At 47.3% G+C, this 141,851-nt stretch overlaps 21 protein-coding genes across 21 annotated transcripts in view; 9 read left to right on the forward strand and 12 right to left on the reverse strand.

The window, feature by feature from the left end:
* Nucleotides 1-39,144: 39,144 nt before the first annotated feature.
* On the forward strand, nucleotides 39,145-41,572 carry EsH8_XIV_000012 (uncharacterized protein; the record flags this gene model as incomplete). The annotated part of the gene is made up of 3 exons (XM_083273873.1): nucleotides 39,145-39,456; nucleotides 40,109-40,760; nucleotides 40,878-41,572. 3 exons carry the CDS (start codon nucleotides 39,145-39,147, stop codon nucleotides 41,570-41,572), a joined length of 1,659 nt encoding a protein of 552 aa, XP_083120538.1.
* A 969-nt stretch (nucleotides 41,573-42,541) lies between these two features.
* On the forward strand, nucleotides 42,542-44,245 carry EsH8_XIV_000013 (uncharacterized protein; the record flags this gene model as incomplete). Its single annotated transcript, XM_083273874.1, has 2 exons — nucleotides 42,542-43,268; nucleotides 43,659-44,245. The coding sequence occupies 2 exons, from the start codon at nucleotides 42,542-42,544 to the stop codon at nucleotides 44,243-44,245; spliced, it is 1,314 nt and encodes a 437-aa protein (XP_083120539.1).
* A 20,275-nt stretch (nucleotides 44,246-64,520) lies between these two features.
* EsH8_XIV_000014 (uncharacterized protein) lies at nucleotides 64,521-65,412 on the reverse strand (the record flags this gene model as incomplete). Its single annotated transcript, XM_083273875.1, has 2 exons — nucleotides 64,521-65,062; nucleotides 65,133-65,412. 2 exons carry the CDS (start codon nucleotides 65,410-65,412, stop codon nucleotides 64,521-64,523), a joined length of 822 nt encoding a protein of 273 aa, XP_083120540.1.
* A 499-nt stretch (nucleotides 65,413-65,911) lies between these two features.
* Nucleotides 65,912-67,563, reverse strand: EsH8_XIV_000015 (uncharacterized protein; the record flags this gene model as incomplete). Its single annotated transcript, XM_083273876.1, has 2 exons — nucleotides 65,912-66,085; nucleotides 66,244-67,563. The coding sequence occupies 2 exons, from the start codon at nucleotides 67,561-67,563 to the stop codon at nucleotides 65,912-65,914; spliced, it is 1,494 nt and encodes a 497-aa protein (XP_083120541.1).
* An 852-nt stretch (nucleotides 67,564-68,415) lies between these two features.
* On the forward strand, nucleotides 68,416-69,474 carry EsH8_XIV_000016 (uncharacterized protein; the record flags this gene model as incomplete). Its single annotated transcript, XM_083273877.1, has 1 exon — nucleotides 68,416-69,474. The coding sequence occupies one exon, from the start codon at nucleotides 68,416-68,418 to the stop codon at nucleotides 69,472-69,474; it is 1,059 nt and encodes a 352-aa protein (XP_083120542.1).
* A 789-nt stretch (nucleotides 69,475-70,263) lies between these two features.
* EsH8_XIV_000017 (uncharacterized protein) lies at nucleotides 70,264-72,903 on the forward strand (the record flags this gene model as incomplete). Its single annotated transcript, XM_083273878.1, has 1 exon — nucleotides 70,264-72,903. The coding sequence occupies one exon, from the start codon at nucleotides 70,264-70,266 to the stop codon at nucleotides 72,901-72,903; it is 2,640 nt and encodes an 879-aa protein (XP_083120543.1).
* A 269-nt stretch (nucleotides 72,904-73,172) lies between these two features.
* Nucleotides 73,173-74,528, reverse strand: EsH8_XIV_000018 (uncharacterized protein; the record flags this gene model as incomplete). The annotated part of the gene is made up of 1 exon (XM_083273879.1): nucleotides 73,173-74,528. The coding sequence occupies one exon, from the start codon at nucleotides 74,526-74,528 to the stop codon at nucleotides 73,173-73,175; it is 1,356 nt and encodes a 451-aa protein (XP_083120544.1).
* Nucleotides 74,529-74,913: 385 nt separating this feature from the next.
* EsH8_XIV_000019 (uncharacterized protein) lies at nucleotides 74,914-75,783 on the reverse strand (the record flags this gene model as incomplete). The annotated part of the gene is made up of 2 exons (XM_083273880.1): nucleotides 74,914-75,584; nucleotides 75,648-75,783. 2 exons carry the CDS (start codon nucleotides 75,781-75,783, stop codon nucleotides 74,914-74,916), a joined length of 807 nt encoding a protein of 268 aa, XP_083120545.1.
* Nucleotides 75,784-83,396: 7,613 nt separating this feature from the next.
* On the forward strand, nucleotides 83,397-84,114 carry EsH8_XIV_000020 (uncharacterized protein; the record flags this gene model as incomplete). The annotated part of the gene is made up of 2 exons (XM_083273881.1): nucleotides 83,397-83,414; nucleotides 83,494-84,114. The coding sequence occupies 2 exons, from the start codon at nucleotides 83,397-83,399 to the stop codon at nucleotides 84,112-84,114; spliced, it is 639 nt and encodes a 212-aa protein (XP_083120546.1).
* A 3,261-nt stretch (nucleotides 84,115-87,375) lies between these two features.
* EsH8_XIV_000021 (uncharacterized protein) lies at nucleotides 87,376-88,123 on the reverse strand (the record flags this gene model as incomplete). The annotated part of the gene is made up of 3 exons (XM_083273882.1): nucleotides 87,376-87,653; nucleotides 87,700-87,849; nucleotides 88,024-88,123. The coding sequence occupies 3 exons, from the start codon at nucleotides 88,121-88,123 to the stop codon at nucleotides 87,376-87,378; spliced, it is 528 nt and encodes a 175-aa protein (XP_083120547.1).
* A 5,042-nt stretch (nucleotides 88,124-93,165) lies between these two features.
* EsH8_XIV_000022 (uncharacterized protein) lies at nucleotides 93,166-94,825 on the forward strand (the record flags this gene model as incomplete). Its single annotated transcript, XM_083273883.1, has 2 exons — nucleotides 93,166-93,178; nucleotides 93,732-94,825. 2 exons carry the CDS (start codon nucleotides 93,166-93,168, stop codon nucleotides 94,823-94,825), a joined length of 1,107 nt encoding a protein of 368 aa, XP_083120548.1.
* Nucleotides 94,826-102,238: 7,413 nt separating this feature from the next.
* Nucleotides 102,239-105,146, reverse strand: EsH8_XIV_000023 (uncharacterized protein; the record flags this gene model as incomplete). Its single annotated transcript, XM_083273884.1, has 6 exons — nucleotides 102,239-102,525; nucleotides 102,784-103,154; nucleotides 103,424-103,773; nucleotides 103,850-103,931; nucleotides 104,381-104,629; nucleotides 104,929-105,146. The coding sequence occupies 6 exons, from the start codon at nucleotides 105,144-105,146 to the stop codon at nucleotides 102,239-102,241; spliced, it is 1,557 nt and encodes a 518-aa protein (XP_083120549.1).
* Nucleotides 105,147-105,369: 223 nt separating this feature from the next.
* On the reverse strand, nucleotides 105,370-108,725 carry EsH8_XIV_000024 (uncharacterized protein; the record flags this gene model as incomplete). The annotated part of the gene is made up of 6 exons (XM_083273885.1): nucleotides 105,370-105,642; nucleotides 105,837-105,977; nucleotides 106,787-107,087; nucleotides 107,657-108,003; nucleotides 108,142-108,210; nucleotides 108,330-108,725. 6 exons carry the CDS (start codon nucleotides 108,723-108,725, stop codon nucleotides 105,370-105,372), a joined length of 1,527 nt encoding a protein of 508 aa, XP_083120550.1.
* A 629-nt stretch (nucleotides 108,726-109,354) lies between these two features.
* On the reverse strand, nucleotides 109,355-109,695 carry EsH8_XIV_000025 (uncharacterized protein; the record flags this gene model as incomplete). The annotated part of the gene is made up of 2 exons (XM_083273886.1): nucleotides 109,355-109,475; nucleotides 109,586-109,695. The coding sequence occupies 2 exons, from the start codon at nucleotides 109,693-109,695 to the stop codon at nucleotides 109,355-109,357; spliced, it is 231 nt and encodes a 76-aa protein (XP_083120551.1).
* Nucleotides 109,696-109,725: 30 nt separating this feature from the next.
* EsH8_XIV_000026 (uncharacterized protein) lies at nucleotides 109,726-110,537 on the reverse strand (the record flags this gene model as incomplete). Its single annotated transcript, XM_083273887.1, has 2 exons — nucleotides 109,726-110,343; nucleotides 110,523-110,537. 2 exons carry the CDS (start codon nucleotides 110,535-110,537, stop codon nucleotides 109,726-109,728), a joined length of 633 nt encoding a protein of 210 aa, XP_083120552.1.
* An 8,938-nt stretch (nucleotides 110,538-119,475) lies between these two features.
* On the forward strand, nucleotides 119,476-120,050 carry EsH8_XIV_000027 (uncharacterized protein; the record flags this gene model as incomplete). The annotated part of the gene is made up of 2 exons (XM_083273888.1): nucleotides 119,476-119,565; nucleotides 119,898-120,050. The coding sequence occupies 2 exons, from the start codon at nucleotides 119,476-119,478 to the stop codon at nucleotides 120,048-120,050; spliced, it is 243 nt and encodes an 80-aa protein (XP_083120553.1).
* A 4,346-nt stretch (nucleotides 120,051-124,396) lies between these two features.
* Nucleotides 124,397-124,912, reverse strand: EsH8_XIV_000028 (uncharacterized protein; the record flags this gene model as incomplete). The annotated part of the gene is made up of 1 exon (XM_083273889.1): nucleotides 124,397-124,912. The coding sequence occupies one exon, from the start codon at nucleotides 124,910-124,912 to the stop codon at nucleotides 124,397-124,399; it is 516 nt and encodes a 171-aa protein (XP_083120554.1).
* Nucleotides 124,913-126,229: 1,317 nt separating this feature from the next.
* On the forward strand, nucleotides 126,230-128,773 carry EsH8_XIV_000029 (uncharacterized protein; the record flags this gene model as incomplete). The annotated part of the gene is made up of 7 exons (XM_083273890.1): nucleotides 126,230-126,301; nucleotides 126,354-126,599; nucleotides 126,675-127,583; nucleotides 127,638-127,812; nucleotides 127,882-127,968; nucleotides 128,034-128,156; nucleotides 128,211-128,773. The coding sequence occupies 7 exons, from the start codon at nucleotides 126,230-126,232 to the stop codon at nucleotides 128,771-128,773; spliced, it is 2,175 nt and encodes a 724-aa protein (XP_083120555.1).
* A 677-nt stretch (nucleotides 128,774-129,450) lies between these two features.
* EsH8_XIV_000030 (uncharacterized protein) lies at nucleotides 129,451-130,914 on the reverse strand (the record flags this gene model as incomplete). Its single annotated transcript, XM_083273891.1, has 3 exons — nucleotides 129,451-130,009; nucleotides 130,313-130,352; nucleotides 130,452-130,914. The coding sequence occupies 3 exons, from the start codon at nucleotides 130,912-130,914 to the stop codon at nucleotides 129,451-129,453; spliced, it is 1,062 nt and encodes a 353-aa protein (XP_083120556.1).
* An 8,730-nt stretch (nucleotides 130,915-139,644) lies between these two features.
* EsH8_XIV_000031 (uncharacterized protein) lies at nucleotides 139,645-140,853 on the reverse strand (the record flags this gene model as incomplete). Its single annotated transcript, XM_083273892.1, has 1 exon — nucleotides 139,645-140,853. The coding sequence occupies one exon, from the start codon at nucleotides 140,851-140,853 to the stop codon at nucleotides 139,645-139,647; it is 1,209 nt and encodes a 402-aa protein (XP_083120557.1).
* A 405-nt stretch (nucleotides 140,854-141,258) lies between these two features.
* EsH8_XIV_000032 (uncharacterized protein) overlaps nucleotides 141,259-141,851 on the forward strand; it is a gene marked incomplete at both ends in the record, with an annotated part of 2,233 nt that continues 1,640 nt past the window's right edge. The window contains 2 exons of the mRNA XM_083273893.1: nucleotides 141,259-141,363; nucleotides 141,444-141,851. The exon at nucleotides 141,444-141,851 is cut by the window's right edge and continues 717 nt beyond it. Coding sequence (XP_083120558.1) covers nucleotides 141,259-141,363; nucleotides 141,444-141,851 — 513 coding nt within the window. The remainder of the gene's footprint in view (nucleotides 141,364-141,443) is intronic.

Below are 141,851 nucleotides of genomic sequence, written 5' to 3' on the forward strand. Positions count from 1 at the left end.
ATACCACTTATAAAGTCTTAAAAGATTATTAATACTAAGTATATATATGTTAATAATATATACTTTATTTTATTTTACTTTATTAGTATTTAATACTTAAATATAAACTTAATTCTACATATCTAGATTTTATTATTTTTAAATATTAATAGTATATATTAAATAAGCTTTAGTTTATATATATATATATATTGTTATACAGTTATAATAGATCTATTTAGTAATATCTTTCTAAGTTATATATACTATATATAGAACTCTAGTAATATATTTATATAAGCTTAGATTATATTTTCTAGAGATTACTTAAAGTCTAGAGTAATTCTAATCACCTAACTCTAAATACCTCTAATTTCCTTGTTATATATAGTTCTACTAAAGTCTTATTCTAATACTAGCACTCTATTCTTTTATAACTATATACTTTATAATTTAAAATATTTAATAAATATATATTTATTATATAAATAGATTTATTACTATGTTGTAATTATTTCTTCTATTAGTAGAATTAAAAATATATAAATCTCTCCTTTTTATAATTATACTTCCTTTTTATCTATTTCCCTTTTATATAGTAAATATAATCTCTAGTGTCTAGTTAATTATTTACTACTAGTATATATATCTACATAATAGAGGAGATCTTTTCTTTTTCTTCTTTCTAGATCCTTTTTACCTTTTCTTCCTCTTCCTCATCTTCTTTAATATCTATACTTCTAAAATTATAATTTATTAATTATATTGTATACTAATAACTTACTTGTCTTTAAAACTTACTAAGTTATATCTATAATTGCGATATAAATAAGAGTACTATAGTTCTTAATATAGTTATTAAAAAGCTAGTTAATTTAGTTACTATCTCATCTATTAGTATAATTACTATTTATAATTAGAGAAACAACTGTTAGATATATATCTCTATAAGTAATCCTAATTAGTATACTTTCCTTATAGTTCACGTTATTAACGTTTGTTATCCTTTATTTCTTTTTATCGTTATATAAGATACTTTACTAACCTTATAAATACAGTAAAAGGAACGTTATATTATTACTATTTATTCTTATTATATTAAGATCTATATTAATATTAATAAAGATATCTAGCTCTTTATTACTAAGTTAATTTATTATAAAGAATATTTCTATACTATTCTAGTTTAGTTCTATAGTTACTATATTACTACTTACCCTTAAAGGTATACTTATAATAGTATTTACTATTTTTATAACTATTATTATCTTAATAGTTACTAGGATGAAGTCTATATTAAATATGTTTACTAATTATGTAGCTGTTAGTACTAATACTATAATACTAGTAATAATATTAATACTAAGTCTAGTTCCTCTCGTAATAGTAACTCTAGTAGTAATAGTCCTCCTCTTAGTACAACTTAGAGTCGCGGTTATAGTTATAATAAATATAGCATACTCTCTATTAGTAGTTAAAATATCTTAATAATTAAGAATTAATCTCTTAGTTTTATATTAAGTAATAAAAGACGTTTAGCTTAGTTCCTCTTAGGATATAGTTATATAAAGGTAGTCTTTATAATTTATAGTACCTAAAACGTAGTTATATAAAGGGAAACCTATTAATTATTATTTTATTAATTACTCTTTTCCTTGTTTTTACTTTTAAACGTATTTATATATACCTCTATTTTAATATTTAATATACTTATTAAGATTAGTTATTTACATACTATATTTAGTAATTTCTTTATTAAAGTGTCTACTAGACTATCTTTACTTTTAATTTATTTTATTTCTAATACTTCTCTCTTTTTTTTATAATTCCTTTAGAGATATAATGTTAATTATTAATTTCTTTTTATCTATTATATTTAGTTATATAAAGTATTAAGATAATAATTAGAAGTCTATATAAACTAATATTAATATATTTAGAAGTAAGCAAGTATATAGTATTATAGTAAGTGTTATACTTAATGTAATTTTACTATTAAACTTACTAATTATACTATATAACTTGCTTACTAGTATACTTTGAGTAACTCTTTTATAGTTTATTAAACTCTAGTAGATAAAATTCCTTTAAATTTTTCAAGTTAGTAATTATATAGATAGTCTCTATAATTAATATAATAATTAATATAATAATAAATTCTAGTTGGAATAAGAAATCTTTATTATTTATAAATAATCTATTAATAAAGATGTACAACTTTAAATAAACAATATCTTGTAGAATATATATTAAATATTTATATAGATTAGTAATTTACTACTTTAGTTGTGTATTTAAAGCTTTAATATTATCTTACTCTAGTTTTTTAATTAATCGTATAGTAGCTAAATTATATAAAGCTTCTAGTTAATATATAGATGTAAAATATATACTTTATACCTATTATAAGATATACTACTATGTTATGTTTAGTACTTATAAATTAATTATATATAGTTATTTAACTTAGCTTTTTTAAGAGAATATAATATTACTTCTTTTTAGTTAGATTCTTCTTCTATTAAAATTATTATTTTATTTTTAACTAAGAATTATCTTTAGTTTTATATTAAGTTCTTTTTTATAAGTTTTTCTTCTTCCTCTCTTAAGAATTATATGTTATAAAGCTAAAGGTTGTATGAAGTATATATAGGTAAAAGGGGGATAGTTAGTAAAACCTTAGCTAAAAAGCCTATATCTATAATAAGGAAAAGAGACATCTAGTATATAACGGTTTAGATCTTTAAGCTTTAGTGTTATAATACAGCTATACCTACCTCCTTATCTCTATCTTATCTAATCTAGGCTTTTAGCTACACCTCTTATAAAAGTATTATTATTTTTCATTACTATAATTATAAAGTCTTTTTAACTTTTTGTTATAATTATTTTAAAGCTTTCCTTTTATTAAGAAGTCTTATATAAGTATTAGTCTTTAGTTTGTTTAATATATAGTTAGTACTTATATTAAAATACTTTTGTTTTAATTATATCTATGTTTTATATTATTAATCTAGATGTCTTAATAAGCTTTATTATTTAATTTTTGATTTTACATACTATATAGGTCTTATATACTTATAAGTTACTATATTCTTTAGGATTATATAATATAAAAGTAAAGACTTTTTCGTTAATTAAATTTATAATTTCTTAAATATATAATTCTTTATATACTCCTTTTAGAGTTATAATAATATTATCTAAGTTTTATAAGTAAGTTATAATTATTGTTCTCTTTTTATATTAAATAGAGTCTTAAAGATTCTTATATAGGGTTCTTTTTTAGTCTTTCTCTCTTTTTTAGTTAGTTAACTAGTACTTAGAGCTATAGTATAACAATAGAGTCTAAGATTTCTATTTCTTTTATATAATAGTATTACTTAATATATATTATATAAAATTAATTTAGTCTATGTATTATATTAAGTATAAATATATTACTATTAATCCCTCTAATTTTATATAGTCTAGTCTATTCTTTATTCTCCCTCTATATAAGAACTTTGTTTTAAGGAGAGAGTAAGGGAACTCTATAGATATTTAATCTATTTTAAGTATTAATTATGTAATTAATTTCAACTTTTATATAGACACTTTATAGTATCTTTATAACCTTTTAGATAGCCTCTATATATTATATAGTCTCTAGTAATAGTAGGAAATCTTTAATAATCTTAAGTTATATCTTAAAAACAAATAAGGTTAATATAATACTATATAGACTAGTGATCCTATTTAGTACTTTAATAACTATTTAGAGAATTATATCTTTAATAGCATAGTAACTAATTTTAATATAGATAGTGTTATATATTTATTAAGGTAGTTTATATATTTTTTCTTACTTTTCTAACTATTTAATATACTTCTACTAATATTTCTCTATATAAGATTTATATTATTCTAATATTATTTTAGTTTCTTTTAATGTAAAGTTTATTTTTAAGTTATATAAAAAATAATTCAGAGAGTTTATATATATATAGATCTAGTATTAGTAGAAGGTATTCTAAATATTTTATATATATTTGAAATTTTAAAATATAGCTTTTTAGAACTTAATTTATATATTAGTAATATATATAATGTTTTTATTCTCTATTAATATAGTATTAATTATAATCTTATAGTTAAAGTAACTTTTATTTTTTAATAATAATTTAAATTATTATACTATTAGGCTGTATATTTAATAGTAGTTATAGACCTTTTTAATTTTATTTATAAAAGTTTTATTAATATCTATATATTCTATATCTTTAAATAGTTAGTAGAGGTAATTTATATAAAGGTATCTAGATCTAAAATATAATTTCTAAACTTAGCCTTCTATAAAGGAAATTTTTTTCTTCTATATAATTAATATTAAAGAATAAATACCCCTATTTGTAAATAATAAGAATTACTTTTCTATTCTTCTATTCAATTATATTCTAGATATTATTAAAGTATATTTCTAATTTATCTATATTATATAATAATTATAGAATTAAAGTTAATATAACTAGAATATAGTATATACCCCATCTGAAAGCGTTATTTATTTCTATTATTGTAATTAATAAAATAGGTTTATTAGTTCTAAATTATATGTTAGTTAATCTTAATATTTAGAAGACTTTATATAAAAATTTTCTTTTAAGTAAGTGTTGTAATACAGCGTGAGATCGCGGTGTATTATTCTACCCTAATAGACTATCCGCCTAGGTCGGCCGTTCGGCCTACGTGAAGCCGGCGTATATAAGCCAGCTTTATACAGCCTACCTATTTTAGATAAATTAAGCCACTTTAACTCTAAATTGCTTCCGCTAAAGGAATTCTACTTTATAACTATAGGTAATTACCTATAGTTTACTAACAGTTAAAAGCTTTAGTATACTTATATTCTATAACTCGCCTTAGTAAATCTTACTATATAGATTATATAGTATAAATTAGCTTATTTCTACAGTTTTTAGTACTAAAAAGATATTTTCCTTTATTATATACTAGAAGAATAATATAATTATAAAAGGTTTAAAGTTATCTTATTATCTATATCCTCCTCCTTATTATATAAATCTTCTACTAAGTTATTCCCTTTATACATTAAGATACATAATATATATTCTTTATATAAAACTAGTTAATCTAATACTTTATATATTTTAAAACACCATTTTGTTATATATTACCTTTCTAATTCTAAGAAATTTATTAAATAACATCCTTCTTTTTTATATATAAAATACTTCTTATTTATATTTATAAGAAGTTTACTTATATTAGTTATTTAGGTTTACAACTACCTTAGTTAGTTTAGAATAACTTATCTAAAAAAATCTTTTTCTTTTCTTCTATAACTACTTCTAGTAGTTTTAAAGTTTAAATTATATTATCTATTTATAAAATTAATATTATGTAAAGTTAAGTTTTAATCTATTACTACTTAGAATAGTACTTATAAGTTTAAAAGTAATATTTTATATATTACCTTTTAATATAATAAGGTAGATTCTAATTTTAAAACTCTTTAGTATACCTTTATAATAAATATATAAAGTAGAAATTCTCTTTAATATTCTTTCTCTAAGACTTGTTATATAAATTATAATTTATTTAGAAGACTTTTTAAGACTTTTACTATTATCTTATTAAAATCTTTTCTTTCTATATATATAAATATTAAGGTTGTCTAGCTTACTTATTATTAGTTATAATTAATATTAGCATTAAAGTATATATTAAGTATATTATATATTTAGTATATTTCTAATATAAACTAATATAGTATATATAGAAATCTTTTATATAATCTATAAAGATATTAGAAAATATAATATATTATTAACTCTTTATAATTTATTGTTTATTATTGATATTAATAGAGACTTTTAATTTATTATAGAAGATATTATATAACTTACTTATATAGTTTCTATCCTTCTTCTAACCTTTTTGAAAGTTAAAATCTTCTAAAGATTATATAGTCTATTATATATTACTTATCTTAGTGATAGGTTATATATAGTATCTCTATAATATAATTATATAAACTACTCTTATAAAGATAATTATAAAAAGTTTTTAACTTCTTAAGTAAATCTTATTTCTAGTAGAATATTTTAGATAGTTAATTATTCTTATTCTATTATATACTTATTATTTAAAGGATTTCTTATATTATATATTATGTTAATTATTCTCTATATTAGGGCTAACGTCTATCTATACAGGTAATAATATTATTAATAGTCTATTCTTTAGATTAAATATATTAAATTAATCTTTAATTACCTAAATCATTTTATATCGTCGTTTTAAAATCTTTTATTATAATAGTATATAGATACCCTTCTAGTTGAGGATCTTAAGGAACTATTTTATAAATATATAATTTACTTAGTTGAATTAGTATACTATCTATACTTGAAAGTCCTTATAAAAACTACTTATTAAAGTATCTTTTATTAAGTTTGGATAAACAATATCTATTATGATATATTCTAAATAGGTAGTTAATTCCTCTCTACTTAGTTCTTTAGTAATATTAATTTATACGTTATATCACTTAGAGTTTATATATAATTTCTATACTTAGATTAGTAGTTAATTCTTTTGAATTATATCTTAGTATATAAATTTATGTTAGTTTTATCTTTCTAACTAGCTTCTTACCTTTACTTAAAGTTAATTATTAGAAGTATTTATAAATACTCTTATCCTTCTTATAGTAACTACTATATTATATAGTATTAGCTTATTTTAATAAATAGTTGTATATATTATGTTTTCTAATTTTATATAATTATATATATACTCTAGGTACTTAGTTATAATAAATCTTAGTCTTATATCTTTACTTTTATTTATTTATAATTACTTAAAGTAGTTACAAATTAGTATTAAATATACTTTAATATATATATAAATATAATTAGTTATATAGTTATAATAAGTCTATTTAGCAATATCTCTCTAAGTTATATATACTATATAGAGAACTTTAGTGATGTATTTATATAAGCTTAGATTCTATCTTCTATTAATTACCTAAAGTTTAAAGTAATTATAATTTTCTATCTCTTACTACCTCTAATTCCCTTACTATATATAGTTATACTAAAGTATTATTCTAATAGTATATATACATATATATATAATAAAGAGAGTTACTATATAGTTTACATAGTAATATAAAATTAGTATAAGTTAATATATATTTAATATATTTAAAATGAAATTAGAAACTAATAAATTTAATAGTTCTTCTATTTAAAATATAAAATTATAAGTAATAATAAAAATAATAATTATAAGCGTTAAATATATAAAGCAGTAACTACTAATTAAGTATTATTACAAGATAATAATACTTAATATAGTTAATATAAAGAAGAGTTATATTAAAGTAATTCTAAATATAATAAAGTTATTATTTACTTAGTTATAGTATTCAACTTGAGTTTTAAATTTAGAACTAAAATACTTTCTAGTAAAACGTATTAATAAAAGTAATATTATTAAGTAAGTAGTAAACAGTTATTATTAAAAAGAGAGAACTAATTAAAGGTAATAATAATTTAGAAGTTAATAAGTATATATAGAAGGAAATTAATATATAAGTATAATATATTACTATATTATTATAAGTTCTATTTAGATAAGTAAAATACTTTTATTATTTAATTAGCTAGAATTTTATTGTTAATTTACTAATATTATAGTATAAACTTTTAATATATTTTACTATTAATATCTATATATATATAATAGTTAGGTAGTATACTAACTAACCTAATAGACTAAAAGATCTACTAGTTTAACTACTTAGTAGTTAAGCTACAATATACGCTTACTATAAGGTATAGCCAGCTGGTTGCTACTTTTAAGCTAATTGCTATATACTAGCTATAATCTTTATAATATAATCTTTTTTTATAATATATTATATATATAACTATTACCTCTATATTTATTTTATATTTATAATATTTAAATACATTTATTATTTTAATTTAGTATTTAGGTTAAATACATAGAATATATAAAATAAGTTTATAAATTTAATCTTAAGTAACTGTTAATACTTTTTAAATTATAGTACTATAATAAAATTAATAAATATCTTTTTTTACTACTAATAAAGCTTATTATAAGTCTTAATAACTATAATAATATTAGAAATTATAAAAGTTTTAAAAGTCTCTTTATAGTATTTCTAGAGAAGTAATTATCTAAAACATTTCTTAAGAGATTTATATATATATTTTAGTTAAATAATTAATAAAGTTAAAATATAGTAAGTATTTAAATAATAGTAAATATAAACTTTACTATAAATAAATACTCCTTACTTTGTTATATATTACTTTAATAAACTATAATACTAATACTTATTTTAAAATATAATCTTCTATATTTTCAACTTACTAACTTTTTTATATATTTTTATAACTTTGATTTTTAATATATATGGTTAGTTTATAATTTTATTAAAACTATTTTATAAAATTTTAAAATAAGATTAAAAAGTAACTTCTAAATTAATTAATAGCAAGAAAAATAAAGTTACTTACTATAACCTTTTAATATATATATTTTAGTTGCTGTTTTACTTTGCTTTATTTTCTATTAGAATTAGTATTTAAAAAATAGAAAACTTTATTAATTAATTCCTTTTTTACTATTCTCTTAATATAAATAATTTAAATTATTACTTTTTAAAGTATATTATAACTTACTAGTTTATTAAATATAGAAATATTAACTAATATTCTATATAAATATGTTAATAACTTTATAAAGTAATATTTAGTAATTATAATATTCTAGCCCTTTATAAATAGTCTAGTTTTATTTACCTAGTACGAAATATATTATAGTTTATATTACTTAGTAAAATAATACTATAAACTAATACTAAAGTTTTAGTGTTTTAAAATAGTAAAGATACTTAATATATCTATATATTAAGCAAGCTACTATAGTAAGTAAGCTACTTTTTCTACTTTCTACCTCTTTAACCTTTATACTAACCTTCCTCTCTATATAAATATATAATTTTCTTTAATTAAAAGCTGTATTATTCTTCCCCTCTAGGCTATTAAGAAAGACCTAAACATATTTATATAAAATGCTGCTTTAATCTATAAGGTCCTTTAAATAGCACTTTAATATTAATATATTATATATATTATATAAAGTAAAAGACAAGTAAGTTTAATAAAGATAGCTATATTAGAAGAGGAGGTAAGTTTTAAATAAGTTATTAACCTAATTAATTAAAGGTTTTCTCTATAATAAAAGAATATATAAGATATAGCTAATAAACTCCTAAATATATATAATAGAATATATACTAGACTCTAATAGATAGAGAACTTTATATAATATATCTCTAATTTAAAAAATTTAATATTAAATTAACTATTAGAGGGCTTTAACTAACTATTTAATAATTATATAAGGCTGATTTATATTTATAAAAAATATAATTGTAAAATATAAAGTATATTTATAGACATCTAGATAATATTTTCATATAATATTATTTAGAGTAAATATTATATAGTTAATTTCCAACTATATAGTATATTTATTTATTTAAAAATAGATAGGTAATAAATAATATTAATCTAGATTAACTAAAGTACTTTAATTAGTATATAAAGGCTTATATAAAGATCTTTTATTACCTTTTAATCTTTAATAGCTATAATAGCTATAAATTAACTAACTTTTATAACTACTATAAGAAATAAAACATTATTACTCTTTATATACCTCTTTATTTATTATATAAGCTTTAGCCTTTTGACATTAGCTGTTTTAATCTATTAAAGGTGTTATATAGTAAAGAAACTAAATAAATAATATAAATATAGATTATATATATTACTAAAAAAATTCTTTCTACCTTTAAAGTAGTATGCTTTAATTTAATAGATAAAAACAATTTATAAGCTAGTTTTAAATAGATAGGCCTTATACCTTTTAGCTCTAAAGTAGTTATTTCTTATCTAAATGTTAACCTAAAGACGCTAACACTATTTAACTTATAGTTAAGTAGTTACAGCTTTTAAAACCTAAAGATACTAGTTATAGTAGTAGAGGGTATATAAAGTACTAACGTTTTTAAAAAGAAGATATAAGTATATTAAAGTAGCTTACTAATACTAATATATAAAGTAATATTAAAGATATAGATATTAACTATCTATTATCTTTAATAAATGGTTATATTTAACTTTATATTATAAGATATATAACTAATTTAATAGCTGCTTTTAGTTTTCTTGTATTTTAATAAGACTAAAACTATAACACTAGAAGGAAAAAGAAAGAGAAAGAAAAGTCCTTTACTATAGATTTCTAATCCTACTTATTTTATTAACTGTTAAAAGAGTATCTTTAACTATAAGTTGATTAATAAGCTGATTTATAAACTAATATACAAGTAAGTTATATAATCCCTAAGATTATATTATTAATAGGAATTTCTTAAAGATTAAAAGGTTTATATAAAGATCTAGACTATTACTTATATCTAAAAGACATTTTCCTTTTTTTATAAGCAACATCTACTTTAGTAGATAAAATATATCTACTATACTCTCTCCTTATAAACCTAAAGAATAGCTATGTTATTACCTATTTGTTATTATATTCTTGCTTCTATAATAATATCCTTATATAGGATATATATACTTATATACCTTTATACTTTACCTTTTCCCTAAGCTATTTTACTAAGAAGCAATTAACTTATAGGCAAGAGGTATTAGTAAGTTAGCCTATAGGCTTACTATTATTAAAGCTAAAAACTGTAAACTTTATATGTAGATAGAGGTATTAAGTAAACACTAGAGGGTAATAAAGACCTAACTACGCCTTAAAGAGTTACTTAATAATACTAAAGTAGAGACACTATAAGCAGAAGAAAGTAGTATTAATACTAAAAGAGAGAATAACCCTTAAAAGAAGGGTTATATAGAAGGTATTAAACTCTATATACAACAATACAGTAATTATAAAAAGACTAGATATAATATATAAATCTATAAAGTAGTTTAAAATAGTAATAAAAAAGAGAGTAATAAGTAGTTTTACTTGATTTTATATAATATAGTTAAATTACCTTATATAAAAGGTAGAAAGGTAGGAAAAGTAGCTTGCTTGCTATATTAGCTTGCTTGCTATATAGGTATATTAAAAGTATAGAATAATTACTAATTTAAACCTAATTTTAACTATATAATAAGTATAAGTAAAATTTAAAGAAGTAAGTAGATAGATATATAAGTAAGAACTATTTTAACTAGTTTAACTATAATAGCATTATTATATTAATAACTAGACTTATTTAAAACTTTATAGTCTAAGTCTTAATACTAGAGTACTTTCTTCTAAGGCTTTTAAGAACTTTATAATAGTTCTTTATAATGTTATTAAGATTTAATTCCCTTAACTTATAGAGGTTTATATAATATAATAATTATTATACTTTAAGAACTACTTACTATAATCTAGAGTAAACTAGTAGACTTAATTAGAACCTTAGTCTCTAGTCTATTAATAAAGAGATATCTTTCTTTATGTTATTAGAGGAGTTTTAAGTTAAATAGCTATCTTTAGTCTAGAGTTTCTATATAAGGATAATAATAAGAATATAAATAAATATATTAGATAATATATATTTTAACTAATAAACTAAGTTATAAAAAGAATTAACTCCTTTACCTAACTTAATACTCTAGAATATTTTAAGGATATTATAAATACTACTATCTAGTATATTAAGAGGATATATTATATACAAACAAGGTTAAATATCAATAAGTTATATTAGTTGGTTTATTAATAGTTATATATATATCTTAATTAAAAGTAGTAAACGGTATTTAAATTATTTAAAGATATAAATAGTTTATTATAACGTTATATAAGTTAAGATTGATTGCTTTAAATTAACTTTAATACTCTAGAATAATTATAGATTATTTAAAGTTATATACTTAAAACGCTGTTAGTAATAAAGTAGTAGGCTAAAGTAAAGATTATTATAAGTAATAGTTCTAAAATATAATATAAGGCTATAATCCCTTATAGAATAATATAAATTTAGTATTACTTAAAAATATAAATATAATTATAAGATAAAGAAAAGAGAATAATAAGTTAGAGTTTAAGTTTTAAATATACATACTATTAAATTAAAATAGTTTTCTTTCTTTTTATTTACTTAAAAGATATTTATTATACTAAAACTTTAATAAATTAAATAAAATAGAATAACATTAATTAGATTACCTAATAAGTAAGAAATACTATATATAATTAAATAAGTAAATAATATATTAAATACTAATTTAATTTAAGTTAGACTTTATTTTACTATTTCTAGATAAATAAGTAGCTTTTACAATTTATAGATTTAAATTATAAATAATAAAATAATAATATTAGACTTCTTTTTGTTAAACTACTAAATAATTTTACTTTAAAACAATTTATAATATAATAGTTAGTTTTATTAATACTAATAATAAACTTAAATTTCCTTAGTATTAATAAAAGTTATTTACTACTTTATTAAGTAGTATCTAATTTACTAACTTATTATTATTATAATTAATTATACTAAGTAAATAGAAACTATATTAAATAAGTTATTTCTTTAAGGTTAGTAATTATTTTAAACTTTATATTTTTACTTTAATATTATACTTAAAGTAAAGTAAAAATAGATTAAAACCCTTATATAATACTAATAATAGTAAGTTTAATAATAAAGATAGTAAGTTAGTAACATTATAAAAATTATACTTAGTAGTAAAAGTAAAGTATATATTAATCTACTAATATATTAAACTATAGTTTCTACTTAATAAGAAGTCTTTATACTATAGAAGTATTATAACTTATTTAAAGCTATAGACTTTTTATATAATATAAAGTAACTTTTATAAATACTTAATTATTAAAATTAAACATTTTAACATCTTAGTATATTAATTTTATATATTTACTAATTAAATATAATAAGTATCTTACTTTATTTAGAAATACTAAAACTTAAGTATTTATTTTACTTTAGAAATAATAATAATATTAAAAATAATTTCCTAAATATTTAAGTAACTTATATTGTTAATTAATATTATAGAATATAATTAATAATTAAAAACTATAATTTTATATAAATTTATTTTATTAACAAGGTTTTTATAAACTAATAGTTAGTATATTAGAAGTATATAAGCTAATATTATATCTTTAGAATTATTACTTATAACGATTTTAGTTTAAATTACTACCTTGTTTATTAATAACGTTTTAACTATATAACTTTAATACTAACTTCTAGTTTAATAATTAAGTATACCTATATAATCTATAATTATACTATAGTACTATAATTTAAAGATATTAATCTTAATCTATATAATATTATAATAACTATTTTATATCTTTAAATAAATAAATTACTAAGTAAGTTTACTAGTTTAATCTAGATTATAGTACGTAATTCTTAAAATATAGTAATCGTTAAGTTGTATAAACCTATATAAGTTAAAGAGATTAATCTATAAGATTATTATAACGTAAGACTAATATAATTAAACTAGAATAAAGTCTATAAAGTTACTTTCTAACTTAACCTTTTCTAATATATATATTATAATATTAAACTTCTTATAAAGTTTAAAACTTAAGAAGATAGTATTTAATAAAGTTTATATTATAAGGGTTTAAATAACTATAGTTACTAATATAATATATTTATTATATATAGTTATAATAGTTCTTGCTTAGTTTCATTAGAATAAAGTCTAAATTAATAAGTATTTTATATTATGTAATATCTTTATTATATTAAAATACTATATCTTTAGTTCTAGATAATAACATTATATTACTAACTTATATATATTATAATTTATCTTCTGCTAAGTAAATAATACTAGACTATTTATAGAGAGCTAGAATATTATTGCTACTAAGTAAGTTATAATTATAATAAAGTATTATATCTAATTGAAAATAATAAACTTTAACTTACTTAACGTTATAATAAACTAAGATTCTAATTAATATATAAATTTATTTTAAATTATAGGAAATAATTCTTTATATATAGTAATTAGTAAGTTAAATAACTTTGTAAATTAAAAAGATTAATTTTTAATAATATTAAAAAGTAGAATTATTAAAATTAAATTAAAATAGGAGAAATAAAATTAGTTTCTAATTTAATTAATAATTTTATATATTTATATTATAATATTAGGCGTTTTAGTTAAGTTTTTAAATTTTTGAAAAGAAAGTAATTTATAAGATTTATATTATATAAAACTAATAACTTTAGTTATTAGTATAATAAGATTATTGTAATAAAAGTAATTATAATTAGTTTAATTTATATATTTATTTACCTACTCCTTTTAGCGTCTTTAATATAATATAATTAAAATAAAGTTTAAGCTAGTATTAATTAATTAGATAAGTTTATTATATTAAAATATTTAAACGTTAGTATTAAGTTATATAATTATATTACTAGGTTACATAAACTTTAATTTATCTTCTAGTAAGCAAATTATACTGAACTAATTATAAGAAACTAAAATATTATAGTTATTAGATATTTATAATTACAAGATTATTAGTTTCTAATATATTATTAAAACTATTATTTATAGTAAAGTTTACTTTAGTTTACTACCTTATTTACTAATAGTATTCTACTTATTTAGTTTAAACTTATAATTTAATTACTAATTATACTTATATAGCTTAGAACTATACTAAATAATAGTTAATAACTTCTTGAATAAAGTTAAATTTATATAATATTATAATAGACTAATTTATAACTTTAAATATTTAATATTTATATACTACTAATATTAGTAATATATATAACTACTAATAAAGTTTTTATTAATATAATATAACTATTATTATTACTATACTTCTATTAGTATTATATTAAAGTATTAAATAATAATATAAAACTATAACTAGTTAATATTTTATAAAAGTTAAGTTATAGATATAATTTTTTTTATACTTTAAGTAATAGTAATAATATTACTTTTAAAATATATAAATATATTAAAGATTATAAAAGTTTAAAAACTATTAATTTAAAGAATTATTTATAAATTAAATCAACAAATATTATATAAAATCTTAACTAAGGGTTAAAGATTAAATAGTACTTAATATAAAAAGTTAGTTCTCTTAATTTAAAAACCAAAGTATAAAGATTAAAGTTTCTTAGATTCTAGATCTTTCTATTTTTTACTTATAACATTCTAACTCTTTACTAATAGGTCGTTACTATCTTAAGACTAGAATTAATTACGTTAATTATTATAGTCTTTATTTATACTCTTATTTATTTATTTCTCTAAAATCTACTTATAAATATATAAATAAAGTTAAGTTAAAGGTTAAATAAAAGTATACTATAATAATTAATACTTTTAACTTTTTTAATATTAAGATTTAATACTAATTATTAAATTATATTTGTTTCTTTTTAAGAAACTATACTAAATTATTTATTATAAGTTAGAATATTAAGTACTTTTAAACAAGAATAAATTTATATATTTTAAGTATTAGTAAGAATAGTTTAATTATTTAAAATGTAAAATAAGTATTATATTATTTAGTAAACTAAATTATTTATTATATACTATATATAATACTTTAATATAGTTATAAATTATAAACTTATATAATATACTTAATTGTTAAAATAGAAGTTAAAGTTATACTTAGTAATAGTTATATTTTTTATTCTTTATAAGTAGTTTAGTATAATTTACTTAATAAAAGATAGTTACTATATATATTATAAAATAATATTATATTACTAACTAGTACTAAACTTTAATATTTTAATACAATAGAAATACTTAGAATTATAAAGAATATATTTATTTAAACTTTATTTTAATTATAGATTTACTTATATAAGTAAATTATAAAATAGTAAAGAAATAAATATATAAGTAAGAACTTTTATAATTATCTTAGTTTTAAAACTTTACTATATATATAGTAAATATATTATATTAATAATTAAAACTATTAAAACTTTTATTAAAGTCTTTACTATTAAGATATAATTATAATAATAATTTTTTATTTACTTAATTTATATAACTTATTATAGACTAATAATTATTTTTTATTTATATTGTTTAGTATAATATAATATAAGTTAAGATTAGTTTAAAAATTACTAAAGTTTAGTATAATTCTAAGTTATATAACTCTAGCTAATATATAACTAGAAACTAGTATCTAAGTTATATAGTTAAACCGCTATTAGTAGATAAAGTAGTAGGTAAAAGTAAAGATTATTATAAGAAATTACTTTAAAATAAATTATAAAGTTATAAGTTTAGTTAGTTATATAATTAAAACTCTATTAACAAATAGAGTAGTAAGTTAATATAAAGATTATTATAAGTAATAGTTTAAAACTATAATATAAATTCTAAACCTTAATATATTTATAAAGTAAATATAACTTATTATAATAGTATTAAAGTTATAATTATATTAAAAATGCTTTAATTTAGAATAATAAGAATAATTATAGAAAACATTTAAGTAAAATATTAGTTTAAAAGTAATAATTACTAACCTACTAAAGTATACTAGTTAAAGATTTATTATAAAAATTATAATATAAATATAAAACTTAATATATTTCTACATTTAAATAGCTACTAAAACTTAATTTACTAGTAGTTATATAGTAGATATATTATATAAATACTATAATAAATATATATTAGTATTAATAAACTCTAAATAGGTTTTATCTCTTTTTTTAAAAAATATTACTATCTATTAATACTATAATATTTATATATAGCAACTAGCTTATTATAGGTAGTAGCTTAATTTCTTCTTTCTCTTTAAACTTATCTTTATATTAATATTTCTCTATATATAATAATAAGGTCTTTTTTAAATAAAAGTTATATTACCTTTATAATTAAAGTTATTAAAAAAGACTTAAAACTATTTATATAAAACGCCGCCTCTATTTATAATGTTTTAAAAACAAGACTTTAATACTAATATACTAAATAATTACTATACTATAAAACTTATAAGTATTTTATAAAGATAACTAAGCTAGAAGAATTAGTGATTTTTAAATAAGTTATTAACTCTATTAATTAAGGATTTCCATTATAACTTAATAATATATATAATATAGCTAATTACCTCTTTTATAAATATAATATAATATATATTAAACCCTAATAGATAGAGAACTTTATGTTATACTAACTATAACTAAATATATAGTTTAATATAGAATTAACTATTAGAAGGTATTAGCTAAAGATCCTATAATTATATAGACTTAGTTTACTTTTATATAAATATAATTATAAAGTATAAAATCTATAATAATAATATTTATTGTCACGGCGCTGGTGGAATGCGTGACAAGGACCGCTGGACGAGGCTGACCTGGTATCACGTGACAGGGCACGTGATTGGTGGCCGTTTGCCGCAAGCCCACAAAGGGACAGCTGGCCGCGCCCAGCTCCGCTGTAGAGAATTTTCCCTTCTTCACCTTCAAGTCTTCACAGATAGGTCAATACAGCAGTGTGTCAACCTGCCTAGATTCGCCTCGTGACATTATAATTTTAATAAAATAGGCTTTTTAATAGAAATAATATTATATATAAAGATTATTATAATCTTTAATTACTATAGAAGGCTTTATATAAAGCAGCCTAGTAATTATAAATAAGTTTCTATTATTTAAATTATATATATAGATAGCTAGATGCTACCTCTATATCTTATTATTAAAGGTAGATTTTACCTCTTTTTATAGTATACTAATAGCTAATTTCTACTTTAATAGTATATCTACTTTAATAAAAATAAATAGATTATAAATTAAATTAGCTTAAATTAGCTATAATACTTTAAAAATCATATAAAGTCTTATATAAAAGGGTATTAAATAGCTTTTAATCTTTAATATCTATAATAACTATAAATTTACTAACTTTAATAATTACTATAAAGAATATAGTATTATTTTATTTTATATACCTCTCTATTTATTATATATACTTTAAGCTTTTAATATTAGCTATTTTAATCTATTAATAACGTTATATAGTAAGGAAATAAAATAATAATAGTATTAATATAGATTATATATATTACTAAAGATGACTTTTTTTCTACCTTTAAAGCAGCCTTTTTACTTCAATAGGTAAAAAAAATATATAAGCTAGTTTTAAATAGGCTAGCTTTATCTCTTTTAACCTAAAAGTAGTCTTTTTTTATCTAGATTTTAAGCTTAAGATACTAATATTATCTAACTTTTATATAAACAGCTAAAACATTTAGAATATAAAGATACTAACTATAGTATATAAAACTATATAAAGCTTTATATTACTTAAAAAAGAATTACTAGTTATTAATATAGTTTACTAACCTATTTATTTAAAGTAGCTAACTTATAAGCTAAAGATATTAGTAAGTTAGTATATAAACTAGCTTTTATTAAAGCTGAATACTATAGGCTTTATATAGTAAGTAAAATATTAAGTAAGCGCTAGAAAGCTAAAAAAACACCTAACTATATTTTAAAGAGTTATTTAATATCACTAAAGCTAACGTAATTTAGATAGAAAAGAGACTTATTAATACTAAAGGTAATAATATATATTAAAAGGGGGCTTATATAAAGGGGGGTAAAATATATATTTAGTAATATAGTAATTATAGAAAGACTAAATATAAAATATAAATATATTGAGTAGTTTAGAAGACCTCTATAATAGGTTTAGCTATAGGCTTAGATCGGGTAGAAAGGATAGATATAGATAATAGGTATTGCTATATTATAAGACTAAAGCTTAAAGATTATAACCCTTACAGCTATAGATCTTTCTTTTCTAAAGAGGGGCGGCCGACCTTTCGCTAAAGATTTACCAGTAGGTGTCGGTACACCTATACTTCTTACAACCTCTAATAAGGAGGATAATAAATACTTTTAATTAATTTTATATAATACTACTTAATTAACTTATATAAATAGCTAGAGAATAGGTAGAGGTAGGCTACTTGCTATAATAGGCTACTTACTATATATATATATTATAATACTTAACTTACTATTTCTATAACTATAAATAATATATAATATCTAGTAGAAAATTATTCTTAGTATTATTAAAGTATTTATATAATAGTAAACTATTATATATAAAAGTAAGTAGGTAGAAAAGGTTAGTAGTTAAAGTAGTAAAATCTTTAAGCTCTACTACTACTACTTCTCTTCTATCTATATTCTAACTAGATAATTTAATAAGAACGTTATATAAAACAATTAAAAGATAAATTTATTATATTTCTATTTTAAATAACTTCTACCCCCCTTTTTATTATAATAACTTTAGTAATTAACTTCTAATTTTGATTTTTATATAACTCTTAATATATATTCTTAGTAATATTATCTACCTACAACTTTATCTAGATATATAACTAATTACTATTATTAAACAGTAGAATTACCTATAGGCTTATATATATTATATATCTTCTAGCTATTCTCAACTGGCCTGCTGTATATACAGCCCTTTTAGCAAGCTCTATAAGCCCTCAGGCTGCTGGCAGCATGCGATCCAGCTTGTTCCGTAATCGCCTGACTGCTGCAGGGCGCGGGCCGCTCGCCAGGCACTTCATGCCGCCTAGCAGGCACTTTATACGCCTGGCGGGCACTTTAGACACATCATGCCCTCTATACACCCTATAATTCGACAAATATACCCTCTAAAGCCTGGATCTAGAACGACAACTTATAGTATATACAGCTACTGTTTGAGTATTAATCTTAGCGACCTGTTAGCAGAAAACACCACTGTTAGATACCTAACTGTAACATGTAGCTAGTGAATTCTATTTGATATTGAGGTGTTTGCCTACTATTGTAATCGATCTTCTAGGAAAGCCAACTAAAAGGCCATCTTTAATTGTAGCTGAGGCATGTCGCCTAGGTAAACCGTGCAAAATGGTCAGACAATTGCGGCTATACTTAAAGGGTAGTGGGAAGGGTAGTAGACATCGACAACATCAGCTCTTTCAATCTAACCCTAATTATCCACTAGAATACAGGCGATAATCCGTAAATCCTATATCATCCAACGACACGAAAGAAGATTTTACATCATTCCAATACTAGTGCCTACTCGCTGTTACAACACTAATCTAACTTTGCACCTTATAAAAGCATGACCTGTAGTGCGGCCTTCGGGCTTATAAGCGTGCCTCTCCATCTAGCGTTAAAGTATCCAGTCTATCAATAAGCGCCTTAAGCTCATCCACAAGTGTCTCTCTAAACCTCTTATCTTTGGAGTACATGACAGATAGTAATGCATGAAATTTCATCGCATACAATGCGTTTCTGCTGTCAAAGCCGGCTGCTGGTTCGGCAACCAGCACCCTCTTGAGGTATTCGCGGATGCATGGCGGGCCAAGCTTGTACCGTAGGTTACAGCAGATGCCAAGATCAGCTAGAAATATTAAACCCGGTTAGCGACTAAACAGTCTTTCAACAAGATTCCTAACCTTCATTATAACCCCAGTAGGCGCAGGCGTCGAACATGCAAAGTCCATCAGAAGCTGTCTTGGGCTTGATGTTTCTAGGCCATAAATCGGAATAAATTAGACAAGGTTTAACTAATCGTCCCCCTTTCTCAAGCGGGCCGAGGTACCTCGGAATCGCTTTGTCAAGATAGGCGGATTTAAGAGCGGTCAGTTCTACATCTACGCCATAAACTTGGTCATCCTGGTCGAAGAGGCTTATCATCTGCTGTCTCCAGAAAGATTCCCAACATGGATTCCAAGTATTATCCACTAGCACATTAGCCAGGTGGGTGGTGACATGAAAACCAAAATGCCCCATAGGTGACTTTGCCATGCTGTTAAGATGTAGGTCTGACACAGCAGTAGCCCAGTCTCGGGGACTAGGCAGATCGTCGTACATCTCTACAAACTCGCACAGATAGAAGTAAGTGTCCGGATCGCTTGTGTAAGTACCCCACCCGACGGGTTTCAGAACGTAGCCTGGGGCAAAGCTATATAGCGCCTGCTCAGCTTCGCATATGCCTTTCATCATGTCCTCTCCAACAGCGCCTGTAGCTCCCTATAATTAAGTTAGACACCTATAATAAAGATCAATTATCTGCTCGCCTTTTTAAAGTATTCATTAACTATCCCATCTTTCAGCTGAACTATGATCTTGACTGTTGCCACCCGTAGACTCTGGCCTGATGGGACGACAGACAACACTTAACAGTCAGGCGGTAGATCTTCAGCAACAATTAAGTTAGTTTGGTATCCAAAGGAGGAGTCAAAAACAACAGAGAGACGTCTACATACAAGCAAGCACAGCCCCGTCGAGATTAACATTCTCGCCAATAGGATCAACTTGCTTTATCTATCTCTTTTCCATAATGATAATGTCGGTGGCTATAAATTCAAATACAGGACTAGAGATAGTAAAAGCCTTGTTGGATTAAAAACTGCAAAGAGAAAGCGAAAATCGGCAAAGGCCTCTCGTATCAGGCACAGCCTGGTTTAATACTTCCTCTAGTGGTGGCTGATGAACGCAGGGTAATAGCTCTCCAATACGCCAACGATATCCTGTTCTCTCCCCTATCTTCGCCCTGGCTGAAATCACAGGCTAGGAATAATGGCGCACAACACATAAGTCCGCTTCAAGCCTGATCACGTGGATGTAGGGGGGCCTTTCTCGACGACTTATTACCTGGAAGCAGAACATTAGACGTAAGATTAGGCGTTATATAGTACCGTTCGAAAGCAAAGAATCTTTATTTTAGTAGCAAATCAGCAACGAGTTCAGACATATCTACAGGAACATCAACCTTTAGTCGTTCTCTAAGAGTGTACCAATAAGCTTCAGCCCTACATCCTCATTAGTCGTAGAAAAGAAGTCCACTGTCCTTAGTTTATGCTTCTTCCCAGCCTTTACCGCCCATCTTGCCAACAAAGAACCTGACTCTATTGTTCTCTTTCATAAAAATACCGAAAGAACATGTTCAGTACATCGAGATAGACCACTAACAAATTTACAAGTTCGACAACCCCATCAATTCAAACTACTTAATTTTACAACAAGCCTTTCTAACAGCCATCAAAGAAATAGAAGTAGACAGTAAGTACAACGGCCTACAATAATTAGTATCGTTTTAATCGGACCCTAACTGATTAATAGTTTTATTCTAACGTCAAGATAATCACCAGTTGCAGATAAAGAAAGTCGCCGCACTACTTCAGGTTGACCAACAACCCGATGCCGGCCTCCTAGCAACTAAGGAGAAGCAGCATCATGGGTCTTGCAGTTGGGTGACGGAAGACAATACATTCCAGGAATAGGTAGACAGCTTAGCAGACATTTGGGGAGGCATAAGCCCGTTGTCAGAACCTCCTGAACTGCATACACCAAAGGTCTTGTAGCTCAATGGTCGTCCTAGAACAGGGAAGACAATAGCAGCAGGCCATGTCATCAGATACTTGCAATCGTGCAACCTCAATTGCAGCTTTTACTTCTTCAGGCACGAGGATAAAGCTCACTCCACAGTTGCCGCTTTTCTTCGCTCTCTCGCCTTTCAGATGGCTGACTCAAACTTTAAGGTCCGTCGCGCTCTTGTCTCAATGGCAGAGGACGACATTGCTATCAAGCAAGATGAGTGTTATATAATCTAGACAAGTGTCTTTGTAGAGCGCACCTTCAAGGTTGAGCACACGAGGCTGCAGTTCTGGGTTGTAGATGCAATAGACGAATGCTCGTCCAAGGGGCTGCAAGCCTTAATCTCGATGCTCTCTAGCATTAACTACCGGTTTCCTGCGCGTATTCTTTTAACCAGCCGCCCAGGTAGACAGGTGGGACGGTATCTTGCGCTTGAGAGAACGGAGTATTCAGAAATCATCACTAGCGAAGAGGGCTCTCTAAAAGACATCAAACACTTTTTAGAAGCCCGATGTCTCCAGACAGGTGATTTAGGGCAGCAGCGAGAGATAAAGGACCTTGTTACAGATGTTCTCAAAAAGTCAAATAGCAGTTTCCTTTAGGCTTCTATCACTATGGCAAGTATAGATAATGCCTACAGCATCAAGGACAAGCAAGACATCCTACGTCAAATACCTCCGGAGATAGACAAGCTCTATTCTAGAATCCTGGACTTTATATCAGGGTCGCCGAGCTCTAAGCTTGCAAAGTGTATACTGAAATAGACTGTCTTCTCGCCTCAGCCATTGCATCTAAAGGAGCTCGGCGAGGCTGTCAAGCTTGATATCGGAAAGACTCTTACAGCCAGCAGGAAAGAGCTTGAGAATATAACGGGCCATCTTGTTGCAGTAGACAGCTAGTCCTGCATCCGTATCGCACATCAGACGACGTCAGCGTTCCTAAGCAAGCAGCGAGATGACGGCTTCTGGATCGACCGTGCGACGGCGCACTCGAGAATCGCAGAAATTTGCCTCACTTTACTTTGTAGTCCCGACTTTGCTCCACCGAAAATGCGTCGAGGGGGTGTAATACCCAGGAATGCTACTCTCTTACATCTCTCCCAGCACGCGTCACTCAATTTCTCATACCATCTGGTTCAGGGTTCGTCATCTAATAACGCCGTGTTGATTCTCCTTAACAAATTTCTCCAGTTAAATGTCCTGACGTAGATTAAACGAGTCGCCATGGCCGGAAGCCTTAGGCTTCTATAGATTACAGCGTAAAGGCTAAAGACATACTTAGGTCGTCGAGCTAAGTACCAGTCTCCAGTAAGCATTAAGTCGCAGAAAGTTTCAATATGGTCCAGCGATTTATATTACATCCTCACTGCATTTCACTCCACCCTCCTTGCTTCTCCATCTGCAATCCACTTCCTCATTCCCCACTTCTATCCGCCAAAGTCGATGATATCACGGCTATTTGTGAAGCCTAGTAAAAGGCTTTAGATTATAGGACTAATAGAAGAGGACTAAAACGACAGGCTGACGGGATATTTGTTTCCTAAAGAGGCATACGCTGTTGTCTGCTGCAGCCGTTTGCTAGCTGTCGGCCTTTCTAGTAGAGAAATTCAGGTTTTCCATCTCACTAGATTAAGGACGTTTAAGTCAGCTACTACTCTGGTGTACAGCAAGAGAGTTCGATTATTAGCATTCAAGAAAGATAAGGATTCTTTATTCCTTATTTCTTCTAGTGCTTGCAAGCTGAAACTTTAGGAGGTGATAGGACGCCAAACTCTAGACGTTTAATCTAAATAGTTTCAGACTATCGACTTTACACCAGGTTCAATTGTTGGAATCACAGGTTACCCGTACGGGAGTAATCAAAGGTAATCAAAGGATCAAACTAGTACTGTATTCTTCTGTATGTCTTGTGTGTAGAAGAGTAGGTAGGTTGGCAGCAGCAGCAGTAGTAAAGATATTAATATTAGCAGTCCGGAGGTTGGATCTCCAGGTTCCACTGCTGCTACTAGCCGGCTCCCTGTATTCTGGCTGAGTAATCTAACATCAATAGCTTTCAGCCCAGATAAGCCGAGGATCGTTCTCACAAGTCCTCAACATTCCGCTCTAAATTTCTATAGAATTACAGACGGCAAGAAAAAGGATACAACTCTTCTACACGCGCCACCAGACTCCAAGTTATCTAACGAGAGCGATCGACCCGTTGTGTTATAGACGCGATCAATACAAATACACCTATATTGCTCCCATAAACTTGCAGTACTAGCGTATCGAAATGCCTCAGTCTCTATCTGGAGCCTGACTGACTTCGAAAAGCTCGGGAATTTCGAAAAGGAAGGTTTCAAACTAGTCTACGCTACTCCCCAGACCCTAGACATGGTTTTCAACCCCAATGCCGAAGTCGAACTGCTAGCTGTATCCTACAAAGACGGCGATGGCATAACCTGCGACCCATAGACACAAGAGCAGACGAACATACATCACCTACAAACATCGCTCTCCATCCTATCCGCAACATCTAACGGTAGGATCCTCACAGGTGCAGCTGAGGATGGGGGAACCTACATGTTTCTCTTCAAGACTTTACAACCAATATACCAGATTAAGAGACCAGATGATCAGTTAAGAATTCATGATCTAGCTTTCTCTACCGACAATCTTCATTTCTTTAACATTCGAGGACAAAGTTGCAATATTTGGGAGCCCTTCATATTAGTACCCAAGGACAGTTCCGATGACAGCTCTTCAGAGCCGTTCAGTAAGCAAATCGTCCTACCCGAGGCTGTAGCATCACACGCCCATATGTTTCAGTAGGGAGAAGCAATCACTGTTATTAAGCCAGCTGGTGATAAGTTTCTGCTCCTAAGGCGCCAAGATGGCACAATTGACGTCAGTAAGCTAAGCACAAGTACCATCGTGGAAAAGCTTCAAATCCATAATGCATTCACCAAGATACAGTCGCTTAGTTGGAACGTTAACAAAAGCAACCTACTAAGTGTTGACACCACAGGGCGTTACATTGTAACGAGGATCAAATTATCAGGCATAAAATCTACGGCGCAGATCAAATGCGTGCTAGACCGCAGAGATTCCGGGCCCATTCTCCAGGCTATTCTAAGTCCTAACACTAAGTCGGTACTCATCTGTTCCAATCTGAATACAAGAGTAATCAAGCTCGACGGTAGTATTATCTGGAACAGGACTAACTTCAATCGTGCATGGTGGTCCCAGCACCCATCAAATTCTTCTCATCTAGTCGCCTTCGCCTTCAAAGAGAATGAAATTTGTTTGTTTGACTGGCATACGCTAGGCAGAGTCTCGAAGGTCATCCAGACTTCACCGGCCGCTCAGCCACTTTCTCCCAACATTGATTATGCCTGGGTCAGTGTGCCTGGGTCACCTTTTGTTGTACGTAATTCTGTTCGGTCTGGGCAGCAAGACAGTAGCGTGTTAGCTGTCGACGCCACTAAGATTACGACATCAGCGGATGCCTCTTACAGTCAAACTCTCTATATAAAGTCAACTTCAATCCATTCCGTCATCGGCTGTCTACAATCTAGTCTGTTCTTCTTCGATACAAGCGGATGGATCTGCTCAATTAGCTTGAAGCACTTAGCAGACACCACTCACTTAAACCGCCACTTTTTCATCCCACTAACATGGCGTACAGGGAATAACGCTGTTATCAAAATAATATCTAAAACAGCTGTTGCATTTAGTAGAGGGGAGCAATTATTTATTTTTCATAGGTTCTTGGAGTTCAAGGATAAAGTAGCGTTAAAAGTCGTACCCATATAGGGGAAATACAAGGGCCTCTTCTCTACATGTTGATTACTAGATATTTACATGGCCGGGGAAGGAATCATTATACTGCCCACCAATTGCAATTATACTATATGAAATAGCAGTATGTGATGAGAGAGCTCACAGCGGCCATAAGAGATTTATAGGGAAAAGTATCTTATATTCCCTTCAAGTAAAATAGGGACAAAGAGCCCGTATAAGTAGGAATCCAGTAAGCTAGTTACGTACAGACGCACGGGATATATGCACCGCCAAGTGCTGCAGCCAAAGAAAAGGCTTAGCAGAATAAAGCCATCGTGACACAGTATTATCTTAGGCGGTGGTTTCTCATCCTCGCTTCTTATAAGGCTTCTCACCTCTCTAGATTTACAGCAGCCAGCTTGCATCTCTGTCGGTGTTTTAATAGGGTTAATGTCATCTAACATTCTAATATTGGTCTCCCACCTCACAATTGGTCAGCCTTCTTTTCGCGCCTTTATTGCGGGGTCGATATCGTCAGTCGGCATCGACCTGCTTTCACAATTCATGACTCTAGCAAGTCTACTTCACAGCATTATTTAGATAACCAAGCTTGCAATAAATGCATGATTCACACTGCCAGAGGTAACTTCTAGACACGCCCTTTATCTTGAAGCCTCCGAAATGACCACAGACAGCCCACTAAGCGGGCAGGCAACGGGACAACATGCAGAAAAGGCTGCCGGCATCGACGAAACAACATCTCAACCGCCGTATTCAATTTTTACAAAATATGAGAAGAGGTGGATCAGCTATGTTGCTTCTTTCGGGGCGATGTTCTCGACATTAAGCAGTTACATTTACTTCCCAGCCCTGGTTCCTATGGCTGCTGACCTGAATGTCTCTATCGCACTGATAAACCTAACCGTAACGTCTTACCTAGTCGTGGCCGGCATAGCTCCGGCTTCATGGGTGACATTGCCGATCAAGGAGGACAAAGGCCGGCCTACATCCTCATGTTTACCCTCGTCCTGGCCTCGAACATTGGTCTAGCACTCCAAAGTTTCTATGCAGCTTTATTTGTCTTGCGTATGGTTCAAAGTGCTGGCGCTTCGGGTATTCCTATGGCCTATCAAGCATGAGGGTTTCAAATGCTGATTACTGTTAGGTTCGTGTGGCGCTGCATATGGAATCGTTGCCGATATTACCACGGTGAGCGAGCGTGGCTCATACGTTGGATCAATGCTGGTCTTGTTAGTTTACTAAAGTTTGTGGACCCTGCCTTTCTCTGACATTGCTGATTGAATCGATGAAGCGCAAATGCCGCACCTAGCTTTGGGCCGGTCATAGCTGGTATTTTAACACAAAAGAGCTGGAGATGGATTTTCTGGCTTCTTGTCATCATGACAGGGACCTATTTGAGGGTGGTCCTCACCCTTCTGCCTGAAACACAACGTAAAGTCGTCGGCAATGGGAGTGTCAGACCACAGGGTATTCATAGGAGCTTCTTTGAGATTTGGACCAAACAACGGCAAACAGCGAATCGGCAAGGAGGACCGAATGGTAACAGGTTCTATCGTATCCCCAATCCATTCAAGTGCATTTTAATGCTTTTCTCGAAGGGGAACTTGACTGTAATACTGATTGGCTCTATCACTTACGCGGTCAAAATGACACTGCAAAGCTCGCTGGCAGCTCAATGCATAGAAGTTTACAACCTTAACTACCTTGAGTCAGGGCTAATATATCTGCCGTCCGGGTTTGGGGGTGCTATTGGCTCCTTCGTGACAGGTCAGTTCTGACATTTGCTCGTTTTCGTTAGTACTATTCGGGTGGTCTGATTAGACCACTTCATACTTAGGCAAGCTACTGGACAAACATATCCGACGGGTATCTACACAACAAGGGAGAGACGTCACATATCGACGTGGGGATGACATCTCTGACTTTCCCATCGAAAAGCCGCGCCTCGAAGGTGTATACACCCTCGTCGTTGTCAGTGAGCCACCACAGCTGGGTATGGTGTCAGCTTGATGAAAGAAGTTGTAAGTCATACATGGTAGAAGCGCTAATCAGGAACATTATGACCGTATTCTAACGGGGACGCGAAGCATATTGCAGAGCCTCTTGTAATGCAATTAATTCTTCAGTGGTGCCACAACTTCTTGCATATTTACAGTAATTCACACCTGTCGATTCGTCGAAACAAGTAGGCGTTCATTTCCTAGCTGACGACACAGATTTGCGGTACTCTCCTGACGGACATGAATCCCAACGCCTCCGCGACCGCTCAGGCCTCGTATAATCTTGTACGTTGCATCGCAGCGGGCACGACGATTGCTGCCCAGCAGCCTCTCACAGATGCCACTAGTTCTGGGTTGTGCTTTGGAGTCTTTGCATCGATCATGCTGCTTGCAGGCCCCCTTGCATGGCTTCTCAAAAGGTCCGGCGTCAAATGAAGACAAAAGTCACTTATGGGATAAGGATAAGTAAGTTATCATGTTTGAAACGTGGAACGGTGTGCGCGGACAAACAAGCATGTAAAAAATGTTTCTTTAGATCGAAAATGACAGCGATACTACCTTCCATTTTAACATCAAGTCTTCTTATCTGTCTGGCGCGCAAATAGCTGCCGGTCTGGGCTCTACACTTTAGCTTCTTCTTCTGCATAACGGCCAAGGCAAGGGACGTTTGTTTGCTTGGGCATGCCACGGCCGGCGTGAGGTATTTTTCTAGAGTCGCTTTGTCATGACAGGGCAATAAATTTCACCCAACAGCGTGCTTTTCTATTGGGATAATGTGATTACAACAAAACTAGTGGCAAAATGCACGGAGAGATAATTCAATGGGACACGAAACTCCTTCTGTTCCTTCCAAAGCCAAGATAACTCAATCAAACCTTCGATCTAACTAGCTATCTGCCACGATCTATCCCCAACAGCAGAAGGCCAATTTGAGTTACGGGTGCGAGAAGTAGCATTAGCCTAGCTCCGACTCGTCACCCTTTTCTTTTGCTTCCCGCCGCCGTTGGTGCCGCCCCCTTCACAGCCAGCCAGTCACCCACATTCACCGAAGGCCACAGGCGGCCTCCAACAGTTATAGGCCGACAATTGCACTTGACGCCTGCCTCGACTTGCTTACTTACTGGACTTGTCGCTGAACGGTGGCGACTTATGGACGACGTTATCCCAGTCCAGCCTCAGAATTCTTCCACACATCTCAACCAAAGGAAGTGGCCGTCACCAAACAATCCGTGTTGCCTTCAACCTCGCCAGTTCAAACAATGGCCGCTGCAATCCACCCACCACAATGCCTTGATTTTTGATTCATGCAGAGGCCAATTGTTAGGTATTGCTTCATTCCCCGCCCTGAGTGGTAATTATCCGTATCTGCCCTGACCTGCCCTGCCCTGTCTTGCCTGGGCATCTCTCCAGCTAATACCTAATTCAGTCAGTCAACCCCACCCGTTGCCAGAGCGGACTCTCCTCTTCGATCGTGCTAGCCAACAGGGAGTCCACGGCTCTATCGCCGGCATGCTCGTCCTCGCTCTCTGCCACGCTGCTGATGACACTCTAAGAAATTCCTTCCCGGCTCAACGACCTTGTGTTTCCTGTAGCTGGCACCGGTGGCGGCATCCCTGACCTCTGGCAACAACTGCACAACAAATTCAGCGCCGATTTTCCGGCTCTCAAGCCTGCAACAAAAACATTCGTCGTCTGGGCCCCCAAAAATATCACGCCCGAGCCCCTCGACCTTGTGGCGAGTCTTGAACGCGCCTAGATCATTTAGAATTTTGTCTCCCACCGCCTCAGTCGCATTAGGTCTTGTCCCGGTCGCTGTTGGGGGGGGGAAGAGAACGTACACGACAATGCCTTCTCAACAGCAGACACTGGGTATTGATATGGAGATAGAAAGAGCCGACTTGCCCTGCTGGTACCAGCTGGAGGTACCGTCTTAACGGGGAACGGTAAACGAGAAATGGGCAACGGGCAATGTTGGATTACGTGACCGCGGTCAGCAGCAGCTGCCGATCGCCGGCCGCGGCAGCGGCCGCAGCAGCGGAGCCCGGAGATTACGTCTCCGGGCTGCCAACAGCTATATCTACACTTCCGCTGCTGCTGCTGCCAACCTTCTACTTTCTCTTCTACATACCGATTTACAGCTTCCGAATATACGATATTGATATTCGGCGAGCTCCAGCCCATACGGGCAGTCCTGTTGTATACAACAGATACCCTGTGATTCCAACAGGCAATGTGCACCTGTTAAACCCTAAAAAGTGACCGTTAGTATCCCCGTGACACAACAACTCGCTTCGCGGCTTGGATAGAAAAAGACATACGCAACGAATGGCAAACTCTCTCCGCTAGTTGGTAGTGCTCCCAATAGAGGAGCTGCCTTCGCCTTGCCGTCTTTGCCTTTCTGTCTACACAGCACCTGGCAGTAAAAGCCCTGCCGTCGGACTTCCTCGTCGATAACATATCAGCCTAACGCGCTTCACTCAGTCAAACATTCTAGACATTCTAGGATGCGAAACCTGATCCGGAGAAGTTTGATCGAGTTGCCTAACATATCCCCGGGGTCTCGAGGAACAGCTACGCCAGCTTCATTTAAAGCTGCTAGAAATACCACCGTTCTGGCCTACCCATAAAATTCACGACAAACATATAAGTCAAAACCCTTACAAGTAAGAATTAGCACGCTGTCGTACATTTGAGAAGTATAGGCCATCTAAACGACGACGATGCGCAGTATGCTTCCTTACGGGAGCAATCCCCAGTCGAATTTTCGTAGGTATGGCCGACGGCCTGGCATCGGAGGTACGTACCAGAGCGGACACAATGTTCCCCCCTGGCTTTTTGATTGACTTAACTTAACGGTCCAGGTACTCCACCACCTCGCACCCGTTCCCAAAGACACTCGCGACGGACTCATGGATATTCAAGAACTCCACCGTGGACATGCCGGTAAGGGATGTCCACCACTTGCCTATAAAATTTTTCGACATTATAGCACGGCGCGGGTATGTTTTTCTCTATGGCCACGAGGCCTACCTTGGGCATTTTGTTGGCATCGGATCGGGACGGGAAAAGGGAGAAATGTCGGTTAATTTCCCGCGGGGAAGGATAGATTGGGCTATGCCAAAGAAGAGCGCGCGCTTTTCTGTGATAATGAACACGAAAAGAGGATTTTGACTTGAATAGCACTGCCATTGTTACATGACTCGATAAGTAGGAGAAGGGGGCAGTGTGCAAACTTGGCATGAAGTCAAGATGTCGGAGCTTGACATGTGTGGGGTTGGGGGTTGGGGGTTAAAATGTGTCACGCCACACGACGAGCGCGGCGCAGGGTGTGGCAGAACGCACGGGCATTGCCAAGCCCATTTACGGCAGCCTGCAAGAAGGAGTGTGTCAAAACTCCATTTTTCAATTGGGGCGCACCTGCCGTAGGGTTAACGGCCTTATAATCGGGGCAGGAACAGTAGATACGTAGATATCTGTAGATAACCACAGCGCTGCGTAGCCTGGCACTAACTGTAATTGGTTAGACTCAAGCGCAGGGGCCACATTAAATCTTTTTATCCCCTTGCTGCCAGCCTTGAATCTCTTCTTCCTTTTCTCTTTAGCTAACCAACAAGATCGTAAGTGTACCTACCTGTACCTATCCGTTTTACAACATATTCCCCTTTAATACATCTTGCCTTTTTTATTTCTTTTTGCTTTAATATAAATTCATCAGCTTGGCTATAATTAACAGCTGCTCTTAATTAAAGCGATTCTAGTAATACGTTTACTTTATTTTATTTTCTTGATTTACCCTTTCTATTACTGGATTTACCTTGTTTCTCTTTTTTCTACTTTCCTTACAGCTTCCTTACACCTTTGCATTATTATGTATACTCCCTTTTATCTCTATACGTTAGCTTATAATACAATATAGATATATATACATTAATATAGCTCTTAACGTCCCCTTATAGATTAGCGAAGTTAATCTCCTAGTTGATACACCCTATACGGTTCCGAATAGAGGCAAACGTAATCTTAACTCTCTAGAACTTACTAAGTACCTCCTTAAACGTATATACACCCTTATACAGGCCTGCTTAGGAATATACAGCTAACTACAGGTCTAGTCTATAAAGATTACGTCTCTAGTCCTCTTATACAGTGCTATAATAAAGATGCTAAGGATGTACGTTCCCTTACACTTTCCTATAACGCCTTATATATACTTACATGTCTTAGCTGAAGCGTATAATTAAGTACTAAAAGAAGTACTGTAGTACGGAGCTGTATATACCTACTTGGAACTGTAACTGCTTGCAAGCTGCTAATAGCATCTAGATGTAGGTATATAGATTTAAACTGCTTGAGGACGAAGTATGTAACAATTATTAGAAGGGTAATAGTCTGTATACAACTTACGTAGCGTTTATAGAGGGTCCCTACGCTAATTGTAACTATAGATCTAGTAGTAGTACTTGTAATCTAAACTGTATGTGTATATACACTCTTGTAGGGAATAATACTAACGTTAATAGTTAAGAAAAAAGGCTCTTAGTTTAGTACAACTTCTAACTCTACCCCTTAGAAGCGTAAGAAGGAGGATACTTCTAATAAAGAGGATACACTAAATGCTAAAGCTGTATTAAGAATTACGAAAGCGTATAAGCCTTCTACCTTTTGTAGCATGGCGTATATATTAAATTAGTTTATAGACTTAAGTAATAGCAAGATTACAGGTTAGTATACGTCTGTACTAGTATAAATACGCCTTTACTAATACGTACGCTTAGTTGACGACGTTGTTGCTTCTAAACAGGCTGCTATAGAGGAGTATAAGAGCAGCAAGAAGGGTAAAGAAGCTGGCTCGTCTTTTAAGAAGTAATTAGAGGAGTATATAGCTGTATATTGCAACTTAGTATTAATCCGTTTAGGAACAGGCCGTCCCTAGCTGTAAAGAACTAGAGTTAATAGTAATAACTTATACTAGCGTATATATTAGGGTATAAGACCCTATAGAGGCCCCCCGTTAGGTATAGGTTGGATTATAATCTATATGATTTCGTCTTAGTGTTTACTAGTACGTTAGCTAGTTTATAATATAATATACTTATACCTAATAACACCTGTAAATTATAAATCTTAGTAACTACGTTTCCTATTTTATATTAAAGTTAATTCTTCTTTCTAATATACTACAACTATTAATTAATCTTCTTCCCTTTTGTTCTCTTATTTTTAAAAAGCTTAAAGAGTAATACCCTTATAATAATATTCTTACTTATCTTTATACAAGCTATAAAGTAAAAATATTGTTATTAACTTTTAAACAGCAACTTGTAAAATAGAACGTTTAGTATAAAGTCTATACTATATTTATAGAAGCTTTACTCTAATGTATCTATATACTCTTCTTTTAATAGAGATTAATAGATCCTACTATCCTTTATACTCTTTAAAGTAAAGGTGTAGTAATCTTACTAACTAGACTTTTAAGTTTGTAAAAGAAGAATGAAATACCTAGATGATAAAATAAGGAACAACTTGTAATTACATAAGCCTGTACGGTAGCCTTCTTCTAAAGTATAGAAGCAGAAGCTTAAAAGGCTTAAAGCTATAGTTGTAAATATCTCTATATATATCTACACTAATAAGGTTATATTATTAGCTGTAATATCCTTTATAATACCTATTAAGAAGTCTTTCTAGAAGAGGTATTAAACCGTCTAAAGGAAATTCGATATAGATGGAAGGGATAAATAACACTAGGGCTAAATTTTATTTAGTTACTTAACGTATATAATAAATTACTTCCGTACGGGTTTAAAATTTACGCTAGAATTAATGCATACTCTTAATATATTATATAGTTTTACGTTAGGATCTCTATGTATACATCTTAAAGCGTAACAGCTTAATATATAAAAGTCTTAACTTAATAGGGCTAAATGCCTTATATTATTCGTTTAGATTATAGTATTAAAACGACTATTACTACTAGAAGCTATTAGCTTTTATTAAAGTCCTGTATAAAGAAGAGTAGTAATAATACGGTTCTAATTAAGTTTTAAGATTACTAGATCTTTAGTAAAAGTATTTATAATATTAAGATTAAGAGTTAGTAGAACTGTTTATACTAGGGATAGTCTGCTTTCTAGAGGGTATATATAAACTATTTTATATAAATTCGTTTTCCTTCTTACTAACGTTTTTTAGGAATATCTTAAACGTCTCTATCTTCTTTAGTTTTTTAACTTAAATTATATTTATAATAAGATTATAATACTGTTTACGTTTATACTAATTATCTGTTTAGACTTTTATATATTCGTATAGGTTTAGAATAATTATTGTATCTACTGTTAAAAGAATTGCCCTTATGTTATCTATAGTCAGCCTTAGTATTTATATTATCAGCTAGACCTCTAGACTGCTTATAACTACTTACAACTAATAAATTTAATATAGCTACAAGAGATAAACAACGCTCTTAATAAAGATAATATTAACTTAGATGTATACCTACTAACTAATATTATTTAACTTTATTAAGATATTATAGCTACTGCTTTAGACTTACTAGAAGAAGAATTATTTAGAGATTCCCTAGTAAAATATCTCTAATTTACTTATTACATCTTTTTACAAGAGCGTCTTAAAGCCTACTATCTTAGTAGAGCGATGCTAGAGCTTAAGCAACTAGATATACTATATAGTGGAATTACATAGTTAAAAAAAAGACTTCGTATATAAGGGATAAATACTAATAATTTAATTCTAGAAGAACTAGAAAGCAAACTTAATACTAAAGATAAAGATTAAAATAGATAAAAAGAGAATAAAGCCTATAGCTTTATTTTTAAATTAAAAAAAGGGGTATAAGACTAAATATATTATAAAAGAAAAGAAAGTTTCTAATTTCTTGTTACTACTTTAGATTTCCTTTATCTCGTCCTTTATATCTATTTTCTTAACCTTCTTATTAGTTTTAGTATTAACTAAATCCGTATTATCTTCTTCTAGTTTAGTAAAAGAAGAATATAACCGTTTACAAGTATTAGTATCCCGTACTTATTTAGTTTTAGTTTATAATATTACTTTAGCTTTAGCTTTTAATATTAGCTTTAAAATAGTACTAGTTTTAAATTATATAGAAATTATAGGATGTATACTATTATCTTCACCTTTAATAGTAATTATATCCTTCTGTTTTATTTTAAAATATACTATAGACTTCCTTTTAGTGTTGTTGCTACTAGATAATACTTAAGAAACCTTCTTTTAGGACTTATTTTCCTTCTTTATAATAGTAATTTCCTCTTTACTTTTACTTAAGTTTGTTTCTTTATATTTAATCTTATATAACTCTATATTAGATTTATTAAGGCGGTTACAGGTATAAGGCTTCTTTAAAGATACTTAAGAAAGGGTTGGCAGGCTTAACAGCTTTATTGTAGTAAGCGTAATTAAGTATACCCCTTTCTCTAAAGTAATACCTACACTATTAATAAATAATCTAATTATAGTTATTCTGTAAATAGAGTCCGTATAGCTGTATACATCTATTAGATTCTTTCTGTTAATTAGTATAGCTTTCTAAGTCTACTTAAGGAATTACTTCTCTTATATAAAACGTATAAGGATATCCTAAACTATCTCTTTATGTAATCTATACTCTTAACGGAGTAGGAACTATATTTTTATAAGAAATCGTTTAACGGTTGTAATGTAAGTATATATATAGATACTAAGTCTATTTTCGTTTGTTTTATAATACTTAATAGAGTATAAGTAAAGATAAATGTTAATAGTTAGTAATATTAGTAGTAGCTTCTTAGTTGCTTAGATACTATTCTCTTGTTCTTTTTTTATAGTGTTTATACAAGCAAGAAAGTCTAAAGTAGATAGTATAGTTGCAGCCGGTGTAGTAGGCGGAACAGGCTTATAGATTATTAGAATATAAAGTGTAGATGTATTTATATTTAATCGGTAGATAAGGGGAATAGTATCCTCCTGTTTATATTAAATAAGTAGTAATTTAAAACAGGCTTATCTAAACGGTACTATACAAACATACCTTAGTTAAATTAATAGCGTCTAGAATAGAAAGAGATGCAATATAGAATCTACAGTTTAAATAAAAGGATATAGCGCTTATCTAGGCCTTAAAGTAATTAACGCCGCCTTTCAGGCAGCTTGTTTCCATCATTCTAGCACCAGATAGTAATGCTACGTATGTAAGAAAAAAGAGAAGAACAGAATGGAAAATCAGTCGTCTGGGCATGTATTCCTATAAGTAGAAGCAATCAATTAGAGTTTAGATAGTAATTTAGATAGCAATATGGGTTTTGTCGTTACTTCGCTAGTTTGTAATTAACCGATAAGCTTAGTACAAGTTGGGGCGTGGTTGTAGTGTGAAAAATGGAGTTTTGACACACTCCTTCTTGCAGGCTGCCGTACCCATTACTAAGCCTAAAGGATGCGTAAAGGATGCGTAAAGGACGTTTTCGTCCGTTACCGGGCGCTCCTACCCGTCCTAAGCTATGGGGCTAATGGGCAATGGGCGGGCAATTGAGAGCGCGTCATAGCGGCACCGACCGGGGAGGCGGCTGATGTGCTGATGAAAAGTATAGAGACTGTGAGTGTGAGTTTGAATATAAATGTGAGTGCGAGTGTGAACGTGAGTGTGACAATTGTGAGTATGAGCGCGATTGTGAGTGTGAATATAATAATGAGGATGAGGATGAGATTTACAATTTGAGAGCAAGATATATCAGACAAGTTAGAAAAAGAAGTTGTTATCGATTGTTTGAGGGAAGAAGCAACCCCCCCCCCCCCTTCCCCCGGTCAATGAGATGAGTGGACATAGAGGTCTATTGCGCGGGCAAGAGGTGCGATTGACTGACTGGCTCGACGACTGACGCGGGGCGGGGTTGGTTCGCGGTTCGCGGTTGGCGTTGCGTTGCTGGCGCGGGACGGGCGAGATAGCTCCCTGCCCACTTGCGGGCGGGAGAAGCAGGAGAGGCAGAGGCAGAGAGAGTTGTGTCGGATCAACCTGCGGCAAGAAGTTCCGAAAAGCTGGTGCTTCCTCTTTCTTTCTTCTTTTCTACGTTCACGTCGGGGGCAACAGGGGGCTGGGGATAGGGTAGGGAAGGCGTGCGGACGTGGATGGCGAGGAAGCAGTATACGGTAATTATTAGCTATCCTGTGGTGCGTGAAAGGCGCGAGGAGTGCGTATTGTGTGTGCCTTGTACCTACTGTGGGATTTGAAAGATCCCAGTTCTTATCCACGGTACCAAGCACGGTACAATATCCAATGGACATGTCTAGGTATTGAATTTTGGCACTCTGCCCCCACTGCCCCCCCACTGCCTCTGCTCTGCAGAGCACCGTGCCAAGGTCGGCTGAAGCCATGTGCTTGACCCACAACGCCGTCCATATCGCATTCACGAAGCAAACCTCATGGGAGAGTTCCAAGCAAGTAATGCACCGCATCCCCAGGATGGAGGATGTACAGAAAGACACGACCATGAGAACACTTAGTAAGCAAACTGGCTGGCAAGACCAAGCTGCTTGCTTTTGAGACCCAACGTAACCGCTACAGAATAAACCAATCAATCAATCAATCAGCTGCATTCGCTAGTCTCTGTAAAGTCAGCCACTGAATTGATCGATCTGATTTGATTATTCCGGAAGGACCCAGCCAACGACCCCGCCAAACGCCGGCTCCGTTGCGACCGCTGCAGGCTGCGGGCCATCCGTAATCTGTGTCCGTCACTCGCTCTTGCCTTGCCGTATTAATCGAGGAAGGTGCGGACCGGACGGTACGATAGCTCACATTCACTGGACAGTACGTAGTTACCCATCAAGTCCCGCCTCATCAGCGAGCCTCACCTTACGGCCTGCCCTCAACCGCCAACTTCCACCCACCTACACAACATTTCTGGCCATCGTCGTCTTTCTCTGCCCAGCAAACCTCGACTTCACCACCTTGCGCACACACGGCATGCCAAACGCCACTCGAGCCACCCTGATTCCCTCACGGCTTTGAAGCAATTTGCATGCCCTCCCTCCCTCGTCCTGCTTATTTGAATTACTGTTAGCGGTGGTTGACGCTGACGACAGATCGCGAACCTCAATACCACCTCTTGGCGCCTTTGTGCCCCGTCAAGTCCCTTCTCTTGCAGGAAGCAAAGTCAAATCATCACCGTGGTTCTCGAAAGACGGCACAGGAGTCGCTTGAAAGGTGCGTATCTCGCGAACACGGCCATCTGCTGGTACAGTGTGTTGAGGATGCCCGCGTTGTTGATGTTTCTTCGGTTGCTCCATGATGCGTCCGTCGGCTCTCGTCCGCCAGCGACCGGGGCCCGGCCGAGCCACTTTTTAGAATCCTGTTTAGATCTTGATGCATGGAAATTTTTCTTATTAAGCAGCTTGCTGACTTCAAGCCTCCGCCGTATGTAGGTGCAACCCACCACGCATACGTACACACACGCCTCTCTGGCAACTTCTTCATCGACACCGCTGCCGGGCTTGCCACGTCGACCTCTCCCTCGACCGATCTCTCTTGCCGTCGCATCTCGTCGCTGAGTTCCAACTGTGGCTAATACCTGTCGCCGCCGGGTGCGATCCCAACATCAACTCCTTTGCTTCTCTCTGAAAGCATCAACTCTCTTTCTTCAGTCAGTGCCACCATCCATTGGCCGCCGACCAGTTCCCCTTCCTCGACTTATTGATCCACAATACACAACTGCCTTTGCATTCTTTCCCACAAAGAGACTCCCGATCGAGTTTTGTTTACGATCAGAATGGCCGACGGTAGGTCAAACACGCGCTATCATTCTCGCCCGACATGTACGCATTGCTAACGAGAACAGCCGCCGAGGCAAGCCCGCCAGCTGTGGCAGTAGAGAGTCCGCATCAAGAGCGCGACCAACGCTGTCGCCCCAATCCTTCGCCTTCCTATTCAGGGCCTTCCAAGCCTTCGCCCAACCGTGTCCAGCTGTCTATCGACGAACTTCGACAGCACTACCTCTCCTTCTGTCTTAAGATAGTCGAGATCGGCCCGCTACCCATCACAGACAAACACATCACCGCAACCAATCGCGAAGTCGAGACCCTCGACATGACGCTTCAAGCCATCCACACCATGTGCAAGATGGCAGTTTCCACATATGTTGTTGCTCCACCTCGACCAACAACCTAGGTACTCCCGACCCAACCCACAGTGTTGCAGTCCAGTCCGAAAGAATCACCACCACAATACCATGCCGAACGCGCGCAAGTTAGACTTCAAAGTCGCGGGGTTGGTCTTGCTTGAAGTTGGTGGAGGGCACATCACGTTTGACACTGGTGGTTCCTGGATATCCATGTTTGATGCGGATCAAAACGATGCTGTCGGGGTCTGCCTGTTACATGTACGGCCTTCCGCTCTTCCGTCGATTAATCAAACTGCGTTTCCTACAAGACATTCAGTGCTCCCTTAATGGTCACCCATGCCTGCCTGTGTTTACCCGGTTCATGTGTGGCTAGCTGCTGCCTGTGGTAATAAGTTGGCGGCTCATGTTGCTCCCCTAGATCGTGCTGGTTCATTTTGCGTCCCGCTTTGGTCCATCTTGCCCAAGGTAAGGAAGGTAACCTGCAAACCCAAGTCAGGAATCACTAAGAGATGTAAATGATTCACTTGCTGTCAGACTTGGGGTTTGTTTGCTCGTCGTGCAAGGTTGTAGCATCATCGCCAGTCCTTTTCAAGAGTTGTCCAGTCTTCCATCTCGTCACTTGTGAACAAGTTTTGCCGTGGTTTGCACCCATTGTAGTTAACTACCGACCTCTGCCTCAACTCTTCGACACGCCCGGCCAAGCCGGCCATCACCATGTCGTCCTCCGCCGGCCCAAGCAACGTCCAGTTCTCCGTCGAGCGCCACCAGCCCGTCGCCGCGCTCCTCGCCCGCCTCCACGAAATTTCCAACTCGATCGAGGCATCAAACGAGGAGACCAGGCAGGTCTGGGACGACCTGCACGACAAGTGGTGGGCCGCCGTCCAACAGGTCCGCGAAAACCACCACCACGCGGGCGTCAGGCATGATTTGTACGACTGGCCCGCCTTCATCCGGGAGAACCTGTCGGCAGGCCAATTGGAGGATTGCCTCCACATCGTGTACAAAGAAGACTGGCTCCGGGTCAAGGGCATTCGCGGGGCGGCCCCACGTCTCCAGGGCGCAGCCAACGCCCTCAGTCTCGAGAATGCCAAAGAGCTCATGATCGAGATCGGACCCGAGGCTGCCGGCAACACCACCGCCCTCACGGGCCTTTCGGGACTGCGCGCCCCGCGTCTCCACGCCCGCGTCGACGCCGCCACCATCCGTGCCCGCATACTAGACGAGATGATGCGCCGCCACTCCCTCGACCCGGCCTACGAGACTCGCGCGGCCCGCCCTACGACCAAGGACGTCACTAATGCCGTCAAGTGTAAGTCCGTTGGCGAGGAAGCCGAGCCACGTCCCCCTCTCTCCTCCGCTCCCCCGCTCCCCAGAATAACACTTCCATCTACTCTCCGAGAACTGGACTGAAACAAGTAAAAAATAGACCTCAAGGAGCACGCTGGGCCCCCCGACGATGCCGCTGAGCCGCAATTCAAGTCCAAGGGCAGGGGTAAGGGCAAGGGCAAGGCCACAAATTCAAGGAAGCGCGGCCGTGCTGCCTCTCGCCGCGATGACGACGACGAGGAAGATGAAGATGGAGAAGTAGAAGAGGAAGAAGAAGAGGAAGAAGAAGCCAGCCGTGTAAAACGCCGCCGCCGCAACGCCTACGGACGAGATGAGCTGGCGATTGAAATGGGGAGGTCATATATGCACTCCCTCTTGGCCGACGGCGACTCCCTCCTGGGGTCATTCCTGGGCGAGGATAGCCCCCTGGACATGCCGCCGAGTGTCGTGTTTGGTAATGGTGATCTCGGCCTCGACGACAACGAATCCACCGCCGCCTCCGGTGCCTCCGCCGTTGTGACGAAGCACAAGAAGCGCGAGGAGGAGGAGAAGCGCGACGCGCTGGTGCGCGAGCAGCTCGAGGTGCTGTGCCGCTTGGTGCAGACGGGGCCTGCGCCTGTGGGGCCCGGGGGCTCGTCGACCGAGGCCGTCCTCCGCGCGATTGGGCAGATGGCCTGGGTCGGCCTGCAGACGGTCAGGCAGGAGAACGTTACTGCGCTGCTCGAGGAGAGGGCTGGCCGCCGCCGCGCCGAGGCCGAAGAGGAGGACGAGGACGAGGGGGAGCAGCAGCAGTAGAAGATGAGGAGACATTTCGTTAGTCAAGAGTGTGGATGTGGTCGCCACTATTTGGCCATTTATCACGGCAAGGAGTCATTGGTGGTTGGCGCTGTTTGCGTTGCCGCCTCGAGCTTGGAGTTATCTACCCCCCCCCCCCGGGCCTTTCGTTTTCTTAATTTTTCTTAAGAAATTGAAAGACGTCCTTGGCGCATTGACCGTCTACGGCCTCAAGGCTGCGTCGTCTGATTGTTTAATTGCATTAACTATGATGAGTTGGGCGTGTCCCATCAAGAACACCCCTCATGTCTTCCCACCCCACCTCTTCCATCCATCTCCCTTTCCCCTATCTCCAGAACCCCAAATTGACTAGAAGACGACAAATTACTACTGTAACAGACGGCACAGACATTGAATTAGGCACGGCTTGCATTTGTCGTCGCCCCACATTAATGCGCTGAGATCTAGAGCTGCCGGCACAAAAAAAAAAAGGGACGTCTGTTCAGGGCCTTGTCTCCTCCTTCCTGCTGAAAAGAAAAGAAAAAATCCAGGACCTCCGTTTGGTTCCTGTAAATTTTTTTTTTTAAAAATCCGCCAGCAATTTGAGGACGGCACCTCCAGTTCGGGATACATAGGCAGGACGGAGACAAACAGAGGCACTTTCATAGACGTGCCCAACCCAACGTAGGTGTTAGTTACGCAAGATGCCTGCCTTCCTTCCCTCTTACATGTTCCGTCATTCCACAGCGCCTAACCTCAATTTCTCAGCGCCAACAACACCACCTTCAGACTTTTCTCCATCCTCGCCCTTCAGCTTCTCTCCAACCTCATCACTCGGTTTCTCTCCTTCTATCTTCAAATCTACAATCGGACTGCGCGTACAGCCATCACCCATCACCGCCTTTTGACCTCTCTCCATATTGTGCAGTTTTCAAACCTCAAATCGGAGGAAATTCGCGTACAACCATCATCCATCACCGCCGTCCACTGATGGCTCGACTTCGCCACCCTCCCGCAAAGCGCCCGCAGTCGGCGACACCACAAACAAACAGCAGCCAGAACGACGAGACCGACTCCCCTAACAGCCTCGAAGCAATCATCAACCGCCTTGGCTCGTCCTTGGACGCTGCCGCGGCGCACGACTACCAATTATACCACGTCTTCCGCGAGGCCGAGGCAGATGCCGCTGCCCATCCACACAACCTTGCCCCGTGCCAATTCCGCCGCCAAATACCAGAAGAAGCCGTCGCGAAGCTGCTGCCTATTCTCCCCGATGAAGAGTTTTCAATCACAAACCCCGACATCGCCCCCCAAATCCGCAAGGTCGCTGCTAAGTGGCGTATCCCCACGAGGCAGATTCTTTTTCATATAGCCTTCGATCACGCACACCAAGGGCAGAAGTTCTTCGTCGAATTTCTCAAACTCGCGAGCTTTGACGCTGCGGACTGGGACACCTGCCTCGCCAAGCTGTGCAACTACGCTGCTACCCGCTGTGCCAAGTACAAGTCCGCCCGCAAAAACACCAGATTCACTGCTGGTATCCTTCTCCAGGATGTTTCCAATCTCCAATCCCAGCTCGCACAGAAACAGGAGGACGAGACCAGCTGTGAACTCTCCCGAAACTACTTCGACTCCGACTCAGAGGAGGGTCGTACAGTACATCCCGGCGTCTCAAGAAGTAGAGACGATCAGCAGACGGTCCGGGGACCCGATTCGAGTATGTGGCCTGATAACGCTCAGTTGCATAGCGACACAAACGGCGAAACCTATCCAGAAACAGACCTCCACCCAGATTACAATCGCCGTTTTGGCGTCTCGACAGCTGAATCCGCCGATCGATTTGAGTCCGGCCAAATGCCAGAACACATTAATTCCCGACCATCAACACCCATCGCATCTGGCTTCAACTACTTCATCTACTCCTCCTCACTATACAGCCGATCCGATAGAGAATCACCTCAAAGCGGCTCCCAAAGAGCCACACCGAGGCCTTTTTCCCGCGACACAAACACCCACACCACCGAAGCACACACAGCTCAGATGCTTTCCTACGGGATGGACACACAGTCAAAGAATCCTTGTCTGCCTAACGAGCTATCCCCGCTAGTGTCACCCGAAGAGGCAGCCCAGCTGCTTGGTAAAGGAGCGGCTCGTGGCCGCTGGATTGATGATTCCCTCGGATGCTTGAGCTTGTGTCACTCGGGCGTCTGCTTCGTCAACTCGACAGAGATATCCAAGATGAGAGGGGACGACGACGACTACGGCGATCCCGCGGCGGCGGGCGAGTATCAAGTTGACGATTCGCTTGCTCTTGGCCCACATGGAGTTTCCCGCAGTCACCTGATGATCCTCCCGATCGCCGTCGGCAATGCACATTGGGTACTCGGCACCATCAGGACGTTTGGGGTCGTGGCGGTCCATACATATGATTCAATGTCCTCGTCGGAGAGTGCCAATGCATCCCAAAAGACTGTCGACAGCTTCATGGGAACCTACCTTCCATACACCTCCATTCGACAACGCAAGGCTACACCATTGCTGGCACCGATGCAAACGAGTGATGCGGACTCCGGGTGCTACGTATTTGCTTCTGGAATGTATGTATTGGCCAACAGACAGCTTCCAGCAACTTTTCACAGCGGCTTGTGGCGACGGATCATGGCTAGCTGCTTGGGTGTCAAGGTCACGGATTAGGAAACCCTTCTACCCCCCGAGCTTCAGGGCCAAGCGCCAGACGACGCCAAGTTATACCAGGCGCCCAACCAACCCCTGGCGGACCGCAGACCTATGCGAAAATATGAGGCGTTGAAGAAACACAGGGAGGAAGGGGAAAACGCGAGGGTGGAGAAGCATGCGCAAGAGTTTGATCAACAGACACGTCTTCTCGATTCCCTGCGAGCCAACGTCACAATGGCAATGGCGGTGTTTTACGAACTCCGCCAGTCTGCCGCAAAGACTTTCCAAGACTTGAAATCTGAGCTGGAATTCGCACAGCGTGCGGAAGCAATTACCAGGTCCTCCGGAGCGCGGCTGCAGGGGCTGTCGTCGTGTGCAGTGTCCAATACGATGAGCAAGGTCGCCAGATCCATTGTCTGGATGGCTGACATATCTGGCCATCTCGCCAAACTGGATGAAGCAGCCAAAAAGGCCGAAAACCATCTGCTGAAGGAGGAGGTGGGCAATGTCCAAGGGACGGACTGATCTTCCTTGGCGCGAGGGCGGGGGACTCAAGCATGATACCTGCAACCGGGGCAGGGGTTTATTGGGTGTCTTCTTTAAGCAGAGGTTTTACCATGAGAGTATCACATTCAGCCAAAGTCCAAGGACACGTTAGTACTTGGGGGGGATAGGTTTGGTGTTTGCACAAGAGGGTTTTCATGATAATCAAAGGTCGTGATTACGGGAGTGTGGTAGGTAGCCTTTGTTCATCACGTTGGTATTTTGCCGCCAAATGGAAATGCCTAGCTCGGTTTGTTACATGAATGCAGCAGAAAAACTGGGATCGTGACCTAGACGAGACCCAGAATGGGCCACTGGGCCAACGAGCCAAGGGCTCAAGAGGCCGACCTCAAATCGAGTCTGAGGATGATTCTAATCGACACCTTGCTCCCTGCCTCTCCAGCGGCGAGCAGAACACGACCCGAGTATAGGGCGGGCTGGACCAAGTAAGGCCACGAGGATGGAAAACCACACCATGAGATGCCGCTGAGTTGACTCTTCTTATTTTTCTTCTTTTCGTCCACCGCTTACTGATCGATACACAAGACATCCGATTCCATATCCCCCACCCCTCCGACTGTTAACCGAGCAACATGGTGTCAAAATGGAGTGGATTTCCGCAAGGTGATCGATCCGGCCCGAGTGCGGCGAGCATAGCGCCCGCCTGGAGCAATGCGCGTCTCGCCTCACTCATCTCGTGTTGTTGCCCTCAAAGTCCCACAACCCACAGGTACTGCGGCAAGCTTGACACGGAACCCGCACCTGGCTCTTCATCAAGACTGAGCGTCCCCGGGGAGGCCAAGGACACAGGGGAACGCCGAAGTTACGAGGGGACAACGGCGCCTAGGCCCAAATGGCGGGACGGAATCCACCACTCCTACGTCGGCGTCACCACCCACAGGGCCCGTACACAGTCAATATCAAGGTAAATCTGAACTTTGAAAACAAGAAAGATAAACATGGCTCCATTGACGATGATCATTTGGGTCACATGCCCTCCCGAGAGTATCTCGCCGTTGTTGTCCTTGCCGCTTGGTATCGTCGTCCTCATCGTCACGTCACGGCTGTCATGCCAGCGCCATCCCACTGATCCTGTGATGCAGATGACGGGAAAAGAAGAAAGCCGAGAGCCGTCGCCTTACGTTAGCGTTGATATGATGAAAGCTTGATGTTGAATAGCTGGGCAGGAACCACGAACATGCCAGGCCTGGAGGCATTGAACCCGGGTGCTTCAACGTCGTCAAACATGACCCCACCCCCAGCGCCTTAATGGGATGGGGGCATTGGCGTCAATTGCCAGTAAAGACAGCCGGTGGCTGGTAAAAGGGAAACCTACGGCGAAGCATAGATCTTTGCAACGGTCGCATCGTTGCCGTGGCCTCGAGTGACAGCGACAGTGAGAGGCGGGTACAGACACGGCATTTGCCGAAGACGAGCCAGGAGGGCCGGGGTGATGGCGACGCTGGACGTTACACCGAGACATGGCAGAATGTTTTAGTGAGGTCATTCCTATCCTGTGCCGTCCGCGACGGTCAGGTTCAGAATGCGGCACGTTCCATGTTGGTTCTGGTGGCTTGATGCTGCTGACATGTCACAACCGTCAACCCTTGCGACGCTGTCAACAAAATTGTCAGCAGCAGCGGGGATACAACAAAGAGTCTCAACGTCGCTTGCTCGTCTGCTTATTAGATTTGGCTAATGCCTTAGAGCAGCGCTAATTCACATTCACCTATCCCATCCTCCCTTTGCAGAGTTTTCCACATCTGATTAGAAGCTGGCCACCAATACTGGAATGACACCGGCTACTGCTGCTGCTGGAGTTGCTTTTCCGTTTTCTTTTCTTTCCTCTTCCATTTCATTGCTGTTACTCTAAGACGCAACTATCGAAAACGGTCAAGGAAGATATTGCTTCCTAAACGCAAATTGGACGAGGACAACGAGGACCGACGCCGCTAGCCATCAGTATGGATCTATCCAGACCACGACGGCAGGATCCCGGTACTTAATCCACAAAATGACCCGCCTCCAATACCCCATCAGGTGCCTCGCACATGCCGGAGGCCCCAGCTGGCTAGCGGGAGCGGCAAGGGAAAATAGAACGGCAGCCTAGGATGGAAAAGGCAGCGGGGAATGAAGAGGAACATAGGGCTCTCCTCGCCGCCCACCCACCTTCATTCTACGATGCGCACCAAATCCACTCCAACAACGGTACAGTCAGTCAGCGCTCGTCCCAGCCGATGATCCATCATCGCGAATGACAACAATACCTTCAACACCGTCTTTCGAGGCGCCCGGTACCGCCTAGCATTGGAAGCATCAGGACTGGCATCCCCCGCACTCTCCCCAGGCCCCGACGCCGCTGCTGTCTGTTTATCTGGCGGTGTCTCGTTTCTGCCCTCCGCCTCGTCGCAGCTCTCGTCGTGCCGTGGGCCGGTAACCTCACCACCCCCGCGCTCGTCGGGCTTTTGCTCGTCTACGCGACGTCCCGCCTAAGAGATGCCGTTACGTCGTGACCCTGTTCGTTCATCTCAATGTGGCCATAGCTTCCGGACATGTCAACTCCCACCCCATGAACTTGAATTCTCACGTCCTCCTTCCATGGCCGCAGCTTAGCGGTGGTCCGAGACAGCAGTGCATCTGCTTCTGAGGCGGTGGTGCAGTTAGCCGATGAGGTGATCGACGGATGTGATGTCTCGGGAACGTTTTGCGAAGACGTTCATGGCACCGAGGCCGTGAGCGACGGTGTGGAGGCTGCTTGATCGGCACGAGGGTATTGTGGAGGGGACACAGGGATGGGAGGTGAACGACGTGCCGACGGGCATCGGTGCGCAGTACTGCATCGTTTCGGAGGGGCTGCCGGGCTCTGCCGTTGGCTTGCCCTTCTTTCTCGATATATCAGTGCAGCCGAAAGCCCGCGAGGTTTCACCAAAACACGGCGAAGGCGATAACAATGGCGATGATGACGTCTTCCACTTCACTCTGGAGCAGGTGTCGCACGTCGGCCACCTCCGGTGTCGCGTCGCGCGACAAGCCGCGCGGTGGTGGACTGTGTAGCTTGACCGTATACGTCGGGATAACGAGTGGATCGTCTAGGAGCAGAACGCCGTGCAGGCCATGATGGCGTATGTGCGGGTTAGGACGTGCCTGGCGATAGCGGCGGAGGCGGAGGCATCTATGAGGGACATGGTATCAGCCAATCCATCCCATCCCATCACGTAAAATTACACAGACCGGTTATCACGCCCGCTGGGGTAATGGTGCGGGGCGTTGGACGAGAAGCAGGCTCATGTGAGTCTGAGCGTCTTGAGGTTGTTATGTTTCCTGCACCCGTTCTTGATATTGAATCATGACCGTTGACGTGGACGGGCGACTGACGTTAGCCGATGTGGGCCTTTCCCCTGCGCAGTGTGGTGCTGGATGGGGCGGAATACTTTGCCAGCCTGGTGTTGTGGGTGTGCATGGCAACTGACTTTCAAGAGCAGTAGTGGTAAATGGACGTATGTGGGCAGTGTTGACTGAGGGTGGAGGAAGTGAAGGTGGAAGAAACCCGTGTGGCTGCAGGTGTAGAGCAGGCACACCTCCTGCCACAGCCCCGGAAGCTTGGTGGCTAGCGCACGACATGCGGCCTGAAAACCGTGCGCTTGCTGTTAAACCGGCAGGAAACGGTGCACTTACACCCCGCAGCTTACGTACACCACCTACTGCAGGGTCAAACTTTTGGGCCGCAGCCACAGCCACTGATGCGATGATGGGCCGGTGCTGTGCAGTACCCAAGGCAAGGTACCTTATAGAAAGCGGCCCGAGGGCAACAAATGCTCTTTGCCTGCTTTATGGATTGATTCAGTGGCGGGGCCGTAAGGGAGAGGAAGCCAACAAACGCTAGGCTACTGCGCCAGTTTGTCCAGTCTGCCATGCCCATTCCGGAGACAGTTACTCTGTAATAAAACACACACCGTTGTATTATTGCTGCGAGGTGCGCGAGTCATGTTCATTGTGCGTACCGCTGCCCTTTTGGGGCTACGTCAGACGCATGATTGGACGAGCGGTGGAAACGACAGGGACCCGAGAACTCAAATCCAACCACCAGGCATTGGCTTTTGCCATGGTAAGTTACACAGTGTTGACGACAAATATTGCCAATTGTCGGGGGGCGGCATCGTCAGCCACCTCACCGTGCCACACACACAGCAAGGCATGTGGCTGGGTACGGTTTACCGGACATGCTGTAGTGTAATCACGTCACTTTCCACTGCTAACTTGCTTGCTAAGCTAAGCTGGAGAGGCAGGCAGGACCGACAACCAACTTACCAAATTTCCACTCTCCGCCTGACCTTCAAGATCGATGTTTCTTTCACCATCGCACCCCAAATCATGCCCATTCTTTTTCCTTAGCTCTGATATCTCGTATTCCCTTACGATGCAACTTGGACCTTTTAGACCAACTAGTCAGCGCCCGGCTAGCGACAGCAGCAACAGTAGCAACATTTCTCGCAATGCCTGCCCGTCCGCGCCAAGCTTCGAGAACCGTGGCGATATCGCCGAGCAACACGACAATCGACACGCCATGATGAAGGCGGTAGTGGCAGGGACACAGGCCTTCATCGCGATTCTCTCTTTGCGCACGCCGACATCGACACACTCGTCCCTCCGACAAACAACACCCCTCCGACCGCTTCGTCTTTTCGGGGTCTGTAGGACTCGGCTACATTGACTCTATTGTCACGTATTGCGATTGTGGAAAGAAATGTTGCTCCGATGCGCTCCTAGGTTCCTTGGCATCGAGCAACAGAAGCCAGGGCAAGCGGGGGAAGATCACGGGGATTGGCTTTGGATGGGCGCTGGAGCCTTTTGGACCAAAAACCCCGCCCTCCCACACCGCCCAGTCACCACCACACAACACCTCCTAGCCATACATTCCGTCTCTTCCAAACTAAGTCGGTGGCAGTCTGTCACATGAAGTTCATTTCCCTACGATGTGCTCGTCAAGACGCGGGCGCTACACGGACTCGACGACGCGCTTCTTGAATCCTTGAGAGCCGTTTTCAGCATGTTGCGCTATTCCACCCTTCCAGAGGCCCTTCACCACTACTTGTCTGGACCGTTTTGCGTGCTAGTTACCACCACTCGCCACTTATCGGCAGAACGAACCCGATTTCTAGCATCATTGTGCTCCGAGATATTGCATCAGCACCGGGACTGGGGACCTCAGTCTGCCATATATTGGTCTAGTTGTCTGGACTGGTTGCTGTTTGGTTCTAGTTGGCTTCAAGGAGGTGTAAAGAGAAACATAATGGATCGGCGGTGAATTTTGCATGGGCGAAAAAGGTGTAGTCACTTGAATGCGTGGGTATTGGGATGGCATGAATGCAGGCTCCTCCGGGTCTGCCCAACTTTGATTCACGGGCCAGCACCGGCCACGCTGGGCAAGGTGGCGTGGGGTGGGTCGCCCGCTCAGCCACAACGAGCCCCAGATGTTCAGGTGGATAATTAGCAGTAACTAGGTTCCTCATCATGCCCAACTTTAAAGCAACGACACCCATCACCCACCTCAGCACCCCCGATACAGCGGACACTCTGAATCCACTTTCCTCCCCGAAATGTTCTTCCATAGCGCCCGGTTTCTTGTCTGCCCAATCAATCTTTCGTCGCTATATGACCCCGAAATTTGACCAAAATGGAAAGAAAAAAAAAGTGAAGGCGGTGATCCGCGCGAACCCCGAAGCCTTCGGCAATGGCTTCGTAAATCGTTTGGTGGTTGATGGGTGAAGACAGAGACGCCCGATGATTTTCACCAATTGTATGCGACTTCTCTTCTTATTAGGCTACACGACGGCTAAATGGGCAGCAGATAACCTGGCGTAGTAATACCACGTTGTAGAAAAACATGGGGCAAAAAAAAAAAAAAAAGGAAGAAGAAAAGAAGAATAAAAACACCGGACATTATAGCCGGTCCTCGTCCGCGACTTGCCGGAAGTTACCCACTGCTTGACGAAGAAGCAACATCAAGACAACCGATTCTCTGTATTTATTCCTAATTTCCTCCTCCCTCGCAGCGGATGCTGCCGCCTGCTCCTGGAGATTGTCCAGCTCCGTCAATGCCCTCAACTTCAGCACCGCATCGGCCGACTTTGCTAGTCCATCAAACCCTAGTTCAAGAGCCTCTATAAGCCCACTGTTGGCAGACTCATCTAAAGTAGGTTGCTTATATGCTGATAGAAACAACTTAAGGCCTTGTTGTATATTTGCCTATCTGTCCTTACGCTAGGCCTCTGCTGCTACAGTCTTAGCTGTATAACTAGCCTCTCTAAGGGCTCTTTTATAGGCCTAGCTGAAATCTCTTACTACACTCGCTAGTATTTCTATTTTAGCAAAGTGTATCTCCTCTTTAGAATACTATACCTAGCTGGTCTTACAGCTTGGCCTAGATGGTTGGTATACATTAAGCTAGCAGCTGTTATAAGGAAAGTCTACTATAGATAAGGTTGGTAAGTTGTACTACCTGCTTAGTTGTATTGCTTGTTATATACTTATTAACACTAGATGTCTTAATAGGTTAAAGAGTAGCTGATAAGCCGGTGCCTATGGATCGCTGCATCTTTTGTTATCAAAAGAATGGGAAGGTGGTGTTGAAGACAGAAAGAATATACAGTTTAGGGGGATTGGCAGTTGGCGACCGAAGGCAAGGCGTGCGACAATATCAATATGTGATTCAGAGCACATAGATGCCTGGAAATACCTAGGGGTAGCTGTACCTTCCGTGTATAGGTGGCTTGGCCGAAATCGCCCGAATATTCGGGCGGTTTGAACCAGATCGCCCAAGCACGTGATTGCATCGAGTTCGCCTTTCGGAGGGCAGCAACAGTGTCATCACCCCGCAATACCTGTTCTTGTCGCTCCTATCCTGTTGAATAATAGCAGCTTCGCCCCGCCTGACGTACAAACAACTTATCTGGGCCCTTCGCCTTCGCTCAATATCGCAGCCAGCGGGCGAAGGTAGTGACTGGGGGATGGGGCTCAGCGCAGCACGCCCCAAGGCCTTGTAGCGATGCTATTGTATTGATAGTACAGGCGATGATCAACCTTGGTGAAAGACGTTGTATCTGTCCGTCTGCAATTCCTTACAGCAAAGAGGTTGGCTACATGCGATGCTGGCGTGGTCGTCATGTCGGAAGGCGATGGGGCGCCGGCCGGTGTTCGCCTGTGGCTGCATCTATGTTTATCGCCCGAACGATATTGCCCATTGGAAAAACAGCAAGTTAGTGTAGTGTACATCCTGGCTCGACCCTGGCTAGGTATTCGATTAGGCAGAGGTTATTCTGACCGGTTTTTTTTTTCAAGGGGAAAACGCTGGTCGGAACGGATCAATTGCCCTATACTAAAGTTCCTATTACTTCCTGATCTACGATGGTGGAAGATAGCGCACGGCGATGGCGAGAACTAGAAGCCAGCATGCCTCAGCAGCCTAATGACAGTACACGGATCCGACGAGGAGGAGGGAGATTGCCGGTGTCTCGGCTGCGTCAGTCTCTGCCGAGTCGTTTGGGTTCTTCGGGCGTCTATGTGGCGTAGAAGGTGTCATCTCTGAATTCGTAGCCGTCATCTTGGCAGCAGGGCGGTATCTACAGAAGATGGCTGGGTTGAAAGCGCGAGGTCAGAGTCCCAGTTGAGGGTAAAGCCTTGTCTTTTTTGCTCAAACTGACGCGCGTCGCAGAAGATACACGTTTGCGCTGTTTGCGGGATGCAGTCAAAAGGCGTCAATCGCTTCATGGTTGCTCTTACCCCGGTAATGTGGAGTATCTGAGTGGGAAAGAGGGGGGAGGGTGTGAAGACTGAGCATTGTGTCTGGAAGCGGCTCATAATGGCTCGTAGACAGCGGCCAGGCTTCCAACTGTCTGACGACGTGGACGTGTATGTAGTTAGCGGCCCCTTCTGGATGGAGGACCGCCTCACACGTTGCAGCCTGGGCACCTCGAAAAAGGCATTCTCGGTCGTGAGATTCTACATCATTCCCTGAATGGGGGCTGGTAAGGAATGGTGGTTGTAATGCCGAGGGTGCGCTCACCATGGTCCAAACCGTTCTCGAATCTCCCCCATGCTCGCCAGTGCCTGTAGGTGATTTAGGCATCCCGCAAGGTCTCCCATCCTCAGAAGCTCATCTTGCCTCAGAAGCTCGTCTCACATCCATGCCCGGAATCGCTTGCACACGCGTTGTCCTCTTGTCGGACTTGGCAGAGATTGAGTGGCACTCGGAAAAGGGGATGATCCGGGCACGAAAGAGATGAAGCCAGGCTCAGAACGGTTGTAAGCGGGCATGGATGGGTTGGGAAAAGTTGGTATCGCGTGTGTCATAATTAGTCGGTCGAGCAGATGTGCGTGTTGGTAGGTAGAGATGTTTTTTACCTGGGCACGGTCGTGCGATAGGAACGGTAATCTGGATCTCGGCCTCGGTCTCGTTGTTGTTCTGCTCTAAGATGAACCGCCTCAGCTGGAGGTCGAGCGATTGGATGGTTCCGTTCATTTTCATGTAAGCAAGTAATCATCCCGTGCCGAGAGCTGGGTGAGCTGCAGGGCCAGGCTGTTCTGTTGTCCGCTGCGCTGTTTCCAACTCATACTAAGACAATCGGTTCCTGCCTGGCCCCGGATCGGTGTGCTGCTGTCCACCAGGAACATTATTCAGGGCGGTCCGGGGCCCTGGGTAGCCGTCAGCAGCAAGCAACTCGCGTGCGACCGTGGCGCGCATCACCTCGAGTGTCATTCGCCGGGTGGGCGGGCAGCGGGACGCGAGAGAGACCGCAGTGGCCAGAGAGTTGAGATTTGCGGCTTCGAAATTTTGCACCACGGGCAGTGCAGTGGAGAAGAGGGCGTGGTGGCTGCCGCGCATTTTCGTCAGGCGTCTGAAGAACGTCAATGTGTCGTGCATGCAGATACATCAAGGTGCTGGTGAGGGTCGAAATCCCCCTGCCCGTGCGCAAACATCGCTGGGAAACAATGGATTTCTTGCGTCAGAGGACCCACGTCTTGCGACCGCAAAACAGACACCAGCGCGTGGCAGTGCCAACAACCCCCCAACTCTCTTCTTGGGCGGCCGCCTACAAATAAATACCCCAAAATGATTCATAGGCTTGTTATAGCACGTTCTCAGTCATGATAAGCCGAATGCTCCAATTGATAAAAGCAGCTAACGAGCTACCTAAACTATGCGTGTCTTATCGACCTGGTTCCCTACCGTCTCTGCCCTTGTGCCCCGCTCTCAGACCGCTTGGCTGACTGGAAAATGGCCTGGCTATTGATGATGCTCGAATTTGTTGCCTTCTCCCGTTTCCATACTGTCTGATAAGCCCTTGGCAACGCCCTCAAGATGCAGTTGTGTTGTAGCGACAGTTGTGTTGTGGCGGCAGTTGGACAGTTGTGTTGTGGCGGCAGTTGGACAGTTGTGTTGTGGCGGCAGTTGTGTTGTAGCGGCAGTTGTGTTGTAGCGGCAGTTGTGTTGTGGCGGCAGTTGTGTTGTGGCGGCAGTTGTGTTGTGGCGGCAGTTGTGCTGTGGCGGCAGTTGTGTTGTACTGATATCGCCCGAATTCCCAGGCGATTTCGGCCAAAGAGGTCGGCGGATCGACATCGCTTGGTACTACTTCTTCCACTACTTGTGTCTAGATGCACGTAAAGAGATGGCGCTGCCACCGCCGCAGATGCTCCAAGGGTCATGTTTAAGACTTTAGCTGCAGCGGAGCTGCTCTCGTGTTGTTGGCGGTGTTGGGTCGTATGTTTAGGGGGTTTTCGAGCTGCACCACCCACCACCTTGACGAGACTTCCGACCCTTAGGTAATTTGCATGCACCACACATAGACGTTACACCTTCTAACCGTCTGGCGTCCGTGTCTTAATTGAAAGGGGCAGGATAGATCAGAATGACTTGCAATCTTAGTAGTGCTCAAGCGATTGAAGAAGCCCCCCAGTGCAGCGCAAGAAACGAGGTCGTGCCGCGTCGGCGGTCGCGGATGGAATGGAAAAGACAGAAATGACGGCGGGGGAGAGGACGGGGCGAATGTGACGGAGTCGGGATTCAGTTGACATTGGTGCAATGGCGCGTCGGTCGGACTGTTGGCCCTAGGGACCTAATCATGCCCCTATCCCATCGAGCGAGTCTGGGTCTGGCTCCAAGAGGTCATCGTCACGGGAGTTTGTCATGTCAGCATGGGACGACGGGTGTAGCCGCGAGTCATGGAAGAAAACAAAAGGTATGGGAGCGAGCGTTCTAAGCAGAGCGAAAATGGTGTCACTGCACTGATCAGATCTTTCACGAGGACAGGGTAAATCGCGACTTCGGTTTCCGCTCTCCCAAGAATTACGACCTCGGTCCCTGTGCAAGGACCTGCCTTCGCCGTGGTTCTGGGGCCCCAAACATCGCGCCCTCCACCGAGCTTAATCGCTAGTGAGAAGGAGGCTGGAAACAACCTTGCCGTCTTCTTGTCACCTCGCGAGCTCATCTCACATCGACCAGTAAACCACCACTCTCGGCTTTGGCTTCCGACAGCCACACCTCTCCGCTGCCATCTGCCTGAATACCCCATCTACCTTACCGTCTTCGACCACCGAATCTAAGAGCACTCGACATTGAGTTTGGTGGCCTCAACAGCTACCTATTGCCTTCCTCCACCGCAGCCGAGCTGAAAGCCCGCGCGGCTGTATCGGCATCAGAGCCGTCTCCCTCCACACTCGCTACCTTGGCATGTAAGACGCCGTGATCCCCCACCCCGATGCGATGCCACCTAAGCAGACAGCCGGACTAACCATGACACTCTCTCCTCCCCTCTCCAGGCCTGCGCCAGTACCAATAACGCCAACAACGACGACAAGACACATGTCCGAGAAAGCAATGCAATGCCTCGAATCCCAATACCAATTCAGCTTGAAGATCTCGCCGACATCTGACGCACACTGCATCCGAACTCGGCTTCTCAGATGACCGTCGCTACGGTGTCGAACAAACCCTTATCTTCTTCGCAAGACACCTGCTCCGTGCTGCTGTATCGACCGACCATTCCTCGGCGCCAATGCAACTGCCTAGGCTCTGACAGCCAATGGGCACGTCCGCGTCCTGGGCCAAGATCACCAACGGCAGCAGCAGCAGTACGAGGCACTTTCTTTCTTCCATCTGCCAGGTTCACAGTGACGCCCACTGCTTCCATTCCCATCTTTGGGGATGAAAAAGGGTGCCACACCAGCCCCTCTCGGTATCGAAGACGACTTCTTGTTCCTCGAAGACGGAATCTATCCGAATGACCGCCAACGAGAGTCCCTCCCCAGTCCGATCTGCCACTTATCCATCCTCTTGTTGAGATGAGATGGGCGGCGGGGCCACTCCAAGCGCAAGGCCGTCCCGCCTTCAGCAGGGGGCTGCGTTGGGTTCCTTGGTATTTTCGGATCAGGTAGTAATAGGAATTTGACCAGTTGCCTGCTACTTACTTATTCTTATGTTACTCCCAGTCGTTGGAAATAGTGGCTGCTTCAAGGGCACGGTTGTACTGCACTGCCTGCCAGAATCAAGATTCACTCCAAAGGGAGTCGGCGCTGTCATTCGCACCCAAGGGTCAAAGTCGGTGCAGTGGTCTTGGTCTTACCTCCCACGAAAAAGCACCCTTGCGACATGGCCAAGGAGATGTGGGCGCGCAAGTCAACGACGCCGAAACCACCGGCACCGAATTGGAACGGCCAAGAGCGGGTTGAGGGAGCGGTAAACTCGCCCGAGAAATTTCAACATGCAGCCGGACGATGGAGCTGGTGCAGGGTCCGATGCATCACCGTTGTTGGACGCGAACGGGTTGTAAAATTCTAGCTACCACCAGCGCCAAAAGTGAAGGATGAACTGCCACCGCCACCGGCCACTACAAGGCGTCGTACGCTGCTCTCAGCAACCTCAATCGAAGTGCAACCGGCAAGTTCAAGATTGGCCTGCTCCCCTCCTCCGACAAGGCACCACCAGGGGTAGGACACGATATCTAGCAACGCATGCCCCTAGCACCTCTGCGATAAGGGGGTTTGGTGCTTGGGGCCAAGCATCAGTCTCGGCTGTGGCGGCACGTCGGGTTCCAGAAAGACTCGGGCAGGGGTGGGCAGTCTGGCAGTCTCATGGGCCTGGACGGCGCTCTCGCGGTCAACCGTGTCTGTGGGAACAAGAACGCCCTTGTCGCTTCGGCTTGGCTGCTCGTCCTCATCTGCATGCCGGGTCGGAGACTTGGCTATCACTGCGTCGGTCTCAGTCGGCTGATGAGACGGGCTGGCGACGAGGGTGTGGTCATGGGGAACGGGACGGAGACGTACAGTCTTGATCGCGGCGGAGTGGCATCTGTGATATTGGCACTCTTGTTCGGGCTTGCGCAGGCGTGCCTTTCTTTGTCGGACTTTTCAACGGAAAATGTCTGGAGCAGCTCTCAGCAGAAGCGTCTTGAGCCGGGTGACTAGGACATGGCGGACGTACGGACGAGGGTTTTGGGCAGCGGTATGAGTGTCCAAAGGCTCGGTAATGTTCCCGAGGCGACGTTAGGGTGCGTCATCTTAGACGATTCAAATTGTGTGTGTGTGTGTGTGTGTGTAGGTATTTGCAGGCAGCCTCGAAGGAGCCGGTGGCAAGTGCCTGGAGGTGCAGGGTCGAGTGCAAGTCGGGTGCATCTTCAGAGTTGGTGGTGTTTGGCGCGAGACGATGTGGGGGGAAACCAGCACAGTTGGGCCCACTGAGTGGGCAGTAGACGCACCCAAAGGTAGATAGATGGAGGAACTCTGCACCAAATCCTGCATTTCAACTGACAACCCGCTGTAGGTCCCTTTGTGGCCTGGCGTACTCGCGTGGGTTGGCCCGCTGACGCAAGCAAACGGCAAGGAGTGTGTCAACCCTCAAAATTTTTTTCTTTCTTTTTTTGCTTACTGCGCTTCTGCTCTTTACCTGTAGTGCTGTGAGGTGAGGAATTTGGCGAGGTGAGATGAGCTCGGTCGGTGGCTACTTGCGAGTGGATCTGTTGTTCCGTTCCGACCAGTTTTGGCCACAGCAAAAACAGGTCGGAAAAACCTGCGGCCAATCAAATCCCTGGCCGGCGCGGACACCGCATGTACCTTTCGAGGCCTGATCTCATTCACGTTGCCATGGATGGACAGCGCGTACGGCATGGCGAACAAGAACCCAAGCAAGCAAGCGCCGTGTAAAATGTGCTAATTATAGATGGTCGCACATTTGATTCCGCGTCTGGCGTCGCTGTCGGGTTAGGCAGCAAAAGAAAGAAGACATGCACGTACACTGGTCGCAGATGCCCAGTGCTGTCCACATTCGCCATGCCAACGTTGCAAAGCGAAGCCATTCCATTCCACTTGCGAAATAGAGGCGCCCGTTCTCCTTGGCGTTCCATTGCAGGAGTTGGGCAACCGCTTTTTGAAAGATTGACGGCGCGCATCTGAACATGGCGATGGTGGAAGCGGTCCATGCCGCTAAATGAACGCGACCTGCACCAGCCCACGCGCCGCTCACCACAGCCCTTGGACGTTGCCCCACCCACGATTTCCTCTGTACAGTCTGTTGCAAGCACCAAATGGTTGCAAGCTTACAGCCTAACCCCATGCATGCGCAGGTGCCGAGTAACGTATGCGGAAGCCCCTTTGTAAACAAATTCCGGGTGCCCAAGGGCCGCAGCGGGTTACGATGCCCTTTTTGTTATGCAGGTCTGGAGAAAACACAGTGGAGTTAATTTGTTCTCGGCCGCCCACCACCACAACCACCGAACCAGGAAGCCCTTGTAGACTTGATGAGAGCGGGTAAGATTGGAAGAGACCAGAGATTCCATTTCGTCCCGTCCATCAACCTTGTTCAGTCTCGTTCTAGACCACGAGGGGGGACAGAGTTTAGACTTACCTCAAGTGCCCGGTAGCGGGGAGGGCCGGTGGCCGGTGGGGGCGGGGCCGATTGATCGAGTGGATTAAAGTACGTACCCCCTGACGGGCACAAGTACTGGATTTCCAAGTATTCTACACCTTAAATGAACTACATCCACCCTTTCGCCATGTTTGGCACCAGGGCATCCAAACCAATTATCCGCAATTTCCAGCGCGCCTCTGGTACAACACACGTACCGTTCGTTCTGCCGGTGTCTGCCGCGAGGGCCGGATGGTGTCGGCCTCGCCAATGAGTGCGTCGAATGTTTGCAGGGAGGAGGGGAAACATCGCGGCCTCGGTGGGGTTGGTTGGCCACATGACAGTGATCTCGCAGCACATGGACGCCAGGATTCGTCTCTTGGAAGGCGAGTTTGACGCCGGTTGTGCCGATGATGCCGTCTCAAACCGTGCCACTCATGGTGCATGACTACATACGAAACCAACCGACGGCATTGCATGCACTACTGAAGCGGAGTAGTTTGTACCCTGTGGAAAAGTGAGCGATCTTACGAGACCGGGCTTGGGAATACGCATAACATACATACGACAAGGCGAGGGGCTTCTCTCTGCAGGGCTCCAACCGGCCGTAAGGTCGCAGCTTGTTTGCTCGACCATTGGAAAGTAATTGGCTCACGCATACCGCATCGTAGACTGAGAGGCCGGGGTGAGACCGGGCTCGATACAGAACAGCATGCGGGTCGGGGAAGGGGGAACAGGGGGTGCGGGATCGGTTTGTCCCTAGCGGCCTCCAGGAACTGTAGATCTGAACCGAAAAAAAACAAGAAACTAGACACAAAAATAACAGCCACTAGCTGTACCCTGCGTCAGTACCTAGTGAAGGGTACTAAAGGGTGTGGGCAACATGCCCCTGTATTTGGCGCCGAATCAGAGTTGAAGATGCAGCGGCCCTGCATTGCGTTGCATTATTGGCAGTGCGTGCCCGACTTGGCGCTCTCTTCACCAACGCTGTACCTCTCGCATCCTAGGCGGGTGACCAAAAAAAAAAAAAGGTTGCTTTGAAGACGACCACCGGCTATGAGCATGTACCAGAGCCTAGAGGGTGCGGAACCCCCCTGACGTTGCAAAATAGGCGTAGCGGAAGTATTGTGACTTTGGACTTTCTTGTATGGGCCTGCATGTTTGTCATCCGTCTGCCTCCTTATCTCAAATGACTGCCTTCGTTTCTTCGTCGTAATGTTGCAGAGTATCGCAGCCCGCCCAGAACCCGTTCGCACTCGGTTAGCTGATCAGCTGCCATTTAATGCCAAATCGAGCAGAAAGAAATCTGCAGAGACATGGCCAAGTATGCAGTTGGTTACCCAGTCTCCGTTATGCGTCACCGTAAGTTTGGACTTCATCTAGTCCTTGGTGAGCAAGCAACGAGTTGGTCTGCGTATGGCAATACTGCCCCTCCCCATTTAAGAGAGTTCGGCTGAGACATAAAAGGCTTGCTTTCCCGAGAGACTTTGACAGGCTACCAGCTCTCACTCCACGTTGTCTCACTTTATTCTTGTGCGGCTTCGCTGCATTTCTGTTCCCCATGGGACTGCTCTGCGGCTTGTCTGCCGCCCGTCCCCCGACACCTACTGTTCTAGCCGGGATTCCGACCCCGCCTTTAACCCCGTCTCCGGCCCCGTTTTGCGCCCCACTAAACAATACCGCACCCGACAAGCCGGAGGAGTTAAACATTCTCCCGCCACTGTTTACTTCCCAGGCCGCTTCGTACCTCAGCCCTGCTGACAAGCCCTTGGCCATGGAGCCTAGCATCTCATCTGGGATGGAATGGGAGACCGCAAAAGGTAGTTAGAGCAGACCCAGCTGGCATGAAGCAGATCTTATGTCCCTCGTCATGGCATGCCTAAAGGCAACTTTGGTGAATGTGTTGTGGAATGAGACAAAAGCTGACTTGACCAGCCAAGCAGAGGCTCTCTCAGCGGTGTCAGTTCTTTGACGGCCTCCCTTGAAGTCCCGGCGGCATCTACCTGAGCTTCAGTTGGGGGCGGGGGGTTTTGGTCAAAGCTTTTGAATTCCATTGCGGGAGGGGGCTAGAGTTAGCACACCCAAAAACGAGGAGCATTGTTTGAAGAGGGGAATAAAATGTACGCAACTTGGTCAGATAGACATGAATATGGATGCAAAGGCAGTTGCCAGCTGCGCAAAGACATACTGTGTTGGGGCTCTCTTAGTCACGACCAGGTGCAACCCCGGAGAGGCAGTAGAGTGAGTCGGAGAGTCCATAGGATATACGATTATGCGTGATGAAAGTTTTCTCTAATAAAGGAAGAGCGAGTGTTGTGCTTATTGCCTCTCTCTGGTGACTAGGGCTTTCGTTGTCTAGTGTGTTGTTGACCATAGTGTGTCATACTACACAAATGAGCATGGTGCGTGTCTGAACATGCATTTTTTTCAGCTGGCGGCACCCTCCCCTTTCGTCTATGTAGTATTAGGTCTACGTGGTCGTCGCCTTTGTAGATATTGTGGTCTGCCAGTGCAATACCAGACCAACGACAATCGCTTTGGCAACGGAAGCCGGTGTGCTTGATGGGCCTGGCGAAGCAGATGAGTCGTATGAGACGGAGCAGGCGACATTGCGATACTTGGCGAGCTTGGAGAGGAGCGTTGTCCTGTTGGAAAATGGCCGAAGCCGGTGCCGGGTCTAGGGGAATCATCAAAAGCCCGGCAGTTCAGGGCAACAGAGAGTGCATTGGCCGTATCGATAAATCAGACCAAAGCTATTATCAAGACTAGCATAACCAGAGCTGAGTATGGCATTGTCGTTTGCCTCTGAATACGCAATACGAAGAGGTTGGCCGTGAAACAATCGTTGACATATCTATGGCGAGGGGGAAGCTTGCTTTAAGCGACAAGCTTATATGCGGAAGATTTTTGGTCGCGAGCAGGCCGAGCAGCAGTGTCTCAATACCCACCCCCAGCTTTCATTTACCTCCAACTATGACTTGGCCTACGAAACGAGCCGGTTCCCAAGATATTATTCTCGTGGTTACCCTCAAGCCACTGAAAGAATGTCTGCGACGCGTCTTCCAAGGCGTCACATCCAACCATCATGCCCTGGTTGTATCAGTGTTTCTCGTTCTTAGACGCGTCAGCCGAGTTGAGGGGCGGGTCGCTTCCTCTGTTGCCGCCACCGCCTCTATTGTCACTTCCGCCAGAATCAATGGCACAGACGATACCTTCGTCATCACCATCATCATCGTCTCCATCGTGAGGCTCTTACTTACCCTCGTCGTCGCTGGCATTATTGACGGGAGGAGGGCATCCAAGAGCAGCAAAGGAAAAGTGGTCACCCACAGGACCTGGCGGTCCGATGATGACGCGGACAGGAACGAGATACAGGAAAGGTGGCGGCGGCGGCGGTGTCAGACCCGGTGGAGGGGAAACCCGGTCTGTCGGCTTGGCCGTCCTCGGCACTCGGTTCTCAGTGTAGGTGACTGGCGTCTCAGGTATGATGGGGCCAATGATCGGCGTGATAGTGGACTGAGACTTGACAACAACGGTAGAGAGCTCGTACTCGCTGACTGTCACTGGTGGGAACGTCGTTGTCTTTCCATCTGCGGTGAAGACCGGGTATTCAATGGTGGTAATGGGGAGCTTCGTCCAGGGAGGTAGGGCGAGCGTGCAGGGCGGTTGGCAAGTCACCTGGGGGTGTTCCTCATCTCAAATCAATGGGAGCTCGTCGTTGCTGAACTAGTCCTCGCCCTCGTCCTCATCCTCTGATTCAGGGGGGTCGATGGGGATAACGCACTCCCTATCAGACTCTCGTCCGCATGGCAGTAGGGAGCATGTCATAATCCGTGGTCGCAGATGAAGCTGCAAAGACCTAAGTAATCGCAGGTCATGCCTGGACCGGAATAAGCCTTTAGGTCGATGGGATCCTCGGAAAACTTCGCGCCCACTCCCAGCCGACTACACGTGCAGGGACCCGGAGAGCAGTAGTTGTGCATGCAGTTAGGTACAAAGGAAGTTATGAGAGTCTTTGGCCCAGCTCTTCTGGCACTGGAGCTTGGAAACCTTCTTGGTCGGCGTTGTAGGACTGACGGACTTGGAACTACTTCCTACCTAGGCGTTCTAGTTCTGGATGCCGTCGGGGCAGCTGCCGGTCATGGATGCACTGCTGATAACTATCTTGGAGGTTTTGTTGCAGAACAGCTTAGCCTTGACGATTCTCCTGTTGAATGGCACCTCTGCTTGAAAGACTCTGATGCTGTTGGTCTGGCCCAAATTCAACGCATTTAACGACCGCTGGCCTCTAAAGGTGACCTACAGCTCCATAGTTCTGCCATCAGCTGTATCGGGCCCCTAGAAAATAAGCTCGCTACTGTCGTCTGCTGCTCGCCAGTCAATGCCTGGTGCGTCAAGGCGCTTTGTAGGTGTAGATTCCCAGCTGCGATTTTCAACTTTGGAGATTCAAGAAGCTGAAAAGCGAAGACCTAGTATTGACCCAGGAAGGATCCTAAAGAGGGATTAGGACACCGCGTGCTGAACCACCCCTCCAAGCATTTGAAGAGGGCAATGTTACTTACGAAAGTTCTCTGGATTCCCTAGGAAGGCGGTGAGAAAGCTATTTTAGGTCATCGAGAGGTGTGCATAAGTGAGGGCGCGTCTGTCTATACCAGGACGGTTCCGTCTCAAAGCCGGCCTTCTTTTTGCTTCCCAAACCCAGCGTTGGATGGTTAAGAAAAATCGACAGAGAGGCTTAGGATCTGCGAAGAGCTTTGTTTTCCAAGGACATACCGTTCATTTTAATGCAAGGCGAAGAGATTGTAATTAATGTAAGCAGCAAATACTATTATGGAGAAGATCTGTTTTCTTGGATGAGCAGAGAGAAAGAACTGAATGAATCAGCTGGGCGTTGCCATCCTAGTTTAATCTCAAAATGCCACAGTGCTCTCTTATTAATATGTGGGGTGGGTGCAAGACCTCAAGCCGAAGGCTGCCGGGTTCTCGACTTGCGTTCGGATGGTGTGTGAACTGCTTCGCCCGCTAGTCCAGGGCCACTCGAGGCGCTGATTGTAGAGAAGTCTGTGGGGAAAGGGCAGAAACGGTTGAAATTTTCGAACTGTTGACTTTAGGCAGCTGATACTCCATGCTTATACACGGTTTCTCTTCGTACCTAACACGCTGTATTCTTGAGTTTCTAACATTCCATCCGTAATATTAACATAGAAGAGTTGACTGAAAATTTAGTCTAACAGCTTTATTAACCATTCAGCAGAACATTCGGTGGCCTTATCGGACGGCTGAAGAGTTAAAAGGAGTGCGGTATGAGTATCCTGGTCGATGGGCTCATGTTCACTTAACGAGGCTCGTGTTAAATTCAACAATTCGCTTTAGTGGATTGGGCTGAGAATGATACGGTCAGTTAAGGTGCGAATGAATGTTCCATAAATAGGACCAAGTGGTGATAATGAAAAATGGCGAGACTTGGGTTGAAATCAGTAAATGTGAGCATGCGAGATGAGAATGTAAGAGTTCAGTGTCAAGGTGTGTCAAGCAGAGTGAAGCAAGCAGAGTGAAGCGCTCCGTAGCTTCGCATTCGCAGGCAGGTTATTAGTAGATTGAAAACCATCACTGAAATTTACCCTCTTAACTATCTCAGGGCGGCCTGGGCTTCTTGAATCCGTCTGGTCACATTTCCTCCTTGCTATTCCGGGCCTAGATGCTTGCTCCTATGTTGCCGCACCTTGTATCTCCCCGGGATTTCGTCGTAGTGTTTGACATTCAGGCAATGGGTGAAGGAACAAATCTGTGAATCGGTGTTAGAGTACTGTACCATGGGACAGAGACCTACTTGCGACCCAGAGACGCACCAATTTTTCACTTATCCCATCCGCAAATCTTTGCCAATTTGGCTCTTCGGCCATACACCCAACCCCCCTGAATATTGCGGTTCACCTCATCCTTGTAGAGTTGCTCGCCGGGCATGAAGTAATGCATGTACATGCCACGGGCCTTGGCGTCCAGCATGCGCTGGGCCACCTGGTTAAGCAGCCTCCTCTGCGCTTCTGCGTCAGCCGAAAGACGTCCGAGGTTGACCCTCGCACGAAGGTCGCGAAAGCTGATGGCGGTGGCGGCCCCCACTCCCACCTCTGCCCACGCGCCCCCGTTCTCGATGACGTCAGTCGAGATGTAAGTCTTGTCCGTGGCCGCTGCAAGTCTCAACCAGGCCTCCTTGATGAGTCTCTCCGCGGCGGCGACGTTGGCGGCACCGGGGAGGGTGCTGGAACCGGGCGGATCGAAGGGGTGGCTGTAGGGGTCGAGGCCGAGAAGTTCGAAGAAGGTCGGTGGCTGTTCGTAGGATGGGATGAGGGACGCGAGGGTAGCCTCGAGGGAGCAAGTGTCGGCCACCGCCTCGGAAACTGTCCGCCACGCATTTGGTCAGCCGCTGCCCGTCTTGGGTGTTAATGTTGGCGTTATGCCCCCCCTTACTCTTCCTGTCGGCGTTGCTCGGAGGTGCCGGCACCGGCTTGGGCGGCGGAGCTCGAGAATAGGAGTAAACTGCTACCGAGGCGACGAGGAGGGCAGCTATAATGAGGATTCGGAATGCGTGTATTGGCTTGATGTTGCGAGGGAGAACCCAGCACCTCTTTCTGGCCTCATCGCCAAGTCGAAGACCCCGCTGGAATGTGTCTGGCTGCGCGTTGTCATCCATTGGGAGCAGGCAGAGGCCTCTACACCGGAAGTAGGCATGGATAAGTATTTGTAGCATGACCAAGGCAGTGCGACTGTCTCGACGACTTTCAATCTTGTGGAATAGATATACTGCATAGTACCAGGGGGGGCTCATCAGACCAACACAGCAGTAAATAGCTCAAAGACTTCCGGAAACATCAAGAATATGACAGAACTGACATTAAAACACCTGAAAGAAAAGAACATGTTCAGGAATGGTCCGAGAGCAACCCCAGGACGAGACATTAATGAGAAAAGTGAATCCGGAAGATACCAGGAGCGCAAAGACATCTCGCTGTCACACACGGCTACTCAAATGTCTTGCACCGTACTGTCTACATGAGGATCATCGGCTGTGGGCATTCCTAAAATAGATAGACTTTCACATATAAAAAAGAATTTTCAAAGACGTTAGCTAGGTGGATGTAAGAAGCAACCAGAAATTTGATGAGAAATACAACAACAAAAAAAGAAGTCAAGAGAGAGAGAGAGAGAGAGAGAGAACGTAGTTATCATTCCACGGCCAACATCATCTGTCATTTTTTGCCGTTACAATCCCAGGTCCGCATGGCCCTGGACCAGCATTCCGTCTCTTCTAGGGCTTGGCGTCGCACGAAGAGCATGACATCCCGCTTGCCAGTCGCGTTTCGCGCGCTGTCCCGCAGCGTCGGGATGCGCATTTCGACAAGCCAGTCGAGGTGCTGTATCTCCTGTTGCCCCCAAGTCGTTAGTCAGCCCCAAGGCTTATTATTAGTTTTGTATAAAGGGATGCAAGACAAGGTCAAGTAAGTTGCGACGGAAATTGTCGGCATACGTATGATGAAACGATGCGAGTAGATGAACCGGGTGGGACGCCAGCCAGACTCACCCTGTTGAGGTTCACGAGAAATGTTCTCTGCGACATGGACATGTCCTGCATCACGTGGCGCACCATGCCGATGCCGGCCTCGCACGAGTCGACGGCGACCCTCTTCTTCTCCATGTCATCGTTAACGTCGCTATCCGCCCGACGGACTCCAAGCGACTGCTTCTCGACGGCAATAGCATCACTGAAAGTATGAAGACCCTCCACGACATCATCGATGCTCTTGACGCCGAGTCCGCTTGCATTGAGATCGCCCAGGTGCACCCGGAGTCGCGAGAGCGCGTCCGTCGCGAGGCCACCGAGCTCGTCCAGGAGGCCCAGGGTCACAGCCCGGTCCCTCCCAAGGGTCCAAAATCCAATCAGGCGGTCCGGGAGCATCCAAGCGTACCAGCCGTTGACAGGTTCTTCGAGGCTCGCCAGTTCGTCCTGCATACGCCTGCTAAGACGGCGGAGAGCGTTGCGCGTTGCTGTCTGCTGCCTCGCAAAGGCCTCGTTAGTCCTCCCAATGTTGCGGTGCATCCGGCGGGCGCCAGCGAACACGCTGTTCCAGATGGCGCCGTCAACCACGCCAGCGAGGCCCATGTCGCCCAAAACAGAGATCTCGCGGGCCAGGGCGGCCGTCGAAGTTGAAACGTACGAGGCGTTGAGAGCGGGAAAGGTCCAGCAGAACGGGAGGGATGAGAAGACCTCTCCTTCTCCGTCCTGCCCCTGGAGGTGGGCCGCGGGCGGAGACGGGAGAAGGTCCGCGCAGAGGTTGCCAACAAAGCTGTTTGAGGCGACGAAGCGGTAGCACGCGTTGCCCCGGCACATGAGGCGGTTGATGATGGGCAGCAAGAGAAAGAATGCGAGGGTAAGAGCGATGCGCCAATGGCGAAGCGTCGAGACGGCGAGTCTGTAGACAAGGCCAGCGTAGCCAGGCATATGACCGTCGAATTCATCGCTGCTGCCGTCGATGCGGTAGTTGTACTGGTCTCGGTGCTGGATGTTTAGGTTCCCGTTGACGAAGTTGTTCGTCACGGCGACCGGGGCGGTGGGGGCAGCGGGAGCAGTAGGAAGAAGACCGGAACCGGGGGACGCGGTCGCCGGGGTCACGGGGCTCGGCGGCGACATGGTTGGTGGGATGACCTCTTCGTATGGACGGTTGCTGAGCAACTCTGGGCTGGGCCTTGTGGAAACGGCCAGACGAGGAGGCTCCTGAGTCTGGGGCTGCAAAGAATTGATACTGGCTGTGCGGCTTCTACGGTTGCCTCTTGGCATCGACATGAGCGCTCTTCTGGCCCTGGCCTCGGCATCTCCAGATTTTCTTTCGGACCGGGGCGCCATGGTTTGCTTGGTGGGCAAACTGGCGAAAGGGGGGGGGACTTGATGAGACTGCGCAGTATATACACGTGGAGAATGATTTAATGGGCGAATACAGTGCGCATTTGTTTCGGTGCTTCCTTGATGCGGCAAGGCATGAGTTGTTGGTTAATATAGACATGAGATGGCCTGGGATGTGAGCGAGCAAGGAGACCTGCGCGGTCTCTCTCTCTCTCTCTCTATCTTGGGGCATGGGCATTCAAGCCTCACCGCAACTCCCTTCCAACTCTTCCAGCACCGGAGACTCAGGAGAGCAGCCTGAAGCCCCTGGTAGGGTTACAATGATGCATGCCGATTGAGAATCTCAAAGACCCGCACCCCGTCACATTACCGAATGTCGGATCGTTGGTTACGGTTGGGCGATGTGACGAAACATCGATGTCTCAAATGGTTCACGGCAATTCCTGGACAAAGGCGGTCGGTCCCCACACCATGATGTCAAACTGAACCCAATCTTCGACCTTTGTGTGTGATTCTGCCTTGTTGGAGTGGGAGACGAAGAAGCCCAAAGAACGAGACGGATGATTCAAGACATGACAAAAGACAACAGAAGCCGACGGAGGGAAGTGACCTGGAATGGAAGTCTGCAGAAGACATGGCCTAGAAATGTAGTTAGCATTAAATGTGATTTTGACAAGCATGGCCCAGATCAAGAACACCATTCCATAATCGCTCATCGCCCACCTATTTCCTACGTCTCTGCGTCTCTCTCTCTGTCGCCGCATGACACTACGGTCTGCCCACCTGGCTACCGAAAGCAACTCCAGGCGCAGGCAGAGACGGCAAAACCACAACATAACACGACCCACCGGCATCATGGAGATGAGGTCCTCCCCGTCACGACAAACGGTCGTCATCGACCGCACGTCCTCGGATGTGCATACTGAGAACGGTATTTTGCGTTGCCACCAGCTGCAGCGTTTCGCTGCGGAATTGCAGAAGAGGATCGACGACCAAGGCGACAAGGCACCGAGGCACTACCGCAAGATGACCAACAGCGACTCGTTCAAAGCGAACCTGACCTTTGCCCTACAGCACTTTTCGATCACGGCGGACGATGACGACGACGCGGCGGAGGTGCCGGAGGAGTGGTTCGAGGAGGGCAACCGGACGTACATTGGGCACCTGAGCGCTCTCACCAAGTTTCGCAACGCCTACAGCAAAGCAGGCAGCCTCAGCAACACAGCCTCGGTCCCGAGCCGAGAAGAGGCGGCGGATGCGGCGGTCGAGAACTCGGCTACGGTAGATGATTCACGGGCGCCTCCTGCCGCAGCTTCGGGCCGAGATTCCTCGGCTGCGGCCGCGGCTCCGATTCCAGCTTCGACTCGGGCCATCAATCGGGCTCTGGCTCCGAGTTACACGGCCCGCACGACGGAAGCCCCCGGAGCCCTTCGTCCTGGTCTCCTCGGGGCCGGCGCAAGTCAGACATGGAGCCCGGTACTCTCAAGCCAGACCCCGTTCCTCCCCTTCTCTGGCAACGTTTCAGCCGAACCGGGCCAGAGCCAGAGCCATAGTCAGAGTCATAGCCAGAGCCCGACCATTCCAGGCCAGTACCCTTCGGCATTCCCGGAACGGCGACGCTCGGGAGTGCAACACCTGCACGCGCCCCCCATTGACCACGGCGCAGCATCGGCGTCGTTCGTCTCCGGGCAGCAGCCAGGCCGAGACGACGAAGATTGCGCCGGCTGCAAGTGCGGCGGGAGAGACGCGGGCGCGGGGCAGTCTACACGGCAGCAGGCGCCGCGGACGCAGCCGGGGGCGGGGCAGGGCGAGGAAGACGAAGATGATGACTTGCGTTCCGAGCGAAAAAGGATAGCACGGTGGTATCGACTGTGGTACGCGCGGCACATGCGACAGTCAGCGAGGGGCAATTAGTTGGCGTGACTGCTGCCCGCTTGTCAGGTGAGAGTAAAACGGGGCTGGTCGAGGACATGTCCGGTTCAAATTCACGTAGGTAATGGGGGGGAGGGGCAACAGTGATATAGGAGCCCAGAGTGTTGGTGTTGATGTTGTAGTTTCGAGAGCAGGAAAAGCAGCAAAACCAAGCCCAGCCCTGCTCGGGCCCAATTGATCATCACGTAATCAGTCCGCACACAACCGCCGGCAACCTCAGCCGACCCCTGAGGCGTGCCTGCCTGCTACCTGCCTACCCAACCTACTTAACCTTAGCCTAACCTACATACACTAGTAACCCATTTGATTAGCTCAACCTCGCCTTGCTTATTTCATCGCTTATCTCATCGTTTATCTTATCGAGGCTGGGCTATCGCAGCCACAGCGGCAGCCATAGCGGCAGCCCGCAGGCGAACAAGGCAAGATACATACATATCCCTACCCCCTACCGCCTGCCTGATGGTGATTGTACACTAATTAGTGTGTACGTACCTTAGCCAAGGTAAACAACTTATTTGTACTTCGCAATTGCTTGCTCTCTGTTCGGTTTTCCGCAGCAAAAAAAAGACAAACAAAAAAACACACCCGTGATACAAACATCTCCACCTTCCAACACAACACGACGACAAACAATCAAGCCCCCCTCCTTCCAATTTACACTCTGGCCTCTTCTTTTCACCATGATCGACCCAGCCGGCGTCAAAGCCTCTTCCTCCGCCTTGGAGGCACTCGGAAGGATACCGAGGCGTCGTTGGTGTCAACACCAACGTCATGGTCGTGGATGTGGACATGGACATGGATGAAGAAGATCACCTGCTCCCAAAAACGACGCCCGCCGGCGGCGGCAGCAACATACACAACCACAACAACCACAACAAAAACTCCTTCGCCGCCCTTCGATTGTCCGTCCAGCGACAAGGCCACGAGCCCCAGACCCTCCAGCTCTGCTTCCACTCCGGCTGGCCCTCCTTCGCCGAGACCATCAGCCTGCATTTCGGCGCTCGTAATGACAACGGCGACAACTCCCTGGACGTCAATGTGACGACCGTCAATATTGGACTCGGAGACGCGTCTGGCAGCCACGGCTCCGTCCACTGCGTGCTGCTGTCTCCAGATTTCGAATCTGCTCACAATGGGTGCTGCCTTTATGACTCGCCGCCGCCGGCGTGTTCAAGGACAATGCAAGGCCCTGGCGACCTATCGGAGGGCGATGAGGCCGACGACGATGCCGTGACCTGGCCAGGGAGATGCAAGGCAGAGGCAGAGGCAGAGGCAGAGGCAGAGGCAGAGGCAGAGAGACAAAATCGGGGGCTGAAACGACGTCTTCCCTGGCGAAGCAATGACGACGACGACGACGACGACGACGACGACATCATTGCTTCGCCAGCCAACAAGAGGCGACGGCGCTATTCATCAGCAATAAGCCCAGCCGCCCCCACGTCAACATGCAAGCCTGTGCGAGAATACAACTACGTTGTCCACCTCGGCCTCGTCAAGCTTTACCCAACTCAGCATGATGTCGCCCTCGACCGCCTACAACCACCCCTCATTCTCCGAGACCAAGGTCAAGACCGTCCGAGATCTGCTGCTTCTGCTGCTGCCGCTGCCATTCCACAGCGGCGCCTCCTCTCGCGCTTGGCCCGTCTCTTGCGCAAACTCGCTTCCTTGAGCCGGCTGCACTCCGTGACTCGGCGTGTCATAGCATGCACCGCCTTTCTGTTCTGCCTGGCTGCCTTGCTGGCCGCTTTCCCGCTTCGACTGCCACTCCTGGCACCGACTCGAATGCGCCCGTCCCGAGATCAGAGGCAGCTCGACGCCCCCGTCGTTCGCCACCTCGACCTGTTCGCCCTCTACTCAGCGAACTTGATCCGCTACGCGTCCGTGCCGAGGATCCTGTCTCTCGGCTTCGCGCGCGAGGGGCCGCTACACGGGCCGGCGGCAGCGCGGGACTACCGCAACAACCCGGAGCCCCCCGCCTTCGCCTGTAACTCGGCCGGCCATTTCGTGCCCGAGGAATACTTTCTGTCCGACCTGCACCTCGTTCTCGACGACATCGTCTGGGACCTGATACACAACTCGCCCCGAGCTGACCCCCGCTCGAGCTCCCCTGGGGACGACGGCCTGGAAGATGGCGACGACGACATCGCCCCGTCCCTCCTCCGCCTTCGGGAGCAGGCCTCCGACGTCCTAACTCGGCTGACGATTCTCCACAGCAGAATATGCGCCGTATTCAAGAACTGGCCCGCAGCCGCGTCCCTCGCCTCGAGCTCACGCCTGCTGAAGCTTCTCGAGGCCCGACAGCGCGATGCCGAGGAGGGCGCCTCCGCCGACGATGGAACGAGAATGGGGCACACCTCCCCGGCGTCGATGTGCGCATCATCGAGAGCTGCGCCCGCAGGGCCCACCAGCACGCCTGATTTCTCGAGACTGGCCAAGGATGCTGACGTTCCGGGACCCTTCAGCTCGGCCTGGGCGGCGTACATGGCCGAACGAGGCGCACGGCAATCGTCTTCGCACGCGCCCGCGCCGCCTCGGCCAACCCCGAACCCGGCGTCAGCCCCAACACGTAGCCTACGCGGACAGGGCAGGGTCAACAACACCCACCTGAGCCTTTTGGAAATGGCCCGCCGGCCGCTGGTGACGGCTGATCTGGATCCCCCCGGAGAGGCGGCGCCCGACCACGACGACGGCTGCCACGGCTACGCCGGCGTGCCGCGGGAACGGGCGTTGGTACTCTACGCAGCCGTCCTCGACGAGGCCCACGCTCTGCTCTCGGACCTCGTCGCGCGCGTCGACCACGTCGTCGCCGTCGCGCCAGATCCCACACCCCCGAACATGTCGCTCGATGAGGCGATGCAGTCGTCGTCGCCCCTCGACCGCTCCGAGCTTGGCGTCGCGCGGATCCATCGTGCTGCCCCGTTTCTGCGCTTTATCGCCCTCGCCCGCCTCGCCGACATGCGCGACCGAGCCTGCTCGGCGGTCCGCGTGCTCCGCAACGTCGTTGCACACCAGCAGCCAGTAATCGACGACGACGACAACGACCACGTCGCTGATTCCGGGTCGGGCACGTTTCCCGAGTGGCGGGTCATCGCCACCGACATGGCCTACGTTGACGAGTGGATCCGGAGGGAGCGCGAGGACCTCGACCTGGCGACCAGGATGAGGCAGACCGACTTCATGGCCGCCGTCGACGACATGGAGAACGAGGGCGGCCGCGCACCCGAGGGCCTGGTCTGGAGCCGGTGGCACATGGGGGACCGTCGGGAGGATCCCTACATGCGGGACAGGCTGGTCTGGTGGCGGCAGCCGCGCCTTCGGGAGGGGGAGCGTGAGCATCGCCATGGGCATCACAAAGACGGCGTGCTGGCTAAGGTGCAGAGGGTCATTGGGAGCTGGGCTGGGCAGTTGTGAAGTCATCTATGTGCTGTAAGCTTGGGATTTGGGGGGGGGGGGATGTCAGTTGACCTTTTCCTCATAGTACCTAGGAAATGACCGGTAGAAGTGTGCAACAGTTGATCGGGCTCGCTGGTGCAACGTTGAAGAAACTAACTAGAGACTCCCGACGCGTTGAAACAGCATCGTCAACTACCCGCCTGAACTGATCTGTTCCGTCCTGCCAAACATTTCCAAACCCACCAGTCTACCTCAGACGGGTACAAGGTAAAAAGCACCCACGGAGATCATCCACTATACTCAACGCCCACGGTTCGGTACAAGTTGCGGATGGCCATGGCCCCGTGGCCGGCGACGCCGAAGACCAGCGAGGACTTTGCCAGCCGGCGCTCGATGTCGGCGTTGACCGGCGCAAGAAGCCTCATGCGTTCCCTGACCTCCCCGAGCAGCCGCCCCCTCGCCTTCTCGTCGAGCCCGCCGCCGGCCAGCCCATTAGTCAGCAGGAGCACGACCAGGGCGCACCTGAGCATCTTGTGGTAGACGAGGGCCTGGTCTCTGAAGAGGATGAAGGGGACCGCGGCGATGACGCGCGGACGGGTCCCGGGGGGTCGAGGTTGTTGGGCTCTCCAGCCTTGTTGTCTCCGCGGCGCCGGCGGCTGCTCTACTTGGACGGCTGATCTCTGCTCCTGCTGGTATTGGCGCTCATGGTGGAGCTGTCGTTGCTGCTGCTGTTGTTGCTGGTGCCGAAGGCCCGAGGGAGGAGGGGGTCGAGGGGACCCCGAGGCCCGCTCGGCCGCCCTCGTCATGGCCAGGTACCGGTCGCTGACAGGGCTGATGGCGGTGTTGTCCTCGACGGCGGGAGGGTCCTTGGAAGCTGACACAGCGGACGAGGGCGGTGGCGTTGCCGGCTCGCGCGCCAAGAGCTGCCAGAATCGCGGGGGAGAAGCGGGGGCCGCGACGCGTTGGGAGGGAAACCCAGCCCCGGCCGGCGCTGGTGGCGGCGACGGCCTCTCGAATGCTGCGAGATTTCCCTCCAGCGTGGACTGGGAACCGAGGCACTCGGCCCGCCAAGGCTCGCTGCCGCCGGCCCGGGGACACAGGCGCGGAGAGGCGGGCGGGGACGGCGGGAGAGAAAGAGACTCGGCCATGCACTGGCGGTTGGCGACGCAGGCAACGGCGGGAGGAGGTGGTCCATCGTCGTTGCTGTCATGAAGACCATGCGGCGGCGGCGGCGGCGGCTGTTGCTGCTGCTGCTGCTGCTTGTAGCCGTCCCAGCCGGGCTCGGCCCAGCGGCGGGTGTACGGCTCCCAGCGGGCCGTGTGCTCGCCGTACATGCCGCGGCCGAGCTCGACGTGACCCTCGCTGGCGAGCTTCCTGAGCCGGTAGAGCAGCGTGCCCTTGACCTTGTCGCGGACGAGGGTGGCGACCTCGGGGTCGGCGCCGATGCTGAGGCCGTCGCGGCGCAGCAGCTCGTCGAGGAGCTCGGCAAAGTAGAGCGTGTCGTAGGTGCCCAGGTTGAGCCGGTGACGGGCGAGGTGCGCCTCGACGGCGACCGTGTCCGCCGGTGCCCAGCGTATGCGAGGGCGCTGATGGCCGACCAAGTGGACCAGGTCGACGCCGCGGAAGTGCTTGTGAGGGGGCATTATGGGTGATGGGACTGGGCTGAGCGAGCTGAGGCACCTTGAGGTAAGGTTAGTTTGGGAGGGAGGGATCGACGGAGGAGCCATTTGGCGGATGGGAAAGAAAGAAAGGGAACGAATGGGGAAGACTGTTGCGTGAAGCGTTTGTCTGGTCGCGTCGAGCGGCGGGTGTCAAAGAAAGACGACGGACGGCAGACTGCATCAATCGCACCTGTGTGTGGGAGCGGATCAGGCGGTGTCGGGTTTTCTGTTTGATGTCTTCTCTAGAATTGCAGTGCTCGACATGATGGCATGACTAACTGACTGACTGGCAATAATCAGTCGGGATGGGCTCCTGGTTAAGCGCAGGATTGGATTTTACATCGCCTCCATTTGGCCACCCACGGCTTCATGAGTCGAGGAAGTCAATCAGAGACTCCTCGCCCCCGTCTCCGGCTCTCGCCCTCGCCCTCGCCCACGCCTTGCCCGCGCCCCTGGCCTTGGCCTTGGTCTTGGCCTTGACAGTCTTCTTCCTCGCCGCGTCTTTGCCCTTGCCCTTGCCCTTGACGTTTGGATTGCCTGCGGCCCTGGCCTTGTCTGCGGTTTTGCACTCTTCCGTCGCCTTGGCCTTGGCCGTGATGCCCCGACGGCGGCTGGAGCCAGCGATCACCTCCAGCCCGTCGTCGTCGTCGTCCTCCTCCTCCTCCTCAGAGCTGTCCTGGAGGAGCAGTGCGACCCGCTGCGAGCCGTTGGCCGCCCCATACAGGGCCAGGCGCATTTCCATGTCTGCCTTGAGCATTTTCTCGCTGGCCTTGACGTATTGGAGAATGGCATCGCGCGCCCTTTTGCGGCTGGCCCTGTTCTCGGCACTGTTGGCCTTCTCCTCCTCGTCTTCCTCCTCGTCTTCTTCTTCGTCTTCTTCCTCCTCCTCTTCCTCCTCCTCCTCCTCCTCCTCCTCTGAATCCAACATACAAGACAACCTGGCCTTGCTTTTGCCTCGGTTTGTTCTTGCACCAGCGGTATTGGCAGTTGGGGACCGGCGAGCGGCGGGGCGCCTGGCTTGGTTGGATTCGGCAGTCACTATAAACGAGTCAGCGCTTAAATATCAAAGGGCGAGAGAGAATCGTGCGAGGAGAAGCGTACAGTCGAATTTGCCTGCCGTGTCGAGGTACTTCTTAATAATGGCGTCGTCGTTGGCTCTTCGGAAATCGTCGTATTGGCTCTCGCTGATGTTGCTTGGCAGCCAAGTCAGCAGCGAGAGATCCGAATTGGGTGCCATTTTCGTGCGTCCCGTCCTAGCTCGTTTGGGGTGGAGGAATGTGATGGTTCTCCGGTGAGGTCTTTTGGTGGTTGGTTGCCCGGCGCTCGCTCGGTTGGAAATAGCCGGTGAGGATGGATTTGGGGCAAGACACGTTGCTCCTGGGGCTGGAGCATGACAAGGACAGAAATCAGCAGCCCCTCCCAGTCCCGTCAAGTGAGAAAGTCAGGAAGGACTGCCTCCGTTTGTCGTTCTGGGCGGATGAAACTTCTCCCGTCTCCTCTCTCCCTCCTTTCCCTTCATGGCGGCAAACAGCCCTCGCAGCTCGTGACTAGCTCCGGTCGGGGTTCTGGGTGATTGGGGACGAGCCATCTAGGAGAGCCGCTACTGGTAATTGGACTCCCCTTGTTTTCCGTAGGTACCTCGACCGCAATCCGACGCGTCCCCGAGGTGGTTCCTGTTCCGCCAACAAACCGCCAACCTCCGGGCCTGGCACGGCACGCACCGCAGAACGTGGCTCGCTTGCCGATCCTGCCTCCTCACGAAGCCAACCCCCATGAGAACTGGATACCACAAATTCAACCTTCTCCATGCCGTCTATGCGACCGACCGACTGTGTGGCTAGCTCGGTCGCGGAAATGATGCCATCGAGTGCTGCTACGGGAACGCTGATGCAGGATCGGCATCTCCGGCACCAGGTCAGAGTTTGCTTGCAAGAATCGCGACCGAAACAAAACATTTCGACCATCAGGCATCTGCATACTTTGGCCAGAGAGGACCACGCCGTGGTGCTTCGCCTCCGCCAAGTCGCCGCCGGTGGCACAGTTCCGGCTGGCACGACATCGCCATGACAGACCCCAGCCCTAACCCAGACGGGGATTGCGTCTTACCACAAGGTATGGTATGTATGGTACCTCGGGGTGTGGGTAGAATTCAGCTGGATTCCCAGCCAAACAGACCAATTCCCGTCGTCTCCATCGAGAGGCGAGCATCTTCGCGCGTTCTTGATTTTTGACGTTTCATTCTGTCGGTTCCCGTATGGAATAAGGTCTCCTCCTTCTGTGAACCTCCCAGAAATGCCCACTTGTCTAGCGACCCCGACTTGCTGGCAGCATCGACTTGTCCAGCCATGACATTTTCAAAATGAAAAGAGTGTCTTCAACCGATGCGAACGGGGCCACCGTCAACTGCCCCGGCCACAACCTCAATGAATTGCCGAAACACTTGAAGCAGATTATCTGCCCGCATTGGACCTTCACGAATGCAGGGTCCCTCCGCGTGCATCCGATGTGGGAATCCATGTCTAGACATGCATTGACAATTTGATGCTCAAAGGGCTGTGATGGTCTGTTTATGATTCGACTTCCAGCAGCGTCTTGTCGTGTGCCTTCCGGGAGCCAGCCGTCTGAGAATGAGTTGCCGATAAGAGATCACCGTTGGCCGATGACCGACGGTTTAGCTTGACTGAGGTCAGAATCTGAACAGGACGCCCCCGCAACAGCCTGTCTCCTTTGAATTGAACCCTTACAGCTAGCTCCCAGCAAATCTCCTGCCGACCTAGTAGTTATAAATGGTAGAGGTGTAAATGCACATTGCATACATGAGCCACAATCTGCTTGTGAATTTCAAAGACCACTCATCCAATGACACCTTTCCGAATAGACAAATGAATCTTCAGATGGTCCTCCTAGCACCCCAGAGCCCACAGCTGTTGTTCCCATACGAGCTCAAACTTGGCCACTCAGAAATTTTGGTTCCAGAGCGACCAAAGTGAAAAACGGCCATGCATCAGCCACATCGGTAACAATGCCTTTGATGCAGGCTGAGACGAGGCACATCTGATGTTTTAATGCCCGACACACAGCTTGCACTGTTTCCCCGGAGGATGAAGAGGACACCGAGTTTCTGCAAGCTAGCGATGCGATGATGTCGCTGTTGGATTACTCAGCCAGAATACAGGGAGCTGGCCAGCAGCAGCAGCCGGCCGCGGCAACGGCTGCGGCAGCGGAACCCGGAGATCCGACCTCCAGGCTGCCAACAACGATATCTTCACTACTGCTGCTGCTGCCAACCTACCTACTTTCTTCTTCTACACACAGATATACAACCACCAGAATACAGTACCAGTTTTGACCTTTCGTTACCGATCGTTGCTTACGCACGATTATCTCCCGTGCGGGTAACCTGTGATTCCAACAGTCGCTTACAACAATTGCAGTCATGCCGAACAACACGAAAGCGCCGGCGACCGCATCCACTTTGTCCAGTTTGCAGATACGGTGAATTGCAGGTCCAAGAAATAGATGAAGAGTGTACAAAAGCCTGAACTGGCATGGAATTCTGGCATAGTTGTTGTTGGTAGTATCTAGTTTTGCGGATAAGGGGCACGAAAGGTCGGTCGACGCGAAGGTGCCTTGGCAAATAGTATCTTGGAAGCTGATGTCTAGACGGACGACCTGACGGCGCGCGCCAACTTTGATGCTGTATTTTCTTGGGTGGATTTGAGGGAGAGTCTTCTGGGTCGGTGGAGCCTGATTGAAGCTCTGCTGCGTACGAGCTCCCAACTAAACGGGAGAAAAGCTGCTTCAAGATGATAAAAGATAACGAACAATGTGTTAAGTTTCGATAGACTTGGACTTTCTGAGTCTGCGACAGTTCGGGGTTTAAGACACGTCCGTCTTCTGGAGGTAATAAAATGGTAATTTCTTTCCTTCTTGATTCTCTTGAGAGGGCAGATTTGATTTCTGCAATTTCTCGACATCTACGCCAACACAACGAAGAGTCTCCCAAGTTTCTGAAAGTCCTAACCTCTTACTTTCAACTCAATCAAGCTTCTGAAATTTGGGGTTTCTCCTCATACGTCTTTTAAAGCAAAGTCAAAAAGTTGCCTAGGTTCAGTGTTTCGTACTACTCCTTCGCAAAGTTATCGAGATAGCATCTCTGATCAATACGACTAGCCCTCTCTTTTACGAGAACACCATCTTGTGCTAACCAATAGGTCCGCTGCTAATCTCGAATTGCTGCACTACTTCACACTGGAAGTGCTTTCGGTGGTATATTTCGCTTTACCTAGAATGAAGTTACCACACACCAGCCTAAAAAGATCAAGAATGAGGGTTCTTGAAACAATACACCGAGTTCCACGGGTTTCTTGACTGTAATTTTTGTCGCAAAATGCAATATTTCGGGACGGATGACTCCCTGTCTACTGCAGGGACTCCTGCGCCCTTAATTGGATTTGCGGATGGTAGCTTGTTCTCCTCTGGCTATGGCTTCTGGCCTCTCGACAGTGTTGCCGGCAGACGTCTCTGCAGGGCTCTATGCAGACTGCCTAGGCATGTCATGCCATCTTCCGCTACCAATGCCTGCACACCTACATTATAACATAACCATGTTCTGGGCAAACATTGTTATGATGGAACCAGAACGACGCATAGACAATGACACGTACATTTTACAGAGGCTCCTAGCCGGAGGCATCTTCCTTGTTGGCTGTTGCCAAGATGGAAACTGGGATAAGAACGTCGATCCAGAGTTGACAAAGACTATTTTGGAGAGATATTTTGCCCTGGCACCCGAACTTGGTCGCCTCGAAAACCTGAAGATTACCAAGCGCGGTGTGAGGTTGAGACCTAGACGCAAGGATGGGCCAAGAATCGAGGCTGAGAAGGTAGACGGAGACCTAGTGGCGCATAACTTTGGAGCGTCGGGGAGGGGATACCAGGCATCTTGGTAAGTTGCTGATTGGAACCGCGGTGATGCACATTCCGGCTTGATCCGCATGATTTCGCGGCGGATGAAGCCACTACTCGAGTTGGCTGAATTTCCAGAGGAACATAGATAAGACAAATTTGGACCGTTGTTGATTTTATTGAAGCTAATTATTCCGTCAGATGTAAGTTGACAGGAAGGAGAAACACGGGAAACGTAGGGTGGCTCACTAAGACCAAGAAAGAATCGCTATTCTTGGAAGGTTTTGGACAATGGTGAGGTCTGGTCAGCCATGTTTAGAGAAAACGCCCTGAGAAATATGTGATCCGTCTTCTTAGCGTCAACGCGCTGGATGTGATATCAAACTGTGACCCGACTTGGGCCACCGTATCCGACCTGACCTGTCTGCTAGCTTCGCTCGCTTGCTTGCGAATGCAACCCTTTGGTATCAGTCACTCAGCGGCCATCAATCTAAATAAGGAGTCTAGCCATCACGACTTAAAGATATGCTAACAACATCCTGTTCTGCGTCCAACATATCGGAATACGAGGATCTGCAGACATCAAACCTCCCGGGTTCATGTTACACACTTCCCGATGTATTGATGTTGTTTCAATACCACCTATAATGCCGTCACAAGTCTGCATTGCTTCTGTTTATGAGCACAGTCGCCTTCATCGCACAGAATACCTCTGATTTCCTCCTGGTAAGGATGCGCCACTTTTGCCTGGGGGTCAAAGCCGGCTCTGCAAAGTGCTTTGATAGTCGTCATGATACACAAAGTACTGACGTAAATTCATAATGCGGTAATCGCGCTAAGGAGATGCCACCTGGTGCAGGAAAAGGACTGTGGTGGCCATTGTCGACGTCTTGGGCGCCGTCAACGTCCTGAATTATATCATCGTTCGAGCCAGTAAGCACCATTCTTGATAAAAACAGGTGTAGTCTTTTGGTCACGAACAAGGCGCTCGCTGATGGTGCGTCGCCCGGGTCAGTCATGCCCCTTCCGACGAGAGCCTGTAAGTGTCGTGATAGGCACTGGAAAGTTTAGTAGGATGGACGGTTCATGTCAGCGCTCTGCCCTAGGAGCCAGCGAATCGTGTCATCTAAGCTGTGCTGAATTTCGAGATGTAGTACAGTCGTAAAGCCGAAGGGTCCCTTGATGAGGGCCATGTTGCGACATGACCAGTTTTCCTGCAATCTCGAGGGGTTAACAGCCGTGAAGTAACAGAAACCATGGACGGAATTTAGCCAACTCGATTGCGGCTGTGTAAAGTGAGGCAAAGAAGACCTTGCTGCCTTCATTCCTCCAGCCTAACAACACTCATCTCCAATCCCCTGCCGATCCTGGATCTTCCGCGGCCGGCGGCATCGACGTAGGCGTACTATTTCCACAGAGCTTGGGTCCCATTAGTCATTGTCTGGGATTAGAAGCCTCGATTTCCTCTGTAGTTTCAGTCTTGAAGTGCGTCACTCACACAGTCAGGTTTTGGGTGGTGCTCGGTGGCCACCAGATAGCGCAAATCAAGACTCGTCCCCCTGTATTCCTTTTTTCTTCCTAGCAGCAGAAAGCGATGAAGCTGAAAAAGGCGGGTAGATGACTATGCCGCTCCAAATTCTGCAAGTTCTGCAAAGGTACGGAAGTGGCGGTGTCATGAGGACAAGTTGGTTGGAAATCCAGCACTCCCCTTGAAGACGGCTGAAGGTTTCTCTAAGCAATGTCCCCAGACCTCTTGAGCCCCGTCTCTTCCTGACGCCGCGAAGTTGTCCTCCTGGCGGTCATGCCTTCACAGCGCCTGATGAGAGCAGCGGGTAGGCCAGAAGGTAAATAGAACACAGGCAGCAAGAGGGCCAGTGATGATACGAAAATATACAAGATTACCAAGTGGAAAGAAACGCTACTGACGACAGAACTTTAGCTAGTTATAGTGAAACTATATCTGCATGTTTGGGGTGGGCGCTTGGCTTGCCTCTGAGATCGCCGTGACAAGCGAGAAACGTGGGCATGGTTTCAGCAAAGCAGTAGGCCGAGTCATGATCGCGTTAATGCCATACCCAAACTGTTGCTGTTGGAGAGCTAGCTAGAAACGTGATAGGGCGAACTGACTTTATCTTGAACTGCCAGGAATAAAGATCTGCAAGTTCCTAGTGCAGTCCGACAGGCGTTGGTGGATGGTCATAGCTGTAAGACATGTGAGTAGTATGCTAAATAAATGACCCAATAGACCAAGAAACCGCTAGTTTGAGCACTGCATGCTCGTACTGCACTGCAAATGGACTCAAGGACTAGCCTGTCGCACGTTCGCCGCCCATGACAGACGCCGCACCGCCAACCCTTACAGCAGCGTGGTTGGTGAAGAGGTGGCAGTGGCACTCTGGTCACTGAGCTCGCCGTCTGGTTCCTAACAGAGACCATGACGGGGTATAAGGATGACGTACATGATGTTCGCGTTGCGTCGCCTCAAGCTGCAATAATTATACTGGTCCGGTGCTGATGTTAGACACTGGCGATCTAGTCTGCTGACAGTTTAACTAACATGACAACTTAATAATATCAAGAAGTCTTGACCTAACTACTATTAAGTAAGTAATTATCTTGGTAGTCATTCTACCGGCTAGTACAGTGGTTGAAGCAGCTATTGGAACAGTAGTTGGAACAGCAGGTCAACCCTTCGGCTTAACCTGGGGGCGAGGGCGTGTTGGATTTTAAGGGTGCCTGGCCGGTTCGATCCATGTCTTGCCAACCTCTGCAGCCACCCGTCCTCGCCTAATGGGCATCTCCATCTGCACCGCCCGGTGCCTCGCCAAAATCCAAACAATTTGTAGCGACCAACCCCCGCACCTCTCTCCATCAATCAGCAAGAAGGTGCTGATTGGAGTTATTAACATGCACCGCTACTCGAGGTAGTGCTTCTACCAGCGAGATGCCTCCACGAGCGAGATGCTTCACGAGCGAGATGCTTCCACGAGCGAGATGCTTCCACGAGCGAGATGCTTCGATGAGCGAGATGCTTCTACCAGCGAGATGCCTCCACGAGCGAGATGCTTCACGAGCGAGATGCTTCCACGAGCGAGATGCTTCCACGAGCGAGATGCTTCGATGAGCGAGATGCTTCTACCAGCGAGATGCCTCCACGAGCGAGATGCTTCACGAGCGAGATGCTTCCACGAGCGAGATGCTTCCACGAGCGAGATGCTTCGATGAGCGAGATGCTTCGATGAACGAGATGCTTCCACGAGCGAGATGCCTCCACGAGCGAGTTGCTTCCACGAGCGAGATGCTTCCACGAGCAAGTGGCCTTCGGGCAACACAGTTCAGGCGGAATCTCATGTTTTCCATGAGTTGGAGAAAAAGGAAAAACAAGAGCATCCAGGGCTAGGGCAAGAGGCAGACATCTTCACTTATGGACCCATCGAAAGGGAGCGGGGTGGCTTGATGATCCGGGCCGTGGCGCATGATCTGACGTTTTTGTCAAGCTTTTCGTTCCGTGATCCGGAGACGAGCAGCTGTCTGAGAGGATTAAACTGCTGTGGCGGCAGCTTCCCGTCGGAGAATTCTGGCGGTGAACATGTTCATGCCACGGCTACCCGTGACGAACATGTTCGCATAACGAACGCAAGACACGGATGGAATCGTACACACGCAGGCGGCCGGCGGAACCAGACCTGAACCCTCATGCGGGAACCCTTCGGCGGTGTTGCCGGCCACTCATGCTCCAGACGTGCGTGAACTGAGCGCATCGCAGGACGCGAGGAGCAAACGGGCAGGACTTCCTCGGCTACATTAATGACGATGAGGGGCACGAAGCTAGCAGAGGATGGACTGTTGGGGTCTTCAGTCTTTCTCTCTTTATCTCTCTCTCTCTCTCTCTTTCCCTTTCTCTCTCTATCTCCCGTCATCTCTAATCAAGAGCATAGTACCATGTGCAAGCATACCCAGGTAAGCCATCGGTCCGCCGTGGCGAGGACTCTTGCAGGTAGCACCGAGGCGGTTGATTGACTGACTGATCGATTCCCAGCGTGTCGGCGGGCGCGCCATCTGCGGCACGCCCATCTCGCACTACCAGGACAACCTCAAGAATCGCCGCCGCTTCCGCTTGCGGCTCTGCACCGCGACGGAGCGCGAGGTCCTCGATGCCGTCATCCAGCGGGGCAAGCCCGAGCCACCTCCCCGTCGCTGGATTCTCCACCTCGCGGCCAGTTGCGGCATACGGCTTTCTACGGCGGTGGACAGGCCCGACGCCAGGGCCGGGGCCGGGGTCCAGGGCCGCGTCCCGTACATTGACCGGGTTCTCGAGGACAAGTTCGCCAACAAAGTCGAGGCCATTCTCAAGCTCGCCGTCAAGAGGGGCAGCATTGCTGCCTCGCAGGTCTTCCCGCCCGCCGGTCCGGCCAGGCATCCCCAGCTCGGAAAGACCGCAGGTGACGTTGTTTCCGTCAACGCCAACGCCAACGACGACACCATGACGATGGATCGGAGCTTGGACTTGCGGGGGGATGATACAGCCGGGATGGTGGACAAGCTGGGTGGCAAGGGCAGGGAGAAGAGAAAGAAGATAAAGAAGGTTGCAGCAGGGCAGAGACGGGGCGATGCGATCGATGCGCTCATCGACGGTCTCTGGGACAAGATGCGTTTGTAGCCGGCAGTCCCAAGGGGGCTCAGCTCTTGCAATGACCGGGTGTGCGGCTCCGAGTGTGGTGGTTTGCAGTGTGGCTTACGGTGTGGCTTCGGGTGGGTGGGGGCTGGGAGCCAAACCAACTAGGTCTAGATGTCTGCGCAGACATCTGGACTTAACTCCAAGGTACCCTCTCGGACGGGTGACAAAAAAAAATCAGGTCTCTCTCTCTCTCTCTTGAATTTCAGACTCGGGAGAATTGAGCGCACTTACACATAATTTTCACGTCACAACGAACGCCCTTTGCCATTCTCCTGCCCGAGATCGCACCGCTGAAGCCCCAGGCGTGCAAAATTTCGGTGTGCAACATCCATCCCATCAACCCCCCCCACCCCCCTGCAAACAGTCCCTCCTCCTTTCTCTCTCCGTCCTTTCCGACAGGTTGAGTGGCATCGTCAATAGGTATGGCATTGTATGGGCCTGATCCGGGACTTCCTAGCGATACTGATGATGCTCTTCGGCATTTTTCAAGATCATCTTCGCGGCTTCGTTTGGTGCATTTGTTTCACTTCACTCACAGCTTTGGGGTTTGGAATCGCCGGGCGCCTTTGTAAGGACTGGTTACAACCAGCTGCACACGCCGGCCCGGTCAGACGCATCCTATTCCGCACCGTCGTCGCTTTCTTGGAAGGTGGGCTCGGGACTCCCAGCTGGTTTCCGTCGAAGTCCTGTCTTCGAAAGGGGACATGGAAAGCCCGACAAAATTGAAGAAGCAACAGCACACGGAAGCAGATGACGGGAAATTTAGCCCACTGATCCCGAAGCCCAAATAGTCTCGGCTGCGTGTATGGCTGCGAAGGGGCACCGAGAAGGCTCATTTTGGACGAGGTTGTTCCATGCGCGCCGTTGAGATCGACGGCAGAGCGGGCCACTCTACGCGCAAGCCCATCCCGCCGCCCTTCAATCGGTAGCCGTGTCGGGTCTTCTCGTTGCAATGCGATAAGCAGGAGCAGCTGCAGATTGGTAACAGGAGTTGTCTGCCACCTTCTCTTGTATCATTCTTAGTCGTTGTGACTGGTTATGGCCCCGAGGACATGGCTGCGCTACTCTCCGCGTTCAACAACACAAGGTGCTTGTATGTTTATCGTTCATGCGGTTCAGAAAGATAATTTGTGGGTAGGTGCAACGGGGAAGGTTAGAGTGCCCTGTTGGGGAAAACAAACCTCAGGGTTGGGTTTCGCGGTACAGCCTCGGGCCCCAAGAATCTAGTTGCACGACGAGAGTTGCAGCCTTACCGACGATGGTGGTGAGTTGTGGAATCTTGCTCAGACGAAGGGAGCGAGCCTCGACCTGGTTGCTCAGAGGAGGGATAGCGGGTGCGGCCATCTACTTTCTCTAGGATCCAAGGGGTGAAGACGGCCATGACCATATTGTCCCTTGAATCTGCCAATTTGCCAGTAGACCCCAACGTCCCAGATGGGCATCCACTGGGCGCCCGGCTGATCCTTTGAGCGTGGTTGCATGGCTCAGGGAAGACGCTGCTAAGAAGATGCACATGCTTTGTATAGGGGTTTTGTCCTAGGATCGATCTAAAATAAAATGATGCCGAGGGCGATGGGCGTCGTTGAGCATGTTCAAGCGTGTCAAGGAAGACGGTCAGGATTTGGGCTGTGAAAACAATTAGAGACTTGTCTTCGACATCTCTGAGTATCATGTGGGTCTGTAATGGTTTCCAGACTCTGAAATCTGATAAAGATGGTACGAGTGGCCGCCATTACTGACTTGATGGCTCAATTTGCTGGGGACTGAGTCCTTCAGATGCTCTGCTAGGGCATAGTGATGAAGTTGGCGGTGATGTATGAGTCGTGGCTCCGCTGGCTACGCCTCAGAACCGATTCGATCTTCGAGTGTTGCAGAGAGACCGTGTTACGCTATTACAAGGCTGACATGATTGCCTGAGATTACTTGCTGCGAGCGTCGCGAATAATCGAGGCGCTCAGACAGGCCATCGAGGATCTGGTCGACTTCTCAGAGGGAAGAATAGTCGCGGTTGGACTGAAGACAAGGCATGGGAGGTGGGAGGTGGGTTCGGCTCCCTTCTGGAAGCGGAGGACTCTATGTGTGTTGGTCAAGTCGAAACTGTGCTGGCTTCATGTGCGACGAGAGCATTTCAGCTGAGGATGGGAAGGGCCCACCTGATCGGCGTCGCAGGACTGGGCTCTTGGAGAATAGAGCGCTGGCCATGATCACAGACAGGCGCGAGGCGACGGGATGCGAATGAAAGTGGGTTGTAAAGATGGTCGTTCCCATTAGCAAGACCCTGATTCGCAAGATCCCGGCTATGAATGCAGCTGCTGTAGCAGCCTGGGTCGATTAGGTGCTTGGAGATGGAGAAGTATAGGGCAGGTGTTCCATCGGGGCGATGAGCGACCCATAAGATGGGATGGCACGGTTGGTTTATCTAGCCGACCGCCAACAGGTATCGCCTCGTCTGCAACAGCCAGCCAATAGATGGATAAAAAGACACTAACCAGGCTCCGGTGAAAACTCGAAGAACCCGCCACGGATAGACAGATGCCGACTGGCCATGGGCATCAAGCCCGCAAACGCGAAGCAATCGTGAAGCATAGCGAGAGCGTCGCCTTTATTATCCAAAAGCTGCCCCGAGAGTGACTCGGCGAGCGAGCGAGAGCAGACTTACAAGAGGGGCAATCTCTGAATTTGTGGGCCAATTCGGACCGACTGCCACATTGGCATGCGAGGTCGCATGCTAGGTCTCGTATGAGCCGGGTGTGGTGTTGGGTTGCAGGCCTGGTTGTTGGGCGTCGATCGGGACTTGGTTGAATGCTTGGAGTGGAGGAATCGGTGACCGCAGGTCTGCCTGCGGTTGGGCTTCAGGGACGGCGTTGGTAGCAGCGACGAGGATGAGGATGCTCCGGCGAGATTGGCCGTTCCGCATAACACACTCCTTCTTGCAGGCTGCCGTAGACGGCGTGGGTGAGATTTAATCCACAGGCACTTGCTTCACCAGCCACGCCGGTGTCGTCGAAATAAGCATCTTGTTTTGGACGCCGTCCCATATCGCGGGCAGTATTTCTGCCCTGACCTGTCGGCGGGGACTTAGTGCATGGCATCGGCCCGGTCTCTCTCTCTCTCTCTCTCTCTCCCCCTTGACGGCAGAGCATTTGCAACTACTCTGTGCCCTGTCGGATTCGCATGCGTGGAGTTGATTGAGGCGCACTGGCGTGCCTTGCCCACCTAGCAGCGCTCTCCAAGGTCTCCATATCATCCTCGGACATGGCGGTGGAGGCGGCGATGATCTGGGAGGGCTCCGCAAGGAAGGTCTCGATCAGGGACGGGCTCGCTGTCCGGCAGGTACACCATGTACTGCGACCCCAGAGCCATCGACACGTCGTCCTGTCCGAGCCGCCGGCATTTGTGCGATAGGACCACCTCAATCTCATCGTCATCGTCGTCGTTGGTGGCGGCGGCGGCATCGTTGGACTTGCGTTTCCGAACGTTGGCCTTGGCGGGCGCATTCTCCACTGCTACCGTCTTAAGCGCTATAGCGAGATGCCGTCAGCAATCAGTCTTGCGCATACCAAGCACGGGTTGCAGGGTTGTTCATGATCACAATTGACGGCGGCGCGCAAGGTCCTTGGCCTTCACTGTCTGTGAAGGCGATGGTGTTGTAGTCCTTCTCTTCGAGCTGGCGGCGGCGTATGACTTCCTTGTGGATCTTGTTGCGGATCTCGACGGCTGGGGTCAGCCGGGAGCGAGGTCTGCAGCTGGTGGGGAAGCCATAACAGGCAGTCGGCAGTCGGCAGTCGTGGCACAAAAGGATTAGCCGACATGTGGGGAGGGGGATTCGTGGCAACAGGCGACCAAGGTCTGAAGGTCAAGGAAGTCGAGGGCGTTGGACGAGAAGCGAACGCGGCAGCTCTCGGCTGGAAACGAAGACAAGCAAGGATCGAGTCGAGTGGCAGCAGCAGTCGATGTTGTTGTTGTTGCTGATAGACAAGGAGTACTGCATGGCTGCAACAATTGTGAAAAAAATCAGTAAACAGCAAGTTGAGCACTCGTTCGACGCCGGCCATAGTTACTAGCTGCAGGTGTGAAAGGGGCGGAAAGGCTTCGGGGTTGGTTTCCTGCAAGACTGGAGCTGGAGGAAGCTATAGTGAGGGACAAACTGGCCGAGGAAGATAGTCCCGAGATGAGATGGTTGTCGAGAACCGGCTAGACGATGGAAGGGGTGGACCTGACGCCGAGTGTGCGCGATGATGCTGTGAGCTGTGTAGCGGCAGGGGAACTCCAACTAAGTAAGTAGTAAGCAGGCCGGCGAGATGTAGTCGGCCTGTGTTTGTTTGCTGAGGAGCAAAGAGACAATCGCGCTGCAGGAGATGGATTGCTTTTTGGATGTCGAAAGAGCGCGGATGGCAAAGGCAGAAGAAAGAAGAGTTTGGGACACGGCGGAATCGAAGAAGGGCCGGACCTTCTGTGATGCCTTCCTTCCTCATGCCGAGGTTGAGGATAAGCCAGCTGCTGTCACCTTCCAGGCCCATACATGCATCGGTCGAACACGGAAACTGGATGCGAGAGTGGGAGCTGTCGGATTGACAAAAGAGTGGGCCATTGTTTCTCTCCGTCAATTCTAACTGCTTATGTACCTAAAGGAGAGCACCCAACAATCTAACAGGAGCAGGCGTAGTGCAAGCGCATCATTATTCGATGTGCCTTCTGCACCGGACGTGGCGTGCCGCGAGTACCTACCTTGCAGCGAGAGTGAGTGACGTCCAGAATGCTGCCGCCCGCGACGTAAACCTCAGTGGCTAATCAGGTCCAAATGTCTGCGCAGACATCTGGACCTGATTCGCTCCGAGGCCCTGCCCCACCCCCCTCCTTCCCCTTTCACCGCACCGCACCGCATCACACAACCGAGATCTCTGTCTGCCTGCACCTTCAGAGACGGCGCCCATTCTCACCCATTGCCCAAAATTAGCGGCTGCCCGGCCAATTGTTGCACCACTTCCACCCTACGATCTCGCTGCGGCCTGCGCTGGCTTGGACTCGGCAAAACGTGCTGTCTCCGACTTGGCTGCTGGCAGAAGTCGGGCACAGGCAGTGCTGGGGCCGTCGCCGGTGAGCCCATGGCCATGATGACTGCTCCGTGCTCCAGGATTGGTCCGGCGTGCTGGCATCAGAAGCCGAGACGCTCCGAGCCAGTTTGGTGAAAGAAAACGGGCGGATCATGGCGATGCGATGCGATGCTGCAGCGCGTACTAGAGACGGATAAGAATAAAAATAATTAGAGTCCAGCGGGGAGTGGCCACGCACATTTCGATGGCCGAAGAGAGGGGGAGTTTTTTACTAACGAGGCGCGCACAACAGGTTATATCATGGTGGCAGGTCGGACCCTTGTTCCGATGAGACGGTCTCAACAGGCATGGGGGACAAGGATGCCAACTTCGATGATGACGATGATGATGGCGATGTACACTAACTGGAGTTTTGGTAAAACAGACGAGTTCAACAACCCAGAAAGGTACAGAAGCTTGGTTGGGTTATTCGCCATGCCATGTCAGCCCAGCCCACGCCACAACCACGCTACGCTATCAGGTTGTGGTGCAGAGATTCAAAGCCATCGCCCCCAGCCGTCAGTTATTTAGCCAGTTAGGCACCCCGAATCAAGTGAGCAACCTCCCCTAGCCGTGGTCCAGAGTCGTCCTCTATCTCCTCGTTCCGTTTCTGCGAGCACGTCGTCTTCCGTTGATGTAACTGCGCGGTCGAGAACCAGGCCCTTCCGTATCTCTTGCTGCGGATTCTCCGACATCGACTTCTTCGTGGGGATTCGACATGTCACATGGCCATCGTAGCTCTTGTTTGATTCAATGACACAGCGAGTAAGTGACCTAAATCACCACGGCTTGCTTTATCGAAATTGGATTTGAGCGTCCTTCCGATATCGACGGGGTTGAGTTGGAGGTATCTGCGGACACGAGAGGGAATTAGCATGCGGTCGAGATGGAGGAGGCAGGGCCACCCAGACCAGCCAAGCAGCACTGGAGTGTCTTGTTCAGACTTACACAAAGGCGCAGGGTTTGTGTCGGGGTCGTGGCATGGTTTCGTCATGTCGGTGATGATGGCTGATCCCGTCGAGATGGGTGGCGTTGCGCCGCAGGCTCTGTGTTCGCTGGCCTGGCCAAGGCTGAGTGATGCATTCTTCGATATATCCTATCGTAAACAGTGATTTAGGCACACCGAGACAGTCCAGATCGGGAAAACGTGGATGGGAGGGGACGGCACCCGGCCGAGCTGCGAGGTGCGAAGATGGGAGATGGTGCGCGGGCTGTGAAGGAGCGCTTCCGATGGATCTGAAGCAAGATCAAGAGCAAAAGAAAAAGAAAAAGCCTGTTCCCGTCATTGTCCGTCCGGCTGACAGCTCGTCATCAGCCGGCACAATTCGGCATCTAGTGGATGAAGGACTGCGCCGCATAGACGGAAAGGCTGAAGGCTGGAAGCGGAAAGCGGAAAGCGGAAAGCGCAAAGCAGGCAAGGTCAGTAGTAGCGCCTCTGGCGGTCTCCCTCTGTTAAACTGCCGAGCCCTGCCCTGTCCTGCCCTGGATAAGCAGGCAGACACTCAAGCTGGCAAGCACCGGCATAACATGGTTAACGTGGCTCGGAATAAATATCCCTCGACGAGAGCACCCCCGAACCACAGGTCCGCGGCTAGACAGACGCACCGCACCGTTTGTAGCGCGTCTGGCTTGCCTTCGTCATCGTCGTGGTTCTCTCTCGCTGTCCGCCGGGCTGTCGACTTCTCCTCCGTTAGAGACCAACCATCACACCCTATCCAAGTATCGCAGCCTGTATCGTCGCCGCTTTCTCTCGCGTCTCTGAGAGCAGACCAACCCACCGCGTGGCTCACATGGCCCGAGAAGGTGAGGTGAGTGGGCTTTTCCCCCCCGCTTCTCCCCCGCTGCCACCGTCGCAAAAGAAAAGAAGAAAAAGCTGACCTTATCTTGTCTATTAGAGGCGCGATGCTCAGATTTCCCGATCGTCAGATCATCTCTTTGTCGTCCCGTTATCCTTGCCCGAAAACGCCAGTCCGACAGACCCTTGGGCGCTCGCCGCATCCAGCTGAGCCAAACCCGACGAGGTCCAGCCAATCGATGGCAGACTCCCCCTGAGGAAGGCCCCGTTACCGGCGTCGGGTCTAACCCCCAGCGTCGATCATGTCAGCTCAAAACCGAGGATATACAAAAGGCACAGACAGGGTGGGCAAGGAAGACAAGGCCACAGACACCTTTCTTTCCTGGTATTTCCCATGTCTAGGTCGATGGGCTGGGAAGAATTCCGAGCGGTTCTTTTTTCTTTTTTTCTTTTTTTGGTGGCGTACATATCTGCAGTTTGCGATCCATCTCCATCAGACACCCGGCATTGCTGGCTTGCCTTCGTGTCGCGGATGATGTGTCATATTGCGCCGCTGGTTGACCGCTCATCTCTGAAGCAAGGCTGCTGCCATCGGCACCGCCGCCATGATGGTCAACCGTCTACCACCCCATCCAACCTCCCGAGATCCGCCTCAGCCTCGTCCGTAACGACGAAGTGCTTGGCCGCGGATGACTACGAATCCCAGCCAGGCAAGCCCATCTCGGATACTTGAGAAGTTGAGGATGTTGTCGGCGCTTACCAACAGTCCCAGCACGAACTCATTTCTGCCCGCTGTCAGAATCAGATATAACCCAAAGTACCACAACATATAGTTGTGGGAATCTTCACTTTTGGTGTACATGGTACAGCGGAATACATTTGGCACCCTCCAACCCTACTATATATACTTCAGCCAGCTGGCCCTTGGCGCTACCTGCCCCCCAGGCCGCCATGTCTCGGCCCTTCCCACCAATGGAAATAGAATCACTTCCCTCCGTAATCTGGCCGGCACTGCCTGTATCGGAGCTAAAAGCGAGTAGGGACGCCTGAACGGTGTTTGCCTGCTGTCAATCTTGAATCCGGCTGATTCTCAGCTTGGCCGTCTTTCCAAGCCAGCTCCTATGCTCAGCGACTTCCCCTTGCTCGGCCATCGGGTATCAGGCACCAAGACGACATCTTAGGGGACGCAAAAGACAGTACAGAAGTGCAAGGAGGCAACGGCGAGGACGCAGGGATATTAGGCCGAGATAGCAGTATAGATGGAGGATAGGTATAAGAAGGCTAGATTGCCCCAAGGCAATCCAAAGGGGCATATTTCAGCAATAGTCCTACACCACCTATACCTACAATATGAAGTTACTGTGCCCTCCACTCCGCTTAAAACTCCTCCAACATCAGGTTATCCAGCCCACAGGGAGACCGTGGTGCCTCGCTTCGCCTCCCTCCCTGGCAAAGAGCGTCCGGGGCCCCTCAGCTTGGCGAACGCGACGCTGGACCAGGTTCTTTGCGACGGCCCCGAAGTCGCCGTCGACGTGGAAACCCCCGCGGTAGTCTAGATGATGACCTCTCAATTCGATGGTGCCAATGAAATTGACTTTATCTCATCTGGTGCCATGATGCGTCTCCGTAGTGTCGGCCAGGCCAGCCCCGCCCCCCACCCCCCTCCCTCCCTGCAACCAGAACTGCAGAGACAGATAAGAGAAGGGAGTCTTCACCCGTGTTTGCGCCGCCCGCCTTAAGCGCAGAGAGTATGGCCATACAATTTTCTGGCAGCTGCGTCATCGATTGGCAAGGCACGGCAAAGCACGTCAAGGGATCCATGGCTTTTCTTTTTTTTTTTTTTTTTTTTTTTTTTTAAAGAAGAGAAGGAAAGCCTGACTCGCGGTGGCTGCATCCTCTCCAATCCACCTCTACCATGCCCGCCCTGCAAGAACTGAAGTCGACTTAAGCGTGAGGCTCTTGCCGCGTGAAGACTTCGAGTGGGGGCAGGGAGAGAGTGGGAGAGTGGGGGGGCGTGCTGAGCTAATCAGGTCCAGATGTCCGCGCAGACATCTGGACCTTCCCGACCTCCAGCTCCAGCTCCCAAGCACCTATCTCCGAGGAATGTTATGTGCCCTCCGACCTAGAACTGGCAGGTAGGCAATCATGAAGAAGGCGGGTAGGATACACTCTCCAACTCGCTGCTTCCCCTAATCCCCAATCTGCGCTGCGCTGCTCGTGAAGAACGAACACGGGCGGGCACAGACGGCCACTCATTCCTCCTCCTTCTTCTTTTTCTTCCTCTTCCTCTTCCAAACTTCCCTTTTACCTCCTTCCTCTTATCATTCCACCCATCCGCCTGCACCACAACTCTCAAGTTCCTTCCACAAGACCAAGGCGCAGCGCAGCGCATTACATCATCACATCGCCCTTCTTACCTGCGGGACACATCCCATTCTCGAACCTGCGACTCCAGCACTACTCCTTTATTTTTTGCTTCAATGTTCACGAAATGGCACGTCTTTGCAAACAGCCCACATCATTCAGCAAACCACTCAAGCCACTCAAGACACTTGAAGCAGCGGATGCAGTCCGCAAATCACCACGCCACACGTTTGACGCAGATATTGCCGCCTTTTGCGAAAAAGCACGCGGGCAACTGCAATCGCTATCGGATCTCGCGACCGAATTGAACAACCTCATCGAGTGACATTGCGACACGCACTCTCGAGACGCCATCATTGCCTGCCTACCGCCTGCCGTCCGGGTATTCGTCTGCATCGCTTCCAAACCTCCCCGCAGCAATCTCCCGTGGCTTCTGAAGGCCGTCGCCACCGCTTGGGGCATTTCCCCGGCAACGCTCGCCGGCCAATTCGGCCAGACCACAAGCGAGAAGTTCTACCTGGAGCTCAAAGACCTGGCGTCCAAGTACCCACTTGCCTCGGCCTATCCCGTGCTTAACCAAGTCCGCTCCGACAGAAGGTCTGGCAAGGTCGCCGCGCCGCGCGTATCTCGCAAGGCGGATTGGACCCCACGAGACGTTGTTCTTGCCCGGGACCTGCTTCGCCAACAAGAAGAAGACCGTCTCGACGACGCCCAACCCTACAACCGTCTTGACAACAACGACAGCAGAAGCAGAAGCAATGACAACAACCAGTCTCTGGGGAACTGCACCGACATCCAAGATTGCATCAACAAGGCTGTGAGTCCAGACCCCGACGAGCTCCCCAGGAGCGATCCCAGAGACCAAAGCGCCGCTCCGCAATCGAGCCTTTTCGGGTCCCGGCTGTCTGTAACCTCCCTTGACGTTTCACTGGACGACCTCGGTTCTCCATTGCCGCACGCTGACGACCGACCCCCACAACGTGTCTCGTATGTCGGAAAGACAGCGTCTGCCGTCAACTCTGACAACGGCTACGACAACGACGATGGCGACGGCTTTGGAAACAACTTCCTCCCCCTAGACACAACACAAGACAACCACTTTATCGACGAGTCAGACAACGGCTCTGACAACGACGTTGGCGGCGGATTTGGCAACGACTTCCTCCCCCCAGACAAACCACAAGACAGCAGATCCGACCGTGACTCGCCGCGTCCCCACGACGTCGTCGAAAAACCCTGCCACAGCCAAACGTCCTATCAAACCACCAAGATGCCTACCAAACTTCCCCACAACAGCCTCGGCGCTCCCGAGCTCACGCCCGACCTCTTTGAGAGCTTATCCTTAGGCACTCATCTAGATCACTGTACTATAGATACATGTATACAGCTCCTTATAGAGGCGGTGGATAAGCAAGCTTTTATAAGACTTACATCAACATGACAAGGGGCCATCGAAGGCGATGCAGGGACACCGGGCGGGGGGGAGGGTCGGTGAAAGGCGATTTTCGTGTGAGACAGCTGGTCAGTCTCTAGCGGAAGCCCTATTGTGGTCGGCGCTGTTAGCGCTTGGCAGATGTCCTTTTTGGGGGGGGGGCTGGCCGGGAGCTTCCTTTCCGCGGCCCCTGTCTACGGCGCCCTACAAAGGCGACGGTAGATACCACAGGTAAGCAGAGGAGGCTAATAGACGGGACTAGGAAACAATGCCCAGTGGTTAATATAACTAGGTGGCAGTGAGAAAACTCGAGACCCTCTTTGATTTCTTGGGCGTTCGGGATGGGGGCGCAAGACGATGAAGAGCTGGCATTGTCACCCGAATTGGACGCTTCAAGCCCAGATGCAACGTCACGTATGCCGACTTCCAAGTACAAGTCGTCAATCCCGGGTTGTGTAAACTCGCTACGTACCGAAATCTAGCCGTCAATCATTGAGTGTGTGATAGTCGAAGGTGGTTTGGTGGTGGTTTGGTAGCGGGACTAAGAGAGGTATAGTGGCCTGTTGGGTTCCTCATTCTTTAATTGGTGGCGTGCTGTTCTTTTCGATGGCGAAATCTTTGACAACGGCCTTGGACTTGTTTGATATGCCGCTTTTGGGGGGGGGGGGGGTTGCAACTCTGGGACGAGAGCTTGACAGAAACGATCGCTTCGAGTTTGAAAAAAATCTCACGGGACTCAATCGCGTGTTGCACACCAACAGTTTGAGTTCCAGGTATCAATTTTAAGTGCTTGAAATGAACGGGCGTGACTATGCTGCTTAACATGCATTTGCAGTCCAAGTCCCTGCTTCTATGTCAAAACAGGTTTCTAAATTTGTTTATGTCGGCTGTCCTCCCTTCGGTCTCCTGGCTGCTTGGTGCTTGGTGTTCGATCGGGTTTGCCCTAGTAGTGGCATACGTCTTCTGGGCGGCCTTGAGAAAGTGCGCCGTGTTTTTGGGCAAGAGAAAGGAATATGAACGGCTAATGAGGGGATATTCGTATCCCAACGAACAAGTCGAGCTTTAAGGAGATCCGAGATTCGCAAGGATAGTCGAGGTTCGAGTTAACATACGTATAGAAGAGGTCCGTAGATGTCATAAATGTTGCCGCTTTACGTGGGCAGAAAGCAGCAAACTTTGAAGAAGATGACGTATGTGTTGGGGCGGTGTCGTGATGCGGTAACTCACCCGGGGCAGCCCCGCCCAGCCGCCGAATGGACCCATTTATCCGGGCCGGTCGACTTCCCTCCAGATTCGCAACCCGCGGGCGAAGGCACAAATAAACCTTCACCCACGACCCATGGTTAATAATACAAGCTATCTATTTCACACTTTTCTGCCGCGTTATACAGGTAAACTTGGACATGCGGCATGCGGCATGTGAAGTTTGGAGTTGTGCTGATTAATAAATCCCCAGCCCGTAAGTCACCTACGAAAAAGGCCCCGGGAGGGGGGGGGACGCAAGACGCCGAGGACTCGTTCCCTGTATCATGTAGATAAATGATATAATAGGACCCGATTACTGAGAGTCGTTTCCCTCTCTGATCTCATCGTGGGAGCGAGAAACCTCGTGGGTGTATCCGCACCGATCTGTGCGTGGGCAGCGAAGCATGGCATGGTTGAAAATCACCTCGGTACCTACCTAGATCACAAAAGCCATCACACGTGCAACCAGATGTACATTAATCTCTACGAAGCCTCCCATCTTGCAGTCACCAAACTTCACTTGACCTCTTCGTCACATGTGGTCCGATGGGCACCCGCCTGGCGCTCCTCAGAACTCACTGCGACCAAGACTGAGGTCGAAATCGAGACTTAATTGATTGTGGGAAGCCGCAGCGGTGACGATGAGAGGAAGATGACTGGCTCAGACCGAGGGGATGCTACCATGAGCAGAAAGGAGGTGATGTTAGTCCTTGATCGATATCATCATTTCAAACCGAGGCTTTAAAACGATCGAATACACTGCCACTATTTAAACCATTTGCAACAGTTACGGCGAGTTGATAACAAGCAGAGCATCCATTTTGATCATTTCCAAAAAGTTTCAACAAAAGAAAGTCTGCCATATCATTTGATTCTGACATATGGACATGGTCCTCTTCAATCATTGGATCGAAGCCTCAGTCAAGGAGAGAAGGGGGGAATACTGTCCAAAGGCCAACAGGGAAAAGAACCAGTCTATCAGAACGAGACGTCTCCTCCGAAGAACAACCCACGTAAGGACGGCAGCCAACTTGACACGAACCACAGATTTCGGATTTTTCACGACGCCCATAAGCTCTAGAAGACGCAATTACAGCACCGCAGTTGGTGTTCCAACTTTTCTGTAATATTCACTAAAAGATCGCAATCACAGTCAATCTTGTTTCGAGGCTGGTGGTCTAGTAGCAACACAGCGACGGCATTGAGAAGAATCCGAGCCGCGGCAAGGCCCCTATCGTTATCAGCTTGTTTGGTAACGAATTTAACGACAACTCCCGCCCTCCATGCAATACCTAATGCTCTTCTCTCGTGCCTGGGATTCCGATTCAACGACATAGGAAGCAAAAGTCTGTTCAAAAACTACACACCTAGTACCGACAAATCACAAGCAACACCGCGTACCAGAGACATCCAGCTGAGGTCTGAGTGAACATACATAGGCGCATCATGTTTTGGAGCCCACTTGGCACTAATGACAATCATCAGACGCGAGTCATAAAGTAAGTTGCTCGACGGAATCAGGAACTTCCCATCGAACCACAGATGCGCAATCGCAATTTTGCTCCCTTTAAAGATTCTATAATCGACGCAATCAAGACTTTAGGTGTCATACCCTGACCAAAGCCCGGGTCCAACCCCTACCTCTCTCATCCTCCCCACTGCCCTCACGGGGTATAACCTAGCAGCCCGGAGAGTTCCGGGAGGCGCAAAGAGGGATACATCATCTCGCTGGTCGGCCTTTCAACTCTTTGCGCCCTGACTGTGAGGTCTTCACGGTGACCGCGTCCTTCACTGGCAATACCTACGTCGATCCTTGCGCTGATCGACATCTGTCGAAGACTACGCAGTAGAATTGATGGGATAATCGAGTGTGCATTGTGCAAGATCTATCTGTCCCTCTGGAAGTCTCGGGATGCTCAACTAACAGCGGTTGGGCCGGCAGTGGTTGGATCACGTGACCAACCACAGCCATAGGAAAGGTGGGTTCAACAGCTGTTGGTCTAACTGCTGCACATGTGTAATCCAACAACATTACTCCCGTCATCGGCATGCCGCGAGTATGATGCGAGAATAGCGGGCTGAAAACTTGGTAACCAGTAGAGCTTGGTGGAGGGGACAGTATTGGGAGTCGGTGTCTGCCTTTGAGTACATATGCTGTGTTTGGTTGAAACTGCGGCTGGCACAGTATCGGCCTCATTGTAAAAGGAGCAGCCTGCATGCCAAGGGGCGAGTGCGGCGAGCTAGGCCCAATCAGATATTACCGCACTATTAGACATCAAGTTCATTTGAGAGGCAGGGCTGGACAGAGCCAATGTCAGGAAAGCTTTTGCCAGGCTTTGGCCGGGCATTAGAAAGTCCACCTTGTCGACAAGACCCGGCGCGCGTTCCGAGGTCAGTTCCCATGTAGACGAGGCACCTTCCCATCGAAATAGCCAAGCGAGTTCCTCGCAATGGCGATGGTAACGTTGATAATGTGCCAGCGGACGCTGGTCTGATGATGGACCAGGAAGATGCCTATAATGACGTCCGCCTGGACGCCTTAACGTCGGGCACCCACTTCTCGGCACCCCCCCTTTTCGGCACCCCATTTACACCAAAACAAGCGATTTCTAGAGGTTTATAACTCAACAGCCCCACTATTTATAAATCCAGGAAAATTTAAAAATAATAAATATAATTTTTTAGTAGTAAAAAAATTAAAAAGAAAATTTAATATTTATAAACTATTAAGTAGTTTATCTTTAAAGATATTCACAACCCTATTTCTTAGTAGCTTTTAGACATTATACTACTAAAAACATAAAGTTATTTATAACTTATAATATTAATATTTAAAAAGAGTTATAGTATATATACTAGCTAGTTTATAATATAATAACCAGTAATATATAAAATTTATATTAATATCTATAATATAAAAAAATTTATAGTAAGTTATAAATTGTTAAGATTAACTAGTAAAGTATATATAAACACTAACACTTTTAGAAATCTAGCTTTTAAGTAGAGTTTCTAATTATATATAGATTACAAAAAAATTAAATATTAAATTAAGTTATATCTTATAGATATATATTATTTAGAATTTTCCCTAATTTATAGAGACTAGCGTTGGTGACTTATAGTGCTCTAGAAATCGCTTGTTTTGGTGTAAATGGGGTGCCGAAAAGGGGGGGTGCCGAGAAGTGGGTGCCCGACGTTACCGCTCGCTTCACGGCACTCTCGACTATTTTCTTTTCGACAGCTTTTGTTGCGGTAGTCACATCGATGTTCCTGGTGAAGAGACCGTGTCGAAAGGATTCGACGAGTGAAGACGCGCTCCGAAGACCCCATTCGATCAGACAACAGACTTCCTTCTGCTGGCCCCTCGGACGGGCTTCCCCGGCCAGAGTGCATGTTCCGGGCCGATCACTAGCGCTGTCATCCTCGCCATCGCCGCTGTTGATATCGACGGTGCCATGTGCCCTAATCTTATAATGAATCGTCGAAAGCCGGACAAGAGATGCCGTCACCTCGTCAGCCGTCGTCAAGGTGTTTTGGAGTTGCTCTGCGTCGTCCCCGTAGCGTTGGAGCTCGGCCGCAAACTCGGCTCTCTAGTCGCATAGTCTCAATCTCCCTTCGCCAAGGGTCGAATCCTGGTGACTTATGGTTGTTGCTGTTGTTTGTGAGGAGCTACAGCGGGAGCCAGCGCCATGGCTGCTGGAATCTGGCGGCATGTTCCGAGGCTGAAGAAGGACAGATGTCGTCGGCGGGCCGGTGAGGGTGAGACGAGTGCTTGGAGAAGATGCTGGAGGGCATGCAGGAGAAACTAGAAACGACGCGGATCTAGGCCCTGACGGGGTCGTCGGGGCTCCGGGGTGCATTTGTTCTTGGGGATAAAGGTCAGCAAAGAGATGTCACGGTAGGCTGAAGTCGGTGTAATACTTGGTTTGGAGGCTCTCAACGGTGGGTGCCCACGCGTGATGGAGATGCGACCGACCTATCGGCGCAAGTGAGATGAAGAGAGAGGTTGCGGCTGTGATGATGGCAGAAATACTCGGCGGCTGTGCATGAACTGATGATGGTTTTCTGCTGTACTTGCCTAACATTCGTTCCTTGCACTTTCCCCAAGACCTCGTCGCGCCTGTCATCACCTGCTGCCTCCCGGAGGGGGCGGGGGCGGGGGTGGCTTGTAGTGTGGCTTGTAGTGGCTTCCAGGTGGGGGCGGGCAGACATCTGGACTTGACTCCGGCGTACGCCCCGTCCGTACCTACACCAGTGTGGTTAGTCTACGGTAGCCCCCATCCCCACCCCCGCGTCTCCCCACTCGCCCCCTTCTTGAGATGAGTTCGACGAGCTTTCCGACCCGACCAAGAACAAACAACAGCCTTCGACTTGGGCCCTCCATTTCTTTCGGGTTCCGACCCGCAACTTCATCATCAAAGTGGTCGTCACTTGGCTTTCACCGCCCGAGTAGTCGCCCGCCTCGCGGCCGCTCTCGTCCCGTCCATCTACCGCTCCAATCACCCCCCATCCTTGGCCTCGCTTCTCATCTGCATCTGCTGTTCTCTTCTCCAGCACAGCTCCGCTGTCCGCGGCTTCATTCGTGCCGATCTGATCCTGTTCGCCCTCTTGACACTCACTCAAACGCCGAACGCTCCCTTGTCACCGACTTCATCGTATTCATCACGGCCACCCCCCTCCCCCCCGGAGGCCGACCGAGAATGGGAACTTCTCACACGGATCCCCCGCCGTCGTTGATACGCTGGACCGGGCCCGCAGTGGCCTTCGGATCGCGACCGTCGATAACGTTGACGATGATGACACCCTAGTTGCTGTCTCATTTCGCCATGTCTTCGATTCCTCACGTCGACACCTGCCCACCTCTGCTTATGGCATGCTGACGGTCGTCGACGAATTCTCCGCCGTACCGGTACTGCCGGTTCTCGACAAACATGCAACGACAGCGTCCTGCATTAGCTCGCCTTCGCCAACTTAGGCAGCGGCGGAATGTCCGGGTCAGAGTCTCGTTAAGTGATCCTCCATCCCTGGCCATGGCCCACCCTAAAACGGGCGTCTACGTCCATTCCCTAATGCTTCCAAGCAATCATCTTTATTCTCCTCCGCAATGGTTGATGAATTGGTGGCTCGTGAATCGGTTCGAGACTCGCCGCGAGGTTTCTGGGTCCATGCAGGGCGTGCAGACGACATCTAACAGAGCCATCTATCCATCAGTCAACTCGATGAATACCAACTAGCATTCGACTCGACAATAGCACAATTTCCGTGAAACGTCGTCTGTGGAGTCTCATCATCGTTTGAAATTTCATTCCCGGACCAAGTCACGATGAATTGACGGGCACCCGAACTTTCTGTCTCGGAATGGTCCAGGCTGAGAGCTGAGAACGATAGACTCCATGGTGAATCAGGAGAGGTTCAGGAGGGGGATATTGATAGTGAGCTTGGCTACCCGCCGCCGCCCCCCCTGTATGCGTGAATTGGACGCTTGAAAGCCAGAGAGGATGGCCGGTAAAGTTCTGTAACGTTCAGATCTCTGATGTTGCCCGACAAAACGAGACACCGATGTTACATTGCGGACTTAGGCAATAAGAACAGGGGGACGTTATCGGCGCAACATGCAATTGTTTCCTCGGTGGGTTTACCAATGCCAGAACCCCCTCACTGAACCCCCTCACTGACGCAATCGATACATGTCCTGCTTACGGCAACTTTTCTCATCGAAAATTGTTCAAGATAACAAATGCAGGCAAATTCGCGTCGTCACGTTCAGCCCAGTCACATGCAAGCCCAGAAGGAGTTGCCGCTAAAGTTGATTTTTACTTTAGCTTCGTACAGGGAGGTGTTTGGCAACTACTTCAGTTACATCTTCTCCATTCCCCTCCGCAGGGAGTGCAATCGCTGTTGCACATTATTGTCTAAGGTTACGAACAGCGAGTCAAGGGACCCGTGTGATGGACCTCTTGAAGACCAGCCAGGGGATATTCGTAGCTTCACTGTCCACAACACAACGTAGAGATAACCGGATCCCAGCGCCTCTGCGTCTGGCTACTCGGGCCATTGCTACTATTCGCGGAAAAAGAAGAAGCGAGGGGATGGCCAGTGACGAATGGCTACCGCCATTCGCGACGAAACAGGAGACAGCGGAAGAGCCGAATGGGAGCGGCGAGGATGCCGCAGTTAGATGAGATTGATGGTGTTAACCAGGGAGTCTGTTGTGTCCTCTGCCAAGTATCGACGCAAGTCTTCGCCCTCTGTCCAGGAAATTGGCTCTGCGACAAGCACCTGTGCGAGGGCTCCGCCCTCCGTCTGCACAATGCGAGTCCGCAGGATGGGGAAGACTCGCGTAATGTCGTCCCAGACGGCCCAAAATCCCTGCAGATCGACAGAGGATGGCAGGTTAAACACCATGGTAGGGATGACTGTCGACCTGGCTTCTGTGAATATCCACTCCCTCCGGTCTCTAACTTGGGATAGATCAGCGGGCATGAAAGCAGCCGCCGCCATCATGACGGTGAACATGGCAACCACTGTTCACTTTGACTTCTAGAAGCATAGCGGTATCGTGGCGCCCTGTGCCACCTCCAAGTTGATAGCGAGGTGGCTCGCTGGTTGCGTTGATAATATGTCAAGCTCGGCATACGGTAAAGTCTCCATCCTATGAGCATACTGCGAAGGCGTCTGGACGTTCTTCTGCTTACGCCGTTACGACTTCATACACGTACTGGTCGACTGCAGTGGTACTGACCCGTTTCTCGACCATACGCTTTCATGGCCTGCTGCCGATAAGGCGTCTATGTCTGCCAGCACCACCTTCTCTCCCACGTTGGCCAGCTGGCTTATAACGAGTACCAGATTCTCCAGGAGCCTCTGGATGGATGACTGGTCGATGATGGAATCGTCAAAGATGGCCTTGATACCGATGCTCCCATCACCCAATGAGCAGATCAAGTTGAGGGCATAAGTAGAGAAGGCTTCCAGGCCCGAAATGTCTTTCCATCGTCCCAGGGCCTTTGCGGACTTTTCTGGGACCGATTCGTGGGACGGCTGCACGACCACCAACGTCTGGTACCGGCAGACGTGGTGGGCGGCATCGCTGACATTATGTACCTTAGAAATATTAGCGAGCCCCAGCTGCTCATATGGACTCATGTCAATCAACTCCTTTGGACCTGGCGCATGTCGGCTTGCCTTCCGCGTTGTGCCGCAAAGTGGGAAAATGATCCGAGTGGAAGTCGGCCAAGAAAGACCGCCGAAAGTTTTCGTCCATTGTTGTGTCCCTATCGTGGGGATACCGGACAAAATATTTGAGATTGACAGGATGACTCTGTGGTTGACCGTAGTATATCTGGGCGAGAAGATTACAACATAAGTGAGAGAGAGAGAGCGTCATAGAGGGTGTAGCGCATGGTCAGAACAAAGACAGACGGAGCGGGAAACGCGAGGCAAATCACAGCAACCCGGACGAGCAGCAGGACCATAACCAGAGGTTTGGTTTCGTCTTCAGCCAGGTATTTGTCTAGACCGTTGGCGGTATGCCACCGCGTCTGCTCGTTGAGAACTACCTGCAGCAGCCCAAGCTGCGGGCTTTGTACAATCCTCGTCCGCAGGATAGCCACCATCCGTGCCAACCGATCCCAGCTGGCACTGAATCGCGGCAGGTCGAACTGCTCGCCCAGTTCCAGCATCGCGTTCCACACGTAGGTACTCGCCGACTTAGACGTCAAAGACAGCAGACCTCCTTTGAGTGGTGTGCAGGGATAGGCGTCCTTCGGGTACGGACAATCGCACATGGTGCTCCACCTCGCCGAGCTCGACACGATGGCTACGGATCTTGGCCTGGCCGTCCTTTCTGCAGAAGTATACGATGCCACTGTCTTTGTCGTACCGGACAAGATCCCCTGTCCTGTATAGACGCCCGTGTCGGCCCGCGCACCCTTCGGCTCCCCGAGCCAGCCAGGCAAGATCCTGAATGAAGACGGCGGCCGTCTATTCTGGCTTGTTTAAGTATCCCAGACCGACCAACCGGCCTTCTATGAGCAGTTCGCTCAATGTGCCCGGAGGCACCAAGGGTTTGTGGTCTTCCGGGTCAACCACTCAGATGACCGTTCCCACACCGATTCTAATGTTGATGGCGTCCTTTGGCGTTATCGTGATCTGGTTCATCGGGCTCGTCAGCGTGCACTCGGCCGGTACGTAGCCGTTAATCACGTTGACCGTGCCAGGCCAACCTATGAGATCGTCGAGGTGCGGAGCCTCGCCTCGAAGAGAATCACCTCCAGCTTGCTCAGCCTTTCTCTGTCCAGGATCCGTGAAACTCACGGCACGATGTGAGCCATGGTGACGCCCAGAGACGTCAAAGACTTCATCAGTATGTCCTTGGGGTCGGTGGCGGAAGGCACACAGAGGCAACCGCCCAATGCAAGCGTCATAAGGACCGTTTCTATGGACAGATCAAAGGCATAGGACAGGAAGTCATAGACCTGCTTCGAGCCAAAGCCGATGAGCCCCGGTTGGTGGTGCATGGCGGAAGAGAAGGATCCGTGAGAGATTTGTACACCCTCGGGTTGGCTGTCCTGTGCTGCCGGATGTAATCGCCAAGTATAGACGACAGGACGGGGTCAGTTGATTGAGAGAAGGAGAACTGGCTGCCGGTGTCGACCATGCCTTTACGCTCGACAACAATTCGTGATTGATGGTCATTGTCGTGGCTGGAAACTCGGCACACTGGGTGGTTTCCGCCGCGGAGCAAATGACCAGCTTCGCCTCGACCTGCAGCACAACCTCCCAGAGTCGATAGGCCACAACGCCCTTAGGTTGCCCGGTGCTGCCGGAGGTAAAGATGTTGTGGCAGCAGAGCGAAGTCGTACGCTGTCGGGGACGACTGCACATCCTCGTCCAAGGATTCCACGAGGAGAGGGTCGACCGGAATGACGCGGCGCCCGGGTGCCGCGAGGCCTGATGTAAACGTGGTCGAAGCCAGCACCACCCGCGCGCTGGTCTGTGTGTTGACTCGTGCACGTCTATCGACGGCATGGGAAACGTCGATGGGCAAAAAGGCACCGCCGGCTTTGAGCACGACAAGCATGGACACGCCCGCCCACTTAGACTTTTGGAAAGAGAGCGGGACCAGTTATTCCGGCCCTACCCCCAGATCTCCGAGGTAACGGGCCAGTTTGGCCGTCACGTTGTCGAGCTCGGCAAACTTAAAGAGGCCATCTCAGGCGCAGACGGTCGGGGCGCGCGGTATCCGCCGGGATTGTTCCTCCACCATATCGTATGGGCAGCGCTCGACGGTCGGGGGAACGTCTTTATTCCACGACCCAGATGTCAAGGTGGTCGGCGTCCGGCAAGGTGTCGACATCAATCAGCATCCTGTCGGCCACCGCTGCGTTGAGCTGGTGTACAAACAGCCCGAGCTTGTTGAGGAGCTTTGAGACGGATGATGCGCTTATAATAGCCTCGTCAAGGATGGTCTCGACGTGAACGGCTGCGTTGGTGCCTAACGAGCAAACGAGGTTGACGGCGTAGGTGCTGAAAGCGCCTACGTCGACCATTTCCGTCCATTGTCCTAGCGTACCAAACTGCCCCAGCTCGAGATCCGTATTGCTTGTACGACGAGCATTGTTTGGAATTGGTAGGCAAGGTGTGCTTCGTTGCTGAGGCGTCGTATGTTGTGCAATCCGAGTTGCTGATGCGGGATCATGTTGGCCTACTCTCTCTGCAACCTTTGAAGGAAAGTGGCCATTGTTTCATTTGGGTCTAGTTGGACTTGTACCGGGACCGCCGCAACGGTCGGGCCGGTCATGTGCTCGATTCCTCGGACCAGAGTGTTGCGCCCAGATACCATTGTGCCCAAGGCAACGTCGGGGGTACCGGTAGATACCGGTATGGCCAAAACCCAAGCCGCGCGGACTATCTATAGTAGCAGCCGCGACATCATTTGCTCCCGTGGGCGGGAGAGCGAAGTGCCGGCTAGCGCTAGACCTTAGTGCAGTCTCCCGCTGCTGTTGTTGTTTCGGGGGGAAAGGGTCGGACGCGAAAGCCGCGTGAGTGGAGCACCAGTACGCCTTATCGGCCTCCGAATCCATTTTCACGAGGTTTTTATTTCACAATGTGTTTGAAGTCGGTTAGGCTGTCGAATGCTTTGTGGTGGAAGACCTGGCTTACGAGGACACAAATCTGGTTCAGGGACGGGGCGTCGTATAGGCTATGATGCATGATGAGCACGAACTGACAGGAAGACCCCCGTGGCTGATCAAATCGAACCGGATCAGCGGTGAGCTGAGACCCATAGGGCGGGCTTGTTCCCTTTCCAGGTAGCCTCTAGATCCGCGGCGCTGTCCCACCGGACTGCCTCGTTTGCGACGACCTGGTGGAGGCCCAACGTCTCACTCTGAATGATTCTCGTACGGAGAATGAGCAAGCGACCTACTAGGTGATTCCAAGTCCAGCGAAACTGCTGTAGGTCTACCACGTCCGTGTCCAGGTCGGGGACGGTCCTCAGAACGTCGGCGGACCCTGAAGACTCGACTTGAGTGACCATAGCCCCTCTTGAAGAGGCGCGCATGGATACGCAATTTGGACCTGAAACGAGGAGACACCGCAAGCGGTAGCAACGAGGCCGGGGATGTGGTGTTCATCGACAAACCCCTCCAAGAGAGAAAACAATGTGACGCTGCATTCCCCAAAGTCTATTTCCTCTTGCTCTTTCTCTGCGATACGCACCAAGGCGCTGGTGGTGGTACGGTGGAAGATGTCCGCAACGGTGAGGGAAATGGCGTGAGTACGAGCCTGGCTGACGGTCTTCATGGCGACAATGGAGTCGCCACCGAGGGGGAAGAATCTATCGTTGATACTAATGAAGACGGGGTCGATCTTGAGGATTCTTGCCCAGACTTGCTGCCACCCCTGCTCATCCCGCGTCACCGGCTGCCGCTTTTCCCGGGCCTGATGAGCGGGCCCGTATCCAGGCCAGCCGTTGCATCGAAAAGGAGGACCTGATCTTGCGTAGTTGTCGAAGGTACGTCTTGTATACCGTTCTAAGTGTTATTAACAGCAGAGAGATATAGATAGCCAAGATCATGTATAAAAGAAGCCGCTTAGCAATCCTATGTTCCGTCTCCGGCGATAGTATTATAACGCGTGCCGTGTAGGCGTTAGCGCTCTCTGTCCCCCCGTGCCCCCCCCCTCTAGCTGTTCCCGGGGCTGTATAAAGGTTAACAGGAGAGGACTAGCATCCTCGAACTAAGAGAGAGTGACTCCGGTCACAACTATCTACGCATCCAGGACGTATCCGCTGACCTGATCCGCTACTTCGCCTAGCTTAAATCGCTGGCTGTAAATCTTGACCTAGTCCACCCTTATGCCGGTTAGGGTCAAAGCAGAAAGCCTGACCAAGGACCCTGTCTTGTACAAGTGGCAGTGGCGACCGACATAGCCAGTACTGCCTCGCAACAACCAGAGAACATCGTGAAAGAATTAATGAGCTGTCTTCTCTACATTTTTTAAACCCCCGCGGCTAAGAGTCAGTCCTTCTAGAAGCAGCTCACTTGCAACACCGATAGGAACCAGCGTGCGATCTTAGTCCCTGTCTACTCCCAGGCCAACGAGCCGACGGCTCTCGTCATGTTAGAAACCAGGCTTGGCTCTAGCGTTTGTATGCATATCACCGAGAGGATAGTACACTCCGTCGGTCTGTAGCCGTTGAGTCCTCGGCTTGTCTTCTTCCGCGAGAGCATCAAACATCCGTGCACTGGTGGGACGGCGGAACTTTCGCCGGACAGAGTGACGCTGGTATTGTGTTGTTCCGATGTGATTATAATTTTGTCCCCAGTCTGCGCAATGATTCTTTCCCTCCGCTCCGTCGCCTTGGACGGCTCGATGGGGACAAAGGCGCCCCCGGCCTTGAGCACACCCAGGATGGCCACTATGCCCCACTTCGACTGAAGAAGGTTGATACGAGTTATTCCTCCTGCACCCCGAGGTCTAAGAAATGATGCGCTAGCTATGTTGACAGTCGGTCTAGCTCAGCGTACGTAAATTTCCTGTCCCAGGACTGTATCGCCATTGCCTCTACGTACCTGTTTAGCCAACAAGCCATGCAAGCATTTGGAGACCGCCGGCGCGGCGTGCTTGTTCCGCGACCATATCTGGTACATATCAGTCAGCGGAGCGCCTCCTGCACCCACGACAAGCTGACGAATGATGGAGCCAAATCGCTCGAGGAGTCTCGCGATTGATGACTGGTCAATGATGTCTTTGTCAAAACGATCTTGACAACCACAGTGTCGCCATCCAGTGTGCAGATGAGGTTGATGGCGTAGGAAGAGAAGGCTTTAAGGACGGCGATCCCTTCCCATCGGTCGGCAGTCCCAAAGCCATCCAGCTCGTCCGTCTCCTGCGGCTGCACAACAACGAGAGTTTGAAAGTTATAGGCCAGCCGCGTTTCATCGCTGAGCGTCCGAATGTGATGCAGCCCGAACTGTTCAAAGGGAATGGTATCTCTGGACTCGCTTTGGATCTGCCGCAGGAATCCAGATATTGTCTGGGTCCGGTCCAGCCTGACTCGCACTGGCACCGCCGCGAACGTCGGCCCCGAGATGTCACTGATGCCGGCGACATCTCGCATGTCGCCCAGATACGTTGCGCCAAAGGCAACATCCATCGTGCCGCTGGAGGCAGCGGCTACGACGGCCCAAGCAGCCCGGACAACCGTAGCCGCGGTAATGTCGGGCACCCGGATGGCCGGTACTGTGATACGCTGCGCTTCGATACTCTGTGGCTGCGCTTGTGTCTGCCGCTGCAGAGGGGGGAAGGCCTCCGACGAATTGTTGACCAACAGAGACCGCCAGTACGTCTGGCAGGTGTCCCCATCTCAGTGAGGTATTTTATAAAGTATTTGAAGTCGGCTGGGTCGTGGAGGGATGAAGATTGGTGATAAAGGAGACCAATGTGTGAATTGGAGATGAAGGTTACATTCTCCCAGTATCGAGCGGTACCTTTCTGACCGAGTCCTATCATCCACAACCCTCTACTCACTTCCTCGTAGCCTCGATGCAAGCCAAGAGCACGGGCTGTCGGTGGAAATCCACGGCACCCCAAAGTCCAAATCTAACTCGTCCCAATCATCATTCCTTGTCTCCGACCGTGTGTCCCTTGAAATATTCATGACTCCGCCTCAATCTGGAGATGGCATGTCCATAATCGCTGGCGCATGATGTTCCAAAAACCCGCCCGGCCTCGCGAAGTAGACAAGCCCCCCGTGTTGTCGTGAAACCTGCGAGGGAGATGTGGTTACTGCTCTGGGCTCCAGGCGACGCTGGCGCGAAGCTCGTCTATGATGTCGTCAAAGGGGACACAGATGTGGCCGCAGTGCTTGTCGGTGGAGGACTCGGCGGGAACGGCATCAGAGTTGCTAGAGGCATACAAGTAACAGTCAGCTTTGCTTGTACGACGGAATGTGTAAAGAAAGAAAAAGAAGACGAAAAAAGAATTGGAGGCACGTCGTCAGAAAGGGCAGCTTACTTTTGGTGGACACGGTAATTGGCGACAGCATCGCCGTCATTCTTTCCAAAGAACAGGAGCGGATCCAGGCAGAGGGTGGCGCCGGCGGCGTCGAGAGGGGTCCAGTCCATGGCGCAAACCACGCCGTCCGCTTGCGCCACCTAGAGACCAACGAAGCAGCGATGGAGATTGTCAAGGACAGAGAGCTTGGCGTTTCCAGGATCGTAGAATATCTTGATGCCAATGGCGGCACGGACCGACGCGTCGGTGCGCAGGATCCAGCTAACGCACTTGTCCTCCAGCTCTTTTAGTGTCTTGGGGGACGAGCGGGCGACTTCAGCAACGACGTGGGCTGTCTTGGAGACGGCGTCGAAAGCGGACCAGCTGGCGTCGCACTGGAACCGGGAGCCATCGTTTAGCTTGACGCTGTAGTTGTAGAGCTTTATCAGGCGAAGGACTGGGCGGGCGGCGTCGGCGACGAGGTCGGATATGCGCCCAGAGAGGTTGGAATGCACGTTGGACTCCATCTTGATACGCGCGGTGCCCGAGGAATAATCGTACTCAAGGCGGAGCTTGTCGTGCTGAATGGGCCTCTCAGCGAGGAGCTCGACGAAGCGGTGGAGGAGCGCGGAAGGAAGCCGGAAGGGTTGCGTGATACGATGGAATTGGTCGTCGGGGACTGCGTGGCCAGAGGCAATGGCGACGGCGATGTCGACAAGTCGCGAGACGAGCGCGTTCTCGTCTTGGCCGAGGCTGAGGCCGAGGCTGGGGTCAGAGGCCTGGAGCAAAAGAAGGGAAATATCAGTTCACCTGGCCAAAAACCCAAATCAAGAAGGAGTGGTTCGACGAGCATGGGCAGCTGGCTGGTGACTGTGCCTGCCAGTGACGAAACAGCCAGGATATCATTCTTCAAGCTGCTGCTTCAAGAGTGAGAGAACGCGCATCATTGGAAACGTACCTGGACATGCTCCATCTTCCAGGGTGGGCGTGTGGCTCACGCTGTCGAAGGAGGCCTGACGATGATGCAGGCGGTAGCTTCGCTTTGCTTTGCGTCTTGTCCCGGACGAGTCACACTGGCCAACTATTTAATGCAGTAAAAAGCAGGTCGGAGGCGTGGTATTGTGTGAATTTAAGTGCCCGCAGACAAAAAAAAGACGGCCCGGCCGGTGTTTGCAAAGGCTGAGGTGAGGCAACAATGGATTGTGCAGGTTTGCAGGAAAGAAGAAAAGCAAAAGAAGAGGACGAACACGGACGGGCGCAAGATCCCCCAGGTCCCGTGACTTGCGGTGAGTCGAGGTGAATTGCGGTGAAGTGAGGTGAGTCCGAACTGGCGGTCTTTTCCAGGTAGGAAGGGGAGCAGCTTCACCTCCTTCCTTCAGTCTCTCTCTCTCGGCTCCAATGCGGGCTGCCGAAATGTGCCCGTGTGGGGCCGTTTCTTCGGGGAGATCCACCAATATATGGGACCTCTAATGTTTGCTGCGATACAGACACAGGGAGCCCTCCTCGCCCAAACTCGGTGTGCTGAAGGAGGTGAAGAAGCTAATCTTAGTTAGGCAGGAAGTAAGGGCCTTGGGCTGAGCCTATTGCCGTTGTTGACATGAGCAGCCTTCCAGCCAGACGATAAAATGAAGATAAACAAGTACCAGGGCATACAGCGCCCGGTGGTTACATGTTGGCACGACCCTCCGTGCAGCGGGCGTGGAAGCACGTCACTGAATGGGGGTCGGAAACTATTGGGTTGGGCTCCCATCTCCAAACCACAGCTTCCAGTGTGGGTTTGAATTACAAGCGCAGTCACTGTGACCCAAAACATTATGGCCTCGCTCCGATCTCAATTTTTAGGCGTAGTGGAGGGAGGTTCTTCAGGGCGCGTTGCCTTGGCCGGGCCAAGGTGCACGCACCGTACCTTGCATTATTGACTGATGACTCCCGACAGGACACACGCGAGGCCATTACCATGATTCACACGACATTGTATGGCCCAAGTACATGGGCAATGGACATTCAAAAAAGTTTTTCCTATGGCTTCATCTCTTAATAGTTTTTAAATTGGGTTGGTTAACGTGAGAATCAACAAATTGCAGGGCTTGGAATTGTGCATCGGCATGTGGCTTCGTTCGGCAGTAGCATAGCGTGTAGCAAGTTCGCAGAGTGGCTTGAGAAACATCACCACCCACGACGCCAGAATGATCACCACGATCAATTATAATCACAAACACGTTGAATATAGTACTCGGACTTGCTATTAACCTGGTTTGATTGCACCCGCACCGTTAAAGAACATGTGCAACGTCAAGTGCCACTGCAAACCGCTTGCACCGACACCAATACCTGCCGAGGATACGGTCCGTTACCACACTGCCGTCGAATCAATTGCGGCAAACCCATCAAGCCGAGATATCCCCAGGTAGTATATGGCTGTACCGACAACCGATTGTTCGAGTGAAGTCCTGGAAGCCGACACGAGACGGCTTGTCGGGGCTAGTAGCCCACTCTCGAGACTGAGGTCAAACCCAAGGCGCGTCGGATGCACCGCAGTCAATCTCTGTCTGGCCATTTCGCTTGCCATCTCCGCCCCAGCCCGCCGAGCGTATCATGATCGGACAGACACCGCAGGGTCGCTCGCAGACGGGAGAGTGAGATGGCAATCGCGACAGCCGCTACAGCTGTAATCGACAGATCTCTGCCGAGGCTACATCTCTAAGCCGAGTCTTCTCAAGAAAGAGGGCAGTGGCAATGGACTACATCTCGTCAATCGATGCCGAGGAGAAGGGAAGGCGGCGATGCCTTTGGAGGTCTAGTTGCGGTGGTACGACTTACTTAGAGTCCGAAGAAGAGTGGGAAAGCACTGTACCAGGCGACTGCGAGACGACGAGGACTTTCTTTAGATCATCTAAGGCAATTGAAACTGGGTAACAACCACCAAAACTCCACCTCTATCCCCGGGGATAAGTGGTGTCTGGGGACAAACATGCCACAAGAGGATGCGTGGGTGGAAGGAGTACTCATTCCAGCTGGGTAGGTGCCTTAGCTACCTTACCTTACTCACCTCACCTCCGGGCTCCAGCGAGGCACTCCCCACCTCCTTTCGACCCGGTCCGAACCGGAGATAAACAAAAGCTGACACGATACCCTCATTCAGGAGAGCTCACCTGTCAACAAGGAGCTCATGGTGTGGCGTTTGCCACGTGCGTCTACACGTGACCAACTCACGGACCTGTAGTTACATTACTTGCAGTAGAAAGGTTGGCCGCATGCCATGTCGGCGTGGTCGTGGTGTCGAAAGGCGATGCGGCATCGGCCGGTGTCCACCTCGTGTCTGTATCCCGTTGGAATAACAGCAGGTCAGTGTAGTGTACATCTGGGGTCCACCCTTAGTCGGGGTTTGATTGGGCAGAGGTTGTTCCGACCAGTTTTTAAAGTGGAAAAAGCTGGTCGGAACGGATTAATGGCCCCACATCAAAGTTCCAAGTACTTCCTGATCTAGCCAAAAAAACACAAACATGGCCCGGTATACACGGCCGTTTCTTGTGGTGGGATTCGTCATAGCGCTCGGGCTACACGCGCTATTGCTGTGCCACTCGCTGTCGCTCTCGTTCTCGATCATGCCGTTGTGCTCGTGCTAATGGTAGGGGGATGCGTTGTGTGAAACCTTAAGCGAGGAATGGTAGGGAAGTAGCATCATATCCGCGTCCTGAATAAGCACGGATGATGAAGGCGAGAAGGGCGGGCGGATGTGGAAAAGAGAAGATATCTGGGAGGAAGTCTGCAAAATTTTCTTGCAACGAAAGAAACAGTGAAGGTATTATCATGAAGCATGGAGGCACGGCTCTTGCGCGGAATCTCGAGCGCACTTGCAGTGCTGGGATTTGCCGGCGTCACTTGGCGGGGGCCGGGGCCAATAGTCGACGCGCGGGTGAGATTTGGATATTTGGAGATTTAGACGTCTCGCGATGTGTGGAAGAGACTCGGAGGAGCCCAAGTATCGCAACTTGACGTTCGAGAAACCACCTTGTGCGCAAAGGTATTCTATGGAAGGATGATTCTGTAAATTTGTGAGTTTAGGAATGAAAAAGGACTGGTAGTGTTGCGGTGAACTGCCGGGTCGATGGATAGATGGAGGAAGTTCGTTGCATACCTTACTTGTCGCCATTCGGTTGCGACATCAAATCGCAATGTTTGTGGGACCCCAAGGAGGCAATCCCCTCCCGCGTCAGCCAGCCAGAGACGGCACGCGGTTCAACACATGCATCCATCCATTTGACGCCACGGCCAGGGCCTGTCGCTCATCTCACAGCACAGCTCACAAGGTCAAATAATTGCCAAAGATGACCAGTGAAATTGAAGGGACTTACTAAATCCAATAAACAATAGACGACAGAAGACAAGTTGACAGCTGAGAACAAAAATAGCCATCTGTCGCGTGTGTAGAAGACAGAGATTCAAAGAAGGAACAGAGCAGCGTGGAACAGGTATCGTGCGCCTTCGGCATTGTGGGCATGTCCAGGACACCGGGCTTGACCCGGATCACCTGCCATGGCCATTTATTATCACGGATTACAGTTAGCATCAGTTCATAGCGATGAAGCAGACATTATTGACTACCGTATGATTCACATGCCCAAGTTTACTCGTATACGCGGCAGAAAAGTGTGACCTAGACGGCCTGTCCTTCCAAGCTATGGACCGGGGGCGATGGTGTGTATTTGTACCTTCGCCTGGGACTGGGACTTGCCTTGTTGCGCGAAGTACATCGGCACAGAGAGGTGGGCCCGAACAACGGGTCGGGTCGGGAACGAACGCATCAATTTTTAGACAAGTCGACCGGCTTGGGTTCCAGAGATGAGGGCGTTGCGTGTTACGCCGGTACAAACCGGCCGCTGCTTATCAGTGGCTTACTCCATTTATACATATACCCAACTGTCACTTCGTCGAGCAGGGGCCCCTCACCGTCTCGTCCCGTCAACGCCCGACCGCCCGCCGGATGATACCAAACTCTATTTCAACGACGTTCCGTAGCCCCCCGCCGATGGCACCCTGCAAGAAAGAGTGTGTCAAACCCCATTTTTGCTTACAGTAATTTGCTCTCATGGTTAGCTGAATGGCGCTAGGCTTGTTCGAGCTAGCCCGTTAGCTTGGATGAGCGGATATCTGTAATAGCAGCAAGGCCAGCGTGTGTAGGTACGCCTGCAGAGAATCCAGGCCTCGAGAATGCAACTTCGCCCCTCGCCTACGTATGCGTTCCCAGGCTATTATGTGTTCCGCTTCCAGCAGCGCACAATCTTGTGTCTTCAGCATCCCGACGACCTTGAAGAAACTAGCAGTCTTCACAGCCAAAGGAACGTTTTTCAACTAGGCAAATCTTCTTGAACGCATTTTTGACTCAAGCATTCGACAATTCTAAACTCCCTGCGCTCGACGTGTTTGTGTAGTCCTGATGCCGAGCCGTCTGTCTCGTTCTGCTGCTAGCTGGGCTACGGCACGGTTCATCTGTACGGGTATGCTGCCGGCCTTTAACCCTAAATGCATCCTGGTCATCCCTCTAGGCATCCCCCTCGGTCTTGGGCGGAAGACTACCCCACGTGAGAGGCTCGCACCATCCGACAGAGCAAGGGCGGCTTTATTCCGGATGCCGGGCCCCAATGACACTCGCTAGGACACGCCCGTTCTTCATTCTGGCGTACACCACCAGGCGAGGCGGTGCCGGCAGCATGTCGTCAATGAATCCCGGGTCGACGTCCACCACAGCCCCGCTGAGCATCAGACAATCAGTGGGTAGACAGGGACGGTGAGGGATGACCCTCGCGGCATTGAGAAGAGTGCCGCCGTCGTGCCATTCCGCTGGAAGGATTCATCCGATTCGGACGCATGCATAGGCGGGATGCCGTGGATGTGCGAATCCAAGGTGGCGCCGACGCAAACCGAGTCTTCGACAAGCCTTCCCTGGTTCGATGGAGAGGTACAAGCGGCACCTGCACGATCCAGGGGTTTGTTGGGCAGCAGGTTTCTCCGACCACGTTGTTATCCGGCCAAAACTGGTCGGAACGGAACAATCGACACACTCGCAAGCACTGCATCTGCGTGGTGGCAGGTGCTGCATCCTCGACGCTGCACGACCACCACACACCCGAGGACGTGATTGTTCAGGCGACCGTTCGACTCCCCCAAGCCGCCTCTTTACCATGCTCTTCCGATGCGACACGCAAGACTCTAAAATCCGAACCCGCACGCATGCACGCAGTCGCCTGTCAGTCGTAGACCCGTGAATGAACATCAATGGCATGCATTGCGACCTATGGAATGGCCGTGGGAGCTGCCGATGGCCCGATACCAACAGTGGTGTTGACCCAACGAACGTCAGGGCGGGCATACTGCAAGCAGCACCACTGGCGGTGTTGTGATGCTTTGGTTATGCCATTGCCAGAAACACAGATAGCACGAGTGCCAACCATTGTGCACCCAGACGCCCGATGTAGGTAGTGTGCACTGCAAACTCTGGTGAGGATGCGCCCCTCTCCTCCATCCGGACCGAGATCATTCATTTTCCACGACAACAACGACAACAACCATCCACCATACCAGCCCACCATGCCACTTTGCGTCGCCCAACCCGGCCCCGCGACACACCATCCCCCGCTTACCCACTGCTTTCACCAGCGCAGGTCGAGGCTTTGCCAGCGATAAGCTCACGGCGGATACGTCGAGAAGTTTGCACCGGAGGATGGCTCACGAGCGTGATTGTAGGCCGAAATTGTCGCCCAGCGTCAGTGGTTGATTGCGGAAGGATCGCGTCTTGAGAGACCAAGCAGCTACAATGTTTCACTAGGGTATGTAGCCGACATCCCTGGCATAACAATTGCATTCCACAATTGGCTACTCACCAGCAGCAGCATCGGCAGCATGTCATCACGATCGGTAATCGGCTAGCTTCCATGCCGATGACAGCTAACCCGCAGAGATGGGTTATTGAGCAGGATCCGCATGACGTTCCGCAGCCTGGAGGGCTGAGGTTTGCATGTCGGCGTATTATTGCCAGCCTTGGTGCAGTCTGCAGCCGTGTACTACTCCTGCTGCGTGTTGTGGACGCCTGGGTTCACGAAGGAAGGCTAGCGGAGGCCGAAGCGCTCGTACGGGAGATACAAGCCACGTTGGATGAGTTGGAGCATCTCGGGGCGTCTTATCTCGAAGTCATCAGAGGCGGAGGCTAATAAGCTGCGTTCTGGGGGAGGTGCACTATTGACAAATAACTTCTGCCACGACATACATAAGCCATAATTGCAGCTCCGCTTTTCCCTCACAACCCTGTAATGTATAGCTTATAGTTACATGGAGTCTATAGCCTAACTGCTCTGCCACGAGGAATCCGCGATTTTTGTCTTCTGAACGCTCCCTAGTAATGCCTACAACTTAGTTGGCACCACCAATTCGAGATAGCTCTCTTATTTGTTGTTAGTTGCCTTACTAGGCAGATCTCGTCAGTAAGAGTGCTTCAGTCTGACCAGTCGCATGGGGGTGCATCGGCCAGGTGAAAACACATGATTGGAAGGGGGCCGGCGGGAACTCCCGTCGAGGGACATGCTGTGTCGACGACGAGGAGATGCCACAGGCTGGGAACCACAATAGCGCCCCCAAATTTTTCGAGCAAAAGTGATTGGTTTTGTGTCTATGGCGGTGGTGTCGGCGCTAGCTCGGGTATTAGATGCATCTCACTACCGCAGCTATCCGTTGTTCTCTGCGGCTTTTGGGGAAAATGGCCCGTTTTCCAACATCTGAGACCCAGCTGTACTTGGCCGGGCGGTTCTCTGCATTGTCCCAAGCCACGGTCAGTGGGATCCGTTATCGCTGCAAGCTGTCTGTCGCTCAGAGATTTACGAATTGGTCTCTTGTCAGCCGGATGTTTCTCAATCGACCAGAGCCCTAGCAAGACAATCCTGGAATCAGACGAGCTGCCGGTGAGGTTGCCGGTGGACATGTTTCGTGGGGTGAAAACGCAGGCGGCTCAAGATGGAAGAACATGTGCATTACACTTGCGGAGCAGTGGGATCTCGGGCGAAAGCAATATCGTGAGCTTCGTTGTTGATGCCCCCCCCCCCCGGGGGGGGGGGGGGGGGGGGGGGGGGCGGACCGGGAAACACGGCCGGTCGCACCGGGCACGTTCGGGGATGATGCCAGCCGTGGCCCATCTGCCGTTCTGACGTTTCAATTGCCAGCGCGCGTTCCCTTCCAAGGGCTGAGGTATGTTGAACCTTGATGCGGCGGCCGGCGCTGAGATTGTAGCTGGCCATGAGGATTTCTTCGAGAGGTCTTCCGATAACACTCTCGGCAGTATGGCCCGCTTTGACGTCTTTGAACTCGAAAAGAATGTTGCGGCCCTCTCGGGGGAAGAAGGTTGGAGAGTTGGAGTCGGCCTTGGTCTTGGGAGTCTGAGAAAGACCGGGCGACTCCAGAGAAGTGTTCAGGGGAGCACGGTGGGGATGCGTCCGGGGTCCGCATTCAGTGGCCCGTAAAAATGGTGTACTCTTTCAGAGTTCCGCCTCTACACTACCTAGTGTAAGACCAGGAACCAAGTGCACTCGGCCCGGCCCGCTCCGCCCTCGCCACAGGCTACCTTAAGGTGACAAGCCACCCTGGCCCATCCACCGCTAAGCGATAGCCGCCTATCTCCGGCACAGAACGACGGCATATAGAAACAAGCATGAATACCCGATGGAGGCCAACGTACTCGGCCACTGCCACTAGGAGAGGTAGAACTTGTCGCCCTCCACCAACACGGGGGTGGGGAAGACTGGCGTGTTCATCGAAGACGAGATTTGTAGCCAGACGGAAAATGGAATCCCGTTCCACAGTCGTACGGCCTCGCACAGCTCCCCCGTTGTCGGGAGGCCCCACCTAAAAGGAGGAACGCTCCCAGGCAGTGTGACTGGGCGCGGGCTCATGACCCCAGTCTCAGCCTCGTCCAGGGTCCTTGGAGCTCCTGGGTCGAGAATCCCAATGTGGCTGATCGGTCGAGGTCGAGACAGTGCTGGTTGACGTGCCTGTGGTTGTGGCTAAGGAGGAGATTGAAGCCCAATTGCAGCCTCACCTTGGGGCTGTTTCTGTCCCCCGTTGGCGGGCGTGGCATCGGAGGGCGCGGCTTGGGAGGTTGCCTGCATTGCGCCCCTGACGAATTAGCCTGGGCTGGACAGACACTATGATGAGGAGTGGCTTACAGCGTGTTCGTGGAGCAACGCAGGTTTTTATGGTTTACTTGTGGAGGAGAAAGTTATTGATTGCCTGAGGCGTCGGTTCTTATGGAACGGACGAGTTATGGATGACGAGAACGAACCCCTAACGGCCTCTCTCTACCCAAGACTAGTCCCCAGACAGAGGTTGAACCAACTGTGCTCTCCCATGGCTGCAGGCTGCATACTTCTGCTACTGAAAGCCATTGACCCCACGTCTCAGTCATGGCCCGAGACTTGAAAGGCCAGCGGACCAGTTGGATGGTTTTGGTGGTGATGGTAGTGGTGTACTGACGCTGGTACTGGTCCTCGGAGACAAACGCAGTCAAAGAAAGCAACAAAAAAGAGAGCAACTGTCCTGCATATGCCTGCATGGCATGGAAACAGTCACTTCTGGGGCCTGAATGACGAAACCTCCCGCCACAAACGACTTATATTGCAGATGACTGAATGCCTCAGGATCCACTCATCTATCCCATCCCACCTTAGTGCCCTCCTCCCTTTCACCCAAGTGTGCCTTCCACATCCTCACGGCATCATTCATTTACCTTCATCCATTCTCAATTTACCTCATTCATTCTCAATTCCCTCATCCGTTTCCATTTCACCACCGCGCACTAAACTGCACTCACGACATCGCAAGCACGTGGCCCTTTTTTTTTCCCCCAAGGAACCAACAATCACATCGCAATGAACTCCATGACGGAACCGAAATCCCCAGAGAATCAGCTCGAACATCTCATTCCTCTCTTCCCAGGCCCTGATGCTGACACTGCAGCTGTGCGTTCCTAGTTCGAACTCATCGTCAGACGTGGCGACCTGAGTGTCCCCTACAATTTTCAGCTTTGTTGGACCGGCTATGAGATTCACCACCCAACCTTTACCGAAGAGGCGGTTATTAAGACTCTGAAATACTATGGCCTAGACATCCATGGTGCCCAACATCTTGCTCAGGACGCCCTTAATTGTCGCCGAGCCAGTTTTCCCTCCCAAGTCCTCACTATATAGGTGGATTCTGCCCCTGCCTGTGTGTCTTCTTACTAACTTGTCCCTGTCTCATTTCAACTCTACAAGTGCTAAAAGGCGTGGCTGAGAAGGAGGGAAGGGTCTAGCCCCCGGAGGATGCAACAGAGAAGGAGAAGGAGAAGCCGAAAGCAGACCCCATCTTCAAGGGCGTCGTCATCATGCTGGGATTGATCGCCGTCTTGTTGGGAGCTTATGAAGTCTACTCCGGGCTCTACGCTCAGTTCTACGCTCAGTCCTGAGCTGGCTGGACTCCAAGCGCCAGGCGAACTCGCCGGAGCACGCACTTGAACGAGGAGGGGGGAGGGGGAGTTGAAGACGGGGCAGACGTGCATCGGCAACTGCACCAGCTTACTGGAATAGCGACTAATCGACCAGATGAGCTCAAGCCTTTCTAGTCCTGCATAGTACCCGACTTTACGTACTTGGGGCGTTCCCCATCGGACACAATCTGTTCTCCCTTTACTCTTCTCCATGTGGTGCCATGATCGCTATTACCTTGCTCTATTTTACGTTAGACCAGCATCTCCAACTCGATGTGTGCTTCTTCGCACAAGATACCAAGCTTTGATTCCAAAGCCCGTCACCAGCGAGACGCATTGTATCAAAATTCATTTTACCGCTCTACACCGCAATCTTCGGCCATAACGCCGCCACGCCTGGAGACGCGGTCGCGCCACGGTTTACCCACTTGCATCGCATTTTCTTTACCCAGCGGCTTTGCGTCGTCGACTCTACGCGCCAAACTTGAACATTCAGCCATCGCATGCGTCCCTCTCCCCTCCTGGTCTACCGATAGGATTCTCCCTGCGCTTTCCTGTTTCCGCGCCCATTCGGCACTTCTGGCACCGCCGAAAATGACGATGCTCGCAGACGTCGGCCTCAAGACCTCAGTCGGTTAGTCCTTGGAGCCGAGCACACGCATCTACGAATTCGGCCTCTCCCCGGCAGATCGATAAACCGCCATATTGATACCAACGCGACAACGTGAGGTTGTTTCTTGCCGAGACAAACTCTTAGGTGGATACAATGGACGACGAGGTGGCTCGAGGATCTCCGATATGGTTGCTGTTGCATGAAGCATCATGGGTCATGGAGTGATGTCGTGAGGTGACACCGCGAGCACAGCGGGTGACGGACGAGACGAAATGCGCAAAGCTAGCTATGGGAGTGCCGCCCTCTGATCGTTAGTAAGGAATCCACTTTCATCTCTCCTCGCCATACTCTCTCCTAACCTTTTGAAAACTTGGCAATGCTGATCGAGTTACATGTCTAGACTCGGTCCTCCCGTCCGTCATTTCGATCACTTCTCCAGGAGCTACGTCCCAACACACGAGCGAGGACTCCCCCAACTTTGGCGTGTGCACGTCATATATCCACGGTATGCGGACTCAATTGGTCATCGAGACCCAGCACAGGCAGCCTTTGGGCCTCAAGGACATCCAAGGCAGTATCAGTAAAACCTATAATCATGCGAGTCCTCCGCTGTAGCGTACTGTTCCGATCCCTTGATGAGAAATTCTCTCGGTATTTGCAATTCGGTGGCAGACGGAAGATCTAGGTGTTGCACAGTCTCGACAAGAGAGGACGGGCATCTTCATTGCTTTGAGTCTGTCGAGACAGTTACCAAGACACATCACATCCTTGGGGGCCAAGGATCTACTTTTCTTTACTTGGGAAGCAATAGCCCCGAAATCCAGTCCAGAATCCAGCCTAACGCATCGAGGGATGGCGACCGACTGTTAAAGCAACCTGGATATGGAGATGTAAGCGAGAACAGCTCTGGCGGCTGCCCCTGTCTGCATTCGGCTGACGAAGATGGTCCAACTGGAGCAACAGGAGGTAGGCCAGACACAGCTAACTCATGCATGGTTTCGGGCGTCTTGATGCATCATTCTGCCCAGAGCCGCCATCTCGTGAGATATTCCCGCTAGGCGAAAGCACATCCAAAGGCTTCTTGCAGCTAACCCATACTTTTTCACAGATCATCTACACGATATGACATATGCCGTCCCCCTTCACTGATCGTAGATCCTATAGAGCGTATGACTCTACTGTTACGGAAGATGGGAAGTAGGGCTTGAAATGACTGGGAGGCTTTTTCTTTAGGATAGTGAAGGGCGGGTAAGTTGAATTGGCTTTTGCGAGTTAGAAAAACAAAATTGAAGAATGTATGACGGGCGGTGTATGCAACGCATGCGGTGGACGGGAATCTAATGAGGGGATCATGGCGTCGCGCGCTTGACGCTGGTGTACAATCTATAATGGTAACGGAGGACAATTGGCCCTGACCGCGAACCCGGCGGCAGTCGGTCCGGTCTAGCACGGCAAGTTGCTGCTGTCGATCTTTGGTATGGCGCCTTTGATTATGTTTTTTCGGTGTGTGTTTTTTTGCGGCAGCGGCGCTAGTAGCCACGAACAATAATTGACGAATCTAACGTCGTCGATGCCTCGTGGTAGGTTGTTTGATACGCGCCTTTTCAAAGACTACATTGCCCCAAGGCTGCCGCAACGCTGAAGGCGATGGACGCAGTAGAGGCCAGCGACAAGAAAATGATCTACGCCTGAGATGCATGGCTTCGGAAACAAGCCACGCCAGAACAGCGCAGAAAACGGATGTGAATACAAGGAAGTTTGGATGCAGACTCAGGGAGAACCGTGGGCTTATGATTATCTGTCACGATAGCTTCATCACCAGAATTCCTACTTATACAGGCTCCTTGTCACAATTTCACTTACAGAGAATATAATAAACCTTTTCCTACAAATCATTTATGCCCGCTATGTGCTCCTCTTTATGACATTATCGTTAGAGAAACAGCGGAATAGTGCCGAGGCGGAAATATAGCAATATGTTGTATTCTCTGTATGCTCGCCTGGGCTGACTCTATAACAGAACGGATGACACGCAAGAGTAATCATAAACCGCCAGCACCAACATTTTATTTCCCCTGCCGCTGTCTAAGCCCTTTCTAATGAGCATCTGAGCCAGATTAAGACTGACACTCACCAACTGTTGAGGCTTCAATCAATTTCCACACCGCCGGAACCACCACCCAACCGTTTACGTGTGATAGCGACCAACTGTTCTTGCGACTGGAAGCAGTTGAGAGAGAGAGATTTTGTTCTGGAGAAGGGGCCCGTACCGAAGGCTGCGATAAAATCATAAACACTTTGGGCGAGGTGCAATCGTCTGCGTCAGACACGATCAGTCCCGGTTCGCTTCACCATCGAGGATCCTACGTCTACGTCCGGTCTGCGGTCTAAATGGGCTTGGCGCTCGGAGAATGAATCACCTGTCGGACTTGGGGTGGGGTAGGATGACGGCGACATGCTGGCCTCAGTGTTCGACTCCCCGTAGAAAGACGATTGGCCATAGGGTTCGCTGGTGCTGGAACCCAAGATATCGGTGTCTAGCTGGATCATGAGAGGGCATCGAAAGTTTTTGTTGCGCTGTATCAATGCTCGTATGCGTTGTTGGGCATATCTTGCTTAGTGGTGACTTCTTGCTTCCTGGGGTCCGGATAGCTGGCTCTTGTTTTACAATTTGCTCAAATCAAATACACCGAATACACTTGCAAGCGATGCGTTTCTTCAGCCTTAGCCCGGACGATGCAGGGGCCATGTTCTCGCCAGCGAATAGAATTCAGCAAACCAGCTGCTCGCACACAACTCAACAGCTCCTTGTGATCCTTCATGCCATTGTAACGTCGTTGTCACCATTTTCAGACTCATCCTGAGGGAATTTGTACTCTAAATGCTGAGTTCTAAAGAAGCAATAAGCGCTATTGTATTTTCCTGTGTATACAAAAAAATATACTCACCACAAAGATAATATTTATAAGAGACAGGAGGCTTTACCACTGCCCATTTGCGGCCCGATTATAAACAGGCTCTTGGCATTATAATTGCTACCGTAGAATACTATGGCAGCGCCTACTACAATCTCACTTGCCCCCAATCACTCGTATTAGTGGACAAAATACTGCGAGCACGCACGAAGAACCACTGTCTTTATTATAAGATTCCGAACTGTAACTATTACATTCTGCCAGCTTATAGCCCCCAACAGCGGCCAGACAATAGAGAGGACACCTAGAAAACCCGTCGAATAGATAGTGTTGGATTACCCAGCCAGAATACAGGCAGGCGGTCAGCCCGCGGGAAACGGCAGTAGTTAGGCCTGGAGATTCTACCTCCAGGCCGCCAACGGCGATATCTTCACATCTGCTGCTTCTGCTGGCTGCCTCTCTTTTCATCCTTACACGCACATCTACAGAATATAGTACCAGTTTTACTCTTCGTTCGATTTACCACCTATACAGGTATCCTGTGATACCAACAGCTAGGCTTAGAAGTAACAGGGAGAATAGATAAACCAACGAGTTATTCAGACTAGCCTAGTGAAGAGGCTCCAAGTTACTAATCTAACCCTCCATAACCCTAAGTAACTTTAAACCATAAAAGCACCCACGGTCCCCCAGGTTCGGCGTACCAGCTTTAAGATGACATTACTTTCCTAAATATCGCTCGCTACACATACAGAGTACCACATGTTCCTTTTGACTACACCACTTGGGCGCTTCTACTAACGCAAGATTGAAGACTCAAGTTCCTGGGCATCGGTCGGGACGAGGGTGGCAACGCTGATATGCGGCCAGCTGAGAACACCGAAGTCGAGGAGCACATTCTGAGAATACTGGATCTGCGTATACTGGACGTTGACAGTCTTGGCAGTTGGAATCTCAAAGTTGACGGAGTAGACGGGTACGACTTCGTTCGGGTGCAAGGGAACTGGAGAGAACGTCCGGGAAGGCTGAGCTGCGGTAGGCTTGAACGGCTTCAGATCGAGCTTTGCGTTCACAGTTGATAGCCAGTATGTTGCTGTGACTTTGACTGCGTTTGCATTTCCATTTCGCTGTTTAGTAGAATTACCAGCTCGGTCGACCTCTCCCAGGTCGTCGCCGACGAGGAATCCGATGTTGCTGGCACCTCCACCCTGTTTAGGAAGCCTTTGCACCGTTGAAACCGTAAAGGTAGTATTTTCGACAATATCTTTCCCTTTATTAGCATTAACCAAGACGACATTTGGGTTGTCTAGCATTTCCTGCGTAATCGTGCTTGCATTGACGCCAGGTTCAAGATTTTGAGAAATGCGGAAGGTATCTTTGTTTTTTTCCGAATTGACTGGTGAACTTGCCGACCCTTGTTATAGGTTTGCTGGGATCAGTAGCGATGATGAATGGCGTCATGTCAACACGGTGTTCAATATCAGGTGCGCCCTTGGATGTGATGGGTGGATCGAAACTCTCAGCATTGATTGTCGTACCATGAGGAATGGACGCCATGCGGGTGAGAGAAGCTCCGAGCTCAGGTGTAGTGCTTTCTGGGACGCTCAACCGGGGTGTATAGTAGTCTCTAGGTGTGTTAGAGTGTTTTACATCTATCTATCCCTACTATTCCACTCAAATTAGAGGGAAGAATATTACGACCCAACCAGTTGGTGTGCTGGCCGGTGTAGCTGTATAGTGTAGAACAAGGGATAATGATGCAGGTGCATCATTACCGATGCTTTTGCTTTGTGGCGCAGTTGGTTGCCTTGACCTGCTTGTGACAAAGAACTTGTGAATAAAATACAGGATAGTCATTCTAGACGGTATATCAGCCTGAAGCCACTAGAGCATCAACTCCAACTTGACCCACTCAACCACATATATATGCAAAGTCCTTTTGTTCTAGACCAATAAAACCTGCAGTCATGGTGGCCTAGGCTGCAAGCCAGCACCAGCTAACGCGCTGCCCTAAAATAAACTAACACTAGAAAATGATGTGTTTTGTTTTGTGATAGGAGCAGCTGGCTTAATGGACCACTTCCTTCTTGTGTCTAGTTATCCGCGGCATAAGACTATTCTAACTCTTATAAGACCAAACAGTGGCAGTTGTGTACCCCTATTTATTCAGGCGCGGCCGGTGTACTTACTGTAGTCGGCTTGCAGCTCACCTGCTGTGGTGGTCAATAATCTAAAGCTGCTCTAACGATCTATACCAACTTGGGATGGTGCTTATTATGCCATCAATGCTGACCCCATTTTGCCAAGGATGGTCTAGAGCCAATGACAGCTTATTGTCTCAATCTTTTATCCAATAGGCTAGATGTACCCACATTCAGCTGCGCTTCCCTTGCTAGTGTCTCTAATAAGCTGTCATAAGAATAGTTTTGGTTGGAGACGCAGACATTAGTAATTGGTAGCGGCGGTCTGATTCTGAATGACGTAATAGCCATGCTGACTGAATGCATGTCATGTAGCCCGTTCAAGGAGACATTATTTATCGTATAAAACTAAGTTTAGACTTCTTAGCTACTTACGATCTCTGTCAATCTTCAGTCACCATCTTTTGAACATCTGATTACTTTGCAACCATGCCCAGTTCAAACAACTGTAGCGAGAGACCGAAGCCTCTCGAGGCATATGGCGATATAACTGGCCTAGGGGTAAGTAAGCAACATACGAACATTCAAACAGTCCCGTCTGACATTTAGACAGGTTGTACTCGGATTTCTCATAACAGCATGGTTAACCGTAATTGTACTCATAACGAATTACCTGTTGATATTCGACCCGAGAAAAAATCCGTACCGAAAGACCGCAGACAGAGGCAGACAGAGTCGCGTCTCCTCACGCACCCCCAATCCTGTCGACATGACGGTATACAAATCCATGGAGCGTTTGAGGAACTCACTCCTAAGACATCGTCAAGAAGTAAGCGTTGGCGAAGAAGCGTTTCAGAAAGTCAGTAGCAGTTGAACAACTCAAGCACCTGGTCTCTTTGAAACTAACCGAAACTAATGCTTCTCGTGTTGACAGTGTATTCTCGCTCTCGCTGATACCCAACTCATCACCGGAATCTCTGTTCTAGTAAGCGCCTACTACACCTTAACGCAAGGGCTTTCCGCATATCACTGGCAAATGATAATCTACCTTGCTTGGTTCTCAAGCATGACTCACCTCTCAGCTCTCACTTTCCTGCGCACATATTTTGCAAATCACCCCGCAGGGCGACTATGGCGGGTTTTAATCATGTCACTCCTGGTTATTTTACTCTTTATCGGCTTGATTCCAACAGGGCACTTCAATTTCATATCAAAAGTATGGACTGTCGCAAGCAAAGTCGATTTTGGGGATTTTGTCTATCCGAATGACTGCGATGATTTTGGACAGATTGGATCCCAGTATTTTGGTTGCTGGCTGCCTAACAACGCGACTGGGTTTACAGACTTCGACGATAATGGATACAGAAGCGGAACATGTGGCCCGAAACTTTGCACAGTTGCTGGCAAGCCGCTTTCAGAATATCAACCCACGAATGACGATACTCTACGAAGGCTTTGGATCCCTGACCCTATGCTACACCCCGAGACTGTAGACTGGCAAGTGATTCTACCGGAGTCGCCTGCAAGGTGTTACCTCAAGGGTGGGATGCCGCGTACCAGTTCAACCTTCACATCCCTCATCATCTCACTTCTCTTGCTGGCTTACAGTTTTCTTTTAAGAGTTATTAAAACCTTTGAACGATCAAATGAAGTCCTCTCGTTTATATCACACAAGAGGCTATATCATCTATTCCAGGGTGTCGCTCAAACCTGGCGCCAGAAACTGAGGCAAGTTGGCCCAAAGGTCTCGCTGCTCATGACCTCGGTGTTACTTCCTTTCCAAAATTCGGTTTACTTTACCTTCTACGTGTTTTTGCACCTATATACATCAGTATTAGCAGAGGTAAGTATCAAGTCTAGTTAAATTTTAACCTACGCTAAGATGTGGAAATTTCAGGTTGTTGGTATTACAATCTCTGCCCTTTGGGGTACTGCAAGACTGAGTTCCACTCGAGGCCTGGGTAATCCAGGAGACAATGATTGGACATTTGGTCAAGTGATCCCTATTGTCCTGCTGTCTAGCCCATTGGTTTATGTCTTTGAGTTGGCCTATAAATCTGGTCCCCCAAAAGGTCAGCTGCACACCAGCCTCGGTGATGTTAACGTAAGATGCTGACATGGAAGCCTATCTTGACTTTAAGACTGGTCATTCCGAATGACGCCTGCAACACCGGCCCAAGCTCCAGAGGTGACTCAAGAGAACGCTAGGAACTCGACTGTCCCTGAATGTATGTTTCCCTGAATGTATGTTCATCGAGGTCTAGTAGGACTTTTGTGACTAATGATTACAAAGCGATTGAAATGGAAGAGAGCCTCAATTGTTCTCTTCTTCGAGAAGGGCTGGGTCGTGAAAATCCTCAAAGTGAAGATAATGTCACTGGGTTAAGAATGCCAGTTCCGTCTATAACTGCAAATTGTGCGTTTTTAGACAGGGAGCACTATTTGAAACTCAGCTAAGATAAGCGACTAGGGAACGAAGTGAGCAATCATAGTCATTTGAGGCTGCAACCTTCCAGTTTCACTCAACAGAACAGCCTCACTGGCACATTACAGAGCTATTCTTATGTGGACTCCTTGATCGCGGATCTTATCAAGGAGCCGAATAAATTGCATGAAGAGATTTGGAGAAAGTCTTTGTTCTCGATTATGCTCGGACCAACAGTCGCTATACCATTCCGGATCCTGAGCGTTGCCTTTGCAGGGCTTGAGATCGAAAATCGCACTTTAGTAGACGTGCTAATTACGGCTGCATGTCTACTAGTAATTATACAGACCTACATCTATTTTCTATTTTACGTGCGGCGGATTAAGTCTTTAAAGACACGGAAATCGTTAATGATTGTATTAGTGTTGATTTTGGCAGTATATGGTATTGCTCTATCGATGCTGGTAATGTTTGGGCAGCGACTGTTACTAGGCTGGATTGTGGCGGCGACGTACACTTTGCAATTTATTACTAGCCTTGTCGCTGCAGCGCATAGGATTTATATTTTTAATCAAAATCGGGCGAGGATTTTAGTGGTTTTTGAGTAATAGGATTTATATTGGGTTAAGAAGTTTAACGGTTTAGTAACACTTAAACTTTAGAAACTGGTGGATTATATAACCAGAATACAGGCAGGCGGTCAGCAGCAGCTGCCGGCCGCCGGCCGCGGCAGCGGCCGCAGCAGCGGAGCCCGGAGATTACGTCTCCGGGCTGCCCACAGCTATATCTACACTTCCGCTGCTGCTGTTGCCAACCTTCTACTTTCCCTTCTACATACCGATTTACAGCTTCCGAATATACCATATTGATATTCGGCGAGCTCCAGCCCATACGGGCAGTCCTGTTGTATACAACAGATACCCTGTGATTCCAACAGAAACTTACTAATATATAGTTACCTAGAAGAATAAAGCTGTTAAATAATAGAGGTATTCTATTATATAGGTTATCTTAAGTTGGAGTTAGAAAGCTATAAAGACTTACGTTTATATAAAACTAGAAGTCAGCTAATGATCTTATACTACTATTTAAAGTATAAAGATAATTTAAAGGTTTACACCTAAATATAAGTAGAAGTTGGTTAACTATTAGTCTTGTATTTATTAAAATAGTAGCTATACCTATAAGGGCTATAAATATAGTAAGTTTAATTTTAAAATCATTATCTATCAACGCTAGTAGAGCGGTTTTACTAGACTAGTCTAGTAGGGTTTAGGCTGAGATGTTAGGTGGTGTAAGTAAGGAGGGCTAGAATAGGGCTAGTAAGAGTAGAGTAGAAAGCAGTTATTATAGTAGCAGCAGTAGTAGCAGTAGCAGCAGTAGCAGCAGTAGCGGCAGTAGCAGCAGTAGCAGCAGTAGCAGCAGTAGCAGTAATAGCAGTAGACCCCCCGCGCGGCCTCGTAACAACCGTGTCTGTTGGTCTCGAGGCTTCAACGGACCATGCTAAGGATCCAAATTGAGCCCGAAGGAACATTGAGTCTTTTAATCGCGGTGTATAGTCCATAGTCTCGGCATTAGCAAATGTAACGGTGGCACTTTGCAGAACGAATTGTCCAAGACACTTGTTTTTCATGATGGCAGCTGGCTTGTCGGTGCTGCTGGCAACCTCGCTCTGGTAAACGATGATGGAGATAGTATCATTGGAGGGTAGTGCCTGGAACCGGAATGAGTCAAAGGCCGGTGCCTTGCCAGAGGTGTCGGCCAGCACATTTAGCGTAACTCCGCTCTGCTTTTGGGTTATAAAGACGGAGTCCACCAGCTCGGTCCATGCAAGCTTGATGTCACTATAAGAGTCATCAGCTTCCTGTCTATACAGAATAAGAGAAAATTGTCTAGGAAAAAACAACAAAATAAGAATCAAATCAGCAGGAATACTCACGCTAATGTTGACAGGGTTGTCCACCTGCATAGTTGACTTTTTGTCATTAGTTTTCAAGGCCCATGTCCCTTCAGCGCTATTTCTCTTGGAAACTTTGGTCTGAACCGCGATCTTGGGTATAAACAGCATCAGCCTCTTCTTCTAAACAACAGGCACGAGATAGGTCCCTGGTCTATCTAATGCTCCGCCATCGGAATCAACATCGTACGAGGTTATCTTAATAGGCATCTTCATCCATGCTGCCCAGACTGAGTTTGGTACTGCCTGACCTCTTTTCGTATGCTCCATGGACCGGTAAAAGTAGAAATAGGGTGCATTTCTTGTCCTTGCAAAAAAGTGATACACACCTTGGCCCTGGTTTGACTCAATCTCCCCCACCTTCTCAAGGTCGTAGAATACGGCCTCAATTCGCAAGTTGGCCACTTCGTCCGCTGCGTAGATATATCCACGTAGAATCTTTTGCACTACTTTTTCATCAAGGGAGATTTGCATGGCAGTCTCTTCCACAACTGACTTGAGTATCTCCGTCTTGTTGTCGCGAAGGCTCGGGTCGATGTAGCTTTCAGGGTATAAGAACACACGACGGTTGGCTTCCCAGGTTGAAAGACGTTGCATCCAGGACCAGCGTTCTCGAGATATTAGACGAGATTCGACGCCTTTCTCGCGGCCAAGTAGGCAGCGGTGGACAAAGAGTTGAACAGTCGAAATGGCCTGCTGAATACGAGTGGTTTCGACAGCCGACGACATCTGAACGTCAATCAGGAAGAATTCAAATAGGCCTCCCTCGTCCTGGACACCCCAAGTCTTCATGGCAGGATGTTGAAGTAGGTACTCAACTATCGCTCTGCGACGGTTGTTTCTTATTTTGTCCTGCGCGGTTGACAGAGATTGATACGCTTCTCGGTTCACTAAGGCCGCATGCAAATGGTGTATGAGTGCAGTCTGAGGTCGAGGAGGGCGGGCAGAATCGCTTGTTTCTTGACTGTGCTGTCCAAATGGGACTGGCCTAGCAATCGAAAACAGCAGTGGGACGGAATCCTGCTTGAGACCTACTACAGAGAGGATATGTGCTTGGTTTGATAGTCTTTCTAAAAAGGCAAGACGATCATTTTGAGAGAGACATTCGGCCGGAGTATTCAAAGATAAAAGCTGCTCTGCCAGGGGCTGGGAAAGCACTGATGCCTGACCGAAACGGGATGAAGTCTCTTTGGTGGGACCAAGAGGATTGCTGCTGGTGCAGAACCAGTGGACCAGTTTGGCAAATTCCAGTTCTTTGCCCGCTCTAGCCAGGGTCTTGCGGATTAAGGCATATCCATGGACATTGTCAACAAGTCCCTTGCGACGGCCAAATAAATGGAACAGAAGGGGCGCCAGAACTTGCACCTCTGGGATGCTGATCTTGTACTGGTTGATTAAGGAAGCGTATATCTGAACCTGCTTGAGTTCTGTGCTGACCTGAAATGCGTCCTTTCGTAAAATGATATAGGGTGGCGAAGGATACGGTCCTTGCGGTTGTCCTGCTTTTGATTCAGGGGCGTCGAACGTAAGTTTGATATCGCAAAGCTCGCTTGGCCACCTGATGGAGAGCATACTGGGATGTTCGGCCACAGAAATGGTGACGCAGCTTTGTAATTGGATGGGAGTTGGTGGGGATACGGAGCTCTTGGCTGATTTTAACACCAACGGACAACTTTGCTCGAAACCAAAATCCAAAATCTTAGGTGGCTCGCAATCAGAAGATACAGTGGCTTCAATCTTCAGCACAGTGTCTTGGGTGAAAAACATAATGGTGTCGTTCGCATCCGCTCCTCGAGTAGCCGCAGTCCTGCCGCTGGCTAGTTTCAAGATACCTTTGAGAATATTCCGAACTGTACTTTTTCCATCTTTGCCTGCAGCTGGAAAGGTGGACGCTGCTGTGTTGAGGAATACGTCAATCATTTCCATCGTGAGGCTGGGTTCAACGCTCTGGGCGGCTGTTACCAGGGCTTTATCGACCAAAGCAGACGACTCAACGTCGCCGACTCCTATGATGGCCACAGATAGATCTTTGGAAACGAACGCTGCAGCCTTCTCAATGTCAACTTGTGCATCTAGAGGCCTTTCACCCGCTGCCTCGGAAAGGGCTTCTGGAGTCCATCCTTCCTCGGCTAATCCTCGCCATTTTGTCAACAGGTCAAGAAGATCTTCTGGCGAAGAAACAATCGAAGCACCGTGGCTGACTCTTAGAATTGCTAGTAACGGCGTCAACTTTGGGTAAGGGACTTCCAGCAACTTGGCAAGCCCAGAAAGGCGGTAGAAGAGAAAGATTGTGTCGAGGGTGATTGGGCTGTCTGGAGGCAACTGTTCGTCTGCTTGTATCTGAACAAACTCGGAATATGACAAGTTTAGCGATACTAAGAGTAGTGACAGATACTTAGATGAGGTTGACACAGCATCACGCCCGCTTGCGAACTTGATAGCCCTAGTAATCGGTAGTTGTTGCAAATACGTTGCAGTTTTACTGAAAAATGCAAAGATCTGTCCTGGCTTCTTCTTGCGTATTCTGGCTATCTCTGCTACTGCCCCTATTCTCTTGGTAGTCTCTAGCATGATAACCCGAGAGCTTTCGGGCAGCGATGCAGCGAAACCAGAATCAGGTGCTGGTAGCTCCCCAAACATACACAAAGCGTCATCGACTTCTTCCAAGGTCCAAGACACATTTTGATGGTCGTTTTTCTGCCCTTCTGCAGTATTTTGTCTCAGTCGTCGCCAAAGACGGACAAGTTGTTTAAGGCGCTGCAGGATAAACGTGTCCAACCGCCCGCCCTCGGCGCCACACAGTTGAAAGTCACCCAACTGGTTCGAAACTTCTTGATTGGAAGAAGAATACGAATAAAAAGGTTTGAGGACGAGAGAATTTGCTATGAAACGTGTTTTTAAAATGTCGACTAGCGTGGCATAGGATTCGCCAAGCCGAGGCAGCAGCTGCTTCTTGATGAACGTCAATCCAATTTGTTCCGCATCATCCTCTATGTCCTCATCAGTCTGGAGCATTGATGTAGTACCGTCTGCTTCATCTATACTGGTATCTTGGTACCCCCAGTAGTACCAGGACGGTCGCAGTCCAGCTTTGGTACGATAGTCTTCCAGCGACAGTGTCTGGTCGCCCGTGGCAAGGCGGGCAGCGTCCAAGGAGTAGAAAGATTCCTCTGTTAAAGTCAGAAAATCTCCTTCTGTGAAATCAAGAAGACTGGCGGTATAAGCACGAGACAATGTTTCTTTCATGTGCTCTGCCTCCATATCGTTGTTTCCACTGGACGATTGGAGCGATTTCAGGACATCAGGCAGGTTGATGTCGCTAGCGGCGAGGTAGGACCGCAGTGTGTCCAAGGACTGATCGTAGGGAATAACTGATGATGGAAAAATACATTTGGAGATGACTTGATCGTAGACGGCGTAGTTGACGTTGGCTGTGTCTCGGGGGATTCGTTTCTTACCAGCGGCCGATGAGGAGGCAATATCATAGTCTAGGTGCTCTCCGCTGTCTGCATTGTAGGATTTGAGAGCCATTCCAGACCCAATATTGTTCTTGCCATCCAGGTAAACGATAGCAGACCTCAGAGTCTCATTGACTAAATCAATGTAGGGAACACGTTTGGAAGTGTTACGACAAGATAACAGTAAGTCTCCAAGCTCGGGCCGGAGAACAAAAAGCTTTGCCAATAACAAGTTTTCTGGTGGCGGTGAATTCTTTGAAGACACAGAAGGCGCGACTTCTCCGCTGTCGGCAGGGCTGTTTTTCAGAAAGCGTAGCAAATCGACAAAATAGGCGGCCGGGCTGGTTATGGAGCAGCAATCTGGGCAGCCCATGTCGTCAAGATCACCAAACCAATTGGATATGTTATTCGTTCCAGTCGGCGGTAAACCGGAAGGTTTGGCATCCTTAGCTAGATTCGAGGAAGACCCAAATAATAGAGCAGGTTCCTGTTTTCGCAAATCTTGGGAAGGATCCTGTAGCATCAAGCTCAGAAAAGCTTGCTCTGCTATGCTCTGCACGCGTTTGGCTTCGCTGTGAATCCTCGCAGCATGCTCTGCGTTGACCCCATGGGGCGAGACAAGGGTACGAAATGTGACCAAGGGGGAGTAGGCGACGTCCTCGACCGACGAAAATCCCAGTGCCATCAACATGGGCAAATCAGTGGGCTGTACAATAATTTGGCAGATTTGTTGAGTTGCAGCAAAGAAACGTTGGATTGCTTGTTTGTCTCGGTCGGAAAGACCCTGAAGCGCCTTATTGTTGGAAGACAGGGGTTGCCTGAGTAGATTCAGACGTTCGTCTAAATTTTGAAGTATGGAGAGCACAATAGGCCGCACAGACGGTTGCAGACGATCTTGGAAGTGCCCTCGCATAATTAGTGTGGATATTACGGCAGCAGGCGTTTTCTCAAATAAAGAAACCGCCTGTGGCCGTGTTGATGCATCGCCATTCCATCTCTCCCAGTAATTAGCAATAACGTCGCTGAGGTTCTAGCATGAAATATGAGAGCCGAGAAGAACCTGACTACAGAGCGCTGAGGGTAGCCCCAGAGGGCCTCTCAATTCGCCGAAGAGCAGGAGTTTAGCTTTTAACGACGGAGGAAGTTCGTCGGCAAGATCTTGGCATAGCCCGGTGAGGAGCGTCTGGAGCGTGGTGGTTTGCAAGCTTTTCGAGGAGACGTATTCTTCATAAAACTGCGGGTGCAAGAGAGCACTGAGGATATATTGAAGCTCCTCGCTCTCAGCGGTGTTGTTTAGGACAACTGTCATGACGAGTCGAATAGAAATTGGTTCGTTTGTCAAGATTAGCAGTATGACGGAGCAATCAGTATTTCGGTGGAAAGAATAGATGTAGTGAGTAATCTGCTTCTAAAAATAATGAAGATTCGTCACCGAAGCAGCAGTGGCATCCGAGACATAGGCCTGTGATTTCGCAGTGGAAATTTTAGGATTAAAGAGACGCCCAAGGTAGATGGTGGAGGTTCCCATGCCACCTAAACCCTTTTCAGACTATTTACAAGATGTGAAATCTCTACGCCTCAGAAGCTTTTTGGCTAATAAGCTGTGCGTTTCCTAGTAGAGAACAATGAGAAGATACCTTTTGGTCTTTTCTTGGGGAAAGGATAGTTGAGCAACTTTGAAACCGACAATACAAGCGATTGCTTGGATGAGACCACTATTAAAGCGCCTCGTGTTCAGGTTGCGAGTTCGAACCCTGGTTGGATGCATCTGCGTGGGATATATTGCTTAGTGACCCTTGAGTAGACGCTGGGAATGGATTGCCCATCCATCTCGGTAGACTGAATGTTCCACTTACCTATATCTATAATGGATTGTCTGTTGAACGTCAAAGCTAGCGCCATCAGTCGGGAGAACCACGGCAGCTCGGTCAAAGCCAGGGGTTGATTTTCGAATCATTTGGCAAGAAAATCCCCCCTCCCCTCCCCAAACTTTGAATCTTGCTGCAATATATTCTTTAAACTGTGCCGCCGCCGACTCTCGCCAGTAAGGACAGTCAGAATTCTTCCACTCGAAGCATCCACCCCCATGTTTATCGAATGGCACGTTGACACAGCAAGTGGGAACAGAGGAGGCGGAACGACACGCGCGGAATCATCGTGGGGCTCTACGCTGAGCGGTGTTTCTGTTGCCAAGCAAAGTTGATTAGAGAAGCCCGAATATAAGCGCAGCAGGTCCAGCCAACTGGGAGCAGATGACCATGGTGTGACAGCAGCGGTCAAGGGGGTAGATTGAATGGATGATGTTGTTGATTTAAAGTTGGGTGCAAAGTGGATGTGCGCCATGCTAACCAAGTACATCCATGTTCATCTCAACTGTCGTATCAGATTCAACAAAAGACTCCACATGTCTAGCGCGAGCAGAATGTCTGCCCCCAAATGGGATAATCTTTGTAGACGGCGGAATGTGTCTAAGAAAACCTCCATCTGCCTCCGACAACCAACCCAACCTCAACACACACCATGTCGGCCAAAAACAGCAGACGCAGGTAGAGGAAAATGAGGGCATGGAGCCACGGGAAGCGAGCAGCTTTCGCAAAAGGCAAAAAAATAGCAAACGTTGTGTCTCACATGCATGTTTTGATATCCCTCGGCCGAGTATGCCATGTCCATGTCCGGGGTAGTAACAGTTATGATGTAAAGAGAAAACACGGCGATCCTAGTCATCGGTGGCCTCTTGCGCGGCTTTCTTGTCAGTGAGCAAGTGTCAACGTTGATCCATTCAACTTCACCATGTTCGCATGGATCACAGACTTATTCTTTCTTTTGATATCCAAAAGCACCAAAGACTCAGACTCGCCGTGGCGAGATTTCTTGTTGGGAAAATAAGCTGTTCACCATTGGAGAGGTACGTGTTTCAAAGTCAGATTCTCAAGATATTCTCACTCTCCTGCTTTCCTTAGAGGTCAACAAAGGTCAACATGTCGATGACTACCTGGTAGGTTGTAGCTGGTTTTTAGCCGTGGAGCATCTTCAAATTGATTCCTCTGGATAGTCCTCCAAGTCTCGGACTCAGTGGTTTGCTGCGCTTATATGTGTGTTTGCCGTAATTAAAACCCCACAAGTACGTGATTTCCCCGCTTTTCACAGCTCCGACCTACACCGACATATCCAACCCTTCTTTTAACGTCTAGATTGATTTAAAAACAAGTAGCGTATTAGAAATACCTTTCGACTTTTACATCAAGCTCTCCTCCATCGAGATCTAAAACTACTTACAAGAAGAGCCTCTCGGGCGCTCGTGATGGGCCTTGCAGAAGGAGCGATTCTCCTTCATTCACATTCCCTTACAGCCTAACGCCCGGTCGTGATTGCGGGCCGTTATTCGGAAGACTTTCCCTTGATTTCTAATGGTCGACACAAACGGATGCTTTAGTCCCGATGCCTGGGTTGTTCTCGCCTTGAATATTTTCAAGCCGGAATCGATTATGGGGCTAGCCTAACTTCCACTCGGCCTCGCACATGGCCTTCGCAAACGCCATACGCCATCCAACCAAGGAGGCGGATATACAGCTTGGGTACATCTAAAAGATCCATCTAAGCCCCAATTTGTCTTTATCCTGGGGCTATCAACGTGGCATCGGAGTGCTACTAGCTCTTCCTAGTCTTGGCGAGATCACCGTCGCCGCCGACGACTTCAGCAACCAGGCGCGTAAGCTACAATCTTTTAGGGCGTGAATTCTTGACATCTCTAATTATAGTTGGGACTCACGGGAGATCCACGGAACATTCATGGAAGAATTAGAGATCACTAAAAACAATTCAGCCCTATAAATTGTTGCGTACACAGCACGGTTAGGGTTAGGGTTACTATTTTAATCATTCGATGCTTTTGCCAACCCCCTCTTTTCTGGGAACCCTCAGACGCTAAGCCAGTTCCACCATGCTACCCTCCTAAATATCCCATAATGGACAGTCCCAGCATTCTTAATAGCAATATGACTGAAGAATACAGAATCCACTTTTGAGCCTGTTTTTACTGCTATGTAATAGCCGAACCGGCATCCTTCTTCTCGCCTCGACTGTCTGCTAGATACTGACAACTGGAATGGAAACGATGGAAGACTAAACGACAGTCTCTCCAGCTTCTATGCCAATACCAAAACCGAGACCTCATTTCAATCTTGACTGGACATCAGCGCTGCCGGTCGTGCTCTTTCTTGGGACAAGTCGCACGGGACAACGGCTGAGCATCGCGGATATCGCCTGGATTTGCCCATCTCACTGTCCCTGTCAACCCGAAAACCCGCTTGATGGAGTTCGATGGAAAAACGGTGGAGCCGCAGATCCGAGCTACTGCTGGACAGCGATTCTGGGCCACTGGCTAGTGTGCCTACGGGCTGTGCGCGCCACTACGATATAACCAACATGGACCTGGACGTTTAACAACAAGAATCGGATCAGAGGCCTGCATATATGGGAACTAGGGCGTGAATAAGCCACTAGTCGACAAGGAATATTTGCCTCCATTGACAATAGCGCAGCACATTGACAAGGAGTGATGACAGCCTAGGCATGCGTTGCTTTCCTCGAATGCCCTACAGAAAAGACCGCCGAGGGCGCCAATAGGTTGCTCGTCGGCAACGAGAGCGATATTTCCAGTATAAGGAATGGTCGCCAACAATTGTTGGGGTACTCATTCCCTCGAGAGCTCTGCGAAGACCGCCAGGGAGCACGGTCAGGCTTCTTGGCCATGGCCGCCAGGTCAATGAGCACGCGGGCAGCAGGACAACCGCCAATAAGACCGAGCCCTCTGTACGGCCGAACCCGGCCACGTCGTTTCTTCAAGCTCAGGCAGCGCCTATTGATGTGATGTAGCTCCCAATTTGACGGCTGGCGGCGGAGATGAAGACCGGGCGGACGGAGGTTGCTGCTGCAGGACGCGGCTGAGATGGCCAGACTTGAACCCATGGGAGATCCGCGCATTCGATAAAGACCACGGGCTGTTTAGGAGCCGAGGCGTGGCTTATACATGCCATGAGCTATTGATGAGGTAGAAGTGACAAAGAGATATACCCATGTTCACATCAACCCGCTCTCTCGGGGTTTCGGCGTGCGTCGTGTGAGGTAAAATGGTTTAACGTGCTCAGTTGATTGGTTATCCGCTGCGAACACCGTAAGAACTGTGCTACGGCTTGGCCCAGCAAGTCTCTTTTTGATAGCTGAATGACATCCAAGCTGCACTTTTGTTCTTCCAATGCAGCGAGGGAAGTTTGGCATTGGAAAGAATCAGATGAAGTGTATACATGGCATGAGCCACCTCAGCCTTGCATAAAGTCTAGAACAGTACAGCCCTCGACCAACCTATACTAAAGAGATACCTAATGCAAGGAACACCGGGGTTCGGAATGAATACGAGATCATGTCCACCTCAGCAGTGTGTCCGGTGAATTGTATTCTTGCCCCGCCCGTTTCCTCCTTTCATAGGGTGACGGATCCTCTAGAGTCTAGTTGTCTGGAGCTGGACCCTCAAACACGCCAACAGCCGACGAAATCAACCAAAGGACCGGCCGTCGCTGGCCAAAGAACCGGCCAGCGACTGACTATGCCAATTAGGGTAATCAACGGCCGTTCTCCGTCCTCGGGTTCATCGTTGGCGTGGTTGTTATACTATGGAACGATGATCGTCGGACTTATCCGGCAAAAGGTTGTGCGAGGTAAGATGATTGGGTGGCTATGGGAAATGGACAAACATTGGATCAAAGGGTGGACCAATGTACTCCTCTGTCATTCCCAGCAGCTTTTGAAATATATTCCCGGCGTAGAGTGATGAATAACGGCCCGCTCGCGGAGCTTTGAAGTACCGTTTCAACTCTTTTGTCGATGTTCAACGCCATGCCAGACATCTTTGGCCCAGCTCTGATGGCATGGACGAGATGATCAACTCAATCGTCGGTCCGCTCAAGTTTTTGGTCCTCCATGGGAGGAACTGCCACCAGGCGACTTTGCATCACCATGTGGTTCGTAGTTTTGAGTTTTGTTAGGCTTTCGGGCCGTACTTTGTCTGTCATCGCACCTCGCCTCTCTGGCGTTTCCGCGTTCGTTCCAGGTTGTCACCGCCTGCAACATCGTCATGCCACCTTCTCTTTCCTGACTGATGCGATGGGCTATTGTGACGTACAGGGCTTCCTGTTAAGATTACATCTTCGCCAAACGACGAAGCGGTCGACACACGCGCGCCGTCGCCACTTGAGGGGGTCTCGGGAAGCCCCCAAGAGGTCGGAGATGACGTGGCTGGTGACAAAGCGAGGCTGCAACTGGCAGGAGACCCATGCACCCCCGTTGTAGAACAGAGATGGGGACCAGCGCCATTGACTGGGGGTAACGTGGTGCTTCGCTGATGTTGTTGACGCGATGCTGGGGGGGGAGTGTGCACCCTCGGTAGCTTGGGCGAGATGTCTAAGCACTCTTGGGTGCTCGTCCCAACGACCATTCCCTCGGGTTGCGTTTTTGGTTCCACGTCTTCCAGCCCATATGAGACATTGCACGACCCCACAGTTGAAAGCTTTGGTTCCGAGTTGACTCCGGCTTTGCTTAAATTGCCGCCAGAGGCGGTGCGCTGGATGCCGTGTCCAAAGTCATCGGCGAGGTTGAATAGTTCGGGAGGAAAGGTATTTTGAAGTTCGATAGAGGCATCTTCTTCGTTGTAGGGTGTACGCTCTTCAACATCGTGAGTTCCGCAAGCGGCGCATCCATCGCTCGTCGTATCCTGATCGCCGTCATTAGGGCTCTCGATGTCGGCATGGTCATCGGTACTGGATTTAGCGGCACCGATCGGCAGCGAAACCAGGCTGTCGCGTGAACCGCCGTCCTCTTCCCCGTAAATTATGCTGCAAATCAGCTGGAGAAAACTGTCCAAACTCCCCGTCTGACCAGTTTTCAGCGCCGCATCGCGCGTCTCCTCGGAGGGGAATCGGACTCGGGAATCAAGCGCCGAACGCGCAAGGTGACGCACAAGATTTTCGAGATCGTGTCGGCGCTCTTGTGACTTTGCGGCGAGGAGCTCTTCGAGTTGCACCGCAGACTGGGCCTGTCGCGCAGCGGTCACGGCGTCGGCAAAAAAGGCGTCTTCGTCAAGGACTGGGATCGTGATGGTGTTGAACTGCTGCCAGTGCCTGGTCCACAGAGTCGAGGGGTCCCTGAACTCGGGCTTCGCAACCTTGACCCAGGCCTTGTCCTTATCGTGGGTAAGCTGCGGTGGCAGGAAGGGAGGCATGATTTCGGTCGCCAAAGGGTTGATGATTCGACGTGCATTGCGAACGAACGGACATTCCGTGAGGTTGCGAAGACAGGGAAGGGCGGCGGCGCTTGGAGATGACTGATTAGATAAGCACATGTCAGCCTTATCTTACCTAATTTCCTCCTTACTCATCTTATCTCATCGCGGGACAAGGGCCATGATACGCTAGTGTCCGGGCTGCTTACATAATCGATACCTGTACCGCCGCCGGGTTCCCTTCTTTTCCCGACGCCTCGACGCCAACGCCGGTACCGACCTCGCGGCGGGAACTGCACCGGCGGCCAAAAGAGCTGCTTCTCCGCATGGGTTGACCAAGCGCACGCTAAATTTATTCGGCATTCCCGAGCCAATTCATGAGCCCTTCGTCGTGGTTCCGTCAACATGTCTGCGTCTGCGTCTGCGCCTAGCTCAACCCAACCTTTTAGCAGCGGTGAAGGCCAGCGGCGCAGGGATCAGATCCTTTCCGCGTACATCGACGCCGACCGAGTATGTCTTTAATTCTTGTCGCAGAATTTGGAAACGCTCCCTTGACCAATGTACGGGATGAAGGCTGAATCCCTTTCTAGGACACCGACACACGTCTGCATCCAGGAAATGTTGATGAAGACGTCGATGTGGCGCCACAAACAGTATCCCGCCGCGACGACACAGAATTGAGCAAGGTCCTTGAAGCCGCGTCCTCGAATTCCTTCCCCGAAGCTCGTATTGTTTTGGCGTGTGCTTCCCATCTAAAAAGGGACAAACACTTCGCTGTTGTGCCTCTTCCGCGCCATCTTGGCGGCTGGGATGTATTCGGTGTTGTGCAACGCACCCAGGATGTCGACTTTGTCATCCGACTTCCCTTTTTTAACCGTCCAGACATGCCAGCGAGCCGGGCCCTGATTCCATACCACCTTGATTGCAATATATTTTACGACCCATCGAGCGATGATTGCGTAATTGCTAACAACTCCTTTGTGGACATTTTCCTCGCC

This window comes from Colletotrichum jinshuiense, chromosome 14, assembly GCF_051148585.1.
Source record: "Colletotrichum jinshuiense chromosome 14, complete sequence".
In the NCBI taxonomy this organism is placed as follows: Eukaryota; Fungi; Ascomycota; class Sordariomycetes; order Glomerellales; family Glomerellaceae; genus Colletotrichum; species Colletotrichum jinshuiense.